The sequence below is a fragment of the Podarcis bocagei genome (genome assembly GCF_964188305.1).
Source record: "Podarcis bocagei genome assembly, chromosome: 2".
NCBI classification, from domain to species: Eukaryota; Metazoa; Chordata; class Lepidosauria; order Squamata; family Lacertidae; genus Podarcis; species Podarcis bocagei.
Window position 1 is genome coordinate 97,137,877 of NC_138126.1, and position 143,460 is coordinate 97,281,336.

Consider the following 143,460-nt stretch of genomic DNA (forward strand, 5'->3'; position numbering starts at 1 on the left):
TGCTTTAACCACCCCCTCCTCGTGTCAGTTTTCCAAACAAACAGCCTGAAGAAAGCATAATGAGGGTGTGATACAGTCCTCAAGACGCCATGCACAGTTGTGCACTCTTCTTCCTGTTCTCTGCAAAAATTAGGGGACTGTGTGCCAGTTATGCTGCCTTGCACAGACAAAAGAAAGTACTTCTTCACATAGCACGTAGTTAAAACTATGGAATTTACCTCTTACCACAAGAGGTAAGGGTGGACACCAACTGAGATGACTTTAAAAGAGGATTGGACACATTTGTGGAGTGTAAGAATATCAGTGGCAGCTTGCCATGATAAGTATCTTCTACCTTCATTGTTGGAAGAGGTCTGAATACCAGTTGCTGGAAACCACAAGATGCTCCTTTTGACATTCTGTCTTACCCTGCACATGGTCGAAACCTCATGTCGTTTACCTCCCAAGTTTGCCTCATGGGATCTAGGCCTCCCTTAGAACTTACCACATCCTTAGCATGCTCCCATCTTCTTATTTGGCAACAACAATCCCCTCCCGTTGCCTCTGTCTGTTTCTCTGCCTGACTTCCTTCTCTACAAAACTAATCAAATGAGTTGTCACATTGGATCTGTATAGCCTCCATGTCTATTTTTGTGCATACTATGAATACTTATCAACCACTCTCTGTTTTGCCTGCTGCTGATTTCCCACTGGTATAAGTGCATAAAGCAAGTTCTTTGTGGAATGGTGTGGCTGCATGAGAGCTTAGGAAACACACTTCCATTAATAGCACGTGTTTACATGTGTGTTTCCACATGTATAGTGTGACCAGGAGTATGTGTTAACTTCCATTTTCTGGTTGGGATGGAAACAAGGCAGACATGCTTGCAAGCATGGTGTCCCTGGCACACTTACCCAGCACAGACTGGGTAGTGTTGGGGAATGTTCCTTGGGCGGAGCCAGAAGAGGTTATTAGTGGGTTCTTCCTTCCTTCCTTCCTTCCTTCCTTCCTTCCTTCCTTCCTTCCTTCCTTCCTTCCTTCCTTCCTTCTCTCTCTCTCTCTTACACACACACACACACACACCTCTCTCTTCTCTCTCTCTCTCTCTCTGACTACCAGTTTGTTTAATGGGCCCAATTCCAAGTGCTGGTTTTGACCCCAAAAGCCTTATACATCTTGGGACACCTACATTTAAAGGACTGTTTTCCCCTCCCGCTATAAACCTACATGTACTCTGAGATCGCTCTGAGGCTCTTCTCTGCATGCCACCTCTAAGAGAAACCCTCTAGCAAGGTGGGGCTGACAAGGAGAGAGAAATGTGGAGGCAGCACCAAACACAAAGAAATGGAACTGGGGCAAATATATATGAAATCCAACCAAATAATACAATGTACAACAGTTGCCAGTGAAGACCTGCTGCAAGGGCATAAGAACACAAGGTTTCTCTTGATTTTGCATTACTAGGGAAATTGCTTTCTGCCCCTGAATAAGGAGTTCAACAAAAGGCACTGAGCATTTTACAGTTTGATTACATTTCTTTCTTTCCCTTTTTTAAAAAGCATAATTTTGGGGACCAGGGCTGTGGGAAGCCTACAAGCTGGACCACCATTCAGCAGCACTTCTGATTCCCCCAACAGTGGAAGTGGAACATAGTCATGAATGATCATGTCACGCCATTTGTTTTTGACCCAGATTCCCATAGCCAGTGCTACTCTCATTATAGCAAAAGGAGCCAGATTGCAAGAGGGGAGCATGCGAGGTATTCTCTGGTTCTGGAGGGGCAGCACACTAGTTCAATCTCCTAAATAGCAGAGGGCTATTCCCCACATGGCTTCTGGTGATCTTTCATGCAGGAAGGAATAAGACAGTGGAGGGAGCTGTTCCTTCTGCAAACCATCAAGAGCAAAAAGGTGGCAGCAGTTTTGTGATGCGCCGACTGATACTCCACCCTGCAGTTGTGGCCATTCAAACAGAACTACAAGCTGATTATCTATGCCTCTTTACCTTATGTCCCTACCGTTAAGGAAATATCACTTCTCCCAACTCGCTGTCTTTTATAAATTATCAAAGGGCTCCTCTAGATTACCTGTTTATTCAGTGTCAACCTGATTTGCTTGCCCAAAGCTTATGCAGAGGTTAGATTATATTTCATCTTTATTGAGCAATCATTCTGATTTGTTTGTAGGGAGGTTATACAACAACGTAATCTTATTGAGCATTCATCCTGATTTGCTTGCATAACACACTTTTCAGTGCACAACTGTCACTTCCCTAAGCACAGAAAATGCATTTTTAAAGTAAATTTTTAAAACACTAAGGTGATAAGAGTGTTTCACCCACTTTAACTTTGCAAACCTAAAATTTACTTGAGTCATTCCCCCAAAATAGCAATTCCTATCTTGATTTAGCCTTACCAAGTACCCCAGCTGTTTACACACTCACATTTACTCTGCATCCAGTGTGTTCCCACCACTTGTCTGGGAAACAGTGTACAGTGGTACCTCGGGTTACAGACGCTTCAGGTTACAGACTCCGCTAACCCAGAAATAGTACCTCAGGTTAAGAACTTTACCTCAGGATGAGAACAGAAATCGCACGCTAGCGGCAGTGGGAGGCCGCATTAGCTAAAGTGGTACCTCAGGTTAAGAACAGTTTCAGGTTAAGAACGGACCTCCAGAACAAATTAAGTTCTTAACCAGAGGTACCACTGTACACATGACATAAGCCAGAATCCATAGCTATCCTGTTGTTTCTTAATAAATATTGCATTTTGATGTGTGTCTGTCCACCCCCCCCCTTAGCTTCCATCCAAATTAAGAAAAAGAAGGACTTTCCTGCATTTTATGCTAGCAACATATACACAGCCTTATTTGGGAGAGAGCTGCTGCCCCCTTGAGGAAGATGCCTGCAGGTTGAGGTAGCTAGCTGGGCATTAAGATGTCACATGAGAATGAAATTGCCTGCAGTGCTGATAAAGAACAGAGCTTAATGGAACTGAAAAAATATGGGGCTGTTGCATCTTTCAACAGGATGTGATCTTGTGCACATCTGGAAGAAGGCAGATGTTCAAAAGAGGCCATGCCTAAAATCTTTCTCGTCTTGTTTACCATTTGTGGTCCTATAAATAACTTTCTCTCCCATTTTTTATTGGAAGATCAGAAACTACAAGTTACAAGGATTATTTAATTACAGCATCTTACGCACAAGGAAAGCAAAAGGAGAGGGCTCTGGTACATGGTGAAATAACACTAGGATATTTTAATGAGAGCATTTGCAGCTATTATAGCAAGCGGGCACAGAAGCTTCTCTGTTCAAAATGCCGAAGGATCTAGATGTGAAGGCAACTGCTGTGAGCTGACAAGCTGAGAGCACAGCAATTCGTGCTGGCTACAAGGGTTATCATTGCTTGTTGCCCTAAAGCTCCAATCAGTGTGGGATGCCTGGCTGCATTAGAACAAATCATTAAACATGTGGTTTCCTCCTTCAAGGCAGCTGGCAAATCTGGGCAGATGATCCCATCAGCTTTTTTTACAAAAAATGATATAGGGTTTATTTTTTTTATTTAAAAAACCCTCTAAAACAGATCAGCAGCTACAAGGAGTTGAGATTTTCATGCCACTGTGGAATAAATAAACACATGAAGGAATAACAGGGATGGAATGAATCCCTCAGATCAGGCAGTTCATGCATGAATGTCACACCTCCCAAAAATATGGAGAAAAGAATGAAAAGAGGCATTTCTTTTAAGTAAGCCATGTGACACAACTTAAGAGGAGAGGCTCTGGAATTCTTTGCTGAAAATCCACTCAAGTCTAAACCCTGTAATTGCAAAATCCCCACTCTGTGATTGGAGATTATGCAAATTTAACATTTGTATAAATTCACCTAGTTGACCTGCTTCAAGGGTGAGGGTCTGAAAATTGTTTCAGTCCAATCCCTTGATCTCAGAATTCTCTCTGCTTCCATTCAAGACCTACCAACATGTCTTCAGAATCCTTGGAGGACAGAACCATACTTTAAACAAAATCCTAGATTGTAAGCTCCCTCTTACATCAGCTAGATTCTGCATTAAATGCCATATTGTGTTATATTGATCCCATCGAAGTGAATTAGCAGAGTCTTTTCATAAGAGGTACTGGTAAACAATATTTTCAATGCAACTTCTGAACCTGGATAATTTAACTGCATGTTAGTAGGAATCAAAGCAGCAGAGGCCCCAAAGCCTATAGGTGTGTATTTTTAGCCTATTCTGAAAAATAACTTCCTTTGGAAATGAGGCAAAGCGGAGACTGTGGTGTCTTTATGATATATGGTTTATTTACACATATATACAACTTGAGCCTACAATGGAGACATTCCCAGTATTGCACTCCAAGAGGGTCTCTTGCTTCTCCCATGGATCTAAAACAGAAATCAGTCATGCTCTCTGTCTCCTTTTTACAGCTTGTCACAGTTTTCTTGCCAGCACATCACTGCCAACCACCATCCTAAATACTCTGGCCTTTTGTCTCATGCTGACTACCTCTATACAGGAAGGAGGGGCTCACACCCCTCAGCTGTCCAGCACAGAGTAGCTATTTTGTTAATCGCCCATCTCCCTGCCTCTTTGCTTGCGTAACAACTCAGCCATTCTCAGAATTTGTTTTCCTAACGACTCATACTCTGTGATCACCAGGGTAGCCTGGCTTGTATTTTTAGCATAAGCCCTGAATCCGGTGGTTCAGTGCTTGACACAGTTTAACTCCCCAAACCTTGGTTAATTCTAACTTTTATTGGACCCAGGAATTTAGGGTGTCTCAGACCCCACAAACTCATAATTTTTTTTAGGGCTTATCCACACCTCTGCTTGTCCTGTTGCTTAGCGCAGGGAAACCTACAGTTTAATGCCAAATTGGAACAAACAGCTATCAGGTTTTCTGCAGATTGCTGTTTGTTCCAATTTAGCACTAAAGAGTGGGTTTTCCAGAGGAAAGTGCAAAGGCAAAACTGCTCAGATCCATGCCTAGAAAATCGCTCAGACCTGTGTCTTTGTCTATTACCAATGACTGGATTTGCACAATATGCATCAGATCACATTAATGACTCAGTCACTTAACCTTAACATTTTGTAAGCTTATAATGCATTTAGAATATATAGAATTCCATTTAGAATATTCATAAATTCCAATATCAGCTACTTGATGCTGCAAAACTGTCATTAGGGCCCCCTTTGGTAGTAGTTTCCTGCCTCTCCTATTCTGTGCTATATTTTGTCCCTTCCCCTGCGATAATCTGTCCCTACACAAGACTTTAGATGCCCCTGTGAGGGGTCAGCATGGGTGATTTCCCAGCTGCCATAACATTTCCTTTTAATGCATTTTTAAAAAGAGAGGCAGGACTTCATAAAATTGCTCGACACAACTGTCTTCTTAAAAGGATGTAAATTAGAGCGTAAAACACATCTCAGTGAAGCAGCGTTTATACTTGGAGTCCAGCAGGTGGCATCATTCAAAGAAACACAACAGAATAACCAGGCATCTGATCACACTTTCCTGTAACGGAAACAAACTTTTGCCACGGTGCTGTGGCTTTCCCAGCCAACTGAGATGGTTTCTCGGCACAGGGCAAGTGGAAGTGTGGGCAATCCCTTAAACCAGGAGATCTAGGCATACATCCCTGTTTAGACATCATGGTCACTAGGTGGCCTGGGGCCAGGCACTATTCTACTTAGCAGGGCTTTTGTGAGGACAAAATGGAAAACACGTACACCACCTAAGATAAATGGTAAGTTTCTACTGTGGACTAAAGTTCAAAATGTACATAGAATGCTTTTTCACCCTCAGTAGCATATTAAAGAAAGGATCAGGGGGACCTTCTCTTGACAGGAGCAGATCCAGGACAAGCCATCCATCTTATTGCTTGCAGAGTCACCTTTCTTATTGGATGTTAAGCAGCTAGTAACTGGGTTTAGACATAATTTCTCTATGGATCTTGGTTTCCCATTTGTCATGGCATTTGGTACCATGGTCTTTCTACATTTGGCATCCTGTTCTTTCTTTCCTTTCTCAGGCAACACAATGGTACTCCCAAGAAAATAACAAAGTTCTTTGTTCCATATTTGCAAAAGGAACCTGTCTCCAAAGTTCATAAACTTGCAGTATTGCGACCATACTTTGATAAGCAGCACAGCAGAAATGAGGCATCATTTAAAAAAAAAAAATCAGTCGTTTCACAAGTCAGATTGAACTTTGTGAATTTCAGACGCTCAGATTTTGCACTTGAAATTTAGCTTTGAAGGGATCCTTTAAAACATCTCAAGCATTGTTGATTACTTTTTCCTTTGAAAAGATCGGTTTAAGCTGCCACCTTCAGGGAAATGACAGTACAGTGGTACCTCGGGTTAAGAACTTAATTTGTTCTGGTGGTCCGTTCTTAACCTGAAACTGTTCTTAACTTGAGGTACCACTTTAGCTAATGGGGCTTCCCACTGCCTCTGCGCTGCCGCCGTGCCATTTCTGTTCTCATCCTGAAGCAAAATTCTTAACTCAAGGTACTATTTCTGGGTTAGCGGTGTCTGTAACCTGAAGCGTCTGTAACCCAAAGTACCATTGTACTTAAGAGAGCAGGAGGTGCTGAGCCTGTATCTATGGCCCTGCAGCAGTGAGTCCTTCTGAAACTCCATATTTGAAAGCTAAGATAATACCACTTCATAAGAACATAACAAGAGCATGCTAGAACAGGTCAATAGCCTATCTAGTCCTGCATCCTATTCTCACAGGGGCTGAAACAGGGAGAAACCAGCAGGCGGGACTCCAGCACAAGTGGCTCCCACCAATTGATATTCAAAAGCATTGTTGCCTCCAGCTGTGGAGGCAAAGCATAGGGATTATGTTTAGTAACCATCAATAGCGCTCTCTCCTCCAAGGATTTGCCTAACCCTCTTTTAAAGCCATCCAAGTTGGTGACTATCACTGCGGCCTGTGGGAGGCAGCTTCCTAGTTTAACTATACTCTTCATTCTTTCCCCCCAAAGTAACTTTAATTAAGTGTAAGCGCTGGAGAATTCTGACTTCATAATTTACTTCTGTAGTACTTTCTCCTTCACTCAGCTTATTAATTGGCATTAAGGAGGCTTTTCTACTTTTTTGACTGACTATTCTTTCTCAGTGGTGCCTCAGATCTGATGCCAGTAATTATTTTGCTCTAGTTTCACCATGTAATCTTATTATGGCTTAAGAGTCATTTTCAGGTCAGAAGAATCAGGACATCAAACAAGTTAAGACCATACAAGTATTCATAAATGCTGGACTTAAAAGAAGCCTCAGTTGTGAGCATTCGGATAACTCAGTAAGACAGTGCAATGAGGAGCAAATAAAAAACTAAGGGGGTCTGTATCAGTGATCTACTTGTTCAAATGATCTGACAACTTTACGTCCTTTTTCTAAAACCAGGCCACAAAATATGATTTAAAATAAAATGTAACTCTGAATTCTCAATGTACTGCATTTCCAGTCAATAAATTTTCATAGCCTTCATGTTATGCATTGCTTTTCTAATTTACTGGTCCACATTCTCTTCTCTGTGCTTTTATGAAGCAAGAATCGTCAAGTATGCAGTGGCTCTATCTATGATTTCTGTCACAGATTTAGGCTACATATTAATGGCATTTGCCTAGCTTTCTTAAGTTGTGATCAGAAGTGGCTTTGCAAGAGATAAAGAGTTGATTCCCCACAATTTGGATAAAAGGTATGTTCTCATTCTCTTTTGGATTCTTTTGTGGTGTCCTTTTAATTTTTCAGAAATGAATATTTAATGTCTTTAAAAAAGAGAGAGAAAAAAGAAAATGTTTCCTGGCTCTGTCTGTTAAAAAGTTTAAAGACATTTACCGTAATAATAATGGGCTGTATTATAGTTGTGCTAGCAGGAGCCAGCACAAGTCCTCCCCTGTGTCCCTCAAATTGGTTCTGTGGGGGTCGAGAGAACCCCCAGGAGAGCACATGGAAGGAATATAGTTCCATTGGGCAAGTTGAAATGCTTGCACCGATGGATTGAACACCTTAATACAACACTGAATTCCAGCAATAATATGAATAGTAATGTTACGCCTTAGTTCCATTACAGTCTATGCAACATTCCCCCCCCCCTTTGACATATTTTATTTAAATACAGTACTTAAAGACAGAAAAAGCACCAGACCTTGCTTTGGCCGTCCCACTGCAAATACAACTTGTCAAATGACTATGATATGCAATTAAAGGAAAGTAAAATGGTTGACCCTGCTTTATTAATTTAAACTCATATTTAGGTTTATAGAAAAAAATGTTGTATTGCATGAGTATAGAGAGAGCACATTTTCTTAGAATTTGAAAAATAAGAAAAATTCAAACAGTCCATTAGTGTTTTTAGTTATTTAATGACAGATTGCTTTGCTTCTGGAGAGCAACTTTGCTGGAACCATCAAGAGGCAGGCCCTGCCTCACCTCCCTGACCCCTGATCCTTAGAAGGAAGAACTGTTCCTGCTCTCTCTGACATCTTTGCCTTCTGGCACAAACATGAATGGGTTTTAGATTCTTTTGAAATGTTAGCTGTATTTTTTTTTGGCTTGAATTATCCTTTGCATTATCTTTTGCAAGCCAGCTGGGAGGCCTTTTTTGGCCAAAAGGCAGCATAGAAGTAAACTTCAACAGAACATAACTGTACTATAGCATGGTAGGAAAATGGTACAATGGTTATTAGATGTGTTTCATACAGCTATCTCTAGGTTTCCATTCATTTAATGTATACACTTTATTTGTTCAGAAACAGGGCCAGTGTCAACACCTGGAATAGCTGAACTACCATTAAAAAAAAAAATTGGCCCAGCATTCAACTGTCCCAAGCTAAAATAAAAAAATTCCTTCCAGTAGCACCTTAAAGACCAACTAAGTTAGTTCTTGGTATGAGCTTTCGTGTGCATGCACACTTCTTCAGATACACTGAAACAGAAGTTGCCAGATCCATCTATATAGTGAGAAGGTGGGGAGGGGTATTACTCAGAAGGGTGGTGGGAATGGGAGATTGGCAGGTAGCTGAGATGAGCCTGTTGACGACTCAGCTACCTGCCAATCTCCCATTCCCACCACCCTTCTGAGTAATACCCCTCCCCACCTTCTCACTATATAGAAGGATCTGGCAACTTCTGTTTCAGTGTATCTGAAGAAGTGTGCATGCACACGAAAGCTCATACCAAGAACTAACTTAGTTGGTCTTTAAGGTGCTACTGGAAGGAATTTTTTTATTTTGACTATGGCAGACCAACACGGCTACCTATCTGCAACTGTCCCAAGCTAGTGGGTCTATCTACCATTTACATTTCTCACAAGCCTGACATTTATTTATTTATGTTTATATACCACCCTTCCTTCAATATGAGCCCAGGATGGTGAACAGCATGGTAATACAGTATACAACACATAGGGTAGGCCAAGGGTGCTGAGAAATTTAAATGTTGGCTACATCCAAGTTCTGTGTTATTCGATAAAACTGTTGCCAGGTTAAGCCTGGCCTCATAAAAGCAGAGAGAAAATACAGGCGATACTTTCCACTAGAAATGAAGCTTCCTGAAGCATCTGGCAAGCATTTAATGGACTTGCACAACATGCTACAAAGTAATGGTAACACAAGATATACATACTGGTGAGGCCTTTCATACAGAAGATACTGGTTATTGACTCTGGATCAAATTATTGGCTGAGCTAGGACAATTTCCTACCTGCAGGTCTTCATGGATGCATTTGATGATGAACAGAATACTGTATTACACAGGCTTTCCAACAGCTCTTGCCATTTACCCCTGTTGAGATTTGAAGATGGGATAAAATAGCTAAATAGGATTCCTGTGTGCCTAACACTAAAGTGGATTGCTGTCCTGGCTAGCCAACTCATTGCCCTCAATTCCAACATGCCCAAGAAGACAGATTAAGGAGACATTATTTGATAACTCTGGGTTATTTTACACACCAAGAAACAGTATGCACGGAAAGATTCCATGGGCTAAATTTCAGGACATGTGCAATCAGTAAACAAGTAGCAAGCAGGCAATGAAATGAAATGAATAGTTTGTACTTGATTTCCCAGATGCATCGGACATTTACAACAATAGACATTATAGTGTTTGATTTTTAAATGCTTTTTATTTGGGGTTAAGTGGAAATATATCAGGTCTGATATGTAATCACTTTTGCTTGAAACAATGGTAAAACATAAGACTTTAGGATGACCTCTGTCCTGCCTATCATGTAGCAGTCAAACATTGTTCTCACTAAGTGAGATCTTGTTGTCTAATTTTGGGAAGGGGAAAATAAATCTGGTGGCTTTCAAGCCAGTTCCCACTATCCCTGTGCTCTTACATTATGGTTTTTTGTTTTATGGCTGACCCTTTGGGTATTCTTTGTTTGCTAGCTCTTTAAAGTGTTAGATAATGGAATGCTACTTAAGATGTAAATAAATGTTAAAATGCCCCATGTATAAATTATGATTACATGCTGACAAATCTCAGACACTTATGTTTAAATTGCCATTAGCAAAGCAATATTACAAAGATCCCATTATACTAAAACTACACCCATTAATGACCTTATTTGTATTTTTTGTCTAGAAGGAAGCAGCATCTCAATTAAAGTAGCAGTAATCTTATCTAACTTTTGGCTGAATTGCATTGCCCCTTTATAGAATTACTGATTTAGGGCACATACTCATAATCATATATTATTTAGATTGCATCAAATATGCACTAGGCACTGTACAGAAATAATATACAGGACACACAATACCCTATCTTTGCAATTCAGAATAACGGCCTCTGAACTAAAACTGCCTGGTTTTGTCGAGCAATCATTAATGCAATTTCAAGTTACATCCTGTTGCTGGGAATGCAATGAAGGCTGGAGCAGCAGTTTATTATGATGGTTACATTGTGTTGAGACACCCAAGCATGGATTAGTTAAGAGTTGACTAAGGTCAATGTAGTCTCCTTTGGAAAGAATAGATTAAGAGTTGCTGTTTGGGTCTTTTATTGAACAGTTGTTATGGTGAGGGCCCTGAGGGGCCCTCCTAGTAGTTAAAAACTACAGGAACGTGGGTGGCACTGTGGTCTAAACCATTGAGCCTCTTGGGCTTGCTGATCAGGGAAGGTCGGCAGTTCGAATCCACGTGACAGAGTGAGCTCCCATTGCTGTTCAGAGCTTCTGCCAACATAGCTGTTCGAAAGCAAAGCAGGGCAAGTAGATAAATAGGTATCACTGCAGCAGGAAGGTAAACGGCATTTCCATGCGCTCTGGCTTGTGTCACGGTGTTCCGTTGCACCAGAAGTGGTTTAGTCAGTCATGCTGTCCACATGACCTGGAAAGCTGTCTGCAGACAAACACTGGCTCCCTCGGCCTGAAAGCGAGATGAGTGCCGCAACCCCATAGTTGCCTTTGAGTGGACTTAATTGTACCTCTTCACCTACCTAGTTAGAGGAAGATAAATGGAGGAAGATAAATAAGTTAAAGCAGAAACAGTGCTAGATCGTTCAACATCAGGCAAACACCACCATGGAGCTGTAATCCCCACTATGAAGCAGAGTTACCGAAGAGGAAGCAAAAGGAACATCTCCACGTGGTCCAGCTCAGCAATGTTAGACTCCGGGCTTAATGGTTTTGCAGGAAGGAGGAAGCGGGGCTTCTCCTTAGATTGCAGTACGTTCAGTATGTGGTTTGCCAGCCCTGCTCATTCTGTTAACAAGGGCCCTGGACTTCTTCCTCCAAGTATTACTATTATATACTGATTTATACCCCTGACTTTTTCTTCTGATGGGACTCAAGGCGGTTTAGCCGGTATAGCAGACCCTTCCCTTCTACAGTGGTACCTTGAGTTACATACGCTTCAGGTTGCATATGCTTCAGGTTACACATTCCACTAAGCCAGAAATAGTGCTTCAGGTAAAGAACTTTGCTTCAGGATAAGAACAAAAATCGGGCTCTGGCAGCACGGCGGCAGCAGGAGGCCCCATTAGCTAAAGTGGTGCTTCAGGTTAAGAACAGTTTCAGGTTAAGAACGGACCTCCGGAACGAATTAAGTACTTGACCCAAGGTACCACTGTATACCCTTTGCCTTTAAGCGAACAACTCCCTCTTGCCTCCAGGTTTCTTATTAAGTAATTCCCTCTCTCTATCTCTCGAAGTCTCTCGAAGTATACTCTGGCGTAAGTTCCACCGAGTTCAAGTTCCACGTGGGTCTTCTTATTCCCACGTAAGTAAGCGCAGGACTGCAGCCTCAGAGACTGAAGCGTAACCTTTCTCTGCACTCCTCCTCTGTCGCTTTCTGCTCGCGACCTCTCCGGCCCTACTTGACGATGGCTCCGCCCACTTCCTTTGAAGCCGAGAGGAGACTCATTCTAGAACTTCCCACTTGGCCGTTGGTCGGGCTCTCCCCCTCCCTTCAGGAAGCAGCCATCTTTGTTTCGGGAAAACTCTTCACGGTCTTAAGGAAGAGGCGAAGCGCTTCCCAGCTAAGCGGCAGTGGGATTTCTTTTCTTTCCCCCCCCCCTTTTAAGACAGTCAACCGAGACATCCCCGCGTAAGCAGGGGAGGGAACTGAAGGCACAGTGGTGAGTATTGAGCACGCTCTTCCCTCTTGCCCTCACTCAACATGTCTGCGTGACACCGGCGAGGACTGCATATCTTTCTTTCAACAGCCGGGCGGGAGAGAGAGGGGAAGAGGCCTTGCTTGCGCAAAATGGCCGCCGAGAGCAGAAGGTGGCGCTCTAGGGCGGCGTCTCTATGACCGGGCATACTGGTGGAGTTGAGTCTTCGCTTGGGTTGGGGGGCTGGAGAGCGAGCGGGCCCGAAAGAGTCGCGACGAGGAAGGGACCAGTCGCTGCAAGAGAGTCGAGCGTGTGGGCTCCTAAGCCGCAGCGGTGCCTGGAGCTGCCCTCCTCCTGCATCTTTAACCGCCTCGCAGTTCTGCTAAATCCGCCCTCATCTCACTCCCCCCCCCCATTCTCCACCTTACTCTATTTCCACCCTCAAAGCCCCTCCCCCCTCATTTTTAGACCCCCAACCTTCCCCCCCCCCGTCCCTTCCAGCTGCCCACCCCAGCCCAGTCTCCTCTGGGTGGCCTGATCCTTCTGCACCTTCATCGTTTTCCATATTCCAACCAACCGACCCCCCCCACCCCCTTTCAAAATCCGCTTCTCCTTATTCCGAAAGTTCCCGTCTCGTAGCTCCGCGCCTCTGATTCCCTTTCATTCCTCGGGAAGGCACTCGCCTCCTTTTTTTTAATTGCTAATATTAAAGTAAGGTGTTCCCTGCTTCCTCTGCCCCATATCTCCCAGTAAGACTTTGCCCTGCCTACTTCCAGTGCAACTTTTCTCTGGTGCTGGCCGCGTGTGTGGCCAAGTCCTCTCTCCGCCACTACTCCTGTTGTCTTGAGAAACCCTCTTTCCCGAGTCTGCCTACCCCATCTTTCTTCTTGTATGTAAACAAGTTTTGTTGTTGTACTCCTTGTTGCCCTTCCTCTCATTTTTTGCATTGCATACTTACTTTGCTTTTAAATTTCAACCCTCACACCTAAGCTTTCTGCATGCTAGTTCTTAGGGGCTTGACCTGTTTATGCAAATAGTATCTCCTCTTCTATATGTAGTGTTTTAAGGGGACATGTAAAGACCAGTAACACCGATCTGACTTGTTGGGCTTCTTAACTTCTTTGAAATACTCCTTTTCTGGTGGTTGTAATAATTCTGGTCTGCTGTATTAATTGGGTTGGGGAAGATCTTGCTTGTAAACTGCTTCCCCCCCCCCCTCCAAACCTGCTCTGGTAGTCTTGAGGCTGAAGAGGAGGATGCCAAGGAAATTGCTGTTACCTTATAGATCTGTGTTTTCTCACCCTCGAGCTCCAAGGGGTTTGCATGGTTCCTTGGCAATGAACGCAGCCAGAAGTGGCTACCGGGTCTTCTCGGCAAACTCCACAGCAGCCTGCACAGAGCTGGCGAAGAAAATCACTGAGTGAGTGTCTCACGTTTTTATGCATCTTGTTCTCCTGTATTCATGAGTTGCAATTAAACAGTATATGAACCGGAAAGTAAGCCATATTTCCTAAAATAGGCTTTTTGCCACATGCCTGAGTTTACATATTTCACTTCAGCCTACTTCAAGAATGCGTGACCCACCCAAGTGCTTAGCATTACTTTTGGTGAGCCCAATTTTTAAGACTCTTTATTTTCACTTTAAAACGCTGGGGCTTTAAGCGACAATTTAATCAGATTTAAATATTTTAAATTGAGTTTTACTGAGCCTTTTGTAAAGTAAGCATTCATGGTGTATTATAAACAATGTGTGCACATTTGTTGATTCCATTTGTTGCTTTATTAAAGAGAGTTTGTAGTTTTCAACTGTTTTATGTGGTACAGTGGTGCCTCGCAAGACGAAATTAATTCGTTCCGCAAGTTTTTCCTTCTTGCGAGTTTTTCGTCTTGCGAAGCACGGTTTCCCATAGGAATGCATTGAAAATCAATTAATGCGTTCCTATGGAAACCGCTTGCCAGGCTGGCGGTGCAGAGAAGGGCTTTTCTCCCCACCGCAAGCCTTCAGGACAGGTACGGGAACAGAGGGGAAGGGGCGCAGCGCTTCTCCTCTGTTCCCGGGGCTTGCGTGGGAGGAGGGTTTTTCCTCCCCATCGGCAACATTCAGAACAGCATTCTGAATGTTGGCGGTGGGAAGGAAAACCCTCCTCCCACCGCAAGTCTTCAGGACAGCCTTCCGAAGGCTGGCGCGGGGAGAAGGGCTTTTCTCCCCACCGCCAGCCTTCGGAGGAGCCTTCCGAAGGCTGGCGTGGGGAGAAGGGCTTTCCACCCCACCGCCAGCCTTCGGAGGAGCCTTCCGAAGGCTGGCGCGGGGAGAAGGGCTTTCCGCCCCACCGCCAGCCTTCGGAGGAGGTCCGAGGACAGTGGGGAAGAAGCGCTGCGCTTCCCCGCTGTCCCGGAGATTTCCCTATGGGCTTTTGTCTTGCGAAGGAAGCCCATAGGGAAATTCGTTTTGCGAAGCGCCTCCAAAACGGAAAACCCTTTCGTCTAGCGGGTTTTCCGTCTTGCGAGGCGTTCGTCTTGCGGGGCACCACTGTATAGCCATATTTTATTCAGGAATCTTGACAGTTTTTCTTCTTAGTACACTGTTAACTACCTTATCTCCTGTAGGTTGGAGAATTTGAAACTGAAACAAAATAATAATTACCCTTTTGTTCATGGGTCTGCAATATTTGTCTGATATTGACTGCTGAAATCTGTTCTTGCCTCAACCCTGTCTCTCCCTGACTTGGGAGAGGGGTGTTGCCTTGTGCCTGATGTTGGTCTGAATTTTGCAGACAGTTGGAAGGAGTAAGGAGGGTCTCTGCTTTGGAGTGCCTCTGAAGTTTAGCAGTACAGTACTGACATAATTGATTTACTAGAACAGGCCTGTGGCTCATCTACTTCAGCATCCTCTTATCACATTGGCCAACTAGAGGCCCATAAGAAGAACATGAGCACAACAACACTCTCTCCTTCTGTGGTTTCCAGCAACTGGTATTCAGAAGCATATTGGCTCTGAATGTGGAGGCAAAGTAGTCATTGTGACTACAGGGTTAGGGACTACAGGGGCAAGCCTCTGCTTCTGAAGCCATGCACAAATTGGGAAACAAATATTTGTTGGGCATCACAAATGCCAGAATAAGAAATATACCCATCACTGGAGAAAGCATTTGTGGTCCCGTTTCTGCAGATCAAGCGTTAGTTCAATCCAAAAGATGGTATCCTATGGCAACCCATTTGCACAGCTGACATCTGCTTGTGCGGTGGAACTTCCCCCTTCTCTCCCCCTCCCCAATCCTCCCAAATCTGCTCTGGACGGTTGGGGAACCCTGCAGAGCAGGTGGACACCTGTTAAGATGGGTGTGGCAGGGAGGTGAGGAATAGGAATTCTGTTATATTCACTGGCACAACATTGGAGATCTCCCAAAGTTGGGCAAACCCCTTTGGTTAGTCCAGTTAGCATCTCAAGGGTACTTAGAGTGAAAAAAGAGACATTCATTCTGTGTTGCTGTTGTCACTTTCAGGATAACTGTGCTCCAAATCTGTGACCTTTTAATCAGCAGTAAAGCATAATTTAGTTAGCCTCTTATTCTATATTTATAATAATAATCTCATTATACTTTTTGAAAATGAAAAACTGACAACCTGGAAAGCTTATGAACCTTAACTTTCTATTTTGGATTTGTCCTAAGCTCAGAAATGTGTGCTCATGCTTTTCCTCATCTCAGAAAGGTTTAGGATCAGTATGTCCCACAAAGGCTATGAAAAAGAAACCGTAAAGCTGATTAAAGGGGTAGCCTTTTAATGTGTTGTGTGAAATATCAAAAACAAATAAGCTAACTGGCTTTTGGTTTGATGTTTATGTTCCAACAAATTTCTGATTATATCTTGAAGCATAAACAGCTTTTCAGTGTAACTTGAAAGAGCCTGTGAAGTTGAAATGTACTATATTAAGTAACTGCTTATCTTGTAAATAATGCACACATGCTTGCTAAAATATTTGCTTAGTGATGACTTCTAATTAATAGCTGGTTCTTTTAAATTTATTTAAGATGTATATAACTTGTCCTTCATCTCTTCATCCTAGGGAGAGTTACAACATAACAAAAAAAAAGTAGGAATAAAAATTCCAGCGCACCAATAGCAGCAACAGAACATCCCATAAATGCCCAAGCAAACAGATGGATCATAACCTAGTTCTGCCCTTGTCAGCAATGTTGGCATTAATAGTACTTCTAGAAGGAAAGCATTCTATAATTGGGATAGCACCACCAATAAGATCCTATCCCATGTCACCATCTGATGAACTTCCCCTGCTAGTGGGACAGCTAGAAGCTAACTGAATACATTTTCTACCTGTATACCTTAGTATCTCTCTTTGTTCCTAGAACGTTTGAGCCACCTGAGGCCTATTTCAGTTTCCCCCAGTTAAATTTCTATTGCCTGAATTATGTAAGATCCAGTATCCTAGGAAGAGTTAGACCAGGTGATGCAGACTGAAATGCTTTTCAGTCCCTTCTTTTTAATGGGAAATTTGCTTTAAGAATCCTGCAGCCCTGGCTTTAGTTTTAAAATTCTACTTAAACTAGCTGTAAAACTCAGGGTAGATATCCTAAGCCACTTGGATATGTGTGAGTGTTTGCTCTTACTGTGATGATAGTTGCTTCAGGAGTGTTGTTTTGACCAACAAGCAGGATTGAAACTTTGTTGTGGCAGGCAGCAGTTTGTCAGTAAGCCCTGTCTTTTAGTGCTGAGTTTAGCTTTGCTGTTCTAGAATTGCATGGTGAGAAATCCTATGTTAGTAAGCTATTGTTGAGAATCTCTCTCTATGTGTGTGTCTCTCTTTCTAGGCGACTTGGTGCTGAGCTCGGAAAATCTGTGGTATATCAGGAAACCAATGGAGGCAAGTCAGGTTTTTCTTTTTCTTCTAGAGCATTTACTGAAGAACAGACTATAGATATTCCAAAATTGAAAAAAATCCCATGGGGGAAGTTATCATTTTTTAAAAGTCTCAAGGCCATTTCCCCAATGATTATTCTCCTATTTTCAGAACCCAAAGATGAGCCCTTTGATTTTTTAGCTGTTTCCACAACACTTAAATAAAATTGCTAAGACTTGTTTGTCAATGGCTGACTGAGCCTTTGACAAACCTATTCAATATGGGTATTAAAGACTCATTGCGCTTTTTTTACCCTTGCAAAAACAGCTGTTTTTTAAATTACATTTATACCACACCTTTCCTCTAACGAGCTCTAGGTGGCAAACATTGTCCCCCACAACACATTTTTTCATTCCTGGAACCACATTTGTACCACTGTGGAGTGATAATTCTGTTCAGATTCCACCTCTTGTACCTAGTTTTGTGACCTTGGCCAAGTCCCTTGCCCCTATCTTGCCTATTACTGTGTTTCCAGCTTTGGCCAACCAAATGTCTCTGGGAGGCTAATGAGCAGGGCACGAGGACAACAGTGTTTCCCTGTTTGTCCCCAGCACCTGGTTTTCAAAAAAGTATACTGCCTTTCAACATGGATGATTAACTTTGTTCTTTCAGCTGATGAGGAGGGGCATCCATTGGCAGAGCTTAGGTGGAATGGTTTGGAAGAGTTTTGGACAAGTTGCGCTGGTGGACAGTGGTGGGAATGGCTTGGCAGGGCAGGACTTTCAATCCTCCCACCTGTTTGGATGCACTAGTAATCCCTTCCCATGCTCACCACATCTAAACCGCATGCCCCTGTCCACTGATCACAACACGGATATTCCTCCAGCCAGCTTTAAATTGTGAATGCATTAGAATGCAACTTGAACCCTAGGAAGGCTAAAAGAAAAAAGAAAGTTTAAAAACACAGCAATGCATCAGGCAGGCTCAAGCTATCAGACAGACTCTAAAGATCCATTATCTCAAATACACACTTGGAAAGCATTTTATTACTTTAATTTGGTGAAGTCTTTATGCTGGTCTACAACCATAATAAAGTTGTTGTTGTTAAGTCTTTAAACCCACCCGGCCCATTCCAGCCATGCTACTTATACGTAGGTACTACTAGGATTATTTTCAAATATCTGTGCTTCCTTTACAGAGACAAGGGTTGAAATAAAAGAATCTGTTCGAGGTCAGGATGTGTTCATTATTCAGACAATACCCAGGTAAGGGTTTGTGAGGGGGGTGTGTGTGTGTGTGTGTGTGCGCGCGCACGTGCGCGTATGTACTTTAGGGAAGTTTTTAATATTTAATGCTGTATTGTTTTTAACACTCGATTGGGAACTGCCCAGAGTGGCTGGGGAAACTCAGCCAGATGGGCGGGGTATAAATAATAAATTATTATTATTATTATTATGTGTGGATTGAATTCTGAATTTTATAAACCCACAACCTTGGATATGTCGGAACTCTGGTTGAGTGGATTTGTTCTGGAGTCTTTCCTTTCTATTTATATGTGTAAATATACTTCTGCCATCCCTACTACCCATTCACCATCATTAACAAGAGAGCCTATGATGTTATTAATGCTAGTTAATCTTTTACACCAACAGTGTGGACTTTAAATCCGACACCTTAATGTGGCACTTAAAAGTGACAGTAAATGAAACACGATGCAATGCCTCAGTCTGCAAAACTCTCCTGAAGACTCTATTAGTTACTCTTCCATTTACTTGCTATTTTGGGATCCTTTTTTTTTTTAAAGGTTCTTGCTCCTTTAACTAGATTAATCTTTATACAGTAGCAGAACTCTATAATAAAATGCCTCTTGCCAGTAATGTGTCTGCTTGATAGCCTTTAGTGCTGTTTAGTTACAGCGTATCTGCCCAGGAGTTCCCTGCCTATCTGGCTGTGTGCTGTAGCTTCAAAAAATGATCCTATCTTGCCTGGGATTTGGTTTTATCCTTTCCCCATGTGGAGTGTATCAGCTGCCGCTCTCTTTATCTGCTATGCAGACAACCTGCCCTAGTCAACTTTGGGAGAAAGGGCAGGATAGAAATTTAATCAATAATAATATCCAAGGAGCAGCAAGGGCAGTACATGGGTGCTGTTTAAGTTTGTGGTGTTGGGAAGGTCTGAATCGCAGCAAAGCTGCGACTCAACATCTTATGATGTATAAGGCACCCTTTCAAATCAATTTATAAAAGCAGTTTTCTTCTTCCTGCCTCCCAGATATGGTGTAGCTTGCTTGCCTGCACATATCTAGGTTAGTAGCTTGGGGTGCAGAAATAGCCTTAAAGAATAAAAAAAGAACTATTCTGTTCTAGTTCGCACAAACCTCTCTGTCTGGTAAGAGCTTAATGCCCCAGATGATGAGGCGCGTTATGGGGCTGGGATGATGGCTCTTGAACCAGCACTGCAGTAGACGTGAATGGTGAGTAAGAATAGATAGGAGTAACATAGTTGGTATCCTACCACGTACCGTATTTACTCAAATGTAATGGGCACCTTTTGGGGCCAAATTACATCACAAAAATTAGGGTGCTCATTAGATTTGATGGCAATTTTACATTTGCCAGCAAATACTGTTTTATTTCAAAGTTTTGAAAATCGAGGCGCGCTTTAGATTCAATGGTGCATTAGATTTGTGTAAGTACTGTATATCTATGATGCTCGAAAGACCTTGTGTTCTTTCTCCCACTCCCCGTTTTTCCTGCCTTGAGACTTCTGAACAGTTTTAACCTAGGCCTATTTCCTTAACATGTACATGTGCCTGAAGCATTGGGGCTGTTTTTGTTCATACTTGGTCATTATGAATCTTAGTTCAAAATCATAAGCATAAGTTGACAGCTTGTGAAATGGATAATCCTAGGAAACAATGACTGTCCTTCCTTAGCCTCTGCCACCTTAAGCCACAGAAGGGGGAAATTGTGCACTGTTAACTTTTTGTCTTAATTGCTTGGGGGATGGAGTGGTTTTATGTAATTCTTGGCTACTTCCTTGATGGTGAACAAAGCTTTTTTGTGTATATAAACAGTGCAGTGTGGTGGAGATAGGAGGCAGAACAAACCAATTTGGAGAACGTTGGCAAATGTGTCAAGATAAATGGGGGTTTAATTTTCCAAGGGAAAGCTTACAGTGGAAGAAATGAGAGCAGCTGGCTAAAACACAGACTTAATCAGTCACATGTCTTTGAGAGCCAAAAGACTCCTAACGGTATCATCTCAGATGATCAGGAAAGACTGTGGTCCAAATCTGGTGGAACGCCAAGTGCAGATGAAAGAAGGGTTGCAGCATGAATGTTCACTGTGCTTCAGAGAGTGTGCTCCTAGAGTGCTTCCTGGTCCAGAGTTCCCCTAATACCTTCAGCAAGTGATTAGGCATGTTTCGGCTTTTTCACCTTCTGCCAACACTGTTTAGCTCCCTGTTGCAAAAGGCTACTGCTAACATCCCTCCCACATACATTCTTTTTTGAAACTGGTGATCAGTGGGTCTGTCAGGCACTATGTAAAAAGGAAAAAGCTATAGCTGGTGCAAAGGAACTTTTGATACATGTTGACATGGTGAACATTAACACTGCCACAGATGCCACAATACCCTGTATTTGGAAGGAATTGATCTTTTAGTGCAGTGGTTTTCAACCAGTGTGCCTTGGCACCCTGGTCTGCTTTGAATGATGTTCAGGGGTGCCGCAGGCAACACTGGCCTCTGTCCCTCTTTCTTTCTTTCTTTCTTTCTTTCTTTTCTTTCTTTCTTTCTTTCTTTCTTTCTTTCTTTCTTTCTTTCTTTCTTTCTTTCTTTCCTTCCTTCCTTCCTTCCTTCCTTCCTTCCTTCCTTCCTTCCCTCCCTCCCTCCCTCCCTCCCTCCTCTGATGCCCTCTTGCGCCTTTGCCTCCCAAAGGCTTTCACAGCTGTTTGTTGCAGCAGCCCTGGCTACAAGCTCTGCAGGTGACATGAATTTTAATCTGGATTTTAGCTTATCATTGATTTTAATCATTTGGTTAAATGCTAAAATAGTTGTGTTTAACTGAGTTTTTATGGATAATGTCATTTTTGTAAACTGCTTTGAGGTTGTTTGAAAAAAAATTCAAGCTGTATTTTATGGAATAAAGAAATAAGATTGGTAAAGGTGCACAAGCAGTTTACTGGGCAGTGTCTCCACCATTTCTGATATTTGCATTCAGAAACCCCTGGCAAGTTTCTGCAAAACCCCAGAGATTCTGTGAATACTACTTTGAAAACTTTTAGGTTAGGTTTAAAAATTAATTTGTTTGCTGTGCCTAAGAAATGAAATAAATGATTTTTAAAAATCTGGTCACATTATTTTGGTTGACATTGCTTTCTTCTTAGAAGAAGCTGTTTCTAGAATTTGATTGGCAGATGGATTACTGATTAATATTTTTGAACAATTTCAGAGATGTGAACACTGCGGTGATGGAACTGTTAATCATGGCTTATGCACTGAGGACATCCTGTGCCAAAAATATCATTGGGGTAATTCCCTACTTCCCCTACAGCAAACAAAGCAAGATGAGGAAGAGAGGCTCTATAGTCTGCAAACTCCTTGCTTCCATGTTGGCCAAAGCAGGTGAGTGAGCTGACCAGAAGCAGCAAGATTTTACCTCCCACAATAGTTCTGACCCTGAAGAAGGGAGTGGCTGTTTTTGCAGAGAGAGACTTTCCTGCTATAAGAATACATTTCTTTTTTTGCAGAAAGAATAGCCAAAAATAATCCTAAAACAAGCCACATATTTGGGATGGCGTTTGTAATACTAACAGTGATTTCTATTCAGAAAAAAAACTAGAAATAGCTACCCTCAAACTAATAGTTTGATTTTATATAATAGAACAAGAAACTCTTTTGGTGCCCTTGAAACAGTGGTTGAATTTCACCACACCTTTCTCCCAGGGTGTTTGTTAGGATAAAATAGAGGGTAAAAAACATACATATATGTTTTTTCTTAGACGAAGGGTGAACTAGAAATGGAATCCTTAAAATTCCTGGCTTTGCTCACTGTAGGAAAGAGACCAGGCCTCTTTTTGAGAGACATAAGTTTGCGAAGGCTGAAGCAGCAAAGGTGACCACTAAAGTAACAAAGTTCACAAGAAGGACTGTTGCTGGGGCCTACTGAACCTTGGATGAAACCCTGTCTGGCTCTTTTTTTTTTTTTAAAAAAAAGCCCTGTTCTAAATATTACACAAAAACATTGGCATAAAGCAGTTGGGGGTTTTTAGTCTTGTTCTTGCTCTACGTGTTACTACTGTTTCAGTGCCAAAGTCCGTTGTGAGTCAACATCTGGTACATCCATCTAAGGTTCAATGGTCCCTGTCACCTATAATGCAGAAATGTGTGTAGCAATAATCATGATGGGATACCCAAACCCAAGAGATCAGTTACCTGTTAGGAGTCAAATTTGTGAATGAGATTCTTTAAACCAGTGTTTCTCAAACTATGTGATGTGGTGGACTGGCAAGCCCTGCCCTCCTCACCATGTGCCAGGGACTGGTGCCATATTTAGTTCCTGAAGCATTCTGCCCAACCTTGGCTGTGATGGAGCCACTGTGGACTGGCAGCCAATGACTAGTGAACCAGCACTGGTCTGCAGACTACCTCTTTGAGCAGAAGTGCTTTAAACCCCTGTTACCTGGGTACATCAATGTGACTGATACCCTACTGCACTTCTTAAGTGAGTTTAATGGACTAACCTTTTTTTTTTTTGCCTGAGGGTCACATTCAACCTTTGCTAAACCCCAGGGTGGAAGTGGCCAAAAGGGAGCTGGTTACCTCACTTGCACACAGACTTTGCACATGTTCCCTCTTCTCAGCTGATCCGTTCATCTGCATTAGGCCACTGGGCAGTGGGGTGGGGAAGGAAAGAAGCTTACACCATTTCACCCACCTCAGCACCATGTCCACTTTACTTTCTTTCCCCCATCAGCTCTTGCTGTCAGATTTAGTGAGGTCTTGCGAGGGTGGGTTGGGTGTGCATCAGGCCCCTAGGCTGGCAGTTAGCACCCTGGTGTAACGTATGTTCTTTCTTTGTTATAGGCTTGACACACATCATCACTATGGATCTTCATCAAAAAGAAATCCAGGGATTTTTCAGCTTTCCTGTTGATAACCTGAGGGCTTCCCCTTTCTTGCTTCAGTATATACAAGAAGAGGTGAAGTTACTTTGATCCATCAATAGTTATAATCTCAGCTTGATTAGAACACTGTTTAGTGCTGGTCTTTTTTAGACTTGTATATTGCTTATGCTTGCTATAGGCAACTAATCTTTGCTGTTAAAGGGGATCCCAGTAATGTATCTTAACATCCTCCTTGCTAAAAGTGCAAGCTGCTTGGCATGTTGGGAAGCATTTGCTGATAGCTTGGTTAATACTGGCGGAAATTTTCTTCATAGATTTTCTTCCCACTTTGCCTCTACCTGCTTGTGGTGGTTGTTAATGAATTTTCATATTTCATGTTTTAGTGTGGCCCTGAGCTAAGGCTAGTCGAATATATATATATGGATGGGGTCTAATTACTTAAACATCCTGCAGCAATGAAAGTAAAAACTGTGTAGAACTATTTAAAAGCCAATTTTAGTTGAATGTATCCCAGTGTTTTGAGAATGATGATAGCATTGCTCTCAGCTGTCACCCTATGTAATAAAAGAGCAATTTTATTTATGAAAAAAACCTAATTAATTTTGTGACAGAGTTTTAACTCCTTTAAAGTCTCACCATGGTTTCAATGTGCTCCAGATTCCTGATTACAGAAATGCAGTAATTGTAGCAAAGAGTCCTGATGCTGCTAAGAGGTAAATACAGTTTAATTTTGATGTGAATAAACTCTACAAAATCAGCTTGTACAGGCAATGTTTAAGGATGCCTTAGCGCTAGAGATTAAATGGTTGATATGTGAGGAATTGGGAAAAGAAAATCAAAAGGTGATTGGTTTCTGTTTTCTCTCTTGCTGGAGAAAGTGACAGGCTCTGCTAGGAAACAGTTTATTTTTATCAGAAGTATAGCAAGGAGATGCACCAAGAACTTGTGGGAAATGCTGAAATGCTCTTCTTCATATTCTTCTACTGCATACCTTAAAACACCAGCGAGAAACCCTAAAATAGATTTTAAAGATATATGATAAATTCATCCCCCTCTGAGCTGTGAAAAGTTCATTTGTGGAAGGATAGTGTGGGCAAAGATCTTCTTAATATAATTTAATAGGCATGAACCTAGGACAATTTTTAAATATAAGATGGCCACTGGAAAACTGCATCAATGTGGCAGATACAGTGTTTAAAAGATGCATAGCTCAATGCATTTCTGGACCACCACCTATATTTGGAGAGCTTTATTCAGTATCTAGCTCAAGAGCAACTGACATGTCTCCCTTAGTTTTCCTGAATTGAAGTGGTAATTCTCTCTCTATAAAAATCGAAATGGAGTGACAGTTGATGCAACTGCAGCATCTTCCACCTGTTTGGATCTGGTGCATGCACAGTCTTCATCCCTTCCCATATCTGTTTACCGTTCGATAACTTAGCTGTATTACTCTTTATGTGCCTATTCTGGTGTGGCCCCATAGACCATCTGAAGGAAACCAAGAATATATGTAAACTGCTTAGTGGTTTTTCTTGATTATTTTTTTTTTTAAGGCTTGGGATCAGTCCATCCATGCCAGTATAAAAACAGTTTGTGTGTACTGATCCTTCTTGTTCAATTACATCAGCTTTCAGTGAATACCAATACAAATATTTTTGAACCTTTGGAGACACTATTTCTGGAATACTTTGAACAGCTGATCACTTTGAGACACTTTCCTCTTTTCCCTTTTGAGTGGAATGTAAAGTAATGCTAAGGAGATCACTCCCATCAACACAAGGATTTCTACTTTCCAGATGGAATGGTCTCCCCTCTCCTCCTGCATGCTGTTCTGGAGGAATTTTCCAACCTTCCAGGGCTGATCTGAGTGTGGGGTGGGGGGAGCCCCGTTGTGTTAGTGGTACTTGTTGCCCTGGCTTCCGCCAGCACAGCTATTTAGATTAATCCAGACCTAGGTTATATCTTCATTTCAACATTTGAAATTATTACTGAGACAGAGGAAAGGAGCATCATGTTTTGGAAGTGCTTGACACACTTCCAAAATAAAAAGCATCTGCTTTTCATATTAAAGTGGCGGAAGGTGATTGTGCATGGAGTCTATTTTGTTAAAAGGAAATTGAAAAACAATAGTGAAAAGCAACATTCTTAAGCATTAACTACTTACTGTTAGTTGAAAAAGCAAACTCCTTTCCCAAGCTGAATCCTGTTTAAATGAAGCACATGGAAATGAGCTAAAGCAGAGGACTTTTCAAAAGTGAATGTATTTCACCCCACTAATATCTTGTTGCTTTTATGTAGGGCCCAGTCTTATGCAGAGCGGCTACGGCTAGGACTAGCAGTTATCCACGGGGAGGCTCAGTGCACAGAGCAAGACATGGATGATGGACGCCACTCTCCTCCAACAGTAAAAAATACTACTCTGCACACTGGCCTGGAGCTACCCTGTATGTTGTTGCATTTTTCTTTACTTTTATTTTCCTTTGGTTTGATGTGCAAGGCATTTCAACGTAAGAGCAATCTGAATTCTCTGCTGAGGAAACAAACTCTGCACACATAATAAGTTGTAGCTATCTAAAGGGAGATAAGGAACCAAGCAAAATTAAGTTGCTTTTAAATCAGAGGTCATGCACACATCCAGGAATAATCTGCAATCAGTTGTTTAATGGCAACACCAGAAATCTCTCTCCCCGCATTAACTTTCTAAAATGAAAACTGGGTGATTTGTGATTTGAGTGTGAAAGGACTGGTCCTGAAAACCTGGGCTGAGCATGTGCTCAAATAGGGTTGCCATATTTCAAAAAGTAAAACCCTAAATACCAGTAAGTTTCACCACCACAACCACCCCTCCTCCTCCCCTCCCCTTTGAGGAGTATCTAAAGATGACCTTTTAAAGGGTGGCTGAAATCAGTGCTGTGAGACATAATTTTTGTGCCTCAACACAGTTCATTCAGAATTGCTTAAACGTGACAAGGTTTGTTTATGTTCAGTAATAATAACAGCTGCTATTTGAACTGTCTTTCATTTAAGTGAAACAAAATGTCCAGTATGAGGTCTCTTTCATACAAAGCATGAAAGATGAATATGCATATTACAATGAAGCTGTGATTCTGATGTTGGGTTTTTTATTCCTTAGTTATGATGGCCAAAGAGAAGCCACCAATAACAGTAGTTGGAGATGTTGGAGGTAGAATTGCCATCATTGTGGTAAGGAACTAAAAGGCCATGATGACAAATGGGATTTTTTTCCTAGGTTTCATTACATCTCAAATATTTATGCTTGGATGCAGTTGGGATTTCAGGACTGGGCTAGAAGCCATGCAGGAAAACTAAACAGTCACATTGTATTGTCTGGTTTCACTTTTTTTCTACTAATTAAATAAGGAAGCTATCCTCCAGTATTAAATGGCCTTATGAGGCTGTGGTATAAATTCCTGTTAGTTTTCTATCTGGAAAGAAAATCCAACTCTGATAGACAGTGACACCTCACTGAGTGAAGCTTTGGGGTTCATTGCTAACCTCCTGGACAAAAGTCTAGGTACAGTAGCCTTTCCATTTGGAGGGATGATTGTTTTAAGATGCAAGACTAGACATCCTGGCCTATCCAAGCTTGTATAGTGTACATGTTGCCACTGTGTCATAGAACTCCATATGAACAAGCTTTTCAGAACCTCCTACCCAAAGGTTCCTATTCTGGTTTCTCAAACAGTCAACAAAATTGACAGGGCCTTGTGCCAAACCAGTGCACTTTGTGTAGCCTGTGTGACTAGCTTCCTAGTGCCTGCCTTTCCACAAGACACTTCTTGGGTTTGTAACCAGGAGCATGGGCAGCTTGCATTCTGTACCTCTCCTTGAGAGAGAGCTAACTAAAGCCATTTTTGTATTTTCAAATATATCTTTGCCCAAAGAAGCATTTTCATGTATATTTTCCAAACAGCACTCCTTTATAAATCTTTGGAAAGTTTGTGCCTGTCATGAGCTCATTATAGGAACTTAGCCCTGCCCAGGAAGCAGACTCATACCATGCTGGTATAAATACCTGCTACTGAAATACTTATTGGCAATGTACCAAAAGTTCATATGTAACTTTATGTTAGACACTGAAGCATCTTCAAATTATTCCAGATTTGCCAAAGTGGTTACATACTGCTTGTGGGACAGTGGAGCAGTTTGTGCTTGCTAATAACTTCCAGATTTTAACTGGGATTTGTTTTGCTTCTCAGGATGACATCATTGATGATGTGGAAAGCTTTGTGGCAGCTGCAGAAATCCTGAAAGAGCGTGGTGCTTATAAGATCTTCATCATGGCAACTCATGGGCTTTTGTCTGCTGATGCTCCACGTCTAATTGAAGAGTCATCAATTGATGAGGCAAGTCTTGGTATATTGCTCTATGGGCAAGATTCCCTCTTATTTGTGTATTAGTGTTGTTTTAAATAGCAAATGATGGATTTAGATTGACCAATAAGTTGACAGATTTGTATATGAAGTACAAGACTGTTGCATATACTGAATATATAAACACACAGCATCAGTTGGCTTCTGCATGAATCTAGCTGTTGCTGGACTAGGATTCCCATCAGCCCCATGCAGAATAATCCATTTTCAGGAATGACAGGAATTGTAGTACAGCATCTTGAGGACTAGCCTCCTGCCCTGCTGCAGCATATTTTTTTCAGTAGATGGTAAACTAACTTGAGTTAAAGAGTTTTGCTGAGATTGAGACCAAATGCTACTGGTTCATTACTCCAAGAAAAAGAATGGCTGGTTTAAACAAGAACCTTACAAACAGGGATTCCCATTCTCCCACTGCTATAGCTCAGCACTTAAATGTTTTCTGACTACAGAAACACAGAGCTGTGCTGTGGTAGCTGCCCTTCTCAGAAATCTCATACTTCAGACCAGAGGTAGGCAACCTAAGGCCCGTGGTCCGGGTGCGGCCCAATCGCTTTCTCAATCCAGCCCGTGAACGGTCCGGGAATCAGCGTGTTTTTACATGAATAGAATGTGTGCTTTTATTTAAAATGCATCTCTGGGTTATTTATGGGGCATAGGAATTCGTTCATTTTTTTTCAAAATATAGTCTGGCCCACCACATGGTCTGAGGGACAGTGGACCGGCCCACGGCTGAAAAAGGTTGCTGACCCCTGCTTCAGACCATAACATTTTTCCCACCAAGAGGAATGCTGTGGTGTAGTGCCTCCTTGTCTTACTGCTTAAGAAAGAAGGATGAAGCATTGTGGAAACTTGAAGCTGCAACAATGTGGCTGCATTTTTCCAAGCAGGAAAATGCAGCAGATTGCTACAGTGACAATACTTGTGGTGCATTTTGTCTTCTGGCCTGGAGGTTTACAGTCAAGAGCCATTAACACAGTGCCCATCTATGCAAAACACTGAGTTGTACTCAGATTACACCTACTGAAATTAATGGACCTAACTTAACCACTCCTTTCAGGGGGTCTATTCTGAGTAAAACTTAGTTGAATACTACTCAATATGCTTTCCCCATGACCAGATATCATGGGAAATTGTAGGTCTAAGTGTCTAGGATTTTAGCACTATTTAAATAAAACTGCAGCTTACTGCTAGATTTGTCTTAAATCCTAGGTTTTAAATTTAGGCAGACAGGCATTGAACGCCCCAGCCCCCTTTGATCCAGGTGAATTGTTGCTTTTTCAGTGAGTGGGTGCTGCTGAGCTTATTACTTGACACTTCATACTAGGACTAGTGTTTCAGCTTGCTTGCTCACTCACAACTCTCCTTTCTCTGGCCCATCTGTTTATCTCAAGCAGTTCAGGCAACAGCAGCTGCTTCTGAGGAGCAGAGACACCAGGTGTTGCTTTCAGCTGCCTCTCCTGTGCTCCTTATTACCAGTTGCCCCGTTCTCTTGCAGCTTTATAGTTTTCTTTGTGGTTCTTGCAATAATTATATTAATGACACCTCCAACTATTGCGGGGCATCAAATGCAAATACCTTACACAGTCTCAAAACTTTGGCTGCAACCTCTATTTCCATTAAGGAATTTAAATGCAAATGCACGCTGTTTGTGTTTGGTCACCCATCAAGGAACTTCTGGTTTGATTTTATTTTTTAAAAGTTAGATTCTTTGAATTATATTTCAGCCACATTTCTAAATTTAATCTTCTTACTTCCCTGTGCACTGCTAGGTGGTGGTCACCAATACAGTTCCTCATGAAGTGCAGAAACTGCAGTGTCCCAAGATAAAGACTGTGGATATCAGTTTGATCCTCTCTGAAGCCATCCGCCGAATCCACAATGGGGAATCCATGGCTTACCTCTTCCGCAACATTACCATGGATGATTAGATTCTCTTTATCATTCCCACATCCTCATTCCTTAAATAGAAGGGAGAAAATAAATGTGCAAGGAAATATGCATGAATCGGCAGTGCCATAAAGTTGATGCTATTTGGTTGGGGGAAGCATTATTATGGGTCTGGGTGTCAAGAGACTGATGCCGTGAGGCCCAGGTATTTCAATTTCACTGGCCAACAGTCCTCAGAGCCAGCTAGATCAGGGTGCAAATAGGCATTGCAGTCTGTTTTAAAAACTGGTACTAGTGGTGGCCTTCTGTTCTTGTTCAGCAGATCTTGTGTATTCAATTGCTTACAGAGATTTGACTTCATAAATTCTCTAGTCATGCATGTCTTCAAGCTGTTTGGAAGGAGGTGTGATTCTTCTTGCACTGCTGGAATGTGTGATGCCCTCTTACTGCCTTTGGAGCCATTCTTAATATGGGTGCAGCAGAGCTTCCTCTTGTGAAACCATCTACACATAGGTACATTTCATTGCAGTCTAGGTAATTTTATCAGCAATAACATAGCATGATGCTAAGGGGTTCCAAAGTCATGGAAGAAACTAGAATGTGCTACCTCTCCTCCTCTATAGAGCCCTAGGTTCCAGTTCTGCCTAGCTGGCCATGTAACAAGAGTATATAACATTTTAAGACTCTTGCTACAGTTTGTGAGTAAATTTGTAAGATTAAGTACGGTCTAATGGGATTTGCTTCTGGTGGTATTCTGTGTTCCTTCATGGCCAGAAATTAAAGCACATTGGCCAGAAAGTATAGAAACATCCATGTAATACCTTCCTGTGTGTTTTACACAGCTGTACTCTTGATGCAGAATGGTAAATCTAGAACAGTTTTTTATCTGTTGCGTCCCTAAGAGATAATTCTATAGTGCTATCTATTAACATATAGGGTGATTCTGCCTGCTGCCCAGTGCAGTGTTTCTTAAAACATTTTACTGAGAAGGTATGCAAAATTCAAATCTGTTTGAGACAGTCCCATTATATGGCAGCCTCCAGCTAACAGTAAAACTGCCTACCCCTTGTGCTGTGTTCTCCTAGGGTGCTAGTGTTTGACCTGTAAGATTCCTGCAACTGTCTAGCATAACCTTTTCTTTGCACCTTTCGGTTGTTGAGGTCCAATGACTCCCAGCCTCCCTGATCATTGAGCCATGCTGGCTGGGGTTGATGAAGCTGTAGTCCAGTAACACCTGGAGGGCCCTAAGTTCCCCATTCCTGATCTAAGCAGCCACCAGGCTTACCATTAGTAAGAATGAATAGCATACTTATATGACAAATTACCAACTTCTTTAAGGTCTGCTAAGTAACAAAACACTCCCTTCAAGACAGCTCACAAAAGCAGCTAGTGTTAATTGTATTTACTCTGATAACTGTTTGATTAAAAGCAAGAATGTTGCATTTGCCAGCTACCGGAGGCCTAAGGCTGTCGTTCCACTCTGACTGGGCAATTGGGATGAGAGATGACTAGGTGCAAGCCACAGCCACTGCTTGCCTGCCTGGTGGCTGCTACTCAAAAGCCCACTCAGTGTTACTAGCTATCATAGAGATGGAGAAAAGGGAAGCAAGCCTGATGCTGCCCACCATACTAATCTGGCAGTTCCTTTTGAGGGAGCCCCTGGAACATCTCCCAGTCCTTTCCTCTGCCGTGGCTACGCCTGGTCCAATCCATTTAGCCCTGCTTCCCCGCTTTGGGCCCAGTTGTTCCCTTACATTTTCTAGGACCAGACCCTATTTCTTTTTAACAGTTCAGCTGAAGGAAGATTTAGATCAAGGTAGCTTTTTCCTTACCACGTGTGATGGTGTAACAGGAGAAAAACTGCACCTGATGAAATATTTATTCCTGAGAGTGGACATAAAGGGATTGAATGTCTAAGAAACCCTACACCTCTGGCCATAGTTCTTCTCAGCTTCCAAAACCCCCTCTCCTGGCCACCTTGTTATTTTAACAACTCAAATCACCATGTGAGGGGGTTTCCCCAAGTCCCACTTTATCAACTCCACCAGCTCTTTGCTTCAGTCTATGATTGAACCTGTAGTAAACCTTTGTCTCGGCTCACGGCCCCTCAGCTTCCTACTGAGAGTGGCTCTGACCATTACAAGATTATACAGGCTCCTCCTACAGTGTAATGACTAAAGCAGTGGGGGGGGGGTGAATTCCAGATACTCACTGCCACTGTGGACATGAAGCACCAGAAGCTTAGAAAGGATGTGCGACTCATCCTTATAGCACGCTCTGTAGCAGCCAAACCACTTAGGTCCTTGGCTCATAACAGCTCTTCTTATCTCAGCCTCTTGCAGAGGACCTTTTCCCAGTCAAACTGAAGACAGATACTGTATACTACGTTCTGTTCTGGAAATTTCATGTCTCAAGCTTTTGGGCTTGCTTTCAATAAGTCAGCTTCCATTACCTTAGCAGTTAGAACACTAATTAACACTCCATGGTGTCATAGCTGCTCAGCCAATTGCTGTCAGAAGCTTTACTACCGTGGAGTATTTTTTTGTTTACTGCATTACAATAGAGAATACACAGGGGCAGCCAACATATACCCTTCAGATTTTGTTAGAATAGCTGTAATGGGTGGAGGTTGGTGTCTAGCAACTTATTGAGTGCATTCCATTGGCTACACCTGGATTATAGGATCTTGAGAGTGCGTTCAAATACTTGCATTGAAAGATGAGAAAACAAAAACCTGCTATGGGCTAAACAACCCATTTGTTAACTAATTATCAACAGCCACATTCTAAGAGTTGTTGACGCCAAACCATAAATGGTCCCAATAGCCATGGCAACAGGATGCTAAAACAGCAACATTTCACCAGCCATGCAAGCAGATATTCAGGCACATCCAGGCACAGTTTAAGTGCCTTAGGGGTGAAATGGCAATTCTAATTCACACTTGAGGTTGTAAGAACAGAGCCCAAGCATACAGTATCTTCTAGACTGATAAAAATGGAAACAACTTGTAGTGTTGAAACTCTCCCTTAATAGCCTGAGTTATCAAAAACACAGGCGAGGCTTTCAAAAGTACCATGCAGAGTGTCGTCTTCACTTATCTTTGGGGGGGAGGGTTGTTCTTCACCTTTCCCCAACATATTTTCCCTCCAACTCAAGCACATTTTAAAATGTATATCATTCCATATTAAATTACAGACAAGAAAACTGCAAGTCCAGGACAGGCTTTTAACTGGTCAGCAAGTAAAGTTTCCTCCATTTATGTATGCAAAAATGCACACAACTTAACTACCTTTCTGTCTCATCACAGCTACCTAGGTATGCACATCTTGTTGAGATGCTGTCTTTTAAAAGCCCTCCCAGATGGTTTTAAACATAAGCAATACCTTGGGATAGGTTTACTATGAATGCTGAGCATTAGAGCAAAGTTACTCTCATCCATTGCTGTGATTTTTATGAACTTGGATTCGAATTTGTCTGAGAAACTTCTAATGTTAACAGTTAAAGTATTAGCGGCATTGTGTAAAGTTGTGGGTAAAGTCCCAAACATCGTGAGGTCTCCTTTGCTCTCAAGCGGTTCAAATATTCATGATGGATTACTGTTGCCAGTTTTACAATGATGAAAACCACCTATAGTCATGTTGGAGGGTTAAAATGTTCATCTGTGCATTATCATACTGCTTTGTTTGAACACTATATTGGTCCTTAATGTTCTAAGCAATTTGGCAGGGACAATCGATATGTCAAGACCCTGGACTACAACAAGAGGAATGGTGGATGAGAATTAAAGTGATGTAAAAGTGTTACACATGGCATTTGAATTTTGTTTCTGTCCACACTAATCCTAGAGGGTTTTCTTTACATATTCCAGTTGTTGCAGCATTTTCCCTTTAGTCTTGTAGGTTTTAGAAAGAAAGCCCATAACCTCTCCCGTTCCATCACCTCCAGCTCCTGGGGAAGACTTGAAGAGGTTATTTTTGCTAGTTTAAGTTAGAGCTTTTGGAGGGAGCTGGCTTTTGGTTTTAAATGGGAAATCACTTCTTTTTCAGATATTTAGAATATTTTTTTCCAGATGCACAATTTTTTTAACTGCTTTGACATTTTAACATTTATCCCCCTCATTCTCATTTTGTTCTGTTTTGCTTTTTTCCATGCTTTTTAATTAGGGTGACAGGGTGATGCAACAAACCCACTTACTAGTGCAGACAGTTGCAACCTCCATCTCAAGTAAATTGCCTGCCTCAAGCTGAAGCTATGGGAGAAGGGAGTATATTTTATACCTTAGCTTTCTGAGATTCTAAGACAAAAGAAGTTCTGTCATGCCACACCATGCAACTGGTCACAAAACAGCACACAGAACATGATCCAACTTTCACAGAGGAGGCAAACCATACAACTGAGAAATGGGCAAATGTCCAGTAGCCTTCTTGCGTGATCAGAAAAAGCATGCTTCCATTGCATATTATCTTTTTCAAATTTGATTATGTTTATAACCATGCAGAGTCTTCTCTTAATCAGAGCTGTCAAAATAAGAGTGGAATTTTGCCACTTGCTGTGGACATGCAAAACAAACAAAAAAACCCCTAGATACTTCAGAAAGAACCTTGGTGTGCTTTTGAGAAACAGGGCTGAAACTGGTCCTGATCTGATGCACTGCCTAATAGATCCTGATCCTTGTTGAACCAGAAGGCAGTTTGATCAGGGCTTATATGCCTTAGCCTGTACACCATGGTAGGATCTCTGGCCTCTGTTTTGAACATTCTAGGTGTACTATTCCTTTGTGCAAGCTGTGAAGATTGCCGTCTGGAGCAGAAATTTTATAATGTATCCAAAGAAGAGGTGATTTATTCAGAATATTCCTGTAGTGTTTAACATCTATGAACCCTTTGTGCATTTCTCAGAGATACTGATGGTGCAGTGGGTAGTATGAAAAGCCTGCTGTCATGCACATGCAGTCAGTCGTTTTTAGCCTTCCAAATCAGGGTGAAGTGGAAAAAAAAATCTAAGCATCTACTTTTTGTCAAGCCTGCTTGCTAGAGCCTGTTCTCAACTGCTATGATTGCTGCTAGGAATCCCAAACAAAAATCCTTTTCAACCATTGGAATGGGAACTTTGTTATCTTAAACCTGTATTTCTTGACTTCCATACTAACCTGAGAAAGGAACTTAGCATGATGGAGCTTTGTGGGTTGGCATAAGGAGGCAGCCACAGTAACGCTTTAAATTAAACTTGCAGTGACTGTCACTTCTTGACAATGGTGTGCTTTGCACCTTGTTTTTCTTTTCAGTTTTCCTTTCTGTTTGGGATTGATTTTTAATAATGTTTGCTTTGTCATGAGCAAATCTGCAGGCAAAGCCTAGAGGGAGGTGCACAGAAAAATCTATGTGCATGCTCTTGCTTTGGGTATCTCACAGGACACAGCCTTCCACTTGCATGTATTTTTATGATAACCTGGAAAGCTATTCCACACTAAGGGCTCATCCAGACTGCCTTTTGTGCTGTGTTTCTAGACACAGGTCGGGGTTTTAAAGCTCTGTGTCCAAGTGTTGTTTTTTTGCCAAAGCACTTTCCCCAGGGAAATCTGTTTTACTGCTGAATTGGAGAAAATGGCAATTGGATTCTCTGTAGATTTGCTCAGATTCAGGAATAAAACATGGGTTTCCCTGAGGAAAGTGCTGGGACCAAAAACAAAACAAAACCCCACAACACAGAGCTTTAAAGTGTGTGCCCGTGTCTGGAAAGCACAGCTCAAAAGGAAATCAGATGAGCCTTAAGAGACCAAGGTTCCTTTTCAGTGTATGAACAGTGCCAATCAAATGCTAAACATGCCCTGGGAATAATTTCCCATAACAGAAGGCTTAAAGGGGGCTAAGTGAGTATCCTTCCTCAAAGAATTATCACATGCAAAATTACACCTTTTAGGTGTAATCTTACACATTTCCCTGCATAAATTTCTCCTGGGAAGAGAGGTGTTTTTGAATATATCATATGATCAGTAGGACTCGTGAGGTTTAAATTTTGCTCCTGAAATGAAGATCCGCCTGAGGTTTTATAGAATATAAATACAGTATAAGGTTTAGAAGGGATTCCTGCGTTTTGTAGTGATACGAAATAACTGAATTAGGCTTGTACATCAGTAACAGCTTCAACAAGACATGGAGAATTCCACATGATGCACTATTTTACAGGCGGAAAATCTGTTGCAGAGTTTCAGATCCATACTTATGATAGAATTGGTGCTGCTAGCTAAGGACCTTGTGAAGGATGCAGTGGGTAAATCATTCTGTTAAAACGAAAAGCAAATCAAAATATCATTCCAGAGGGTCTTTAATTCTTGTAATTTGAAGGTCCTTGTTTAATAACTCAGTATTTGGATTTAGCAATGCCAGGGCTTAATAGCCCTTTTGAGTGCCAGCAACTGAAAGAGAAAGTGACATTTCTTCCCTTACATACCTGGAATTGTTTATACAACCAATGGGGCAAACTGTGATTGGAGTTATGAATGAAGGCTTGTTATAACAATGAGATCAGAGAAAATGGTCACAGATTCCCTTTCCAGCTGTTGTCTTCAAAATATCCCAAGAGCTGCTGGTACTTATCTCTAAACTGGAAACAGCAATTAAGTTGTGCCAGCAATTATGAGGAGTCAATTGCAGATTATGTATAAACAGTGCACACACATCAGCTGCGTCCCTCTGACTTGTTATATACATCATTAGTGAGCAGAGATCTCCAGTAAGCGAAGCTGACCACCCGCTTTCCTGAGAAGAGTGAAGGAACACAAAAAGGATACAGAGGATGAATTAAACAAAGGATGCTGTACTGTAACCCACAGCTTTGGAGCTGTTAACAACAGTAAATAAGTCGACAGTTGTGCTTCTTCAAAGTATATGCCAAGAACTGTCTGCGTCCAAGTAAGCACTTGAGGAAGCTTATAAACACATGATTTTAAATCTACAGCTATATGTCTTAAGAGTTTCTAGTGTGAGTAAGGTAAAGGGGACCCCTGACCATTAGGTCCAGTCATGACCGACTCGGGTTGCGGCACTCATCTCGCTTTATTGGCTGAGGGAGCCGGCGTACAGCTTCCGGGTCATGTGGCCAGCATGACTAAGCCGCTTCTGGTGAACCAGAGCAGCACACAGAAACGCTGGGTGGGCAGCAGCAGGGACCGAGCAACAGGAGCTCACCCCGTCGCGGGGATTCGAACCACCGACCTTCTGATAGGCAAGTCCTAGGCTCTGTGGTTTAACCCACAGTGCCACCCACATCCCTCTGATGAAAATAGGGACATCCTATTCCATAATAATAAGAAGGACTTTACTATTTATACCCCACCCATATGACTGGGTTGCCACGCTGCGTGGCTTCCAGCATCTAGATAAACATAGTGAAACATTAAACATTTTTTAAAAAATCCTTCCCAATACAGGAGTTGGATAACTCCATACCCTCCAGCATTTCTCTGATGAAGATAGGAACATCCTACCATATGCTCCAACATTTATCGAATGGAAATAGGAATGTCCTAAGAAAAACCTCAGTGCCTAGGACTTGCCGATCGTAAGGTCGGCGGTTCGAATCCCCGCGGCGGGGTGAGCTCCCGTCATTCGGTCCCAGCTCCTGTCAACCTAGCAGTTCGAAAGCACTCCTAAGTGCAAGTAGATAAATAGGGACCGCTTTATAGCGGGAAGGTAAACAGCGTTTCCGTGTGTGGTGCTGGCGCTGGCTCACCAGATGCAGCTTCGTCACATTGGCCACGTGACCCGGAAGTGTCTTCGGACAGCGCCGGCTCCCAGCCTCTTGAGCGAGATGGGCGCGCAACCCTAGAGTTGGTCACGACTGGCCTTCGGGCAGGGGTACCTTTACCTTTAAGAAAAAGCAGGGCATTCTTTCAAGGAGTTAAATCACCCCTGGGATGCATTGAGATGAAGGGTGGGTTATAAATATTATTCTTAACAAAATAGAATAAAATATGAGGGGGAAATGTGAAGGATGTTTCTGGACAAAATTCAAATTTAAGCAGCAGCAGTGATTGTGATTCTTTAGCTAGACCAGATTTGCTTGTGGTCAAAAGAAAAGCAAAAGAGATGTGTGTTGTTACCTATACACTGCTTTCTGGTGCTTATCTGATCTGGGTGATACAGACATACTTGAAGACTGTGATATGGGTCACATCCACAACACAGAAAGTGCGCAGTGTGTAAGCAGAATATTTTCCCAGTAGACACTCATACAAGGCTTTGTCAATAGCTGCCTATGTCCTATTTCATGTGATATGCTGCCACCTGCAGGAGGCTTGCACACATCTGTCTTATTATTGGTTGTATATTTAAGGGTCAGGGTACGGCCAGAGACTCATGCAGCTTGGTAGTCGCTTCATGGAATGTCAGCATTTGCTTGCAGGTGAAGCCAGTGCATGTCAGAAGGGTAGAGAAATCATATTGAACTCTGGGGAACTTACATCAGAGTAGACACATATAGGATTCTTCTGCTGTTCTTGCTAGGCTGCCTATTGTTTCCCCACCCCCTCTCTGCTTCGTTCTTTCACTATTCCCAGCCTATAGGAAACGGGGGATGCACTAGAATGGATTGATAGCTATGAATTCCATGCAAAAATGCAAGAACAGCTGGGAAATGTAAGATGCTGCCTTATACTGCAGTGGTTCTCCAGGGTTTCAGGCAGGGGACATTCCCAGCGCTACCTAGAGATACTGGGGATTGAACCTGGGACCTTCTGTATGTAAAACACCACTGAGCTGTGGCCCATAAACTAGATGGACTGGAGGAGGTTTAGGCAGGGAGATGCAGACGAGGGTTTGATGATAAATTATTGTTTAAATGATCGTATAAGTAGTTGCATTGGCTTGTCAATTACATGGAAGAGCTTGTGTAGTTCAAGAACTATGTATTTGTGCAGTTATTTGAACTTAAAACATTTACTGCTATTCTTGTTCTGAGCATTGTATATCAACAAACCAGTCAATTTGTTTCATTTACAGTCATGAGTCTGTGAACATTTACTGTTATTCTTGTTCTGGGCATTGCATATCAACAAACCAGTTAATTTGTTTCACTTACAGTCATGAGTCTGTGATTCTTGTCCTGGATTCAGTTTTATCTACTGGGGTTCACATATGGACCAAAATGAATCCTGATTTGGGACTTCCGGGGTGGCGCCATCGGCAATGGCGGACTCCCTCTGAACTGGAGGGACTAGCTCTGCATGAAACGGGTCTTTTCCGCTACGGCGAAGCGGGGACCCTGCTAAAAATCACAAGCGGATGAAGCCTGTGACCATGGGACTCGGCGGGCACCCTTAGCGCCCCCCAACCCGCAAAGGAACCCACTAACGGGCTCCGAAGTGAAGAGGGGGAAGTGGCGCAGTGCTGTGAGTCAACTGCTATTTCCGTGGAGCGAAGCCGCACAGCCGTTGCCGGAGAGCGCTGCCTTTTTCCTGGGACAATTTGGCTTTAAAGGAACAAATATTGACAAAATATCTCAAAAAAGATACTTTGTTGCAAGAACAAATAGAAGTTCTCCCCCTAGAGGGAGACTGTGAAACTGTAACTAATTCCAGGGAGCTTGCAGCTGTCTCAGATTACAATCGTGGGAATGGACTTGTGACCTTGTAGGACAATGTATTCAGAGGCTCTGTTGTGTGCTCTCTGTAAAACAAGTGCCCTACTGGAACAGTTAAGTGAGAAGATGGATTTGATGACTAATGCGGCCAGAATTTTTGAACAGGCAGTGGGAAACTATGTGGAGCCCACCCAGGAATTAGATCAGGAGTGTGTCCTGACAGAGCAGATGAGAGAAGAGGATGTTGCTGAATCTTGGGCGCCAGAGATAGAGGGAGCTGCGGCCTTGCAGGAACAAGAGTTTTTGGACTTGACAAATGAACTCGGAAAAAGCCAGATTTGGAAAGATAAAGTTTGGATTGGTTTGGAAATGGGGGGTTGGATAGACCCCCCTATGCAGGGATGTTTGGACTTTCCGAGTCTGGCAATGGGCCGTGAGATGCTTGGAGCTGTAGGGGCTCTCAATTTTGGAGGGATTCTGAAACATCATCTTAAATACCACATGGAGTTGAGTCTGGACTATGGAAAAGGGGCTGATTTGTTGAAAAGGGTCAAAAACATCACCAAGCTGGAGTTCCCACGAGTGAAATGAGAATATGAAGAGCTGCGGAAGGGACATGGAAGAGATTTAAGGGCCTCGGATATAAGGTTACCAGGTTAATGCGCTAGATCGATGGGATAAAAAGGACTGACAAAACCCGGGACCAGGAGGAAGGGACGCTGGATGAAGATTGGATTGTTTTTATTTCTCTTTTTATTACCAGGATTGTTTTATAAAATTGATGAATGTTAGAAAAATGTTGGAACGAAATTACTTGGCTCTAGCAAAAATGTTTAAAGAATTAGGTAAGAATATTATGGTTGTGAGAAGTCGGTAAAAATAAGATTTAAGTTTTAAGGTTTTAAGGTTTTCTATAAGATAAGATGAAAATAGATTAAGGTGATGTAATGACAGAATACTATGAAATATGGAAAGGATTTGCTGCGATAATTATTAACCAGGATACAAAAAAAGGGAGGAGGAGGAGGTCAAAGAAAGAAGGTAATGAGAGTTGAGGATTTGAGAATGATGGATTTATTTTTGTCTGTTTGCGGTGTATTTTTGTTTTTTGAATTTGTATTGTTTGATGTGGTTTGTTTTTTCTTTGTTTTTTCCTTTTTCTTTTTCTGCTTTGTTTTTTCTTTGTAATTTCAAAAAATTTCAATAAATATCTGTCAGGGGTTCAGGAGCAGAGGCAAGGGCAAGGGAGGAAACAGAGAGCGAGGGGGAGGAGGCAGAAGAAAAGATGAGTGATGACGACGACCCGAGATCTCCGAGTCTTTCCAGTGAATCAGAAGATTCACAGAAAGGAGCACCAGTGGTCAGGGCAAGGGGGGAGCCTAGGGGGACACCCCAGGAAGATAGAGCCAGAGGGGACTCAGAGGAGAGCAGTTGGAAATCGGGACCAGCGTCACAGCCAGAGAGCAGGGAAGAGGAAGAGCGCCAGAGATCAAGCGCTGGCAGCTCGCAACAGGGGGGAGGGCACGAGTCAGGAGTGGCCACACCTCCATCGGGGAGCGAAGAAACGGTCAGACGGAAAGTGGAAGGTTGGGCGCGCGCGCCAAGTTCAAATGCACAGGAAAGTGACGCAGTAGGCAGCCAGGAAAGGGAGCCAGGTCCTAAAGCCCGGCGCAAGGAGACAGGGAGTTCCGGGGGGTCGGCGTCAGAAGAATCCCGGAAGGAAGAGACCCCGGGGGGCAGAGGGACCCAGAGGAGAGCAGTCAGGCGGAAAAGGTGGAGCAGGGCTAGGATATTAAGTTGGTGCACAAGGGGCGGAGACTCAGACGGAGCTTCGCCGATCTAGCCATTAGACGTAGAGTTGCACGCAGCAGCTTGGGAATGGAAACTGTAACTCAATAAAGACTTTTACTTCATGACCGCTGGCTAGCGTGATCCTCTGTGAGCTAGGATCTTGAAGCAGCTCTGACAATATCATATAAAAAACAAAACAAAATGAATCCTGATTTTTCTATCTAGCTTCACTCACATATACAAAAAAATATATAGCTGTAGCATCCTACCATACCTAATGTAAAGCTCCCCTGATTTCATTGCACAGTAAGTGGGTCTTGAAATTTCCTACTTTGTTTAGAGAAGGGCACTTGGGCACTATCCATACCACCTCCCTCCCTCCCTCCCTCTCTCTCACACACACATGCACACACACACACACACACACACACACACCCAACATGGACATACACTCCTTTAACCATATGTTTCTTGTTCTGTTTGCATCTCAGATCTGAGAGCATTACAGTGCCCATCCGTGCAGTGCACCTTTAAAAGTGGTCCCTGGGTATATTACAAACTATATATAGAATATCATTTCACCTCCACTGCAATGCAGTCAGGCCAGAAGTAGAACACCGCTATCTAGCCCAACACTTAGGAGAAGCAGAAAATACTGCAAAGATATATTCTTGATCATGGTTTTAGAGAAGCTGTCCTTGTTGCTGTTGCTGCTACATATTTCTTAATTTCCCTTCAACAGCCAGTCTTAGGATGGGTTGCAATTTGTAAAGACACAATTAAAACAGCAATAAAAATAAACAACCCCATGCATAACCTTAAAACAGTAATTCCATAGTGATCTGTATTAGAATTCAGCCAGGATTCCTTACACTTATGAATCAAATGTTGAGCATTAATTTCATGTGCAGACTGTAAAGCAGGGGTAGCCAATGTGCCCTTCAGATGTTTAGAGGTGCTCATCAGCCCCAGCCATCAGGTCCAAAGCTAGAACTGGAGCTGTGGTCACTAATGTGTTGGCTACCCCTGCTCTACAGTAGGTCCCTAAGGGCATTTTCTCATCTGTAAATACAATTGGCTTGGGTGAGAGGAACTGAGCACAGCCACCAGCTCTCATCACATGATCAGGGCATGTAATCATACATAAGAGACTCGGCAAAGGATCTGCTATTTTTTTTTCCAGATTCAGGGTGCTAGTCCTCATGGTAATATAGACTGCACTCCATAAATGGAGAAGTTGACCTTTCAGTACACAAAGAGAGCTGTTCTGAGCTGATGTTACATATATACATCATTTTATTTGAATTCCGCCTTTCCATAGTTAAAACCATGCTCAAGTTGGCTTAGAACATGAAAAAAAATTTGCATAGTTACAAATATAACCATAGTAGTAAAAAACTACTGTATGAAGGTATTTGTTCACTAGTCAGCATACCATGAAAACATGATTAGGTCCTACAAAGTCAATTCACATTGTTCTAGAGTAGCTGACATGAGTAGACTGATCCTATGCATTTCACTCAGAGATACATCCAACTCTGTTCTGTGGTGGTTTACTCCCAAGTGTCTGCCACAGAAATTTTGGTTCTGTTGATAGGGAAATTGCCAACACTGTTAAGAATATAGAAATTCATCATTTCTGGCCCTCAGCCAAGCTGCCTGGGACTAATGAGAGCCAGAGTTCCCCATCCCGGTCCTACATCTGTTTCACTTTTGCCCCTTTTTTCACTCCATCCCAGTTATGAGAAATCAAGGACCAGTTGCTCTTTTGTGCTACTGTGGAGAAGACAGGAGCAAAGGAGCTCAAACTGCAATTAAACATCGGAAGTGAGATGTTAAGAAGAGCCTTCCAATTGCGAGAGAGGCAAAGCATGGGGATATTTCAGTTGAGATGTGACAGACAGCTACTGCTTGTTGGAAGTCACTGTTGTAGGTGAATATTTGCTTTGAAATTTGGGAGAGAGCAAGAGAGAGATCAGGGCTGCAGGGATAAGGACCCTGTGGTCCTCCAGATGTTGGACTGCAACTCTCTTCCTGTGCTGTCTTGGCACTGATGGGAGTCCAACCGCACTTAGAAGGCCACAAAGTCCCCCCGTCTGCTGTACTCAGTGTCGCATGGGAACTTTGCAGTTGCCCATTGTTGGAGGAAACATGCTTTGGAGTAGAGGGCATCACAAATATTTATTTTGTATTTTTTTAAATGATATTTATTGAAACGGGCATCACAAATATTTAAAAGACCTGGGCCACAAGCCCATTGGATATAAATCTGCTTGAAATGTGCATAGGTTTTTATATCTGTATCTATAGCTATATATAAAAATAGAATGACTATATAAATTTAATAAATAATAATAATATTTAGATTTCACAAATCAATGCAAAACTAACCGTTAAATAGAGTGTATGGAGTTTGGCGAGATGAACCTTGAGATACCTTCCAACTCTACCATTCTATGATACACAGAGCCTGTTTTTCTCACCACTGAGCTATTTCCCCCACTTGCCGCTGTCCACAGTTCATCTGCTCCCAGTATCTTGAACACTGAAAACAAGGCTGGTACAAACTAAGCCGTACCTGAGACACGTCGCTTTCCACCATCCAAGGCCTTTGGCTGCAAGGAGAGCTTTTGCAGGAGTCTTGCTTCTGGCAAACAGTTGGACCAGATGACCTTAGGGCTAAATCACGCTTACGTGGTTCTGCACAGTATTTCAGCACTTTTTCCTTTATTTCAGGAAAACCTACAAAGTAATTTAAACGTTTAATGTAAACAGATCTACGAATGCCACCAACAGGCCCCCCCCTTAGAAAAAATCTCTGTGTGTGACGTCTAAATTTTATTTTATACTTTTTGAATCTGCTGCTCGGAAACTCTTGGGAAAGAAATAGCTTAATTAAACTGGGAATATATTAAACTAGCTAACAAACCTCCCCGATTCCTTCGGCTCCCGCCCATTCCTCTCTGTTTAGCAAGGGCGAGGGGGGAGGGAGCGCGCGGAGTCATAATTCGCGCGGCGCCGCGAGTCCCGGAACGGCGGAGGGCGGTCGCCCCCGTTGCGTAGCAACCACAAACGCCGGCTCGCAATCAGCCGGCAGCCGGCGAGGTAAACAAAAGCACACGAGCAGTTCTCGAAGCCAATCCGGGAACGAGAAGGTTTGTGAGGCAACCAATGGAACGCAAGGATTCGAACGGGGCCGGATTGTCCGCGGCGGAGGCGGCTTCTTTTCCGAGCTTCGGCGGGGAGCTGCTCGTCAGTCCGTCGCTCGCCCGAGCTGCGAGCTGCGCTGGGGGCGGGTGCTGCTTAGGCTGAGGGGAGCTTTGAAAAAGCCCTTTAAATAGGGGTGGTCGTTTTGAGGGGGGCGGGTAGGAAAAGGATAGGCAAAAAGAGCAAAAAGATAAAGCGAGATAGAGGCGCTGCTCATCCCTTTATGGCGCGAGCCTGCTCACTTTTAGGAATGGGCTTACAATAAATTGGGCTTAAATATATATATATATATACTCCAGACAGATATTCCTTGTTTTAAAAAAAGGGAAGAGCTTTTATTTATTGAACTGCCTTCCCATCCCAGCGTTATATTTTCATAGGAGTTAATAAAAGATTGGGACCGGGGTTTTTTTTTTTGTTATTTCTTAAAAGAAGATTTTATTTTATTTTTCTTAAATAAGGCAGCTGGCGATTGTCGCAAAGCAAAGGGTGGGTCGAAAGGGGTGCAGACATGTCTCTGAAAGTCACCTTGTACGAGTTGGCGGACATCTCCATAGGGACTCCCGAAGTTGGCCATGTCAATTTCAATGCCCTCCACACCCTCCTCCATGCCATCCTCAGGTACCTCAAAATCCAGGATGCCATGACGGAGGTCAAGGTGGATCGGGGCCCGCCACCCAAGCCAGACATGCCGGTGGCTATTGAGACGGGGGTTGGGGAGATACTGTCCGATGAAGAGTTACTGAAGGGTAAGGATGGCAGGGCAGGCAAGGAGGGCCAGGAAGGCAGGGCAGGCAAGGAAGGCAGGGCAGGCAAGGAAGGCTTGAAGGGCAAGGAAGGCAAGGAAGGCCTGGAGGGCAAGGAAGGCAAGGAAGGCCTGGAGGGCAAGGAAGGCAAGGAAGGCCTGGAGGGCAAGGAAGGCAAAGAAGGCAGGCCCAGGAAGGAAAAGGGGGTTTCAGACAAAGACATAGAATCTCGCCTTGACGACTTGGAAAATAAAATGTTCGCGCTGCAGGCTAACCTCCAAGGGATGGCAGATCAGGTGCAAGGGGTGGAAGATCAGGTCCAAGGAATGCAAGATCAAGTGCAGGGAGTCCAGGGGAAAGTGCAGGGGTTGGGAAAGCGGGTCAAAGGGTTTGAACAGCAAATGTCTGGCCTAGAGAAGCTGCCTTCTGGTACCGACTTGATGGATAAAGCCAGGAGTGGCTCTGTGGCCGATCTATGGCAAGCGATGCAGTTGCAGAAGAAAGTTGAAGCCAACGAAGAGGGCATCAACAAGGTATGTGAACGATTAAAAAAACACACCCAGATTGTAGAAATTTCAGGGGCATGCAAAGGTTACATCAGAATTGAGTTAAGAGTGCCCTTTATAGCGATTGCGAACAATATTAATTTTAGACTAGTTTTTGAAGGAGGCATGATGGGCATGCGGACTGTTTTGGTTTGGTTTTTTTTCCTTTAAAGGCCTAGCTCGCTGCAGGGATACGGTACAGCAAGCTGTCAATCATTCCTTTCTGAAAGTTTCACCCCGCTCCAAAGATGTTTAACTGTCAACTTGTGTTGGAGTGAAGAGACAAAGAGAACTATTATGCATTGTTATGTTGTGTTGGCAAACACCATAAACTGCTGCACCGTGATTCTAGATCTGTTGTGCAGATCTCGGCAGTACCTGAAGCTTCACACGTATTCCTCCGTGGAGGTGATGCCTCCTGGAATTATGAACAGAAGCATAAATAAATGTTTCCCCATGGAATCATTTAGTAACCCTTAAGAAAATGCACCAAGTATGCACTTGGTATTTACATCTAGGTACCTTGTCAATACAAGCTTCACCTTCAAATTTCCAGAATTAGTATTAATTCCTGTTTTACGTTTTTGACTTAAGAGTTTGAATACTCTTTCAAGCGACTGATTATTAAAATGTTGGTTCATACATTTCAAAAACAGTGCATGCCAAAGCTTTTGTTACTTGTAGTGCTTCGTAAAGTCATTGGCAACAGAGAAATCATTGTTTTGCTAAAGTTCTGAGAAATTCAGAGGATTTGCTAAGTTACACCAGACAGGCATTGATTTACCTGTCAAAGGAGCACTGGGACTGGCTAAAGTGGAAAGCTGGATGGATGCCAGTAACACTGTGTGCCCCCACCCTCTGCCCTGAACATCTTTCCCTGCATTAGAATTGGTGAACCAAAGGCAGCACAGTTTGTGAACTGTAAGGTATGCTATGCCAAGATTGTCTCCCAGCAGAGCTAAGCTTTGCAACAGGCAACTGCAGGAGCAGTTGAAATATCTTGCATTCCTTAAGTTTCCATTAGTTCTAGATGCTCCAGTGAGCTGGACATGTAGAGACTCATCTCTTGCTATTTAGAAGCTGGCTTATTCTGGCTTGTGCTGAGACCCCAGCTGGGTGGGCAGGAGTCCGTTCCCTGTATTCCGTGCATAGGAATAACATTAAATAGAGCAGAGACATGGAATATTTTTCAGCCTGAGGGCCACATTCCTATCTGGGTAGTCTTCCAGGAGCCACATGCCACTAGTGGATGGGACCAGTCCAGAACAAAATGTTGGTGGAGCAATTACAGTGGTACCTCGGGTTACATATGCTTCAGGTTACATACGCTTCAGTTTACAGACTCCGCTAACCCAGAAATATTACCTCGGGTTAAGAACTTTGCTTCAGGATGAGAACAGAAATCGTGCAGTGGCAGCGCAGAGGGAGGCCCCATAGCTAAAGTGGTGCTTCAAGTTAAAAACAGTTTCAGGTTAAGAACAGACCTCCAGAACAAATTAAGTTCTTAACCCAAGGTACCACTGCAATGTAAATCTCATCTTTGTACAGTAGACTAGTTTGTACACATGCTCCCACACTCTTCTCTATCCCCTCTATCTAGGCAAGCAAGAGGCATTATCAGAGTTCAAGGATACAGACCAGCAAGGCAAAAACAGTCAAGGAAGGAGCACAGCAGGGGCAGGGAGGGTTGGGGCCTAGGGAGAAAGGGTGTGGCATGGAGAGAGTCCTGAGGACCAGACAGTGAATTCTAGAAGGCCACATTTGGTCCCTGAAACTGAGCTTTTCCACCTCTGTGGCAGAGTGAGGGAGCTTTTGGGGGCAGTAACGGCACCCCCCCCCCAGTCCTGCCATGCAGTCTGTCCTGTGCCCCCTAAGCTAACCTGCTGCTCTCAGGATGCTGCTGCTTTCTCTGTCAACCAGCACTGGAGTAAGTTTCAGTTGCCAGTTGAATGGCCTTTTGTATGTGGAAAAGGGGAGCACCATCTTCTCCCTCACCTCACACAACAAAATGTCTTGGCCTGGCTTTGGCCTGTTAGTTCTAGCCATCTCTTGATGCACACACCAGGATGTTTTAAATCAGGCAGCCTTCCAGTTAGTTAGGTCTGGTTATCGTCTGTATAGTGCTGATAACAAATTAATATGAATGCAGTTTTGGTAGGAGAGGTGGTGTGTGTGTGTGTGTGTGTGTGTGTGTGTGTGTGATGAGCTCCAATCCCCGCTGGGAGCACTGAAGGCTCCACTTTCCGTTTTCGCCATCTGGGACTGAATTCCAGTCCTTCTGGACACAGACATACACTCATATACAGACATTTGCGAGTGAGTGAGGTGGTTTCCATCTCTACTATCCGCCACTATGGGGCCTTCTGAGGACCATCTTTCCCTGAAGGGAGGAGAGACTAAAGACAAACTGGCCTGGAGAGCTGCCTACATACAACCTGGTTCCCAGTATTGGAGTTGAGGTGACCTCTCCCTCCCTTAACCGCCACCCCAGGGCTACTCAAAGAACCTCTTTACCTGTGGGAAGGGGAGATGTAGCTTTCAAAAAATTCCCCTAATGTAGATTATCTTGGCTGGCTTATTCTATAGATTTAATTGCTGCCTCTTGTTTTAAGATTTTAATGTAAACTGCTTTGTGAGAGTCAATTGAAAAGTGGTATATTAAATTGAATTAATCAGCGTATAAAATATTTATCAGATTTCTATGTTTCATTAGATAAGAAGAACAGGAGCATTTTGCAGTATAGAGTCCCCCCAGACAACATGCCCCTACTAGTCTATGAGGGGAGCTATAGCAATAAGTACATGCTCATAAGTATTCCAGATTCAGAGTGGATAGTGATGACAGGGCAAGCTCTGTGTGAAACTGCCTATGAGTTAATGAGCAGCAAATTGTTATGTCCAGTAGCATCTGGCAAAGGCCTGGGACAAGTCTATACTTGAATTCTTAGTGAGATAGCTGCTATTCTGATTTTCAACTAACCTCCTGGTGTCTAGTGCATTGAAGAGGGTGGTAGGAAATGTAATCATTTAGTGAATTTGAACTACTATTTCCTGGTTCCTATTTGGGGAGGCTTCCACAACAAAGCAAGACAGAGACTTGATTATTTCCTTTAGTAGATGATTCATTGCCTAGGCCTTATCAGATTAGTCAAGACAACCAATACCAGGACATAAAAGCTCCTCACCGTGGACTTGTGTGTGAATGAACTTGAGGGACATTAATGACAGCACATATTGCAAGCACATTTTATGGTGGGTTTGTTTTTGTAGCCAACAGGAGAACTAGAAACTTACTTTGAGAATGTTGCCTTTATTCTGTTCATGTCCTGGTGAGCAAGGTAGCAGACTATTTCCCCCCCCACCATCCACATAATCCTACTGGAATCTTAAGACTGCTCTGTTGGGTTTTCTTCTGGCTCCAAACCAACTTTCTAAGAATCACCATGCATCTCCTGTGGTGCAAGTGAAAGCTATGCTGTTTTCCTTATGCATGGCTTTAAGTACATAGGGAATAGCTACCGTAAATGTGACTCTTCATAACACCAGAATCAAGAGGCGCATACAACTTGAGGCAGGTAAACTATTTAGGGAGGAAGCAGGGTTGAAGAAAACCAGTACAGTGGTACCTCAGGTTAAGTACTTAATTCGTTCCAGAGGTCCGTACTTAACCTGAAACTGTTCTTAACTTGAAGCACCACTTTATAACAACAACAACAACAACAACAACAATTTATTATTTAGACCCCGCCCATCTGGCTGAGTTTCCCCAGCCATTCTGGGCAGCTCCCAATTAAGTATTAAAAACAATACAGCGTTAAATATTAAAAACTTCCCTGAACAGGGCTTCCTTCAGATGTCTTTTAAAGATAGGATAGCTACTTATTTCCTTCACATCTGAAGGGAGGGTGTTCCACAGGGTGGGCGCCACTACCGAGAAGGCCCTCTGTCTGGTTCCCTGTAACCTTACTTCTCGCAATGAGGGAACCGCCAGAAGGCCCTCGGCGCTGGATCTCAGTGTGCGGGCTGAACGATGGGGGATGGAGACGCTCCTTCAGGTATTCAGGACTGAGGCCGTTTAGGGCTTTAAAGGTCAGCACCAACACTTTGAATTGTGCTCGGAAACGTACTGGGAGCCAATGCAGATCTCTCAGAACCGGTGTTATGTGGTCCCGGTGGCCACTCCCAGTCACCAGTCTAGATGCCGCATTCTGGATTAATTGCAGTTTCCGGGTCACCTTCAAAGGTAGCCCCACGTAGAGCACGTTGCAGTAGTCCAAGCGGGAGATAACTAGAGCATGTACCACTCTGGTGAGACAGTCCGCGGGCAGGTAGGGTCTGCGTACCAAGTGGAGCTGGTAAACAGCTGCCCTGGACACAGAATTAACCTGCGCCTCCATGGACAGCTGTGAGTCCAAAATGACTCCCAGGCTGCGCACCTGGTCCTTCAGGGGCACAGTTACCCCATTCAGGACCAGGAAATCCCCCACACCCGCCTGTCCCCCCAAAACAGTCTTGTCAGGATTCAACCTCAATCTTTATCTAATGGGGCCTCCTGCTGCTGTCGCGCCGCCGGAGCACGATTTCTGTTCTCATCCTGAAGCAAAGTTCTTAACCTGAAGCACTATTTCTGGGTTAGCAGAGTCTGTAACCTGCAGCGTATGTAACCTGAAGCGTATGTAACCTGAGGTACCACTGTATCTTTATTCCACAACCATCACATCATCCCTATGAGGCTATTAAGCTATTTAGGGAAAGTGTAGCAGTCCTGCTGGAAAGCTGTCCTGGTTCTAGGTTTTATTTTTGGAAGGGCTTGGGCAAGATCTCTGACGGCACCCACTTCCTTCTTATCACTGCCCATTCACTTGTCTCTTCCTCCAGACCTAATCTGCACCACTTCCCAGAGGGACAAGAGAAAGCTTGTGGAAGTTACTGCTCCTTCTCCTTACTTTACTCACTTGGAGAGCAAGGCTGAATGGGCAGCAGTGGCCAGGACCAGACGGCTCCAGAGTATAGTCAGATGTCTAATGCCAATCCCCTATGTTAATCCTGGAGTACAGATCTAGTCGGGTGTTTGTGTGCAAATCTGAAGGTGCTGGGATAGGATCTGACAAGTATTATAGATAGGGTTGCCATATTTCAAAAAGTAAGAACCAGGTCCCCCTGAAAGTTGTTTTTCTACAAAAATGCCAAAGAAACACAATCTTTTTTTAATGACTTGCCAGAACAAAGCACCGCCTTTCAGAAATCCCCCTGGACGTCAATTCTGCCTTTTAAATCCCAGATGTATGGCAGCCCTATTTTAGACGCCTAAGGTGCTCCTGTGCATCAGCACTCTTTCAAAGGCAATAATATCTGAATTTCAAGATAAAGAGTTTGCACCTGCTTGAAGATAGTTGACTTTCTTATACTGAAGTTTAGAAAAATATTGTTGCCTCTGCAGAAAAGCGAATGGTTAAAACATATTGGGCATCAAAAAATTGTTGGAGGACCCCCTTGCCCTTGCTCAATATGTTCTGTCCTACCACCTTGCAGTAGGTAGTGGGCTTTTGGGGAGCTCTTTTCCTCTTTTGGATGTAGTTTATCCTGGGGAAACAGCTCCTCTCCAGCGTAGGCTGCTTAGAGTAAAGTGGGAATGGGCTCTGGAAGACCTGAAAATAGGTTTCCTCCAGCATGTCTTCTGTCTTTGGCAGTCAGAGACATTAGGAAACACATGGTAGCTTCTTGTCAGTTGGAAATTATATTTAGGCTGATATTTAGAGGAGTCCATGCATTCATTCCTTTCACTGATATTGTATCTCTTTTTGTATTCTAGGCCATATCTTTGTTGCAGGATGTCATAGATGAGGCTGGCAAAATGAAGGCAGCCACAGCCAATTTAGAGGATGAAGTACAAAAAATCAAGGATCACTTAGCATTGGTAAACTAGTCCACCCCTTATTTCCTTCTATTTAACCACTTTTCCTGTTGGGTCCACCTAACCCCTCAGAGTTCAGGAGGAAAGCAACACTGAGAGGATGAGAGGTTCAGCAGTCTGACCCACATGTTCAGTATGTTTGTCAAACTGGAACTTCGCTCCCATTTTGATTGGGGAGACCTACTGTTAAAGAAAAGGGGTGATTGTCATTGTGTATTATTTGCCCCAGGCCTAGCAATAGGTCTGGAAGTGTTGGAAGAAGCCATTCTCAGCCTTGGCAATCCAAAACTCAACCTGGCATATTCATAGCAGGCACTGGGATGCTACGCTTAATACTGTGTATTTTTGAGCAATATTGAATGCCCAGATACATCCCCAGAGGCTATCCCATGAGAGCAATTCAGGTTTCTGGGCTGTGCTTTTGTTTCTTTGTTCTCTTGGAAACGTGATGTTTGCTTCTGTCCCCAAAGGCTTGTTGGGAGGGAAAATGGCCCCCTGTGCTATGCATTTGCTGTGAACTGGGCATGCATAAAGGTGCTTGAGTTTTATTTTCCCTGCAAGGTTTTTCCCCAGGTGCTCACCTCTTGTATTCTAAAAGTGTGGGGAAAACAAGCTCACTTTTGCAGTGCTCCTTTTACAATATTAGAACATGTTTGCACTCATACATTATTCCTGAGCAGCCTGGGGAAATCCTAAATTATCTTTTCCTTCCTTTCGCAGTTGGACCCCCATGCATTTGATGATCGACTGAAGACTTGCTTAAGTGATCAGATAAGTTTGGATAATGAAGTGGTATGTTCCTACACAGCTCCCCTACAGAACACCAGTCTCCATGCAGATAGCAACCTCTTCCTGCTGTGTGCTAGTTTTGCAGAGGATCAGATGTAAATTCAGTGTCCTATCTGATTGCCATGGTCAATAGGCATTGGCAAATTCCATCCACACTGGTCCCAAGCCTACTTCCCCACCCTGCCTGTTCCAGCACATCTGCAGTGTCAGACTAGCATACAGTGTTCAATTTGTCCATAGAGGGGAACCCAGCCACTCGCTGGCACATGATTTGTTCATTTTCTGTACTCCCAGCTTTGTGCTAATGTATCAGATTCATAGCTTCAGAAGCTGCCTTGAAGATGTACCCTCACTGGTTAGTTCAAGCAGCTAATCCCCGTGTGTGTGTGTGTGTGTGTGTCTTGCAACATTCAGCACCTTCCCATCCCTGCCCTGTTGACACTTCTCCAAAAAGGGTTGTCCCATAGTTTGATGTACCCACTAGCTCTTCGCTGGTATGTATCCTAGTCATCTGATACCTCTACACAGCCAGGGTTCCTAATGAAGAATACCGTGTTTTTTGCACCATAACACTCACTTTTTTCCTCCTAGAAAGTAAGGGGAAATGTCTGTGCGTGTTATGCAGCGAATGCCTACGGGTGGCGGGGGGGGGGGATCTGCTGCAGTTGTGAGCAGAGGATCCATGGTTCCCCTTCCTTCCCTCCTCCGTGGCTCGCTTTGAAACAGCAAAGTGGGAGAAGAGCCGCTGAGTGGGGAGGAGAGAGGGACAGAGAGCCTGCTTCTTTAAAGGAGCAAAGCGGGAGAGGAGAGGAGCCGCTTACACGGGTCACCCCAAATTCACCAGCAGATCACATAGCATGTCCATGGCTACAGCTTGCACCAAAAAAATCACGCACCCACTGTTGCCTGGGGCCGCAGTGGTGCAAAAACGTCGTTACAAAGCATAGATCCTCAGGATTTTTGCATTGGGCTACCCCAAACTCGCCGTCAGATCACATGTCTGTGGCCACAGCATGAACCACAAAAATCATACATCCACTGTTTCGTTTAGAATATTTTTTTTCTTGTTTTCCTCCTCTAAAAACTACATGTGTGTTATGGTCGGGTGCGTGTTATAGAGCGAAAAATACGGTAAATGAAGGTGGCTGCAATAGCCTCTTCCATACTATTCATGGGGAATAAAGTGTGACCTCTTTAATGTTTTTGTTTGTCTGTAGAAAGACTTAGAGAAGAGGCTGAGCCAGTTTCCTTCCCCAGAGGAGATGAGCAATATGGTGCGGTGGGACGTTTTAGAGGACGTCCTTGTGAAAGGGAAGAGAAGCCCATCTCCCGTGAGTATGATTTGTGTAGCAAAATGAAGATTGGAGGATAAAAGGTTTGCACATGAATGTTTTCTTCATGAAAAATACCAAGACAATGCATGCATCCTTTATATGTTGAATTTCATGTCCTATTTATCCCCTTCACTTAGACCTATATTATTGTGTGCAAAAAGAGTTTTCTACGTACAATCTGTGCACCATGAAGCACATTTCTTCATCACCTTATGGCCAGTTCCAGGGGTGGGGGTAACATTTATTTTGTGCTAATTTTCAGTGGCCTCTGATCAGCCCAATGTGAGGCTTCGTTTTCTACCTTTTGTATTTAATAAGCATGCAACAAAGTTGATGACGAGCTAGTGTATGGCTCACATAGATTGTTCTGGACCTTTCCATTGACCTCCACTGCTTGCCATCTGTCTGGTCACTATCTTGGCAGATGCTGGATGAAGATACTACAGGGCTTTATTTGTTCTGCCAGGACTCAGCCACAGAATCTGCCAGCAGCTCAGCTACAGTTTCAAGCCCAGAATACAAAAAGTAAAGCCAAATGAAAGTGCCCTTAAGCCAGATGCAGGGTGCATTCCCCTTGCTACTGAATAACTGCAGAGTATTTTCACACATCAGGAATATTGTTGGGCGGGGTGCAAGGAAAGCCTTCGGAACAGAAAGTGATGTTTCCAAACAGACTTGAGCCCCAACATCTCTCTTTTTTTAGAAAAAAGAAACGAAGCACTGAATGCATGACATAAAAATGCCACTTTTAAAGTATAAAAATGGGCAGATACAGAGTGCTCTCATGAGGATGGAAATCACAAGTTAATCTAGCTTCAAGTGTTCAAAGATTGGTCTTTCTGGACATTATATGTTTTCCTGTCAGGCATCACTAATCCATCCTGGTGACATCATCTCAGCCTGGCAGCCTATTTGTCCATACATTTGGCCCAGCATTCAGAAAGCTAATCACACTTGCAGAAAAATAGCAGATATTATACCCCAATATGGGTATTTTCTGTAAAGTTGGTAATTGCCTATTGGAAGGTGGCCATGTCATCATTTTCTGGTGCGTCATGGTGAAGCCTGTATCCACGTGGTTTTAAATTGGGGACAGTGTGGGAGGTGGAGGATATCTCTGTTTTCCTCATAGGAGGTTGACTTTGCTTATACTCTCCAGTGCTTGAGCACATGCCACTTATACTTCTAAAACCTCAGAAACCAACCCATCCCCTTGAACAATGCTAGTTCTACCCCTTCCCCTTTGACTGCATCCCATGGCTGACATGAATGTGTGACTGACATGGGTGCTTTATTCTCCCACTGCCACCAAAAGAAGGTAAGTGTTTAGAAAGGGTCCTATGTTAGAAGCACAAAGCTGTTTGCACAAGGCCATCTCCAGACATTTTTCTGCCTGAGGCAGAACAACAAACAATGCTTTCCCCCACTGGTCAAGGTCAGTATTTATCTTGTGTATGTTTTTAGCCTGGAACCTGGAGCAGACAATGATGGTATCAGGTGTGGGGAGAGCATTCCTCACATGGGGAGCCACCATTCTCATAAGGCCCATTCTCATGTTGCCACCCTCCGCACCTCTCTTTGTTGAAGGCACACAACAAAGTTTTTCTGATGATTGCTGTGTCCAAGTAGGTTCATGTGCGAAGAGGCAGTCCAAGAGGTATTGGAGTCTTTAGTTGCATAAGGCTTCATTAGGTCAAAATCAGCACTCAACAAAATCAGAGTTGAGCCCAGAAACTAATTGGTAGCTAGTGTAGTCATGCCATAATTGGTGTTAAATGCTTAGGTCGTCTTGCTTCATGAAGAGTCTGATGAAGCGAACTCTAGTCTGTAAAAGCTTGTGCCATAATAAATTTGTTAGTTATTAAGGTGTCACAAGGCTCTTTGTTGTTTTTATTTGCACTTGGTTCTCTTGTGCATACTGCATTTCCTGGATGGGTATCTTGAAGAAAAATCTGTGTCCTGAGCATAACCATGTTGCAGTGTTATAAAGACTATGCAAGTTTGTATTTCTTTCACTTGAGAGCAAAGGCATGCAGGAGTTTGAGAGAGAAAAAAGCAATTTAGCACCTAAGCAATAATGTGAGAACACCTATGGGCTATTGTTTCGGCCCCTGAAGAACATTTAAAACAGTGCAGCTCCAAAGCACTCATTTAGAAATGTCGTAAGCATCATTAATTTCACATTTCCATAGAGTCACAGAGCAGCTAGTGTCCCATAAGGCCAGTTAGGGCAAAACTTGCATGCATGTTAAATGCCTGCATTTGGATATATAGCCCGTTTCCACAAAATAATGAACTGTTTTAAAGTGGCACAATAGATTCATCACTGTAGATCATCTGTGCATGTGCAAAGTACAGATCTAAAAAAGATACCACTTCACTGTAGCAACTTTCCATGGCTTAATGATTGGTTTGAGGCCAGGCTTTGGGCTCTGGACCCAGCCGTTTCTTACCTCCAGACTTAAAAGAATTCAGTGAACAGCAAAATGAAATATTTAGGATTCCTGACAATAGCAGGAATTCTAGAAAATCTGCCAAGCTACTTGCTTTCTTACCATTTGGGAAACTCAGCACTTGGTTGGTCTATTCTATGTGCATAGAAATTGTTTCTGGCCAGTGTAATTCTTTGTTCTACATCAGAATCTCAATAGAAGGAAATCACTGCAGTGAAATATTCCCTCTTGGTTTATATGTACTCTGATTCCATGACTGAGTCTTTCCAGTCTCTCAGTCAACATGGTATAATTTAGTGAAGCAGAGTGTTACTTTTCAGGCTGTTTCTATGTCTAAAAGCAAGTCTTCATGATGGAGAATAGCTGTAATCCATGGGCGCCTGCTTTTTTCCTTTTTCTTATTAAGTGCAGGATCAGGTGTCAGTTTCTGCTTTTTGATCTGAACAGCAATAATATTTCAGGAAAAAAAGTAGTTCTGACTGAGTGTATGATGGCTCTTATGCATTCCTGCATAATTTCCCTGTAGATCTTGGACAGAGGCAGCATAAGCTAACAACTGCAGAACCAGAGGGATACAGGCTAGGGATTCAAGTATTTGAGGAAAAAGGACTGGTCCTTATTTTCAATACCAGCCTAGACCCCTTGAACATGGCAAGTAATAGTAATGAAAGGTTGCCTCTGAGCACATGCAGATTGTCTTCCTCTCATCAGTGAGTTAACCACAGTTAACTCCCAATGTAGACAAAGGAGAAGCTCTGAAGCTTATGAATGAAATTGCCCAGCCACTGCTCCTATACAAAGGAGGGTTTATGAGCTTTTCAGTAGCGACACTGGGGCGGACTTGGATCATTCAAATTTCAGCAGCGCCTTGTGACACTTAGAATGCCATTTCCTATCAAAGGCCTCCTAGATCTGAATCCAGCAATCTTACCTGTTGCACCACACTGTCCTTGGACACTTAGGAAACTTCAAAAGGCCATTTCTTGTGGCCTTACCCAACTAAGGGCAATCCAGTCAACACCTCAGATTGTGCAGCATGTATTGTTAGTTTGAATTAAGGATGATGCAAAACCAGTTGACCTGCTTCCAAAGTGACAACGCCCTTGGATTTGCTGAGGGGTTGTGGCATGGGTGCTGGCCGCCATCTTGGATTTGCTCTGGCGCAGCCCTGCAGTTGAAGTTGGTGGTAGTGTTCCTGATACACAGTGGACATGAGATGTTCTTATGAAGTCAACTGCAAGATGTGAGATGCCTGCGATAATGCCCTGAGCTAAAGCCACCCCTGCTTTTGTCACTCTTCTCTATATGTTTCTAGGTGACAAGTCCAGTCCAACACTCTCCAACTGATTCTGCCACCTCTCCAGAAAGCAGAGCCACTCCTGGATCTCCAGGAACTTTGCCTGGCACTCACAGAAGAGAAGGAACACCGGCTGGTGCACCAGGGGCTCCAAGAAGTGCTCCAGCAGGCATTCCTGGAGCTCAGCCAGGCCAGCCTGGTGTTGCTGGTGCTCCAGGGACCCAGCCAGGAGCTCCTGGGGCCCAGGCACCCTATCCTGGGGCACCTGGAGCCCAAGCACCCTATCCTGGGGCACCTGGGGCCTATCCCGGAGCCCCTGGAGCCCAAGCACCCTATCCTGGGGCACCTGGGGCCTATCCCGGAGCCCCTGGAGCCCAAGCACCCTACCCTGGGGCACCCGGGGCCTATCCTGGAGCACCCTACCCTGGGGCACCTGGGGCCTATCCCGGTGCTCCTGGAGCCTATCCCGGAGCCCCTGGAGCCCAAGGACCCTATCCTGGAGCACCTGGGGCTTATCCTGGAGCACCTGGGGCCTATCCTGGGGCTCCTGGAGCCCAGCCTGGTGCTCCTGGAGCCCAAGCACCCTACCCTGGGGCACCCGGGGCCTATCCTGGAGCCCCTGGAGCCCAAGCACCCTACCCTGGGGCACCCGGGGCCTATCCCGGAGCCCCTGGAGCCCAAGCACCCTATCCCGGAGCACCTGGGGCCTATCCTGGGGCTCCTGGAGCCCAGCCTGGTGCACCAGGAGCCCAAGCTCCATACCCTGGAGCAGCCGGGGCATACCCTGGGGCACCTGGAGCCCAGCCTGTGGCACCTGGGGCTCAACCTGGAGCACCTGGGGCCCAGCCTGGCGCACCTGGAGATGAAACAGCCTACCCTGGAGGCCTGGCACCCTATGCCGGAGCCTATCCCGGAGCCTATCCTGGAGTCCTTGGCGCCCAGCCTGGTGAAGCCTTCCCTGGAGGTGCTGTCATTCCATGGATACAAGCTGGATTTCCCGGACCCCCTCCATTCTATCCTGGTTCTCCTGATGCCCAAGCTGGGTACCTTGGTCAGCCTGGGATTCTTTGGCCCAGTCCTCTTGGTTACCAGCCTGGTGAGGGGGCTGGTGCCCAGCCTGGAATGCAGCTTGTATTGCCCCCTGGGCCTGTCCTTGGAGCTACGCCTCCAGCATCTCCGCTGCTCTCCGCCCCAACCCCCATGCCATTGTCCGAGTCTGGCTCCACTTTGGCCCCAGCCCGCTACTCTGAGACTGTGGATGCCCTGCGGTCTCTCGCTCAACTGACGGACTTGTACTATGCTCTGCGAGATCAGATCAGTCTCCTAGATCAATTCAAGTGTGGCTACGCCGATCTCCGCAGGCTGCAAGACTTCCTCACAGATGCACGTATGTATCACATGTGTACCGGTTTTCTGGGTTTCTGTTTTAAATGGCAAATATCTGGAACCTGCTTCAGCAAATTTCCAACAGGTTGGGCTACCATTTTTTTCTGGGAAGGAAAATCTAAAAATGTAAGCCCACTCAAATGTTTGGAGGGTTGATTTGGGGGTTAGAGCTAACCAGGAGCATGGAACCTGTTGGACGTTTCCTGGCAGCATTTCTTGGGCAGTATGGCCAGTGATGATGGGCATAATGTCTGGAGGGTCAAAGTCCACCTATCCATATGAGGAATGAGCATGTTCAGTGGGCACATTGCAGGGAGGCTAAATGGAGAAGCATTGAGTAATCTGGAAGGTAGCTTGGCTGGAATAGGAGCCTTCCATGTTTTAATTCCTACTTGTATACAGTCATACCTTGGTTCTCGAACGTAATCCATTCCGGAAGTCCATTTGACTTCCAAAAACATTAGAAAACCAAGGCTCAGCTTCCCATTGGCTGTAGGAGCTTCCTGCACTCAATCGGAAGCTGTGTCAGACGTTCGGCTTCCAAAAAACATTTGCAAACCAGGACACTTACTTCCGGGTTTGCGGTGTTCGGGAGCCAAAATGGATGAGTACCAAGGCATTCGAGAACCAAGGTACAACTGTATGTACTAACAGCGAACATTCGTTCTGTGAGTGCTGAATCTTATTTAACTAAACTGGCATCATCTACCCACAAGAGGGAGCTGTAGGCTTGTTTGTGGGGAAGGGGGACCCCAAAGTTTGCAACAACAACAACAACAAAAACTGAAACCCCCAAACAGTGTGCACTGATACTGTTCAATGCAGTTGGAATGGACTGTCCCTAAAGAAGTGGGGGGGGGGATGGGATGGACTATACCTACAGAGGGCATGGCTGTTTGGTTGGAGCCCTGAATTGGGCACTACATTGTTTTGTCACCTGATGGCTCACTTGTATATATTTATAATTCTACTGTGTTTTTGCTGGATAGTTTACCGGAACATTGCTCTCATCCCACCTGATCTTCCTGAAAAGCTGGCTGCACTCCAGGCCATGGAAGAAGACATGAAAACTGAGAAAGAGAAGGTAGGGAACTGTCAGGGAGAGAATATGTTGCCTTATTTGCAGCAAGAATGTTTTCAATCAGGTTTTCATGTAAGAGGTAATTTGCCCAGTCCCAAGAAGCATCCTGTTCTTAGAAGCCATCAAAACATATCCAAAACATAAAGTTCACTGTACCAGCACTGAACCATTAAAGCGTTATGAATGGAATATATTTTGACCAACTTCCTAAACACCAAGGTGGGGGGGGGGACTTTCTTGAAGTTGCACAGTCAATTGGCCACCATTGACAACACCCTACTACAGGCATCCCGAAACTCAGCCCTCCAAACGTTTTGGGACTACAACTCCCATCATCCCTAGCTAACAGGACCAGTGGTCAGGGTTGATGGGAATTGTAGTCCCAAAACATCTGGAGAGCCAAGTTTGGGGATGCCTGCCCTACTACTTGAAACAATCTTCTGAGCATCAGAAATCCAAGCCACTTAAATTGAAAGCTGAGATTTTGAGAACTGTAAGCTAGTTTGCATGCTACTTTAATGGCAGAACTTGTAGAAATGATTTTATATTTCTGATTTCCTGCAATTCATCATTTCTGAATTACAGTGATGTTTGTTAGCTACAGGAGGTATCAGGTGCTCACAATTCCTACCTGGATGAGATCAGTGAGACACACTTTAGTTGTTATTTTTCTGTGCTTCTGCAAACTGCAATTTAAAATGTGCACTAGCTGCTTGAAGCTGAGTGGAGTATTTGGGTGGTCCTAGTGTGGTTCCCCTGTCTGTCTGGGTCACAGTGACCACCTAACTTCACCAGGGTTAGTTTGATCCTGCATCCTGCTGTTGTCATTTCCTTGAGTCTCCTGCTGACGCTTGGTCAATTGCTCAGGGTCTAGTTTTGCCTGGTTATAGCAGTAAACATGAAAATAAATCTGCCTTTAGGATCATTAAAGGGGATTGTTATTTAATTATAATTGTTCCCCCCTTTTTCTTTTTTTCTAAATATGATGACAGTATTCCCAGTGTCAAGCTCAAGCTTTCTCTCCTTTTTTTGTAATTAATAATTCTTAGTTCCTTTAACAGGGAAATTCATTGCTCTACTATTTTCCCTTTACAACGTTACTATTGCTCATGATCTTCTTTTAATGAACATATAACCTTTTCAGTATATTCACAATGTAGTCATATAGTTTACTTTTTGTTGCTGTTGTTGAGGTGTCTTTAAGGATCTTTAAAAGACATGCTCTGTTTTATTTGAACTGCTATGGGTGGTGGTTAATCTTCAGCCTGATTTTGTGACTCTAAACTTGAAACACAGCCAGTAGAACCCCAACGTTGTGAATCATGATGATGCTCCGTTACCAATGAATCAGTTTAACATTCCTCATAGAAAGCACTTTCTTAATCTCTAGACCTGAACCTTAGCTCTGGTATATGTGGATGTAAACTATCTATTGTTTACAACACGGGGAGGTAAGGATGTGCCCCTTTCTCCCAGGGACTTTCCATAAAGGAAAATTAGTGTTTCATGACCAAAGTTCTTCAAGGCAAGTATGGCTTTTGATCCCCCTACCCCAATTGTGATTCTAGTTAAACAAGATCCAGAATGTACTTGAAGGAGAGCTGGCAGAAACAGATGACAAACTGGAAGGAGCTGGTCAGATCAACATGCAGATAGGTTTTCTGAGGTAAATAAGTAGCCACTAGACTAGAGGAAGCCACCAAGTAGGCAAGTCCAGTCTCAGTCTTATCAGCCAAAACATTGGCCTGTCATGTTTGGTGTCACCACAACCAACTTAATTGTGGAGTTATGTAATTGTTTGCTGTACAGTGGGAAGCCAGAATGGGATTTTTACCAGTTAATAGTTCCATGGAAGTTGAGGGGTCTTTCTCAAATGTGCAGCTGAAATAAGATGCCACAAAGAATTTCTCAGTGAAAATTAGAAGTGGTTTGAAATTTCACTGGCTTTCTAGCATATACACACTTTAAGGGGGGGGGGGGAAGGATTCAACTGAATTTTTTTCAATCATATTTGGAATGTCATCGGTATTCTTTCCCCCCAGGCAGATTAAGTAGAAAACTCTCTGTGTGGAGCAGCTTTCTCTGACCTGGTGCCCTCCAGATGTTTTGGACTATAACTTCCACTAGCCCCAGCTAGAATGACAAGTGATCAATGCCCAAAAATTGGAGTCGTAGTCCAGCAACATCTGGAAGGCAGAAGGTTAGCAAAGTGGCTCCTTCGCTTTATAGCACCAATGTACACACAGAAGAGATTTCAAACACAACCACCCAAGCGCGTTAATTTGTAACATAGTTAGAAATTACTTAAAACATTTTTATGCTGCCATTATATATATAACAAAATAGTATAAAATGTGAATGTGCAGAAATGAGTTTTGAGAGGTATTGTGACAAGGCCAAACTCTTAAAAGGTGTGAGTACACCATAGAAAGGTCTTGCATCCCCCAAATAAATCATGTGTGGGGAGATAGGGAGGCCTAAGCAGCTGCTTAAGACTGGACCCAGTAGATGGAGCTGAGGCTTGGCAGAGGTCAGCATGGGAGCCCCTTTTCCGGTTCTGGCATCCCTTCTGTAAAAGCACACCATACAATTAAAGCTTCAGTATACCACTTTAACCGTTGTGGCAGGCTTCTCCCAAGGAATCATGGGAGTTGTAGTTTGCTAAGAGTGCTGTGAGTTTTGAGCATACCCCTCGCACAGCCACAGTTCCAGCACTCTCTTAATAAACGTCAGCGACCAGTATATGAGTGCTTGTGAGAAGATCACGGATGCTACTGGCATGCAGTCCCTCAAGTAGTATGTCTCTGGGCGTGAGAAAGTGTGATGCGATGTCATTGTTTTTTGGGCTTCCTTTGCTTTATTGACTGGCACCTTCTGAGGACAGGAAAAATGATCACCTCACTTCACTCTGCCCCCACATGTAACTAGGATGACTCAGTTATTGTTTGGCAGTGTCTGCATCTATCCCTTGGGTGCCAGGAAGGAAGGAAGGACTCAAATGATGGACTTGGTCCATATTGTTCCTCTCGTCAGGGGCTTAATTACAATTGTGTGGGAAATGGCTCCCATGCCTCTAATTGTAAGTGTGAATGTGCTGAGGAGCCCAGCACTCCTGGGTCAGAATCTCTGAAAGAAGGAACACTGTGTAGATATATTGTGAGTCTTATAAATTTTTATGGATTCGCCGTGTTCTGAAATATGGAACATCCTTTATGTTTTATTGTACTCACAGTTTTCTCATGTTAATTTTAAAAAGTATTACAGTACAGGTTTTTCACAATGCAATAAGATAACAACTACAAAAACTACAAACAGAACAAGTAGAATATGGAGAGTGAACTTGCAGTTTTCTAAGGGACAATTGCTGTAAGAAACACCTGGCATTCCTAGGAGACAGTTGTCATTTGTAAACCTTAGAAAGAGATATTTTAAGCTCCACATCCCCAAACTTAAAGTTCTCTAATTCACAGCCGTGAAGGCCCCTGCAAGTGGTCTGTCTTCCTCAAATTGATTCTACATTTCTGGAAAAAGGTAGCTAGAAGTCGAATTGCCAGGATGATTTCACATATCGTTGGGGCATTTTGCAGTGCAATGTGACTTGATTACAAATAAATATGCCAAAGCAAACCCCCTACCCTTGAAAGCTGGCCAAGAAGGTGCATTTAGGGAGTCTAGTTCAGTGACCCCAGTTTACCCCAGAACTGTGTTGTGAGTGTTTCTGATTTCCTAGAGACCCACACTCCAAAAACTACTTTCTTTTTCCTGTTTGGTAAGTAACTCCTCTCTATTGTTGTTGGCTTTGCGGTACAGAGCAACAGTGCAGGATATAGAGAAAGAGCTAAAGGAGCTCAGAAACAAGCAGGATACGGGGAAAGCCAAGCTGGAGCAGTCAGTGACTGACACTGCCATCTACCTGCAAGAACAGGTCAGCGAGTGGAAATGTGAGGTCTTTCTTCCTGGCTGCCAAGAATCAGTCACATGGTTTCCCCTGGCCATTAGTTTGGTTTCAGGTCCTTTGCCTGTCAGATCTCCTCTTGAAACATATGTGCTTTGCAAAGGCTCTGTAGAGGTGGCTCTTTCACACTGAGAAGAAAAGCATGAGGCTTTCTAAGGCAGGAGCCAGACAGGGCCAAATCTGCTTAGAAATTCTAGGAAAGAAGATTGGTCCAAGTTCTTCTGCTGACGCCTTAAGCTGACAGCCACCTTGTAGTTAGCCAGGAGGAGTAACAGTAAAGAGGGAGTAAGAATCCCTTGCCAGTGATCAGCTTGCCAGATACGCTTCTTCAGGTTGCCCTGAAGAAGTACACTCCTAAAATTGTAACTTTCTTGTACTGTTGGGTTCAGCTGTGTCATTGGGTTTGCTAATCAGGAGTTTGCAATGATGCTGTCCTCGATTTAATAAGCATGCCCTGCTGTGATGTGGGGAAGCCCACAACCCTAGGAACAGTTTTGATCTAATTTGGGAGGACTGATTCCACTTTTACAAGTAGATAGGTAGCTGAGAGTTATCTGGGCTGGATTAGGATATATGTCCCTGCAGGATCCCCACAGTTGGTACATGGACAGCTGCCTGTTTTTATTTTTAATGAAAAGCTCCCTTCCTAATCCTCCAGATAAGGGAGGCTGACTCAAGCTCTGGCCGCTTCTGCTCAGTGGGGCAGACTCTGGTTGCCTTGCTTTCCTGCTGCCTTGCAGGGCCTTTTGCTCTGGAGTTGCCAGTGTTCTGAACCGGCCCCTGTAGCTTTCTGCTTTTAACAGCTATTTGTTTTGCAGCTATGGGCAGGTGTTAATCTTTGGCTCCATGTCATGTAAAGCATCACCTGCTGTTTCCCTCATACCAAACCTCTTCTAGAGGTATAGAGAAGGAGGCCACACTGCCCTGTTCCTCTCCTCCAATGGTAACCCTGTTTCTTTCCCATGGCCATCCAGCTTAGGTTTCTTGGAATGCTCACTTTCTGCTGTTGTGGATTTGTAAGGGAAGTCCCACCCACCCCTAACCTCTTATTGGCTTCCCACTGACAGTCAGATGAGGAGCGTGACTTTTGACCATTCAGCATCAAAGGTGATTAAATTAGTTAATTTGTCCCCCCACCACCACCACCAAGCAGCCCCTAAATCATCTATGCAAGCCCAAATGTGGGAATTCCCAAATAAAGTGATGGAGGAACCATGTCATCAACAGGCCAAATCCCAAAGGAGGTTTCTCCCAAAGAGAAATGGGGTTCTCTAAGCCTCTGTCTGCTCCTGCACACTTCCACATTTGAGGAAGCTGTGGGAGCTCAGACCCAGTGGTGCTCCCTACATTTCACGCTGTTGGCTTAAGACAACCTGGGATACTTTTAAAACTGAAGGGCAAGGTGCTAAAAAGCCCCAGCTTGCTTCCAATTAGTGATTGCAACAATGAAACTGTAAAGAAGCTACCAAATAATTACTAAAACATCCACTGCATTAAGCAGATTGAAGAGGCATGGGCTAGTAAAACGGTATTTGCTTGGGGAACAGAAAGGTTCAGCAGGAATAGATCCTTGGTGGAGCAAGCATTCCACAGATGGGGTGCCACCACGAAAAAAGCCCTTTCCCCCAGCCAGCCACCTTCACTTCTAAAGTCAGGAATACCCAGGGAAGGGCTTCAGAAGGAGATCTTTGGGCAGGTTCCTGCCGCACTCCCCAGGAAACCCACTCCTGCCATGCATTCTCAGGGAGCTTCAGAGCAGCTGCAGCAGCCAAGGGCCTCATGTTTCTGACACCTCTACGATACCCATTTGTAAACAGATGCAACTTTGCCATGAGCCACACCAGATGGGAATGAGTGAAGTGCAGAAGGGTGGCAGTGTAGCCACAGCCTGATCCTGAAGGGGTCCGCGTTAGCTAAAATGGCATCAACAGTGGCACAGATATCCCAGGCAAATGCCCTTGGCAGTAAGAGATATTTGTGAGCAACTGTGTAGAGGCAGGGGGAAAGGGAGGGGACTGTAGAGTGTCCTGTGTTGGTCAGTGAACCGACACATGATGAAATAAGTGCCACTCCTTGGCCACCGAAACCTCCATCCCCTCCCCTTTGGCAGCCTGAGAGCTAAACCAGAGATTGCGCTAAATGCATCTGTTCAAATTGCAAGGGGGCAAGGACCAATTTTCATTGGACTGCAGACTGGTTTAACTCTCCAAACCCCCATAGTCCTAACAAAAATCATTTTCACAAATATTGCTATTAACTCTGTGTGTAGAAGAGCTCCCACTGGCACCAGTGAAAGCTTCCCTTCCAGAATAAATAGAAACTTTGCAGGTAGGCTGGGGTATATGTCATGTCCACATTGGCCCTTGAGAGTTTAGCAGACCTGCTTTCTAAAACTTCCACCCCATCTCTAGTCATGAGCTCTAGAAACTTTATCTCTTAAGTGGCCACTGGGATTCTTGGCATTATGGTTGTGTTGCCAGACCCTGCCTGCTCCTCTTGCCTCTGCCTGAAAATATTGTAATAAATTGTTGGCATCCATCTTTCTTGAGAGACAATGGAGTGGGCCAATTAGAGCAGCACAATATAGCTGTCGCCACCTGCACTCGACCCCAGTTCTGTGGAAGATAAGAAAGATCTTGTCGTCTGACTCCCTTGTCTAAAGCTGGACTCCTCCTTCTCTCCCTTGCCCACAGTTAGACAAGCTTAGAGGTGTCATAGAGAACATGATGGCTTCCTCGTCCACGCTGCTGTCCATGAGCATGCCACCTACCCCGGAGCCTGGGGTGGCTCAGGTCCAGAGCACATGTGCAGCTTGCAGCTTAGATGTCAGTGAGAAGGTTAGCCAGCTGTTCAAGCGCTATGAGCAGCTGCAGGACTTGATTAACAACTTCATGTTAAGGCAGGCAGAAGGCAAACTAGCCAAGAAACCCAAGCACCGCCAGGTAAGGCCGGCGCAAGAACGTGACCTCAGGTTTCCAGGAGGAGGGCAGAGGGAGGACTTCAGGGGGCTCTGTGTGGATGCTGAGGCCTGATCTGAGACTTAGTGGTAAGACCTGAAGAAGGCTCATTTGGGGAGTTACGTGCTGGGAAGCCACGGCACACTGAGGCTTGGAAGCAGAAGCTACAGAATCGGGCTCTCCAAATGCATGAGTCAACCTGCTGTCCTCAGACGGCATTATGTGTGCATCTGTATTCATATCATTTATTATCCTCCCCATCCCTAGAGACGGGATCTCTGAATCCCTCTCCCATCCTCCAAAGGGGGATAGAGAGATTCTTGTCCTAGGTAACATAAGCAAGGAATTAAGAAGGATTGAACAGGCCACCCTACCATAGATAATGGTTATGTCCATGGCTTTTTTGTGATTCTGTTTTCTCATATGGCATCTTTTTGTTCTTTGTGCTCTGTGACAAAGTGCCAGGATTTGTGCTTTCTTTTGTATGCTGAAAGTGCATTAATATCAGCACCTAGAGGCTGAATGGAAGTACAGTGCAACATCAATGATAACCAGGGGCAGGGGTGAGAACAACACACGTGCTTCCATCCAGAGAGGAGACACATGCAAAGGCAGAACCCACAGGTGTCTGCTCCTAAATACAAAGTTTTTGCTTGATGGTGTACTGTCATCTTCAGGCTGTAGTTCTGATCCAATGTAGATAAAATATGCATTGCACCAAAATGACAGGGAATTGACACACTTGGGGAGGGATTTAATTAAGGAGACCCATGTCAATGTTGGCTTTCATTACTTTGTTGCCTTTGCAATTAGGATGAAGAGATGCTTAACCAGATCCAAAGCACCATCCTGCAAGTTCAGGATGACTGTGAGAAGCTGAACGCCACCGCAGGCACTCTTGTAGAAGATCATCGCCAGAAGCAGAAGGAGATCAGTGTAGGTGATCTTGACGCCAGGTTAGAGGGTCAAATGACATGGGACATTCCCAATGTTGTTGCTTCACAAGGATTTGGTGGTGCTTCCTCCAGGGGGAAGCAGCTGACTCTCCTCCCTCTGCTTACTGTCGAGAGACAAAGCAGGTGACTGAGGCCATGAGACTATAGCTGTGGTGGCAGTACTGGATATCCAGCTGGGTTTGTTGGCATTTGGTACAAGCAGCTACAATTCAATCAGCATCAGCAAATCACCTCTTACAGCAGATGTGCCAACATTTGGTATTTGGGCAGGACGGCAGCCTGTTCTCCAGGGGCCATCATGTTCCCTGCCACCCAGACCCCTCATGGGAGAACAAGCTGTATAATAAGCCACCAAGTAGCTGCCAGCCAGATTGTCCAAAGAAAAAGGTGTGATGCTAAGATTTGCAGTATCTTGGCTCCTTGCTGCTGTTGAAAACAACTCTGAGTTTTTCTTACAAGTGGGTAAGAGTTCTACCTGATGTTCACTAAACTTTGGTAGGGTTGCCAGGGGCCCCATCAAATCACCCTGTTGCCCTCCTTGGCAAGTGAGCGTCCTCCCACCCCCACTCTGCCCCCAGTATCGATTCCCAAAATGTTGAGCTAGTTGACCTAAAGCATGCTTTGTCAATACACTAGCCTACAGTCTGTTATCACTCATGAGATAGAAGCACAAGACGGCTCACTTTGGAATGAGAGTTGTGTGCTTTGCAGTATTTGGATGCAATGAGACCTTGCAGAACATGTGCTAGTAAATGAATATATATATATAATTTTAAATAAAAGTTTGGTGGGAATGAAGAACTCTGTAGCCTTCCAGATGATGTTGGACTACAAACAACTCCCATCATCTCTGATCATAGGCCATGCTGCCTGGACTGATGGGAGATGAAGTTGGAAACATCTGAAGGGCACCAGATTCCTCTACCCTGCTGAGTAGGAATGTGAGTCTCTGGGTAACCACCTTTGATTATTTTGCTTTGTGCTCTTTACAGATGTTGTTCAAGTCCCTGGAGAGACTAGAAAATGTAAAAGCGGACAAAGACAGCCTAGTGATGGAAATCGATGTGGTGAGGAGTTGTACTTGATAACACATCACAGTTGTCCCATGCGCATTGAGCCATGGCTAGGTCTCCTGCATAAGCTCTACTTGCAGAGGGAGCTAGTGTATGAAGTAGATGGGGCCTGGATTCTGCTCCCAGCTCTGCAGCCAACCTGCAGGGCAGTCATTAGCAGTTTGAACGGGGATTCTGGTGCTTGCCATCCTTATAGATTGGAGGGAGATGCTCTCTGGACACGCACACTCAGAGCTACTGATGGGAAGGGCGGGGGTGTTCTTTGCGATGCAGATCTTACCAATGATATGCCCCTATCTTTCCCCCTACTTTTCCAGAAAGCAGATAAGGCTGCCCTTGCTGCGAAGGTCAGCCGTAGCCAGTTCGATGCCACCACGGAGCAGTTGCATAAGATGATGCAGGAGCTGTTGAACAAGATGGCTGGGCAAGAACAAGATTGGCAGAAGATGCTTGACAAACTCTTGATTGAAATGGACTCCAAGGTGAGCAAGGCTCTTGCCTTGCCCATGATTCACAGCCAGGCCAATGAGGGCATCCCAAAGTGTCGAGAGCTTCCCATGTTTGCGGTTCAGTTCTGTGGTATGTGGCTGGGAGTACCCAGTGACTCATGCAGAAGCACATCCCTTTCCGCCCTGTTCCCAACACTTACTGTAAGTGCTTATGCTGGTGAGCCAGCCATGCATGTCTCATTGCTCGTGCCTGTCTCTGACAATCAGGTGAGCCAGGGGAGGCTGAAGGGTGGGAATACGCATGATTCCTGCCTCTAAATACTGGCTTCCAGTTTGTTTCAGGGCACGATTTGAAATGCCAGCTTTTACCAGTAAATCTCTGTAAACAGGATGTCTGAAGTAGGGATGGACAGGCCAGTCTAATTGCCAATCAATGTGTGTTTTACACATGTTCACTCGTGGGTCCCATTCTATCCCATTTCTGCATCAATCTTTTTAATGCATTTTTTTTAAAAAAAATCTGTTTAATGTGTTTGATCACATAAAATACATATTTGTGTATGAACTTTGTCCTTAAATACACATTTTTGAATGCATTTTAGTATTTTTATTATCTTTTACCTGAGAACTATATTGCAAAAATAATAAGGGTGCAAAAAGTGGGGGATAATTGTGTTCTAATCTGCTGTCCAGGAATGCAAATCAGACCAGGTCACTTGAAAATGACAGGCCAAGTGAAATAGTTGGGCATCCCTAGGCCGAAGGCTTGCCTTCTCATATAGAAACCTGCCTGTTCATACCAATTGTCATCTGAGGCTCTTCTCTGCTAACCTGCCTTCAGAACCTGGGCCTTTTTCTTCTTTCCCTTTTAAGTTTCTTTTAATTTAAACATACAAAACATATGAACATTTCCAGTCTTTACACACCATACAGTTATCTTAAATGTTCTAACTCGCTCCCTCTCTAAAACAATGCAGTGTAAGTTAATATGCGTTTTTGTATGCTAATATTGCCATCTGGCCATTAATTATTTAATATAGCTTTTATGGTCTTTCATACTGTTTTCAAAGTATCTCATTTCAGCAGTGAGAAAGCGTTAAATGACCCTCGGTTAAATCTTTGCTTCATTTAATTGGTAAAGGGGGAACAAAATATTTCAATTTGTTCTTCTGTCTCTCCACACCCCCTGCCCATCACAGGGTCTACCCTGTGGTGGCACCTCACCTTTTGAAATGCTCCGCCGGGGTATCTCCTCCATATCTAGGCCTTTACCACTTAGACACTGATTAATGACGGTGCCATTTTCCCAGCTTGTGTTGAAATGGATGCACGTCTTTTCTGCTGCAAGCTGCCTTGAGCACCAGAAAGGTGGGCTGAACAATATTTTGAATGGCAGCGACTCACTCAAAGGGGCGGAGCTTCAGTGCTAGCTTCCCAGCGGTACCGCTTCCAGGATTGGTAGCGTTGCAGCTCTACCCTACCATGCCAGTGCCTTGAACATGCAGCTCTCTCCAGAACCGTTCTGTCCCTTTCTGTGCAGCTGGACCGCTTGGAACTGGACCCCTTCCGACAGCAGCTGGAGGAGCGCTGGAAGGATATCCGGAAACAGCTGAAGGAGAGGATGCCACAAGAAATAGGAGACGAAGCTGCTGGGATCAGGAGGTAAGAAGGTCTGAAAACAGACAACTCTTATCTTCCGGAAGACGTATGATAACAGCGGGCAGGTGTCAAGCCAAATCTGATGCACGTTGCCACACGTGTCTCCCGTTTGTGGGTGTGGTGTGAAAACGAAATCCTCCAGCATGCCAATGCACACTGCCTACAACATGCTCCTTGGAACCGTGTGCTGGTTTTATAGTTGAAGGGTCTTAAGTAGAGGAGCAGAATGCTGAGACTCTGCCTGTCAGGATAAGATGTGTCGGATGGACTTTGGCCTGGCCTGGCCTCAGTGCACTTTGTATATCTAGTATGAGTTCCTGAAAGAAAGGACTTTGGAGTAGCTTGCACCCTAACCTAGCACTTTGAAGAGAATGGTTATTCTCCAGCAAGCTGGGGTCCATATGTCCTACTTCTCTACTGTACTCTTTGGGCTCCGGGTATTTGTTTTTGACACTTACGCTGGGAACAGTGAGCCCTGTTGCAACACCAGAAAGCCTTGCCAAAGATGCTTTCTCTACACCGGGTAGGCAATCTAAAGCCAGATGCAGCCCAATCGCCTTCTCAATCTGGCCTACGGACGGTCCAGGAATCAGCGTATTTTTACATGAGTAGACTGTGTCCGTTGATTTAAAACTCATCTCTGGGTTACTTGTGGGGCCTGCCTGGTGTTTTTACATGAGTAGAATGTGTGCTTTTATTTAAGCTGCATCTCTGGGTTACTTGTGGGGCATAGGAATTCATTCATCCCCCCTCCCCCCAAAAAATACAATCTGGCCGACCACATGGTCTGAGGGACGGTGGACCGGCCCATGGCTGAAAAAGGTTGCTGGCCCCTGCTCTACACCATCCTTGGCTATTCTTAGTTCTTTCTGCTCAAACTCTTTTCAGAAGTGTTTGCTGCTTCTAGGCATAGTTAGCAGTTTGTGGAACAATACACCCTTGGCTTGAAGGAGTATACCTTGCCTATCTGCCTATATATCTATTCTCCCATGCCATTAGGTTGCCTAGAAATCTCTGCTTTCAAAGAGTAGAAGTTATGATTGGGGGGTGGGGAGTGCTTAAAAAAAACTGCTTTGGAAGACTGGAAGTCTTTCACGTTTACTATTGCAGTATGAGTAGAGTAAGCCTGAGGTCAAGTGTGTCCCTCCAAGCCTCTCTGTCTTACTCTCTTTACTCTCCCCATAGGACACCCTCTCTTCTCCCTGGTTCCAGGCAAGTCAAAGGAGTGGTGGAATTGATAGCTCAGTTGGTTAGAGTATGGTGCTAATAACACCAAGGTTGCAGGTTCGATCCCCCTATGGGACAGTGGCATATTCCTGCATTGCAGGGGGTTGGACTAAATCATGGGTAGGCAAACTAAGGCTCAGGGGCCGGATCCGGCCCAATCGCCTTCTAAATCCAGCTCGCGGACAGTCTGGGAATCAGCGTGTTTTTACATTATTAGAACGTGTGCTTTTATTTAAAATGCATCTCTGGGTTATTTGTGGGGCATAGGCATTCGTTCATTTCCCCCCCAAAAAATATAGTCTGGCTCCCCACAAGGTCTGAGGGACAGTGGACTGGCCCACTGCTGAAAAAGTTTGCTGACCCCTGGACTAAATGATCCTCAGGGTCCCTTCCAACACTACAGTTCTATGATTCAGCCCCCCCCCCCCAAGTCTGCTGATCCTCCTTCAGTGTTTTTGCAATGCATTTCTCCAGTAAAAAAAAAAAAAATACACACAAAATTGTGTATGTTAGAGTACAAAAATGCATTGTGTTATGGAAAATTGCCAGCAGAAATGTGTGTGTTAGATAAATTTACATATAACGTGCACATCTACAGTGAAATGTACACAAAATTGCAAACAATTTTTTGCCTGGACCTTCCCCCCTTCCCCTTTTTTTAATGCAAACTAATGTGGAAAAGGGGCAAACTGAACTTTTAAGACTGGAAAAGTGAGAAACCAAAACTGATAATTTTGTTCAGATGGGGCTCTGAATCTTGGATGTTCCCTTGCCTATGGGCATCTCAATCACACTCTGCTGCATAGCTTTTTTGGGTTTTTTTTGTTTTGGTTTTTTTGAAGTCTTTTGGAAGGAGTGGCCCAGTTGGCCAGCTGGCACTCTCTCATCCCTCCACGTTCTTGTCAATGGATGCTCTTTCCTTCACTGCTGCAAGCTGCATCACGCATGTGTCACCACCAGAGGGTGGTGGTGTTTGCGTCGCGTGGGGACATGGGGCACAGCTCACTCACCTCGAAGAAGGGAGAGCGAATAGCCTCAGCGATGGAAACTGGCAATTACGAATGCATTCTGCTGGGCGGAGGGTGGTGGCACAGTGAGTAGCCCCCATACTGTGTGCCCCTTATGTAAGAAGATAGAGACTGGATCCAACAGCCAGGCAAGCCGCCTCCCAGGCCTTGCTCGTTGCTTCCCTCCACATCCATTGACGGAACGAAACAGTGACTGTACTTGAAAGAGTGGGGGATTAAGGCGCCAGCAAATGCTTTCCGACAAGAAGCATGGTATCCCCAGGCGAAGTTGTGTGTGTGCAGTTAATTCCAGCTCTTCCTCCAGGGCGATCTTCAAGGAACGGAGAGGCTTGAAGCTGCTCAAATCCTGCCCCATGCACCAAGTACTCTTTCCCAGCAGTAGCTGGTGGTGCCAAGTCCTGACTCATAACCCCGCTCACCTCTGCTTCCTTAACGTCAGTCAGTGGGATTAGGTAAAGGTGTGTCATGTTTGGGAGGGAAGGATCTCCATAGCTACCTGATCTCCACCGGAGGAATCTGCTTCCCTCGAAGAAGGAAAAGGGGGGCAGGAATAGAAGTATAGTACAAAGTGCAACTGAAGTGCAGTTTTGAAGAGGGGAGTACAGTGGTACCTCGGGTTAAGTACTTAATTCGTTCTGGAGGTCCGTTCTTAACTTGAAACTGTTCTTAGCCTAAAGCACCACTTTAGCTAATGGAGCCTCCTGCTGCTGCTGTGCCACTGCTGCACGATTTCTGTTCTCATCCTGAAGCAAAGTTCTTAACCCGAGGTACTATTTCTGGGTTAGTGGAGTCTGTAACCTGAAACGTATGTAACCCGAGGTACCACTGTACTTGTTTTCTAAAGCAGGTTGTTGACGTTCTTTTTTAAAAACAACTCCCAACGTTTTCGCATGCAATTTGACATTTAGATTTTGAAAATGTGTTGTTCTAAAATATCGAGAATGATCTCCTGTTGCTCTCTGACAGCTCCCCAGGTGGTCAGTTTTAAATAGGAGGCACCCATGCTGAGTGTTAGGATGCCCAAGTTAATTCCACACTGTTCTGTTGCTACCCAGGCAATCAGAAACTACATAGGAACGGGGTAAGAAAGCAGCAGGTGAATGTGCCTGGCCTGCTTGTGCTGCAGTGTGCAAAAAGTGCCTTCTGCATCTCCTCCTCATCCACGGAGAGATCTGTGGGTGCCTGGTGTTACCAAGCACGTAAGGAGCTCCCTAGACACAACTTGTGTTGCTTCTTCCTCTGCTGTTGTGAGCCCACAAACCTTTCCACTCCAGGGCATCTCCCCCTTCATGAAAACGTGTGTACAAACTATCATTTTACTCTCCTTCGCACGGACCGTTCAGGCAAACATTTGCATATCCTGTATCTCCCAACCCCAACCTGCTCTATACTCCCATTGCCGTAATTCCTTTATTTGGCCTAAGCATCTCTTTTTCTACCCAAACAGGAGACTCCTGGCCCATTTCCACTGCATCTCTTGCGATCGACCTTTGGAAATGGTGGTTCCTGGCCCGTAAGTCCATGTGTGGAACTCTTATGGTGCTTGTGTGCTTATGCTGCTGTCCTGGGCTCCTTTGCGAGGAAGGATAGAAAATGAACAATAAATATTTATAGGGGTATGTGGTGGTTTAAAAATTGGTGCAGAACAGGACTTGGAAGCCGGGCGATTTGGATTTGAGTCCTCCTTGCTCAGCCATGATGGGGCAACCACAGTCTCCAACTGGTAGCTTGGGAAAAACACATCCCATCAGCCAGCCCAGGGCCATGCATGGCCTGCCCTTCCATGACAGGCAGATGTTAGCAGCTGAACCAGGGACGACTTCCTTGTCCTGTAGCTGCTTCGTTCTCCCACCCCTCCCTTTGCTTAACCTGCCTGCTTATTGTCTTGGCAGACACATCACTACACTCCCTGCTGTGCCAGGTTTACCTGCTCACCAATCCCTCCGGCCATACATGGTTTATGAATTGGAACAAATCAGGCAGCTGAACCGCAGGTACGCAGAGGACAAGGGGCTTTGGAGGGTTTTTTTCTGGTTCCCAGCTTGTGTGTATTTTAAGAGGCAGATCAGGTGGGAATTGGACGGGGCACAGATTTGGAAATAGGGGGCCTGCTGGGGAGAATGAAACTGAGAAGAGAGCAGATGCAAAGTGCCTCTGGCCTTGGTGATATTGCTATCGTTCTGTTGGGGGAAGGCAGGAGTGGTAGGAAAATAGCTTGCAGCCCAAATACTCCTGCCTAGCAAAACAAGATTTTTCACTGACAGGATGGACAGAGGGAGCTCCCCCATTTCCTCTGCCCCATTTGCATGTGACAAGAATGGGGCGATAATTTCAGCAAATTGGCAGGTAGGGGAGCAGGACAGGGAATTAGTCTCTGTTGGTGTGGCGAGGGCTTTCCTGGCAGCTAGTGGATGCCATTGTTTGTTTCCTACAGTTCTCTTGCAAACAATATTCTGTCACCGTGTAGCAAAATGTTACAGTGGCATCTGTTAACCAGAGGCTAGAAGAAAGAGCCCAAGTGCCAAAGTTAGGAAACTGGTGGTGGGAAACGGGGAACGGGGACATAAGGGGGTAGGTGGGGGTGAATCCCTCCCTTTCCTCCAACCATCCCTCTCAAAAATTGGCTGAAAGTTTCCTTTGGGCAATCTCTGAGATAGAAGTGTCGCTGGATGGGGCAGTAGGCCTCAGCAACCCCTCCATTTGTTACACCCAGAGGATCTTCTGTAGAAAATGTGTCCCATTGAACATGGGTCCTTTGCTTTTTAGATTCTTCATAGCTGTCAGTTTAAGTGAATCTGGTTAGGTCCTCCCGGGTAGCATAGCTCCATGTAAATGTTCTCACTAGTTCCTGCTTTCTCACAAAAGGAGTGTAAAATGCGAGCAAGGCATGCTGGAAGCAACAGCCCTGCTTAACAGTATGATTTCTCTTTTCCGTTCTCTTTCTGTGGCTGTTTGCCGTCTCCTTGCTCTCTGGCTTGTGCTGCTGCACCCCACCTTTCCCCTTCCCATCCTATTGTACCCCACCCTAGTCTGAAGTTAGGACCTGGTGTCCGTTTCGATGCACTGGAGAAGAGCGCGAGTCTCAATAAGCTGCGCCGCATCCATTCCAAGATGCTCATGGATATACAGAAGGTGCAGAGCCATTACAGTGGTGGAGCAGCGAAGGTCAACGCTCAGATGATCAGGGAGATGCTGCAGGCCCAGTGTCTTGGCTCAACTCCGTATGGCAAACGGTAGGAGAAAAGGTCTCGAGCAGTTGAAGTTCATAGCTCCAAAGCAACGAGAAGCAAAGTAGGGCTGGCACTCAGTTTGAAGGCACCTGGGACAGATCAACCTCCACGCCCCACCCAATTGCGGCTTCCTGGCCTCACCCACCGTACCCCACTTCTGCCACCACGCCCCAGTTCTTGCCGAACCCGGTGCGAGCCAGGGTGCTCCTCTGAGTGTTGCTCCCCCAGGGGAAAACCAAGCAGCAGCCAGCACACAGGAACACCCTGGCTCTTGCCAAACTTGGCAGGAGCCAGGGCACTCCCCCAAATATTGCTGCTTCCTTGGCTTCTCCACCTGGAGGCTGGGAAAACGAGCAGCAACGCTGCACACTGGAATGCCTCCTCCTGGTGGCAGAAGTGGTGGAGAGGGCAGAGTGCTGCCTCTTGCACTTCCACCACCTGAGGCAGGCGCTGTTCGCTGCATCACAGGCGAGCCGGCTCTGGGTGGTTGCTGCATCAGCCTCCATTTTATTATCCCAGAATGAGTCTGGAGGAATAAAAGATGTTGGTGGCTCAGGCCATTTTGCTCAGTGCTTCTCTTGATGAGTATGGAGTTGGGTAAGCTACATATAAAAAATCAAAAGGGGAGGGCAGCAGAGTCAGCTCCAGTGGACTTTCTGGGGTTTCTGGGCCCAGACATTTACCCCATCATTTGAGGTGCTGTTGCTGGGCTTGAAGTAATGCTTCATTACACAGCCATCCTAGGGATTTCAGGGCATGGACACAACAGAACTCCACCACCTGTTCAGAAATCCCTGAAAGTCAGATTTATAAAACAGTCATTAATACTTAGCTAAATCTCTGGGCCGAGCTCCTAGTTAATTCTTTTTATCCAGGTGGATATTCCAAATAGGGTGTGAACAATATCAGCTTTGCAAGAAATCAGCCATGAGAAGAGTAGGAGCAGCTAACTATTTGCTGAGCCTTCTCACTTACCAATGTGGAACTTCTTCACTTTGTTTCACACATGGGTGGAAATTCCTATACACAGAATCCACTTTTTGGAACAAGTTTCTGTGTGGTAAGAAGCCACAAACTCCTCACGTGCTCTTAGTCTTACCACATTGGATACCTGACATGCAGGATTTATGCAGATTCTTATGCAGAACCAACTTCAGTGTAGGAATTTCGTCATGCCTGAAGCAACCCCTTAAGGTGCTTCTCCTTAGTGTACATTTAGCTCTGTGAATGGAAAGAATGCACATATTTAGTGGTCAGACTTGCTGCTGTTGCTGCACGGTAATAAAATCTGGAATTCCAAAGCAAACTCTGAGCTTGAGATGTCTGTTGAACAAGTCGGACCTGACTGTTACAGCTTCACAATATATTTACTGATGTCTGCAGGCCGACTCCTTTACCTGCAGAACCAAAGAAGTAACATGCAAACAAACACTAACCTTGTACTGCAGGTCAGGTATGCCACCCCAGTTCCCAACAGCAAAGTTCCACCAAGACTTCAGAAACCCCTCCCATCAAAACTGGCAATGTAGCTTGCATTTTTATTTCTGCTTCATTGTTAGCTTGCTAGTTGCTGCTAGTTGCTGCTCCACCTATTGCTTCCATGCCTGAAATTCTACTTTCTGTCTAGGAAGCTCCCTCCTTGTCTACATACTGACTTGTGACAAGATCTACTCTTTCATTCTGTTTTGTGTGTGTGTGTTGCTGCTTGATGAAGTGCAGGCCAGGGAGACAAAGCCAGGAGCAGGTTGTTGTTGTGCACTGAGTATGCACCTAATATTTCAGTTTTCCCTTCCACCGTGACCTCTCTGGAGTGGCTTAGTGTTTTCTGCTTTATTTGGGAAATGAATCAGTTTTGACATTCTGAAAATGTTCAGTGTAATTGTGAGTGGTGTTTTGTGGGACAATTAAGGACAGCGGTGCTAAATTGTGACAAAGACACAATTGTGACAAAGCACCCCCCCCAAAAAAAAAGTGCTTTCTGAAGTTAGCATTTCAAAAAATCCTTGGGCAGGACTTGACCCTAAACAACCTGGGAGAGGCATTTGGCTGGCTCTCTCATATTTATCTTATTTACTTGTCTGTTCCCACCTTTCTCCCTCCAAAAGGAGACTCAAGGTAGCTGCTAAAGTGTACCATAAAAAATCAAGCACAGCATTACTGTGCCATATAACACATGTACACTCAACGCAAGCCCCACTGAGTTCAATGGGGCTTACTGTGGAGTAAGCAAGTGTAGGATTGCAACCTAATATTTTTTTAACATTCGGCACCGAAACCAAATTACTATTGCACCTGGAAAGACGACCTTTCCTGTTCCTTTTAACCTCTCTGCAGCCACAACAGAAGGTGCTGCCACAGACCTTCCACCTTTCTCATTTCCTGTTCCCTCTTGACCACCTTCTCCCCAGCTATAACGTCCAAAAGGGAAGTCCTGCCTGGTCTAGCTCAAGGGTAGCCTCCAGAAGAAGCTGGACTCCAACTCCCTTCAGCCCCAGCCAACATGGCCATCGGTCTTTAATGGAGCTGCAAGCCAACAGCATCCTGTTGGTTATCACTGGTCTAGCTAGTAAGCCGTGATTGTGGCCGATGGATGGGCTCCCCAGTTGGGTAAGAGGACAGGGTGGGTGGGTGCTGTACTTTTAGGAGCTGCTTAGAAGACAGGATTTCCACATGCAAGGCTTACTGGCTGAGATTCTCATCTTCTGCACAGTTTAAAGATGTGGTAGCTCACCCTGGTCCCCCTTTTCACCTGGCCACTGTAGTGAGGTGAGAAAATAAAGAATCAGGCAGGAGGAGTTGTGGCTGTGCGTTGGGACATCTGGTCTGTTAAAGAATTGCTGCAGCATGGAGAAGCAAAGCCAGCACTAGCAGTTGGACGAGTATACAGATTTTGTCACAATCCCCCAGGTACCTATGTATGGTTTGGGGTGTTGTCCTCCAGAAACCAGGTTAGTGTAGTTGGTTCGGCTTCAGACTCACTGAAGAGTTTGGATTTGATATCCCGCCTTTCACTCCCCTTCAGGAGTCTCAAAGCGGCTAACAATCTCCTTTCCCTTCCTCCCCCACAACAAACACTCTGTGAGGTGAGTGGGGCTGAGAGACTTCAAAGAAGTGTGACTGGCCCAAGGTCACCCAGCAGCTGCATGTGGAGGAGCGGAGACGCGAACCCGGTTCCCCAGATTACATGACTACCGCTCTTAACCACTACACCACACTGGCTCTACCGCTCTTAACCACTACACCACACTGTGGCAGCACTGGTAGTGGGGAGCCAGGGGAGCATGAAGACAGAGCACCAGTGCCTTTGACAGTTGTGTAAAGGATGGTGCAGTTTGTGTTACAAGCTATACTTGCTGAAACTCCACCTCCTACAAACCATTCAAGGTTCAAGAGCCTGCTCTTTTGCATTCGGGCCCCTTACACACCGGGCTTCCCCACTTTGACCTGTTGACCCTTGATTCCTAACAGCGACAGGCTTGCTGATATGTCAGACTTCAGCTACATAAGCGTTCCTCGGCACTGCGGAGGCAGCCACACCCTCACTTACCCGTACCGGCGTTACGGACGGCTGCAGCAGTTTGCACAGTCTATGGCACCAGTCCAACCGGATGAAAACGCCATGTTGGCGGTGATGAAGGTAACAAGAACTGGGGGTGGGGAGGAAGACGGAAGGTGGGGCGTGGAAGTCAGGCTGGACTCATAGCTGACCTGTAGGTTTTGGAGCCTACAAGGGATGCACAGGCCTGCACTTACTTTGCATGATCCACTTCACATAAGAGGGAGAAATACAGTCTGGATTGCACTGAGTATTTGCTCATCCTCTGTCCATTTGGTTTCTTCACATGTAACTTTGAACCTCATCAAATTTATTTGATTTAAAAAAACAACACCACAACCACTACTGCACCTTGCATTGGATGATCCTTAGCACCTAGTAATAACAGAGAAAATTTTCCTTCAATCAGTTTTGGCAATACTATGCCTAATTTTATAAACCTCAGGCATGTTTTTCCTGGTCTGCTCCCTGCCCCCCAAAAAGCTCCAGTGCTTTCTTTTGTCACAAGGGAAGTGCTGCAGCCCCTTCATTTCCTGCACCTTTTCCACCTCTACAATATCCTTTTGGAGATGTGGCAGCCATACTTCTACATAGCATCTCAACTAGATTGATATGAAGGCCCTGTGATATCTACAGGTTTGTTTTCAGTCTCTTCCCTATTAATCCCTAGAAAGGAATTTGCCTCCTTCGCATCTGCCACAAACTGGGTTGACACTGAGCTTTTTCTTCCAAGATCCGGAGACCTCTTCCATGTCACCGCCAGTTCAGGCTGATCAAACTATATCTGAAGTTGGGATAATTTTTGCTTTTGCCCCAAGGTGCATCTTTACGTACACTGAGCTTCCACCTCCCATTTTGTTGCCTACCTACCCCATTTGGAAAGATCCTTTTGCCTCAGCCAATAAGGAGGTTGACCCTCTGGCACCTGCACACACATTACCTGTGTGCATCAGTGCCTGTGGAGAGCCCTTTCCCACACTGTCTGAATGTGTGAGGGAGCATTTCCTTCCTGCTTGCTGTCAGCAGCAGACATGACTGTGGTTGTCAATGGAAAGGGCCCCAGAACCCCATTCCCTTGTCCTTTTTAACATGGGGGAGGGGGCTTATATGAGCTTCCCTACTGAACTTAATAGTCAGGCAGGTTCATATAGGAAACTGAAGAGAAACGAATTTTACTGCTCTTGGTCTTAAGAGAAACCACATACTTTATTTTTCCTGACCATGGTCTAACCCTTCTTTCAGTATTAGAGACTTGACTTTCCTTCATAAATTTGCGCTCGTTAACATAGGCTCTATGCTACTATTTTCTGCTAATTTATTTTAGTAGAAACTGAAACGGGCCAATTTTAGGTTCCCATTTCAAGGCTCTTCTACTCTTGCATGTGGGCGGGGGACACACATTTAAGGTGGTTTTCAGAAACGCAAATGTTATAAAACCCAAGTCCACAATTCTGAGTGCTGTGTAAAGGCTGAGTACTGGAACGGCAACAATAAATGGAAGGCAACACAATTATTGGTCTGGACACACTTGTTGACCTTGAGGAAGTTGCTGTATAGGCTTATTTCAGACCCTGCAAAAAGGGAATAATGTATTATCTAAATGAGAATGAGAACAAGATCACCGTGTGTAGAAAACACTCCTTTCTAGCTGACATTACAATTTTCTCTTAATGGCAGGACTAATGGCTTGGTATTGTTCCTGTGATACACATTCCACCTGCCACCAGCTTATCTCTCTCTGAATTATGTAACATAAAGATAACTGAAAAACAAATTTCCTTTTGACCACACTCTCCTGATTTCTTTTTTTTATTCTCTTTTGTTAGCAAAAAGTTAATTTAGATTGCAAAATGTTTTGTTCATCCTTGCTAGCTCAAACCAGTGCTAGTTCTAGGCCAGTATCCCAATTCTCATAGTGCTTGTTGCTAGAAGCCGTGAAAGAAATACAATGACTAAAAGGTTTGGAGGCTTCTTGTGCATCAGGATACATGTCCTGATTGTGGGGGCTCAAAAAGCCATATATTTGTTTAGTTCCTTTTTTTATCTCAAATGTTCTTCTCCCCCAGATACCCAATCAGATGCCCACCATCCAAAGTGCAGCCTCTATCTTGGTTTCCACAGCCATGGCCTCCTTTCCTTCCACATTTCCCTGACGTAAAACATGCACCCCACCTCTCTCCCATGAATGGCACTCAAAATAGTTAACCACAAGAAATTAAAACAACTGGAAAGTAAAAATATTGAACAGTAGAATTCTCCCTTCTCCAGCTTTCAATTATCGCCCCCCCCAAAAAAAAAAATATTGCTCAAGCTCCTCCTACTGCTTGGAAATTTAAATGCCACACATAAACAATACAGTATTCAAGTAGTCATTCTGCCTGTAATCCAAACCTGCACGATGGACCTGCTTTTAATTTAAAACATACTTGTTAATCTTTTATTCCCTCTGCTTAGAAAAATGTAAACATATAGCTCTCTTGCTATGACCTTACCATAGTACAGAGCCCAGTACAGTTGTGGGTTACAGACCATTAGTTCCTGTTCTCCCTTTTCTGAGGGCAAAGTATAGAATTCCTCACCAGTGGCTGCAACTGGGCTCTTTCATTAACTTTTCTAATTCTTGAGGTTTTTAAGACAATATTATATTGTTGCATTTTTAAATTGACAACCATGGCGTGTTGGATTTACAGGAAAGCTGCCAGTCTAGAAGATGAGAGCTTATCTTCCGCTTGGGCTGAAATCTTACACATATATGCACTGGGAGACTACTTCGGATGTCAGAGTTTTAAACCAGTAGATGGAAACCAATGTGATAAAGGGTTGGGACAAATTCATCTTAAAATCCAAGTTGCCTGTTACATCATTGGCAGTCTATATCTGTTTACTGCAGAGCAGGGATTCCAGCGTTTCCCACTCTTTCTCAGTCAATGGAACCACCAACAGGTTGCAACCTAGAGATGAAGTTTCTACCTTTGTAAACTCCTTGGGAGAGTAGGGCAGCCTTCTGCAACAATGTATGCCCTCCAGATGTTTTTGGACTCCCATCTCCCATCAGCTGCAGTCAGAATGGCCAATGGTTAGGGCTGATGGGAGTTGTAGTCCGACAAAAGCTGGAGGTTGGAGGTAACATGCAAACAGGTGTGAGTGGACAACAGTACTAAGGCAGAGATGGGCAGGGAAGCTGTCACTGGATCAGGGAATTTAAAAGGCAAAGCAGGGATCACTAGGTTCCAGCCTGGCCACCCTACTGTCAAAGTGAGAAAGCTTTTCAAGCTCCACCGTAAGTGTTGAGACTGATGGAGTGAAACTGCAGGACTGGTTTGTAATGGATTTTTAATGTTTGCCCTTGGGGCTAAATTGAAATCTGCCCTGTGCTTGCATTGATTCCTAGCATGAAGAGGTAGATATACTGGGTCTTGATGGTCATATCTACAAAGGACGGATGGACGCACAACTCCCATCAATAACTGGAAAGGACGGTAAGTGTTACATTCCATGTGCAGATGCTTTGGGTACATTTTGTTAACCCTTTCATGCACACTGTTCAGGTTATTAAGTGTTAATATGCAGAGCTGGCTTTACCTTGCATGGAACAATGTGAAACATTTGCCTTCAGCTGCAGAATGCAAAGCCAGCACCGTTTTCCTGCTGCCAGTTTCTATGGATAGGGGTGATTAAGGGGAAAAAAGAGCTCTAGTCCATCTCTTGATTGACCCTTACTCCAGTCTCAGAGCTGGGATATGTACAGCAATTGCCAAATGGTTTACTGCAGGGATGGGGAACCTGTGACCCTTCAGATGTTCCTGGTCTACCATCTCTATCACCTCTGGCCATTGGCAGGCTGACTTTGGTTGATGGGAGTTGCCGTCGAGCAACATCTTGGCAGATCAGATTGCAGGATCCTCACCCCTGGTGTACTGAATAAGCACATCTGTAAGAGACCTGATGCATGTAAAAGGATGACTCTTGTTTGGCTTCTTTAAATCACTACATCACTATTTGTATGTGTGTAGCAGAAATACTGAAGTGTCCTTCCACCCTCTGTGCTTTTCCCACCAGGTGTTTTAAAACCGAGAAACAAGCTCATTCGGTCGTCCTCACAAAGGCATCATCCCACGCTCAGTGACATTGCCAATCTTCCAGTTCGTCCCCACACTGCCAAAGTGTCTTTGCGCAGCATGTCAGGTAAGTTCCGAGCCAGGTCAGGATCCAGAAAGGATGAAACCCACTCAGATAAGATAGTGAGGTTTCCTTAATTTATATACTCACTCTGGGATTAATATAGGACAGTCCACACAAGTGGAGCGTCTGTGAGACAAACTCTGCTTTTATATTGGTTTTATACTGTAACTAGGGCCCCTGCAGACATCCTTTTTATGCATTCATGATTATTTGTGCTAATGATGACATTGGCACAGTTATATGTGATTTCTGTTATCACTGGCATCTACATTGGACATACAGTTTTGTTTCCAAACGTTGCATGTCCTATAATCTCCTGCTGAAATCTGGTAACTTTTCATGCCCAGAATGTTTGGGGTGGTGATGGATGGTCAAGTTTAAATACACTACTAATCCATTGTTAATTGCACCTGCAAAAGAACCAAAACCCACTAGTCTGGTCAGCCTTAAAACTGTTGTGGCTTTCCCCAAATAATCCTGGGAATTGTAGTATATAGAGGGAATCTTGTTAAGAGAGCTGTAGTTTGCGCACACTCTTTGCAGAACTATGTTTCCCATAATCCCTTGAGCAGGGGAAATTTCAGTTAAGCCAGTTTTAAGGCTTTAGAGTGGGCATTTCCTCTGTACGTTCTATAGGCCAGTTCCATTGTACATCTTTGCAGATTTTGTGCTCAGGGAAGTAGCTTTAAGTCAGAATCATGCAGGTTCTTTAAATAAAAAAAGGGGGCCAGCAAAGGCTTCTAGTGAGAGGACTGTCACTGGTTCACTGATTCTAGGTCTGCTTGCAATCTCCACGCCTGCCAATCCATCTGTCCATTATAGAGAGCTCCCTTCTGGTAGCACCGTGGTGCTGAACGCTCACATCTGAGATGTAATTGCAAACACAGTCAGTTAGAACAATTGGACTGTGTGCCAGACTGATTGAAGAGCACTGCAGGAAATCGTGGGGCTGCTTAGCATAGACCAAGAGCACTGTTTACTTAGCAGCGCACCTAAGTTGTGGAAATGTACAGAACCCGTCGGTGAACTTTGCCTGCCCTGTGCGGCGAAGGTGGGGGAAGAGTGGAAGGAGCAAGGTTGAGGGTGAAAGGGAAAGGAAAGAGCCAGTGGCTGCTGGAGAAATTTTAACCACCTGGATAAAATTCTCTCTCTGCTCAAAGCCGGCCGTCATTTTGCATATAGGAATGACAAAAAGGGCTTGATGCTCAACCCAATTACACCTCGGCTTGAGGGCTGCTTTACATGTTACAAAATTGGCAGTACACTAAGTGTACCCGTGAAGTATTCTGTAACACATGAAAGGCAAATATACTTTTTTAAACTGAATGTGGGAAAACAAGTATACATTGTGAGAAGACTGGACCGATAAAGGCTATCCACAGCCTTAAAGGTGTAGGGATGTGGGTGTGTGAGAGAGGGGGGAGTGATGTGTTTCCTTGGGTGGAGTACATATGATGCAGCAGGTATATTCTGTTCTGTGCATAACAATAGAAAAGTTGCTAACAGGATCTGGAAGATCATTCCTCTCCTCTTTAGCAGGAGATAGAGAATTGCAAATGCCATATTTCATTTTCCATAGTGACTTCTAGCACTGAAAACTAATCCTGGGGTTAAATGCTTCAGTCAAATTAACCCTGCCTCCATTCAACTACTGACTGTTTGAGATGCTGCTATCTTTTTAAAACCTAGATCAATCGTCACAACCCCATGAGTCTAAAATGTTTGTCATGGTAAATGGGCCAGTGCACATAATATGCCAATTTTGTGCATCACTTTCACTTGCAAAATAATTTTTAAAAATAAAATTGGAAGCCTTCAAACTCCATGCAAGGAGGCATGGGTCTTGAGCCTTCTGTTGGTGAAAATTCATGCCTCTAGCAGTCAAAGTCTGGCTAGGTGAAGCATCAGGTTTTCTGCATGGGAGCTACATCTTCACTTTTCTAGCAGAACCAAAGCTATGTAAAAAACTAATAAATTCGCCTTCAAGGTCATAGTGCTGGGCAGACCTCTTATCCTCTGCCCTGTTGCTGTCATGTAAGACAACAGGTGGGAGAGTGCTGCTGCACTCAGCTCCTACTTTTGGGCTTCCCACAGGTATCTGGTTGGTTACTGTGAGAACAGAATGCTGGATGAAATAGGCTACTGGCCTGATCCAGCAGCCTCTTCTTCCATTCTTAACAAGATGATCTGAAGCTCTCAAGGCTACTTCCCACATTATAAAATAAGCTGGCACAACCATATATGTAAGGAATTGTGAACCTGGTGCCTGCTAGATGTTGTTGGAATACAAACCTCATTATCCCCAACCATGTTAGCTGGGGCAGATGGTAGCTGTAGGCCAGGCATAGGCAAACTCAGCCCTCCAGATGTTTTTGAGACTACAATTCCCATCATCCCTGACCACTGGTCCTGTTAGCTAGGGATAGTGGGAGTTGTAGTCCCAAAACATATGGAAGGCCAAGTTTGCCTATGCCTGCTGTAGTCCAGTGGATAAAATATTGTTTAATAAGTTTCTTATACTCATAATAATTAGATCTGGGCTCGTAGTCCATTCCAGTTCTACAATTCTATGATTCTGTCTATGGCTGTTGTTCTGTGTTGCAGCTAAGTCTGCAGGGGACAAATCCACAGCCCATTTGCGGATCACGGAAGAGCCTGGGATACAGGACAGAGAAACCATTGAGTTACGAATGACGATTCCCTCAAGACACTCAGATGAGCAGTCAGCATAAGCAGAGACCCACCAGCTTTGTGCCCCAATGAAAGCATGGTTCTTACAGATGAAAGCAAGACAATAAAGAGTGAACAAAATATGAAGAAGATCATGCAGACATACTGCTGCCACAGGAACACAGCCTTCTTGCTGTGCTTTGCCTACAGCAGGTGCAGTCTCTGTGGTTCTTCCATACAGTGATGTTCACAAGGGCTGGGCTGGGCTGGTATGGGCTTGGGACCAAATGTGTTTGGGGAGGTAGCAACATTTCCTTCTGTAGAAACCAGTTTTACTGGGTCAGCGGCCATTCATTTTATTTGTCCAAGGAAATTGGTTCTTCAATACAAATTCTTCTGTTCAAAACAGTTAAAGAGACAGCTGATTTCAAGTCTCAACATCTTCAACTTCCTCCTTTTCCTCTTGTTGTTTCTTATTCCAGAGCCAGGCACACATTGGCCACTGAAATAAAAAAAGTTGCTGTGACATAAAGGGGCAATCCGGTTTAGGGTTCAGCTAATTGCTGCCCCTGTTGACTTTAGGGAAGGTGGGGGGGGGGAGATACAAGACTGCAGTGGCTGAGTGGAGCACTGCATGTTGGGCTTTGTATTCTTTAGTTGTTGCAGTTTTATCTTATGAAGTTAATACAGTTGCTTTTGGGTTCAGCGCGTATAACTCATGACAAAATTTATCACTCCTACGTTCATTAATAAATATGGAATTCATAGCTTTCACCAGAGTCAGTAATTCAGATCTGTTTCCAGAGTGGAACTATTTACTGTTCAAAATTTAGATGGCCATTTTTGTTTGTTTTGATGCAATGCACACCAGTAAGGATACCTGTGAGCAAAAAACTAGTTCTCATTAGGGATTGAACATGCTCAGCAGGTTCCTGCTTAAAATGTCTACCTCTTAAACCGACCAGGCCATGCTAATTGGAATGTATGTAGTATGAAAAGATATGTGTTCAGTTATTTGGCAACCAATGTAACATTTAAATGGGTTTATGTTGTTGGCTGGCATGCCGTGGTCATCTTAGTCCTCTGATATGACTGGGCAAGTAAAATAGAAACTTCATACAACCCAAAAATAGCAGAGGAACTGTGGGGAAATACATGTGGGTTTCACAAGGTGAACATTTATTTTCTTCGTCTCAAGTATGGGTTTGAACTGATCAGTGAGTTGAGCAAGCCGCTAACTAAATTCCACTTCTGTGTGGCCAAAACTTTCACCCCCTTGCAAATCTTAAATCATCACTTTGGAATTCCAAAAGCTTTCCAAACCAAATAAGCTTTGGGTGGAAAACATAACATTTGGTTCCCCAGTATGGCTGCGGATCTTTCAGTGCCTAGTTACATCATGCAGAATGCAAGCAGACTGGGAAAATATCACAGGCTGTCTCATAAGACAACAGAAGGGCGATATCGAACTGTTCACGCGGAGGTGCTAACACACAGTAGAATGAGAGGGATATTGGCCGAATTGTTCTTGGAGGTCAGCATGGGTAAGTTACCAAGAACTGTGTTTTAGCAACATCTGTGCACCTATTCAGTCTTCGCCCTGATGGCACAGCTGGCACCAGAGACTGACAGTATCAGACTTTTGCAAGGGCTCAGAGAACAGTAGCAGGGCCACTGCATCCACGCTCTTGCTGTCTTTTATTTTATGCAGGACATTCAAGAAGCTTAAGTAGCAGTGAGAAAGAAAAAACTTCCGGCCACACTCCTGCCTAAACACACAACACAAAGCAATGGGCTTTACATACCCTTCCTCCAGAGTTCTCTGAAGGACCAGAGGAGATAGGATTGATCTTTTGTGTCGCACCAAGGCCTGCAGTGTCACAGTATTTTCTGCCCACTGTAGATCACAGGTGTCTCCCCACTATACATTATTGGGAAATGCTTCATAGGGACTGAGTGCTTGTGGGAGTCACACCTTGGAACTCTTGGTGACCATGGCAGGTGGGTTATCAGCCCATGTGCCAGCTCCCTCAAAATGGGCAGAATATAATAGAAGTAGAATCCTTACAGATGGGAGAATCGTTAATCCAGAGGTGGGGAACTTGGGACCCTCCAGATGTTGCTGGAATACAATTCCCTTCTTCCCTGACCACTTGCCATGCTGACTAGGGATGATGGGAGCTGGAGTCCAGTAACCTCATGGGCTCCCCACCCTACCCCCTGCTTTTTTCCACCATCATGTGGGGGGATTTAACTTAAGAATTTGTGAATAAATGTGACAAAATTACATTAGTTTGTGCAAGAATCACCCATAGGGCTGAAATTAGGACTCGTCAAATATAGGCTACACCTGAGGCTGTGGAGTTAAAATACCATGATGCTATCAATGAACTAAAGAAAGGTGTGTGAGACAAACATTCCTCAATGTCAAGCTGTTTCAAAAGCAATCCATCTAACATACAGCATACTTGGGAGGGGTTTAGTATTCAAGCAACAAGACCTGCACTCTGCCTGTACCTGGCTCCATCTTCGTACAGCCTCCCCAAACCAGAACGGTCAGTCTTTTGACAAAAGTCTCTCTCAAAAACATTGCCAGATTATTTTAATTTATTTAATAAAATTTATATGTGGCTTGACTGTAGAAAAACCTCTGAACAGTTTATATATTATCAATTAAAAATGTAAAGTATCAATAAAGTACCTTCCATATATGTACAGGAGGCATGTAGGAGATGCACACCAAGAGATGTTTGACATAATAGTCCTCAGGCTTTTTTGCTGCAATCCATCCTATTGTGTTTGTGATTCAGGAAATCTTTTACATTTGGTTACAAACAACAGAAAAAATATGCTGCTACTCCCCAGACACATTCCTGGACCCAAAGAACTCTGCCCACTTCAACTGCTCCTGCCAATACCATTTGTATTAAGTAGTCAAAGATCCAAAAACCATAGGTATACATGATCCTTCAAGTATGAGACTAGATTTAGTATTTGGTCAAGATAGCCTTCAAAATTCGCTGGAGACTGCACAGTCTACTCTGCATTTCCCCCCAGAAGCAAGCATGGGCTGTTGTATTTTATGCACGCTCCTTTTTATTTGTAGCACTTTCTCCATCCATAGCATGCATTTGGGCAGCACACACATCCCTTCATCTCTACATCCCCCCAAAATGCCTCCTGCACTTCTCCCTCCCCCCCAAAAAACCCCCCAAATCCATAAGGCTTTCTTTCCCTCCAATGCTGCATCCTGCCTGCTTTCACTATACTCTCTCAAATGGTTCTTAAGTTAATGTGCTGCCCTCCACAGTTTGGGCTCCATCATATCCTCCTCCCTCCATACTGTGGCATCTCTAAGCAGAAGCTCCTTTGGTTTCAAAAGTGAGTTATCTATCTACTCAGAACGACCAGAGCTGTGGCCTGTGGCCTACAAAGTCATCTGCCTTTCACAATATGGTATCCTGTCTCCGGAAGCAGAAGCATCATTCATAACCCCTTCCTTGGCCTGTTCTCTGGGACTGGAGATAGAGAACAGCAAGAGCCGGAGACACTATCACTTCCATATACCCTCCTCCTCACCTCTTCTTTGCCCTGACAAGCTGCTTCCCATTCACCAACAGCCCTTTCCACTCATTTCAAAAGAGCTCTTGAGGGGCTGTTGCAACACTCAAGACTGGAACACCATGTCACTGAGGGGAAACCACAGAGACCTTAGGGCTTTTTATTTGCACATTAAAAAGGAAGTTGCAACAGCAGCTTGTGCTTTCTTTTAGACATTGTGAAGGGAGAAACTCCCTTGTTTGCACCACCCTGCACTGAGAGGCGTAGGGGCTAGGCCCACATCTGGAACTGGGGCAGGGGGAAGAGACCCACAAATTCCCCCTCTCCGTGTCATTTTGCAGCACATCTTTCTTTCAAGGACTTCAGGCCAACATACATAAATATGGGCTACAAATGGAAATGGGATGGGCCATAGGACTTGTTTTCAATTCTGTTGTTTTGTCTAGTCGTGTAAAGAGCCATAATATAAAGTGCAAGTGATGCCTGCCCTTGTATCTGCATGGAAAATGTAAGATAGAAGGAAAAGGCTACATGGGCTTTATCTCACTAACCTCACAATATAGCCCTGAATGGAAATTAGGCTAGACTCGAGATGAGAATTACCTAAGGCCAACCCCAGTGAACTTCAACAAAGATTTGAACCTAGGTCTCCCTGGGTCAACTACACTACACAATATAATAAAGCATGTGATGCGGCATCTTTCATCACCTCCTGTAATGTGCAACATGAGTTTGAGGAACATTGTGACGGCAGTTCTCTGTCCAGCCAACTGTCCAGCCTCCTGCAAAACAGAAAGCCGGCGAAGATGCTTTAGCTGTACCTTCTAACATTGAACTAAAGAAAAGCCATGTACAGTGGTACCTCGGGTTAAGAACTTAATTTGTTCTGGGCGTCTGTTCTTAACCTGAAACTGTTCTTAACCTGAAGCACCACTTTAGCTAATGGGGCCTCCCGCTGCTGCCACACCACTGCTGTGCAATTTCTGTTCTCATCCTAAAGCAAAGTTCTTAACCTGAGGTACTATTTCTGGGTTAGCGGAGTCTGTCACCTGAAGCGTATGTAACCTGAAGCGTATGTAACCCGAGGTACCACTGTAATCTAAACACACTGGGTACAATGGCGCCCAGATTTTTTCCCTGGACTTTCCACAAAGCATGCAAAGCTGAAGGTGCACAAGTTAAATGTATGTGAGATGTGCGCTTACTATACTGCGTACCGCACACAAAAGAACTTCCTAGCATGTAGTGAGCTACTTGGCGTGTTATACAAAGTGTTTTTTTTTTAAAGGACTGTAGATTGGATTGAAAGGGGTCTGGTCAATTTCCTGCACTGATCCAGTTTGTATAGAACCCTAAGCCTAAGAAAGAGATGAATAACCGAGTGAACACTATTCCCTCCTGCACTTAGCACTCTGACGATAAATTTTCGAAGGAGAGAGACATCAAGGCGGCATTCTAAAGAGAAAATGTTTTAATAAGTGATTTTAGCTTACTCTCACATCGACTTGAGTGTTCATGTTGAGGAGACAAAATTTCTCGATGTGATAAATTACTGTGACCCAGAGAAGCAGGTCAAACTCACACAGCTAACTAGAGGGGAGGCAACCCCTGACTTAATCACGAAGGCGCTCAGATCTGGGGCATGTTATTTGCTCCTTTACATGTCATGCGCACAATGAGGAGTTTATGAGAAGGTGAAGCAGGGGTGCACCCTTGTGTGCCTCCCCCTTTCAAGCCCCTAATATCTACACGCACGTGGCAGGGGGTCATGCAACAACAATTGCAGTGCCAGTGGCAAGGTTTTGCTTCCCCTTATACTCACAGATACTTATTAATTTGTGTCATGAAGTAGTGATCCTGTGAGCAAGTATTGGTTAGTGGCTTGGAGGGAAGACTCGGGAAATTGACCCCCTCCTTGACAATGTGTACAATGGTAAGGGAGACTTGTGTTACTGAACTGCTTGGGGACAGCCACACATTTATATGAGTGGTAAGATGCTCCAAAAATTCAATACATTTAACAATGAAAAATGAACTCTGTAATAGAAGATTACTTGCAATGGGAGATTCAAAAACGGTCAGATATATTGAAGATGCTCAAAGGTTAGTTAAAACTGTCGTATTAGGAACTCGAAAACAGAACGTTTATCTTAAAATTGGAAAGTTACAACAATCCAAAGAATGCACCACTGTGGTAGACGAGTTGAGTCAAAGAAACTATAAAAGGAAACACCACGAGACAACTTCCTTTAAAAAGTGGAAGTCCTGCCCAAACGAGATAAAACATGAAAGAGCGCAGACAAAATAAATATAAGCTGATAAGACAAGCAAAAAGATGTCAAGAAACACAATGCAGTGGAGATGTTGGAAAGCATAATAAAAGCCAGAATGAAGAAGCCTTGCTGAGGAAGTGTCAGCAGAACTTCTGCCAAGTCCTGATTCTCCAAACTTTTAGAATTCTTTTGGTGGGCTCAACATGTTAGGGTTGCCATATTTCAAAAAGTAAAAACCAGGACACCCCAAAAGTTGTTGAGCCTTTTTTAGACAAACCCCAAAGCTTTTGAGGCTGACTTCCCAGGTATGTGGTTGCGCTTTGCTAGCAAACTAGCCCAATAAAACAACCAGCACATAAATGTAACTGATATAATATTGCAAAAAAAAAAAGTCATTTGCACTTAACATATGATCCACACAGACTCTCAAGGAAGGTTTGCAGCATAGTTGTGCGCACTGTAAAGCTAGTGCTATCACGGCAAATAAATGTTTCGGAAACCTTTTAAAAACACAACTTGATCACAGTTGACCAGCTGACTGTTGTACCTGGTACCTAAATCAAAGCAAATTAGCAGAAATGCTCAGGAAGGGAGGCACTTGGTCTTATCAGTCTCTTAGTGCCCAGATATAAAAAGCTGGAAGCTACATATGGTGCTTCATAGCAGTCACTGTTTACAAATGATGAACAAGTCTAACTCTAGTCTCAGACCACCACGCTGTTGGTATTTTTTTGTACAACCGATGTGTGTGAGGGGGAAACTGCTTTTTCATCATACTTCTGGCAAGCCTTCAAGTACTTCTCGCAACCGCCTCTTCCTCTCTCTCTCCTGCCCCACGCTTTATGTCTTAAACAACGCAGGAGTGGGGAGGAAATCCAAGTCTGGGTAGAGTGTAGCAGGGCATGCCAGGAGGAAGCACACTCCCCCCAACCCACAGTTCCAGCAAAGGCAGCAAAGCTGGAGAGGTATTTTTATTCCAGAAACCAAGCCACTTGCTTGTCTTGTGGATGAAAGGAGATAAGACGCTTCCTTGAAGCCACTCGCTGCGCAACACGTACGGGAATATTGCATTGGCTCTCCCTATGGCTTCCCTGCCCTTACTTGGCCTCTGTCCAACAACACTGGTCGAGAGTGTTAAAATAAACCTATTGCAAAAGAATGGTTTTGTATACATACATAGGGGACCTTTAAGGGAAGTTTAGCGGGGGTGGAAGGCCTCAGTCCTGCGTGAAGCAAGAATGTGCTTGCACTCCTAGAACAGGAATTGTTTTGAGCAGCCAGTTATCAGTAACAAGGCCAGTCTTTAGCCTTTGTTTTGCAGCCTTGGTTCGCCATGAACCCAGCCTCCTGTTTCACCCGTAAGGGGTGGAAGGGAAAGGAGGCAGAACTGTGAAACGCTACCAGTGCTTTTACTCTAGGGGAAAAAAGGTGCTGGTAAAAAAAAAAACTTGTTTGTAGCTCAACAACTTTGGCCAAAAAAATAACTTTTGTGTCTGGATTTTCACTTTTTAAAATATGGCAACCCTAGCTAAAAGCGCCTTATTTTTGTGGTTGTGGGTTGTTTTAAATTGTTTCTAATGGTTTAAACCCACCCTGGGACCACAAGGTGAAGGCCGGCTAATAAATTTCACAACAACAACAACAATATAAAAGAGGCAGTGTTCAAAAACATGTGATACAGATAAAGCTCCTGACTGGCTGAAGGAACACACAGGAAAGAAGTACAGCTTTTTCCCATATTGGGGGGTGGGTGGGGAGTACAGCTCCTATGCATAACATGAAGAAGCACTTGCGAAACCTGCATTTGGAGTCCCTGAAGTATTTTGTGTTGTTGAGTTTGCGGTGTTTGCTGCGTTTTCCTTGGCCGCAATGCCAGAATGCAGCTTGAACCAGTTGAGAAGTCAGGTGTGCCTCAGGTTCAGGGAGCCACAGAGTGCAGGGCTAGATTGGTTTTCAATTTTTAATGAGGAACTTTCCCCCATACAACTCATTTAAGGCTTTAGAGCTGGCCCTCTGACAGAGCAATCAGACAATTTGCCCCGCAGCCAGCTTTAATGCACACCCTGGTTCTGTGACTGAAATATCAACAGACTTAAAAAACTAATTCAGAATTCCTGTCATCCATGAGGAAGCACAAAACCCTGCCAGGGTATGCGTGGTGGCAGCAGGGAGATCCAGTTTAACCACCCTGACAGGGTGATTAATGGACAGTTAATTCACAGAATAATAGAATCGTAGAGTTGAAAGGGATCCAAGGGTCATCTAGTCCAACCCTCTGCAATACAGGAATCTCAGCTAAAGCATTCATGACTGATGGCCATCCAACCTCTGCTTAGAAACCTCCAAGGAAGGAGAGTCCACCACCTCTCATGGGAGTCTGTTCCACTGCTGAACAGCTGGTTGCAGTTTAAGGACCGCGTAAACTAATTTATTATAGCATAAGCTTTTGTGGTCTAGAGTTCACGTCATGTGTAAGTTGCTTGACTGACCTCAAATACCTGCCAACTGAGGTAACACTTCATGAATCTGATGGCCTCTGGGCCATGAAAGTTTGAGTCATTAAAAAAAAAAATGCATTCATCTGTACCAGGACTCTTTTGAGAGACCAGAGGTATAGCAGGTGGACACCACCTTCCCTTTGCAACACAGTTTATTCAGCTTTCCAGTACTTTAATTTACATTACGGTGTAAACCCTACTGCCCCCTCTGGTAGTCTGAGAGAAGGCATTCTTGGCTTCTTACAGGTATTGCCGTTTCAACTCCCTTTAATACAGGAGTATGCAAACCATAGGCCTACAATATTTGGCCTAACTCAAGAGAAAGCAAGCGACCCAAAGCAAACCAAAGAGAAAGCAAGGAAAGAAAGAAAAAGTCGTGTGTGTGTGTGTGTGTGTGTGCGCCATAACATGGTCTACATAAAGTACAGTACTTCCATTTCCGACTGGCAGTCGCACGAGAGCCTCAGTCTAACTAAAAGTCTGCACAGGGCAACTAAAAAAATGGTGATACTGTATAAATCAACCCTAATTGAATATAAAAGGGTAAAGCTTCGCTACCCACCGTAGACAGCTTTTATATCCAAGACGACCTGCACTGCACAGCAAGGCCGAAGATATACCTCATTCCTACTCTTAAGGCCTTAATGCTATGAACAAGACAGGCCCAATAAAATGGCCGTTGCGGAGGGGTGGTGTGGAGTCGACTGCATATGGGTTAATCCGTTGTCAACACACACAGCGCTTATGAATGAGCACGGCGCTCTGGCCCTTCCTGCTGTCAGCCTCCATTGCTCCCCGAACAGAGCAAGCATTCAGTATGTTGCGGGTGGAAAGGGGGCAAAGGAGCCCTGTGAACTAGCCTATTCATTGCAGCTCTCCATATTTCCCACAGTGTCGGTACATTAAATACATGAGCACATTCAGTCCTGAAGCGAGAGAAAAGAATAGGCACCGTAGAGTCAAAACAAATTCTAGCCAATGAAAGGCCAAGCAAGCAGGCCTGGAGCTGTTGGGCCTCCCTGCTAGGATGAGAGCAGCAAATGCTTTCCATACGTGTGTGTTTGTAAAAATTATTTCTTAGCAAGGTGGATGAATGGCCGCAGTTTATCCACACTGCTGCTGCTGCTACATGCTACAGGGATCTTAAGTTTATTCTGTGGGCGTATCCAAACTACCAGTGAATACATGCCCCCAAAGAAATTTCAGCATTCATGCAACAGACCTCCTCTATTTAAAGATGAGAACATATTTTGGAGGGGTGGGCGGGCAATTCATTTTACACAATGACCTGAATGTGTGCTGGAGGCGGGGGGGGGGGAGGGAAAATAGTACAGCTTTCGAAAAGACGGAAACACAAACTTAAAAAGCAAAAGTTTGTGAGACGGCAAGGTGTTGATGCATGGGAAGGGGGGTTGCTACTTAGGAATAGGATGAGTCCTTCCAGGCTTGAATGGGTACAGAGAATGGCCTAGTCCGCATGCCGTATTAAACTATAGTTTTTTAAAAAATATATATATGGTTGAATGTGAACAAGCAGTGTGCTCATGCATGCTGCTCAAAAGGCTCCTCCCACTCCTTTTGCTTCTACACTGTCAACAAAACAAGCTGGCGTCTACTTTGTTGTGATGTTCGAATCTGGGCTTGTGGGTTTGTTTCCTCTAAACATGCGACAAGCAGTAAGTCAAGAATAAAGCATGGTTACTGCTTGTGGCTGGTTTGAAGAACGATGAACCACAAGCCAGATACCACAATAAGCCAGACTCTACCTAGTTTCCCAGTGGTGCAACAACATCAGGAGCAGCGCTTATGGGTGGGGAGCAAGAACTTGCTGCACATTCACATTAATGTTGTATTTTAATCTTGTTTTTTTAAGCTGTATTTCAATCAGTTGTTTTTGTATTTGGTGTCAGCTGCCCTGAGCCTAGTCTTGGCTGGGGAGGGCGGGGTATAACTAAATTTATTATTATTATTATTATTATTATTATTATTATTATTATTATTAAACCATAGTTTGTTTCAAACATTTGGCTTAATGTGATGTAAGAATACATCCCAGTAGTGATGTATGGAAGTGAGAGCTGGACCATAAAGAAGGCTGATCGCCAAAGAATTGATGCTTTTGAATTATGGTGCTGGAGGAGACTCTTGAGAGTCCCATGGACTGCAAGAAGATCAAACCTATCCATTCTGAAGGAAATCAGCCCTGAGTGCTCACTGGAAGGACAGATTGTGAAGCTGAGGCTCCAATACTTTGGCCACCTCAAGAGAAGAGAAGAATCCCTGGAAAAGACCCTGATGTTGGGAAAGATGGAGGACACAAGAAGGGGACGACAGAGGATGAGATGGTTGGACAGCATTCTCGAAGCTACCAGCATGAGTTTGACCAAATTGCGGGAGGCAGTGGAAGACAGAAGTGCCTGGCGTGCTCTGGTCCATGGGGTCACAAAGAGTCGGACACGACTAAACAACAACAACAAAGAACCAGGGCCAATGCATGTAACTCTGCTTCTACAGTGGGGGGGGGGGAACTTGGGGTGGTATTCATCCAAGCTTTACTCACAGCAATCGCACTCAAATTAAAGATCATGACTAAGTTAGGTCCATTAATTTCAATGGGTCTATTCTGAATAAAACTTAGTTGACCACCACCCTTTATGAATTATAATTTCAATGGGTCTATTCTGAATAAAACTTAGTTGACCACCACCACCCACACATAAAGAGGAAGAAAGCTGTTAGTACTGGAGATGGCACAGGGCCCCCCCCCCCATAAATGGGGCCATGATTCTTAGCCACATTCTACAGAGCGGTCCCTTGTGCTTGCTCAGATTCATGTGTTAGTTGCAAGTCTCATCCATTATGTGTCCCAGTTTGCTATAGTAATAGCTGATGTGCCTGAAATTTTACAAGTGGGAATTCAGAACAGCATACCAGGCGACTGGATTATTGCACAATTTACATGCCATTTGCCAGAATGCTAATGAGCAAAAAGCTTTGTTGCTGCCATTGCATGAAACTGGAGGTGGGAGGGGTAGGGTCCAACTATGGCAAGTTTTAACTAATGCAAAGTACACAGCAGAACATAGGAAGAAGACCACTGGTTCATCTAACTCAGTACTCAGATAATCTGCCTCTCCAGATTTCAGTTAATCAAAGGAAAGATGTACACTTGATTCACTGATAACTCGCAGCTGAATGTATATGGATTCATTGCCCGGCATAGTGTTTGAGGAGAATCAGGCTCTGTAGTGTTTAGTTTCAAATGCCTCATTCAACACCTGCAAGATGCCAGGTTTCAAACTTGCATGTGTGAACCAATACTAATGAGAGATATTTGATTGGAGGGTCAAGGGGGGATGCAGGGAGAAGAAGCAACACGTAGTTTAGAGCCTAATGAGTAGTTCCCATAAATGTAGACAGAGGGGAAAACCGTTGTTTAGAGCTTTGGGCATTCTAAACCTTCAGCGCCACACTGTGCAAAATACAGAATCCGTGGCCAGGTACAAAATGCATCTTCCTTCAGCAGAATGATGGCTTATGGCTACAGCAGAAGCCGTTAGATGCTAAACATTCAGCATGTGGCTTATTCTGTCTCTTAGTGCACTGTATATTGGCATTATCATACCACATGTTCCTGTGATACACACAATGAGCAGCAGATATATATAATTGCTTCAACCATTATTTAGAAGAACCAGGGCCTATCTAACATAGGAATGGGGAACCTGTGACCATTGGGGCCATGTTAACTGGGGCTGATGGGAGTTGGGAGTCCAGCAACATCTGGAGAGCCACAGGTTGCCCTTACAGCTGTGAAGAAAATAACAAAACAGGCAGGCAGGCTGAATCCCTTTGCAATGCTCAGGGAGGGTAAGATTCTGTACACAGCATAGTCTTTTTGTCCATGTCCATAACTAGAAGCAGCAGGCAAACTAATGCAAAAAAGGCATGTACAGTCAAAGCATTAATGATAGCAGCAAGCTTAAAAAGCACAGTAAACGTGCCTGACAAGACTAAGGGTCTGTTTAGTCCAATGTTCTGTTTCTAACAGTTAGATGCTCCAGGGGAGCTCACAAACAGGGCATGGAATCGTCCTCTTTTGCTTCCCCCCCAGTATACTGCCTCTGGCCAGACAGTTTTCATTTAGTTATCATGGCTGATTCTTATGGGTTCCTTCCTGCATTTGTCTAATCCCCAGCTTTTAAAAGCCATTTCATGGAGGTTTGCTCCTCCTGGAGCTTCACCAGAGCCCTTTCTGCAGAAAAGAAACATTATACAGTGGTACCTCGGGTTATATACGCTTCAGGTTACAGACTCTGCTAACCCAGAAATATTACCTCAGATTAAGAACTTTGCTTCAGGATGAGAACAGAAATCGTGCTTCGGCGGTGCGGCAGCAGCGGGAGGCCCCATTAGCTAAAGTGGTGCTTCAGGTTAAGAGCGGACCTCCGGAACGAATTAAGTACTTAACCCGAGGTACCACTGTACACTGAGAAGACATTTTTGATGGTTAATTAGGGGTGGGTGTGGATTTTTTAAAAAATCATTTGCTCTTTTTAATCAGCATTGTTACGGACTTTAAATCTCTGATAGAGGATAAGATATAAACTCACACCAATGAACCCTTTTGCCTGGTGCAAGGAAGCGAATTCATGTGCATTTCCAGGAATCTGCCACGTGTTGCAAGAAGAGCGGAGTACACACAACCCGGTGGGGAGGCTTACGCAAGAGGGCAACTCTCGCTCATAAAAGGGCACAGAGAGCAGCACCTGCCAAGCAACTCTCAAGCCGGGATGACACCAGATCCCTAGGCTACCCCAGCCAACTAGGACTGGGTTTCTGAGGTCCTGTGGAAGTGATAGCATTTGGTGACAAGAGTCAACAGTGTCAGTGGCTCCATCACTTAAGTCACTGGTTGCTTCACCCTTCTCCAACTTCCCATTGGTTGACATTCTGCAAGGCTATTTTCGGATTTGTTCCCAAAGCACAGCCAAGACATTAGCTTGTTATTGTTCAGCTTCTCTCTCTGCCTTTGTGCAAGATTTAGTAAGTGTAACACAGCCAAGGTTTTTAACAACATTACAGCATTCAAGGCAGCTTCAGTTACTACTGGAAGAAAAACAGCAAAGCTTTTCTCCAAACCACAAAGCTATCAAGCTAACTGCGACTACGGCCAGGCATTCTGGGGGGGAACCCCCGATCGCCTACTTCTGAAGCAACCCTTTCGCAGCTGTGGCATGCAAAAACCCCACACAAATTGGTGGTCTGTCCCAGTCCCAGGCGATGAAAGCAACAATCGAAACACATGTGTGCTTTGTAGCACTTTAGAAGTCGAAGCACTTCTCTTATCTTCTCAGGAACCCCTATATAAGAATCTTGAAAAAGGTGAGTCAACACCACCCTCATCCTTGCACAACAAGGCACCTACTGAGGTCGGGTCAGCTAGATTTGAGTAGAGAACTTCCTGGCTCGCTGCTCAGTTGCTTAACCGCTACATGGCACCACCTCTTAGCTTTGGACTATGTTTCTCTGTGCCCAAACAGTGCCCCTCCTACAGCATGAGTCAACAAATCTAGAAGCAGTTTTTGTGTTGCAAGATCTAGCTGCCAACAACTTTTACTTCAAATTAACATACAGAATCAATCCTGATTAGGGCACCCAAAGCACTATGTCTGTACACTTTATCCCTGCCAGTCTATAACGTCAGCCAGGTCAAGCTGCATAACGTGCCTGATCCTTATCTGTATTGACAATGCCTGCGACTGTGGCGCCATCAGCAAACTTAATTAAAAACACTCCTACTGCCATTACCCAGGTTACTACCCAAAGTATTTCCTAACATGGGTCCCATGACTCACCCTTGAGGAATGCTACTTGGTACTTATCTCTAGCATGGAAGCGCTTTGTTCTTGCCACTAATTCCTTACCCACTGCATGATACCTGCACAAAACGTTAAGTTAAAGGAGGATAACATGAGCTTCCTGTGCCTTATCGTATCAATGGTTTGCTGAACCAGAGAGGCATAGGTTTTATTTGACCAACTGATGTTCACGTTGCTGAACCTGAGTTTTGATTTACTGAAATCCAGAGAATTGGTTCGGACCACATTTCCCTAATTAAGGAAAATCAGCAGCAATTTTTAAAAGATATCAGATTAGGGTGCACCGATCAATTCTACTTTCCGTTACCTACCAAAAGCGTCCTACTCACATAGAATCTACTCCATCACCTTTAGAAGTCTCGCTTTTACAGTTTGGTCCGGGCCTTGTTCACCTCTGAAATTAAACTAACAGGTCTGCAGTTACCTAGGCAACTTATTCCCTCTTGTTACATATAGGCAATATATATAACCATCAAGCGGCAGCCATCAGGTTCCGTGTCAATCTTCTACCAGCTCCTTTGACACTCTTAGTGGTAGATCAGTATAGGAGTTCAGAGAGTGATATATTGAACATAAACTTAACTGGAAATAAGTCTCATTAAATGTGACTTAGCCCAATACTTCTGAATAGGCGTGGTTTAAGACTTTCAAGGTGTGCTTCCAACAAACGGAGCAAATCTTTCTCTATGATCATTATTGGGACTAATAAGAGTATTCACTGTATATTTATACTACACTGTACCTGATCTCTTTCTCTCACACAGCAACTGAAGTACAGCAAGAAGACAGGTGTAGCAGCAACACGTTGACACAGCAAATCCTATACATCAATAGCGAACTCATTCTCTTAAGTGTGGTTCCTTATGAAGCTAGAAAGGACTCCATCCATGCCTAGTATGGAAGAAACCTCTTGACAGGTTTGCAAAAGTATGAAAAACAAGGGTTAGGAAAAACCTAAAAGGAGATCCCCAGAACAAACCAAAGATTTTAGCATGCTTAAATGAAACATCCCGGAAAAGGGAATGGCCGACTCATATTATGGACAGGAGCATTTCACACTGCAATATTTCGTTGTAGGTCCAATGTTTTCTATACAGTACTTCTTATGTTTACAAAGCTTCAAGTATAGCTACACCATTTGTAATGCTCCTATTAAAATTTAAAAAATACATAAATCTAGATGCCCACATTTTTGCAGCCTAAGACTTGATTGAAGCTGTTCTCCCACTCCCACCCCAGAGTTAAACAAAAGCAGTCTGATGAACAACAAAGGCCAGAAGACTTCCCAAAACAGAACAGCAGACTCCATTCCCCTCCTGAAACCATTTCCCCCACAGCTGCCAAGTTGCTCATTTGCTGCTTTCAGGAAACAGTAAGTAGCGCATCAGCAGCAGCTGCCTGGAGTTTAACCTCTTTTATACGTAATGCTTCACTATAATTTCTCGGCTGAACGTGGACACAGTGTGAGTCAGCCTGACTAAAGCACAGGAGGGAGAAGACTTATTTGAAGAAATGAGACCATCAGTGGCCAAAGCATCCACCCCTTTGAAAGGGCATTCTGATCTGTTGGCAGAACAGGACGGGCACTGCATGAGTGTCAATGCCTCTAAGGCAACAGCTGTCACCCATATTATGCACACACAATATCTAAACCACTCTTACTTTTGACTCAATTCATTTTAATAGCAATTTTGGGTCTTTGCACTATTCAAGCTATTGGGTCAATGAGGACTAGAGCCATGACCATTTAAGAGAAAGGAAGCTATGGTTTCCCCTGTAGCCTAAAGCCAGATTCCAGATTTTATATGCCATGCTAAGCATGTGGCACACACAGCAGCTTCGCTGCAAGCCAGACTTCGAACATGCTTTTTTAAAAACAACAGTAGTGATGAAAACCGATCTTTCCAGAGGGAAAAACACAGAGGGGAAAATCCTCCTGTGTTATATACCCAATTTCTCTCTGCCAAAGCTCAAATCACTTGAAGCATACAGACAGCAGATGCTGCAAAGACATTTTCAGAAGCCAGCCAGGCTGTGTAACTTTCAGCTCCCTTCGCCTCCCATTTCAAGCTCGTTGTTGGTGGGAACTCATCACAGGCAATAGTCGAAAGCCAGAGAGATATATCCCTCAGAAACTTCCAACTGGTTCAAAATGCAGAGGCCGGATTACTGGCTGGGGTTCTATTCAGAATTTATGTAACCCCTTTTTCAAACGGTTGCACTGGCTGACAGTTCATTTCTGGGCCCAGCTCAAGGTGTTTTAACACATTTGTGTGTAAAAAGCCCTGATCACATAGCTGTGTCTTGCATTGAATAGCTTCCCCCATATGCTGAAGACACACCTCTCCCCCGCCCCAACTTTGGCAGTTGCAATATTTTGTTTTATGGGGTCCACGTCTTTTGCTGAATTTACACGGTTATGTTTCATTTGCAATGGAGAGACTGTGCAATGTGGTTTTTTTTAGTTGTAGATTTCATTGCTGTGATGTGCCCCGGTGGAAGGCAGGATGTAAGAAATCGTAGGAACAAACCCTGAAAATGATGAGTTGCAGGTCTCTGCACCTACTCCCACAATTTTCATTGCGTGTGGAAAATGCAATGCCATCGGCATGAAGTTCAGGCCTTACTTAGCCACGTTAAATTTGAGGTGGACCTAGGGGTTTTGAAAACACACACAAAGCAAGTTCTTTAGAATCCGGGCCATCCATCCAGTGTACTTCAAAGAAGCCCAAAATAACACCAGCTTGGTGCTTTTGGCACAAGGAGTCAAAAGAATTGTAGCTTAGCTACGCTGCATGTGAAAAAGTAAGAATCTAATTTCTCAAAGAGGGGTTCTTGGAGAAGGTATTCAAGGGTATCAAGAGCCAATTCCACAGAAGGGCTAAAACCAGAGAGGGAGATTGTAATTCTCCATGGCAACAAGGACATGGGAAGTGGCACCCCTAGCAGTTTTTTAAACAGAGAAGCAATCCAGAGGCCTTTAGGAAGCAGGGTAAAGCAGCACATGGGCGAGCTGGGGGGGACGGGACAGTGTGGGACCAAGTGCACTACCTCTACCCCCTGAATCTCATCACCTGCTGCAAATTGGAGAGCACAGCATCATGCAGAAACCTGAAAAAGTAGGGACAGTGGTTGCATGCTCAACCCCCAACAAAAGCCTGAATAGGGCTTAAGAGTCAAGCAAAGATGTTAAGCCTATAGCCTCTTAAAGGTATGTATAGTTCAGAAGTATTCTACCCAGAATTTTGCTTTCATGTACGCTGTTATGTTTTGATAGTCAAATTGCTGGGATCTGGGCAGAACAGGGGTGTTGTGGCTCTCCAAACATTGTTAGCCTGGAATTCCTTGTGTGTGTGTAAACCAGGGATGGGAAACCTGTGGCACCGCAGATGTTGCCAGCCTCCAACTTCCACCATCCAGCACATTGACTATACTGGATGGGGCTGATGGGAGTTGGAGGCCAACAAGATTTGGAGGGCCACAGGTTCCCCATCCCTGGTCTACATGGGGTGTGGTGGGGGAATTCTAGGCTGCTTCTGCCATGCCATCATGCTATTAGAAATAAAGCTCAGCTATTACTGACTGTAACAGAATGGTGCATTCTACTCACTAAAGAGTATTTTTGTTTACCTAACACCGAGATGAAAAGATCGAACCAACAGTCTCCAGTCTTGCTAAGGATGGTTGACTCAACTCAGCCTATAGGTTTTGTCTCTCAAATGTGTAAACATGGGAGCAAAGAGCCTTCAGTGCTTGGTTGCAAACACAGTACTACCACTCTATACAAATATATGCAAAGCAGGTCCTGCCCACCAATATATATTTGGGCTGAAGGTGGGGCTTCTGGGTCAGAAAAAGTTGAAGACTACTGGTTTGGAGTGAGCTCAGCGGCTGCTAATATACCTGATCAGGTACGTGGGGGGCCACAGGTGGTGCTCTATTGAATATAAGGAAGATTTTTAAAAATGGTCCATTGGTAGGTAGATCACTAGAATGACAGACATTTGGCTGAACAGAAGGCAGTCATACAAGAAGGCCTAAACCAAATTCATCAACACCAAAGTGGTCCAATAGCGCAAGGCTGGCCTACAGAAGAACAGTGGCAGTAGCACACCATTGCCTGCAGGAAAGTCTTTAGCAATGAAGTGTTGATGACAGCCCCACTTTTGTTCTTACACCAAGTTGACAAGGGGGGGGGAAAGAGAGATTTGAGCAAGTGTTAAAATTCACACTTATAAAGCTACACTTATTAACAAGGCCAATAGTGTGAAGGAAGGGCTTACAGCAGACTTTAGTCTGGGCTGTAGAAGAAAAGATGGGACTGAGAAGCAAAATGGATCTCCTTCACCAAGTTCTTCTCATTGCAAACAAGATTTCCCGGACTTCTTTTTTATGACAGCAGGCTTTCCCTCTCTTCGGAAATATGCACAGCACTGCTCTTTTGGGTTACATTATCCCAACTGAAAGCAATAACGGCAGTGACAAGATTCCACAATGCAGAGATCAACCCCCGACTCATAATTATCCCCCAGGTGATGTTAAATTCTACTTTCCTTGCCCATAATTTTTCACCCACCTTCCGTTATATATTGAGCTGCTGAAGGCACCCCCATAGTAAGAACAAACAAATGTACATTCAAACACCCACCACAATTTGGACTAAAATCCACACCTTTATATACATGTAGATACCTACCTCTGTGTGCCCGTGAGACAGAGAGTTTCACACCCCTTGCATGAAACTGGAACTGAGGGATCTTGTGTTTTTCTGGATGTTGGCCTGGCCCTGATCCTGGTAGGAAATGTGTTCAGCATCCAGATCCTGCATTCAAATCAATGTGTGGCCCCTCTGTTCACTTCTCCATGTAGTGAGGGGAGGGATGGCAGAGGAAGTGTGTAACCCCATCTTTTAGTGACACAACAGTGTGTGTGTGTGTCTGTTTGCATGCACACTCACACACAATGGAAAAACATGCCTCAACACCCACTTCAATGTGTTTTTGTTCTGGTCAGAGCCTACTCAAAAACTTCTATTTTAAAAAAATCCACTTCTTCCAAAGCAATAACGCCGACAGCAGAGATAACCTGGAAAATCATGGGACCTTTAGTGTGGCATTCCCCCGTTTTCACGCCGCAGCTGCTCACATGACAAGCCGAGAGGCGGCATACCAGCATGCACTGCACTTCCTGCCCATTTTGAGGCTCATGCCCTCCTTTTTTTACCTGGTTAGAAAGCGTGCCGGAATTTCAGCACAGAACGGCACAGTGTCAAGGGACGGCATTTTGACATCTGTGCGAACGACATTTCCCGCACCGTGTCGGTGCAGAGGTAGATATGTGGTGGAACAGGCTTATGCAGCATGCAAGGAAAGTTAGCAAAACCAAGCACTAACCTTATAATAAATGAACGCAATACACCCACCATGCAAATGAAACCAAAGTCTGCCCCCTGCCCCATCATCTCCCTCTGCAAATTAGAGGGCAGCAGCCTGAAAGGGAGGTCCTGGCTCCTAAACAGGCATGTTTCCCATGTGATGTAAATCCTGGTTTTCCAGGGGTCTACACTGCATGGGGGAGTATACATGAGTAGAAGCTGGCTCCCTGATTCACAAAGACACCCTCCAACCTCTGGAAAGAGAAATGGGAATGGGAGTACAGCTAGCACTCTTGTTCCCATGTTTCTCTCCTCATCTGGCACTGAAGTGTGTAAGTGCTTTTTCTTTTTTAACCTGAATTAAGAAGCAATTCCAAATGAATGCTAATATTAACACTGACGACCTAGTTTCGTTTTGCTTTTCACATAAGCCAATGAGTGACGTGCAGCAGGGAAGAGCGGAGTAGGTTTCTAGATAAAGGAAGGGAGGGGGAGGAAGAGGAGAGCAAGCTGTGTGCCTTTGCAATGTCGCGTATGTAAAGAGGAAGCATTGGTTTTTGGTTTCCGTTCAGTTCTAACGTCTATCATTCATACCCAGCAGATTTCTTTGAATTAAAGAAGAAGAAGTGTAAGGCAACAGGGTGGGGGACAAAGAGACAAGTGCCACTCTGGTTAAAAAAGTGATTTTTTTATTTTTAAATTAATATAAAACCTTCAACCTGTTTAAGCAAGATTCTGATTTTAAAACCTAAAAAACAAAAAAACAAAAACAAAAAGAGCCTCAGCATCGCCCTTGCCGCCGGATGTCAGGGAGCACTCTCTTGAGTCCTCCTTCGAATAATCCATCTTCTGGGGAGGTTGACGTTTGTGTTTTTATACCTTTGAAAACTTCAGCAACTTCCCTTCCAGCTTATCCTCCCAAATGCTTAAACTTTGTCCTTTTAAAAAGGGAAACAGCTTGAGAGCTGAAGGGGAAAACCATTCCCCCAAAAAACAAGAAGGGGACGGGTGGGGGTGGGTGGGAGAGCAATAAAGAGTCTGTGGTAAGGTACCAAAAAACAAAACCCCCAACCCATTTCTAGTTTCTGCTACTTGGAGCACACCTGCTGCAGCCGTTGAAGAAAAAGGGTTTCAATAGGCCAAAGTTGGGGCAATGGAGAAAGGGTTTAAACCCAAATGACAGCACGGACGCAAGCCCACGAAACCCCACTCTCGCCCATAAATTTGCCAGCCCATGTATAGGCTAGAGGAGCTGGCTGGTTTTGCCAGACTGTACATGTCTCGGCACCTGTCAAAAAAGGACAAGATTTGCCTCCTTGAATGTACAAAATCTTGAGTAGGACTCAACATGGTCTCACAGATTTACAGCCCCGATAACGTGACATTTTGCACTATTCCATTTCCCCCCCCTTTTCTTTTCGGGCTCCTTCTGTGGCCTACAGTAGAGCCCTGTGGAGCGGAGCCCACAGTGGAAAATTACCTCCCCAACCCCTCATGCTCAGTCACAACATGGGGCAGGGGGTAGAAGCTCAATTCCTTTAGCAGGTGACACCCCACCCAGCCTAGGAGGCTCTCTGAACCGCACGGCCACACAGACAGCCACAGAATCTGAGGCCTGTGCTTTCCCTTCAAGCAAGGAGGGTTTCTTCCCTCAAGGCCCCTCAACCGTCTCAGCTGCTGCAGGCAACTCCTGACAACCAGGAGCCAAAGGAAAATCAAGAGGGGGGCAACAAAATTGGGAAAGGGGGGGAAAGGAGAGGCAACTTTCTGAGCTCTCCCAGCCACCCCCAATCACATACATACGCGCGCGCACACAGGGAGACACCTTGAACCCCCTCCCCGACCCCCCGGATCCAACACAGCCACCCTTCTTTTTTCCAGGCAGCTTTCGCAGAATGCTACCTGGATCTTTGCAATTCCGTTGCTTTCATTCGTGATGTATATACATTAGATATATTTATATATTTATATATTATAGTTATATAATTTTTTTTTCTTTTAAAAAAGAGAAAAAGATCAGTTATTAACTCTCCTGAAGAGTGGATAAGGGAAGAGAAGGAAGGTGGGTGCGGGGGAAAGGAACATCGGGGTTTGGGCTGATGATGACATCTCATCAGTTTTTTTTTCTTTAAAAAAAAACAAAACTATAAAATATTCCAGTGCGATCTTCAGGGGGGAAAAATACCCCCACCCCATTTCCCTGTGCCCCCTTGGATTTGCCACACCCTCTTTACCGCCCCCGCCACCCTATCAACTTCTTCCCCCCCATTCCAAAAACATTAAGTCTTATCTCTGGCCATCCATTGCCGCCATGGCTTTCTGCTGGGGGGGCCCTTGCTGAGACACAGGAGGCCACATGGGCTGCTGGTGGTGGAGGTGGTGGTGGAGGTTGTGACTGGTGGGCGACGAAGGAGGGATCCAGGCAGGTTGGTGGTTTGGAGGCGATGAAGCCCAGTAGGGGCTGAAGCTACCCGGAGGAGAGCAAGCCATGGATGTGATAGGGCTGTTGCTGCTCTGAAGGTTCTCTGAAGTCCGCAGCTTGGAAAACATGGCAAGGGCGTCTGGGAAGTTGGGAGGCGTGGCTGGAGTATTGCTGGGCGTGCACATCTGGAGGGCAGAGAAAGAGAGAAACAGGGTTATAATTGCGACTCCCTTCGCCTGGTCAGTGCAAGGGTTCACCTAATGACTTCCCAAGTCTACTTTAAAAATAATAATAATAGAAGGATATCCAGCTTCCACATGCAACACAAGGAAATAGCCCCAACAAGAGCACATGGCTTCCTCTCCTTCCCCCAACTAAGCAGTACAATGTAGAGTCTGGGAAAATAGATAAAAGAGTTTAGGTCGTTTCCAAAGCATGTGCCACACCCTTGAGCTCCCTCCTTAAAAATTAACTACCCCACTCTGATAAATATTGGCAGAGCAGGGTCCCATATTCACAGCTAAAACCAGTGGCTGGATCGGCATTTTCACCAGCCTGACTGAATGCACCAAATGGAAGGTCTGAGAGGAAGGGGAACTCCATTTTCCACATGGATTAATCAACTGGATGTGCAGCGGATCAATAGGAGCTTGGTGTAAACTATTTTGAGCTCATGGTAGAATGAAATAGAATACAACAAAATGTATAAATAAAACCAACTGATGTTTAAGAAAGGGTTTACAGCTGGTTAAACAGATTTGATGACCTTGACTATTCAACCTATAGACTGGCTACATTGCCCCTACACCCATACCTGCCGGCAAGCTTCTTCCTCAATAAATTCCCACCTTCCCACACAATAAATTATTGAAGGAGGATGGGGCAGATTGCTGCTTGGTGAGCTCCTCCTACCCAGAAGTGGACAACCTTTTGCTGACAGTAATTACAAAATGTTGCTGAAGGAAACCAATGGCAGGAACTGTTGTCAAGATTCTGGCCAAATCTGACTTCAGAGAATGCCCTGCTTTAGGCAGGGGGAGGAAAGAGAGAAAGGGGTAAAGTGATGGGAGGGGGGAGAGAGGATGCAACAATGGTTTACAAGCTGCTTCACAGAAGGATAACAACTAAGGTCTACACCAGTGCTCTTCAGATGTTGTTCAACTACCCATCTTCCCTCACCACTGGATATCTGGCTTGGAGTGATGGGAGTTGTAGCTCCAACAACTGGGGGACCCAAAGTTGAAGAACACTGGTCTACACCATCCTCCATGTTTATCCAGCCCCCAAGCAACTTTTTCTGCCCTTCCCTCCAAAGATGGGGGGCAGAGAGATCTGTGTGTATGTGTGGCCTAAAAATGTTCGCTCCAAAATCTTCCACAACAATATCTAGTTGCTGATCAAGGTATTAAAACCTTCCCACACAATAATAGTAGGAAACTAAGTGATTTCCCTTTGCACAAACCTGCAGGAAGCAGACTTTGGGCTGGCACCAATCTGTGGGCTGGTAGTTGGAAAACACACATAACCCCCTTTTTGGTTTTTGGTGACAATATAAAACCGAAGCAGGAGGGTTTAAAGGCCCAGACCATGTATGATCCAGAATGCATGATCTACATGCCAGGAAAATAGCTGGTCCTACAATTCAGAGAAATGGATGCAAAATCTAAAAGTCTCCAACACTGGTACACACTGACCAAAGAAAGGCAGGGTGTGTAACTGATGCCTGTTTGTCATGTAGTTTGCAAAGTTATGTTTCATTTTGCTTACACAAAGACAGAGATGGATTGCGCAATCCCAAAATGTACAAAAAGCTTTCTGTGTTATGCCATCAAAATGAAGCAGGTGAACAAACAGAACTGAGTGTGTTTTGCATAATTCCAGCACATTTCAGAACGGGGAACCTTTTTGGTTCACGGGAGGCCCCATTGCCAGTGAGCAATGTTGCCTCATCCCCGACAACTGCATTTTCCACTGTGCAGGGCTGCCTCTTTCGGGGTCTTCACATGTGATGTTTGACTTGCATCATTAATCAAGCGCCAACCTCAATCTTCTGGGGAACTCTAAGACTCAGGGCTGGCCCTTTATCTCAGCAGCATCTCACAAACCACCCCCTCACAATAAGCACACTTCCTTATTAAACATCTTCTCCCTCCTAAAGCCTGAGAAGGAAGCATGACAGCTTGAGAGTTGAGAACCCGGCAGAAATTAGCTGCACCAATAGAGGCCAATTTGCAGAACGTGCCATCTATGATGAAACAATGCATATTAATTGCCCCAAGCACGTTGTCTGTCTATACCTTTTGTCTGGCTCCGCCACCATGTAAATCGACTGCTCTCTAAAGCGGTTCCCTCATCTGCAAGATGACCTCTTTTATCAGATCAAACACGGCCAGGTACGCAAGTTCCAGTTTAAGTGAGCAGCTGTGCCAGCTTCAATCTTCTGCAGCCATTCAACTTTCCTATGGGTCCACCCTGCAGTCAAATTCTACTCATGACGTGCTGGAGTGCTCCAATAATCCATGCTGGCCTGGTCTGGCACTCCACTTAAATGGGGGCAAGGGACTGCGTTTGGGAAGCCCATCCACAGAAAGGCACACAAGAAAACGAAAACGCACGCACAAAAGAAACTAGTTACACTTTAACTGACCTTTTCCTCACACATGGCTCGGCATATAAAGCAGGGGTGGCTAAGCTTTTTCTGGCCAGAGGGTCGTGTTCACCCTTGGCCAACCTTCTGGGACCTGCATGACAGTGGTGAGTGTGGCCAGTTCACATGGGGACATAGAAAGGTGGTTATACAGAGTCAGGCCATTTACCTCAGTGCTGTCTGTACTTAAAGGCAGCGACTGGCAGTCTCTCACAGACCACATGGAGGTGCCAGGAGCCGAACCTTTCACAAGCAAAGCAGATGGTCTGCCACTGAGCATCTTCCCCACATGTGCCACACATGCCCATAAAACAGAGGATCATGCGCAGCCTTCCCTCCCAAGCTGATCTATGCAGATCACCTGAGGGAAAGGGGTTATCATCATCTCTCTGCATGTCAAAGGCCTGATCAGATGACTGGGGAAGGGGTGATTTGCATTCCAATTGGGGAGCTGGGCTCTGCTCCTAGCACTGTCTCTACTTTCTTTTAATTTTGCCAGAGCCAAAATCAATAGGGACTTTGAGGGGTGGGCAGAAAAAAATTGCTGGGGGGGGGGGCAAACTAGAGTTGCAATTTTGTCACCTCAATATAAAGAGTAGGGACTTTCCTGTCTTTCCAAATGTTATATATAGGTAAATCAGATCTAATTTGCATTAATACCTGGCCATTCCCCAGCTAATTACCCTACAATAAACACACACACACTGCAAAATTTGTATTTGCAAATGAAAGAGTTGAGCACAGTAACAGGCAATATCCCCATGTTATGGAACCACAAGTTTCCATCTGTGTTAATGCTTGAAAACAGAAGCTGAGGGTTCTATGCTTTTTTCTGGCTCAGACATTTCCAGACGAGAGCACGTGATGAATATTTCCTGCCTCTGCTTCCCATGCATCAGGAAGTTTCATCCAAAATGCCCCCATCTCAGATATTAGGTACTTTATACTGGACAGCTTTAATAGAGGGAGTTGGGGGGGGGGGGTTCCTCGTTCTTCAGGTAATCCTAATAGGGTAGTTTCAAATTGCTTGGAGAAAAATTGGTTCATTCCAGCACAGTCTGGGCCCCACCCTGCAAATAAGTATACTCCTTTTTGTCGGGTCCCTCTAAAAGCTACATTCAAAGTCGTCTGAAAAGAGGAGCAGCTACCTCAATCACCAAGCACTGCGTCCATCCTACACACCTACATGTAATGTAAAGCCCTGAAGTACTCTCCACGTTTGCATACAACTTTCCCTTGGGGTGGAATTTGAACACGCCACCCTTCCGCTCAACCTACTGGCATGTTTGTTTTGACGACTGAGCTCTTTTTTTATTATGTGAACGCAGACTCTCCTGCCTTCCATTTCCCCAGTTCTAAGACTCTGTTTTGTATCTATCTCAAGGTGCTCTTTTTAAAAAAGGAAAGAAGAATGAAGATAAAACACCAAAAGCTAATCAATTTGTCTAGGCTTTTTTTTTTAAAAAAAGGTACCGTGGCTAGCTCAGACACCAGGTTAATAAAAACAAGTTTCCTTGTGTGCAGTCAACTGTGTGAAGGTGCATCTGAAGGGTTGAGTGGGAACAGCAGCAATTTAGCTAGCGCACTACAGTTAACTCTACTCTAAAATAAGAGAAGTTTAAAAGGTTTGCTAGACATCTAGTAAGCATATATATCCAGTGGGGCATAGGTTGCAGGTATGTTCATGTTCCTCTCCCTTGTGTGCCACAGCGTAGGGTTGATCTCCCAAACCTCCCCCTCATAAAAAGGAGCCTGGAAGATTGCCTATATTAACGTATGCCTTGCATCACCCATCTGCACAGTGAGGTGCCCAAATCATGTATGTAAATAAGCCGGGCTGACAGCATTTCTCAACCCATCAAGATGTCAGCCAGCCCTAACACCCTGATGCCAAATACATTGTGTGGAACTAGTTGAAACAATGGGATTTGGCTGCCAAGGTAAGAGTGTCTCAACCTACATAATTTATTCAAATTTAATTTTTTACACAACTGCTTGCATGTAGGGAAAAACCCATGAACGTCATCAGACATGTGCCTATATCACATCGCATCCAAGTGATGAGGATTAAGATTCCCACTGTATGGAAACGTGACAAGAGAAGACACACAACAGCCTACTTACTGTTTTACCTTCAAGGAAGTGATCTGTCTGTAGGAAACTCAAGCCAAGCAACCCTTACCAGAGGCAACTTAGGCACAAGAAGTTGTCGGAAATAAAAGCCACTGATTTATGGTGCTCACTTGCATCTTGTATATTTAAAACATCAGAAGCAATAGTATTTCTTTACTACAAGTGTACCTCCCCCTTTCCTCCAAAGAGCTCAACGGGCAGCATACGTTGTTCCACCCCACCCTTTATTTTCACAACAACCCTGTGAGGAAGGTTAGACAGAGAGATGAAGAGTGGCCAAAGGTCACCAGTGAGCTTAATGGCCAAGTGAGGATTTGAACCTGCATGTCCCCAGTCGCAGTCCAACAGCCTAACCACTGTGCCACACCAGCTCTCTTGTTACCCTGATATATTTTGCTTCTTTACTTAGAAAATTTATAAACCACTTGCTCAAAAAGTACAGTCATACCTCGGGATAAATGTGCTTCAAGTTAAGTATTTTCGGGTTGTGCTCCACGGCGACCTGGAAGTAATGGAGCGCATTACTTCTGGGTTTTGCCGCGCGTGCATGCGCAGACGGTCAAAATGATATCACACGCATGCGCAGAAGCAGCGAAACGGATCCCGTGGTACCACTGTACTTCAAATGGTGTACAGGTTCACACATACACGACAAAAAAAATAAAAATGCACCATAGAAAAGTACACAGTTACCAGTCTTCATCCAACTCCTGGAATGGAAGATTAGAACCACAGTAGAAATATGCCATAAGCAGATGAACACAACTAGTTTCTTCTATTTTGCAGCCTATGTAACATCAAGCACAGCTTTTCCTTTGATGGCCTTACTCTAGAAGTACTCTCAAATGAGAAAAACGGATCATTATTCAAAAGTTGCTAAGTGAAACCTGCCACAAAGTTTTGAAGTGTGGAGCGGCTCCTATTTACGTTTCTAGCCTGCCCCCCATTTTCAACTCTGGTTTTCCCTCTCTCCCACCTGTGTTGAACCAAAGGTGAACTTGTTCCAGAAGCTTTGCTAACACCATCTTGGTAGTCAAGATTAACCCCACAACTAATTGGTAGTAGTTGTAGCAGTGAGCTTTGATATACGTGAATTGGCTTGCTTTGATGCTACCCTTATCTGTGGGGCTTGGGGTGCTGGGCTCTGAGCCCAGAAAAGGGGAGCTATCCAAAAGGTTTGGATATTTGCCACCTATGCCCTCGGTCTGGCCAGGTGGAGTGATGGGAAGTCCTGGCCAAAGTTACATATGCTGCAATTTTCTTAGGCAATGTTTATAGTAAGTATAATATAATCCAGGGTAGGTGAACTGAGTTTATGTAGCTTAATGCATCAAAAAGTTAGCCAGAATACCCCACCTCAGGCAATGAAGTCAAATACATAAAGCCAAGATGCAGTTGGCCTCTACAGTTATCATCCATGCCCACCTTAGGCAATGTTGTGAAGATGCCTCACACCGTATAAACACTGGCCTATAGGGCTATTTTGTGATATTGTGCATGTTTTTAAAAAGCAAGCTTCTAGTTCTCATACGTAGAAGGAAAACATCTGCAAGCGTCATGTGCTAAAGGTTCAAACAGCAGGGACTTGCTGCAGTCAGGGGGCCTTCCTTGCCCCTACCTGCTCCCCACACCTACTTCATCCTTTTGAGGCCTGTTTCTTTCCGCCATTTCAATCCTTTAAAATATTCTGAATTCTGAGGGGAGAAAACCCACCCGACTGGAGTCAAAATGGTCTAACAATGCAATGTCAAAATCAAGCCTGAAGGAAAAGTTATGTCCAACTCTGAAGCCTCTGCAAAATACTAGCTAGACCCCACCCACTTTTGGCCTCTGGCCCTGAGCAAACTACTTCTGAGGGAATGTGGCCCTCAGAATGTGGCCCTCGCCTGGGAGTGGAGGTTCCCTAGCCCCTTTAATCCTGCAGTCTCCTCACTTGTTCATTTCTAATTCTTTTTTAAACAAAACCCATCTCTGCATTAATTCTGAGGAGATCCAGAACATTTTTGGCACGAAGCATCGTTGTGGCATGTTGCTTTGCTTTGTTTCTCCAACGCCAACAGAATAGGCATCATGTGAGTCCAATAAGTCACTGTAAAAACACACACACAGAAACTACCAGAGCCTTGCTTTGTTGGAAGGTGTGTTCTGGGGGTCATGTTTACTAGAGGGCAAGTTTCCTGTGTCACAAACAAGCCGAATCAAAAGAACTATAGTCCACAACATATATGGCAAAAACATTGCCAGTGAACACCATTGTCCTGAGGAGAAATGAACATTTCCCTCCAAGTAGCGCGTGCCAGATTAAACAATCCCAGAATAGACCAAAGGGGTGGGGGAAGAGAGAGAGAAAGAAAGAAACCCCACATCAGTTTTAGTCTATTTAGACTCGGTGAACATGGCTGCCCTCTCTAAAAGGCAGGGAGGGCCCCATGTTAGCAGCCTCACAGTGATCAGCAGCGTTACCACAACAAACAGAGAAGTTACAAAACTAGCAAGGAGGGGGCTTCTTGCTCGGGTTACAAGAGACCTCCAATTCCCCACCACACACACACACACCTGCAGGGACATCCATGCTAGGGTCACATAACACAACTTGGTGAAATCCAATACCAACCTAAAATCCAATGGATCTTTCAAGAGGAGAAAAATAGGTGTGAAAAATAACTTACAATTGACAACACCTCTTATAATATAACAAGGGTAGGGGGACTACATATGTGTACACACACACACACACACACACACAGAGAGAGAGAGAGAGAGAGAGAGAGAGAGAGAGAGAGAGAGAGGTGTCTTTTTCTTTAACTCAAAGTAGTTTTCAAGATTAGGAATAATTGGGAGCTGCCTGGCACTGTCAATCTATTGGTCCATGTGGCTCAGTTCCTAGACCAGTGTTTCTCAAACTTGAGTCCCCAGCTGCTGTTGGACTACAGCTTCCATTATCACTGACCACTGGTCTTGCTCACTAGGGATGATGGGAGCTGTAGTCCAACAACAGCTGGAGACCCAAGCTTGAGAAACACCGTCCCAGATATTGCTGAACTACAACTCCCAAGCTGCTTGGTCAGGGATTATGGGAGCTGTAGCCCAGAAACATCTAGAGCACTAAGTCTACAGTGCTGACAGTGGCTCTCTAGGGTTGAAGACAAGAGTCTTCCAACCCATCTTGAGATGATAGGGATTGGACTCGAGACCTTTTACATGCAAACCACACACTCTAAAGCCCTTCCCTGTGTTTTGGGTTGGTAATGTCAAGTAATATGCTTTGCTGATACTGAATGATGGGCAATTTTTATACAGGTTTTTCTTTAAAGGCACACAAATGGAAAGTTCAGGGTTAATTTGCAATCCAGAGCAAACACACAGAACAGCCATTCACAAACAAAGGTAGTTCCTGGTCTCTAGGAGAACCAGCCAATATAGTTCAAAGATGAGCATATGCATAAGCGCTGCATCCAGCAAAATCAGTGGGGGGGGGGGAGAACAATTTCTGCGAAGGCCATAATGGAACGTTTGCGAACACCCCGCCAAATCAGCTCAGGGGATTCCCCCGGAGCAGATTTGGGGTGATGTACCCAAGGAGCAGCAGTTCCACTGCGCTTGAGCAAGTTGTTCCACGCAGACATTTTTTTAAAAAATTGGATTCAATCCAAAGACTCAAAAGCCAGGAGAGGCCTGCTGGCCATAGAAACAACTCAGGACACTGTGAGACCTGAAAAATTCAAGTACTGTAGAGAAATGAAATCTAAAGAACACATACGCATCTTCAGAAGAAGCAAGTGTAACTTCCTTTACTTTTCTGAATGATGTGCAGCAGCAAAGGGTTTGTTCCATCCATGCAACAAATCAAAGCTACGTGGGCTATGAAAAATGTGGACAGGCCCAAGCGCAAAGTTCTTTTTACACCTCAGTCTCAGTTCTACTATGTCTACTTTATAAGTGGCAAATTGCCTGTGGCAAGCAAACTTGAGGAAGTTGTCGTGGGTGGAGTTAGGGCAGAATATAACCTCCATTATAGTAACTCGATGTTAAAAGGGTGGATTTTGCAACCAGGGTGAAAAAAAAACCAAGGAACAGGTTCGACTTTGCAATGTAGATGTATCCCTATCAGCAAGAGCCAGGCTGCTTTTCCTTCTCATCTACAGACTAATTTAGCTAGCAGCTTGCGACATCCTAGAAACCTCTGGAGAGGTCCAACACAAAAGAGTACAGCAGAAAAGCATCTCCGTCACCAGCTTCTCCTCACTTCCTGGTAAGTCCTCACAATTTTGTGTAATCATTCTAATTTTAGCATCTTAAAAAACACACACACACACAACCCTCCTGTGAGGTCTCTCCCCCCCCCCCAGTCGTCACCCCAAATGCCTGCTGTCAACACCCATTTTGCAGCTGAAGGTGGGGGAAAACTTAAAATGGTGAGGGCCAGCCCACAGAAGGAAGAATTAGATCACTGTGTTCGGTGTGTACAAAAAAAAGAGGAAAAAAAGCCTGCCGAACTTCAGAAAGGAAGAGGAGAACATGACTAACAGAAAAATGGGTGTGTGTTATGAAACAGCTGCCTGGGAAAAAGTGTGCAGCAGCCCAAAGAAAGGAGTGGGGAGGAGGAGAAAGAAACAGCAGCAGGGAAGGGTTCCTTTACCAATGGCCCAGTTTTAAAGGAGCAACAGGCCATTACTCCTTAAAGCATAAGGTATAGAAATACTATTGGACCACACAGCCTAGACACCACTTTGTAAATGAAGGCACCGTATTTTTCGCTCTACAAGACGCACCAGACCACAAGACGCACCTAGTTTTTGGAGGAGGAAAGCAAGAAAAAAAAAATTCTGAATCTCAGAAGCCAGAACAGCAAGAGGGATCGCTGCGCAGTGAAAGCAGTGATCCCTCTTGCTGTTCTGGCTTCTGCGATAGCTGCGCAGCCTGCATTCGCTCCATAAGACGCACACACATTTCCCCTTACTTTTTAGGAGGGAAAAAGTGAGTCTTATAGAGCAAAAAATACGGTAACTCAACGGAACAATAACACCCAAACATACTGCCCAGAAAATCCGTTCTCCCTCTTGTTGCATTTGCTATTGGATGCAGCAGAGGGACGGTGTTATCTATCCTAGCTGCAGGTGTGTTACCTCACCATCAAGCAGCACAGCCTGGCAGGAGCAAGCCCAGAACAGGCAGAAAGTAGGACCTATATAATTATAAACAGGGTTCAGCAGGGAGGAAACCATTGCATAATGCTCCCTTATACATGACTCAACCTTCCTGCCTGTCAAATTAAAAACAAACAAACGCAGCAACAACAAAATCCTAACAGAAGCTTTGCAAACTAAGGATTGGCAAGCGGAAGCACAGAAGGTAACCTTGACCTTCCTGGCATAAAACAAGCCCAGCTCGCCACGTGGGGCAAACACTCTTTTGCAATCCCAAGCAATTCAACCTTAACGCTCAATGCAGCCTAATAAGGAGGGGAATAGACATTTCTGAGCTTCGTATGCTGATTTATAGAAAACTATACTACCTCGGCTACCACAAAGATCTCATCCTGTCCTTCTGTCATTAGCCTTGCACTGGAAGCTCCACTGTATGTTTCATATGGCCACAGTTCAGTGTGGGGTGGTTGTGCAAGCATGTTTTTAAAACAGAGAAGGCATTCACATGTGCCACAACAGGAGCATTAATTCCAACTGATTCGCTGCAAGTCGGAATCACGCTATCAGCTGCTATGTGTGTGGGAAAACGGCACCATTTGTGCCTGCAGCAAGCTGTGCAAAGTTAATATAATTAAAACAGTTAAGCTGTCACAGATCTCTTTTATTAAAGGCAAAGTCAATGCAGTGGTGTGAACTGACCCCAAATGGCATCATTGAACGCATCCATTGGCAAAGTAAGCAGCCTGGGTCATCGTCTATTTAGGGGTGAAGGCGTCAGTTAAACAGGGTGCCCAACCCCAGGATAAAGCAAAATGGTTTGCGATAAGCAATACACTGACAGCCAAATCAACAGTGTTGCTAAACGGAAACCCACCAACAGCCAAAGCTGGACTGTTGTGAGAAGGAAGTCTTAGGAAAGAGCCAGTTCATGCGCTGGGCACATGACTGTGAGTTTGTCACTTGTCCACTTTGTGCCTCCTGGTGAACTCCTGTAATGTTTGAAGATTCAAGTCTATAAACACATGGGGGCAAACCATCCGCTTGTGACACAAGTCCATCAAGGACCTTTAAAGACATACATTTACCTTTCAAACTCTCTAGCAACTACTCAAGTGTACTTGAGAGGCACATTTGTCTGCTGTGTAGGAGAAATGAGAACTTTCCATGCTGAGAAAACACACAGGCACAGCGGTATCTTCACTGTCAAGCTACATTCATAAATATCACAGGCCGCATCCACAGCATACATTTAAAGCACCACTATACCATGTCAACAGCCATAGCTTCCCCCAAAGAATTATGGGAACTGTAGTTTAAGGGTGCTGAGAAGAGAGCCCTATTCCCATCGCTGAGCTACAATTCCCAGAGTTCTCTGGGAAGAAGGATTGGTTGTTTAAGCACTCTGAGAATTGTAGCACAGGTCTCCTAACTCTCAGCTCCCCTTAAATGACAGTTCCCAGGATTCTTTGGGGGAAGCCAAAGCTGTTCAAAGTGCTGTAACAGTGCTTTAAATATATGGTGTATTGGCAGTCTTTGAATCACAGAGATCTGCTTTGCAGTGCAAGACATTGCCGCTAAACGCAAGGCCAAAGTTAGAGCATATCCAACAGCCAGTTGCCTGGGACAACTGCAATTCTTAGAAGGTATTATCAATGCCATTTTGTCTTGAGATGATCCTATACAAACATGCCAGTTTCAAACTAGGTTTACTGTGTTGAACAATTTATTTTGCTTTTGCCAGTCATGGGAAGGGACAACTAGCTAAGCAGGGTCCCAAAGCCTCGCCGCTGGCTATTACTTTTGCTCTCACCCCCAACTTAAGATTTTATGTAGGTCCATGGGGTGCTCAGTGCTCAGTCAAGCACCAAGTTCTGGCCTTTTGCTTTGTGGAATCTCAGAATATACATAGCTGTGTAAAAACAATAGAAATTCCAATGTTGCTGAACACATCTCAACAGCACTCCTACATATTAAATTCAATTATTCCTCGTAGCCTAAACCACTTTCCATTTATCATTCCAATGGCCTCTGGCCACAATCCCTGAACCTCTGAAGCTGCTTCAGCCCCTCAGACATCACAAGGCGCTACTATTTTCTACATGATTTGTGAGTCGCCCTGAAGGAGAGTAAGTAACTGCAACTCTACTGCATGGTTAACAATCAAAGCCTGCTATACCTGCAACACAGAATGAGAGCTCAATTTTTTTTTAAAAAAAAAACACCTTTAAAATGGCATTTATTTGGGAAGGAGCATTTGTCCATATTTGCTTCTATTAGCCTAGAAACCGAGCTTTTCTGGGGTGTCAAGGCTGCAGCTGGACAAAGAAAAAAAGGAGGAAGGTTGGATGCATGTATGTGTGTGTGTGTGTAAGACAATCATTTTATTTTTTTAGTTTCCATTTGTTCCTTAATATAAAAATGTTTATCCTACCCTGTTGCTGCTCATGCAGCATTCAGGGCAGTTCCCAACAATGTAAAATCACATTACACTAGCACATAGTCAAACAGAAAAATAAAACAATAGGAGAGACAAAATAAACTACATTAACATCCATTTGAAAGCAGCAACAGCAGAGATCACAGGTAAAACTGACCATATGTATTTTTAAGTCTTTTGAAGTGTTTACGCTACTTGCATTCTAACACATTTTTGTTCCTTCATATGCTCACCACCTGACCAAAGACTTTCGGCTGATCTTGGGAGAAGGAAAGTGACATCAAGTCTGGTTTCAAAAGCTCTGAAATAAACCCTGAAATAGCTCCATTTACAGCACACCAAATGTAGCAGAAATAGTGCTGATTTACACATTATGAATGAGTGTTCATGCAAGCATTGACTAGAGCATATACGGCCACATGACCAGTACAGTGCAAAGAACTTATGACACCATGTATATCGTCTCACATAACACCTTGCTGTTCACCTGAGCATGCAGAAGCATGCACGTGTGTGTGTGTGTGTGTGTGTGTGTGCGTGCAAAGAACTTTGAACCACAAATGAACACTGCATGATCCTGATGTATTAAAACAATGCTCAGTGGGCGGGGGTGGTTTCTAGGAGGAAGTCTGGACCTTTCATTACACGCTGGCTGTGGCCAATGCTACAAGCGCTACGATAACGCACATGGTTACACAGAATGCTATGAAAAGGCTCTGATTTCAGCTGGTCATTTATATAGCACTGACAATGTGCATAGTACAGAGCAGAGAAAAGAAAAGCAAGCAACACACCCGCAGGTTCCTGCCCCAAGGAGATTACAATGTACAGTTCAACATTGGGGAGATGAAGGCAGGGGGAGAAGAAAAGGGTGAAGCAAGAACAAAAGAAAGCAATCAAGATGCAAACTTAGGAACATGTTGAAGCACTGACACAGCCAGGGGAAAAAATCTTATATTGTCCCAGCACAAAGAAAGCACACACAAAGCTGTCATGGCATTTTCTCAATAGACAAAACTAAAGTGCCTAGAAACGTACAAAGCCACAAGCATCTTACGCCAGTGCTCCGTAAACATCCAGCGCACTTGATAACCTTAAATATTTTATAGTAAGCTGTAGTAGGAAGGAGAAGATCCCCAAGCCACCCTTACAATCAAACGCGCACACACACACCAATTTCTTTTGTCCGCATCCAATTGCGCAGTTGGCCTTGACATATATTCAAATGGAGCTTGGCTGTGTTTTTCAGAACTCAATAAACTAAGCAAATAGACAATCATCCTGGGTGCTGGAGGAACTACAGAAAACACAGAATACTTTTGATGTAGCTACTTGCTTGCCTTTACAGACAAGGCTGCTCATGTTACCTCTACTACCTCTTGCCTACAAATATGTACCCTGCTTATCAATAAAACCATGCCCTAGGTAGGCTTACAAAGGTATAACAAAAAAATAGAAATAAAGCTATAACCCAACAATGAGAGGTAGAGGAACATATAAGGAGAGGAATAAAACAACAACAACAAAACTGCTGCTAAATATACTTGTTAAATTTGCACCTTGCCCTTTCCACCCCATAGTGGCTCACAGTGAAATAAGGTCTGGGTAAAACGAACACACAAACATTTTTTTGCCAAGAGTCAAAAACACAAACCGTTAGGTGCCAAGCATACGGAGCTGCAGAGGAAACAATTCTGGAGTCAAGGTAGCACTAGACAGAAGAACCCAAAGTCTCAACTGCCAACCAGCCAATCTTGGCTGGTTAGGTCATCTGAAGGAAGAACTCCTCAGATGACCTCAAGGAATGGGCAAGTTTGTACAGGAATAGGCAGCCTTTGAGATACCATAAGCAAGGGCAGGGATACTATGGCCATCCAGAACTTGCTGGTCTACAACTCCCTTCATCCCTGAGCACTTCAACCTCTGGAGGGCCACAGGCTCCCCATTCCCTCCCTATACAGGGTGGGTTCATGTCTCATAGGTTACCAGCAGCATGTTGACTAAAGCCTCAGGACGCACAGCATAACGCTCTTGAAACTGGCAAGCTGTGCTCCAAATGGCCTGGTCATGTTGTGCGGATGCCTGATTATCGTCTTCCAAAGCAACTACTCTCTTCCGAACTTAAAAATGGAAAGCATACTGCTGGTGGTCAATGAAAGAGGTTTAAAGACTGTCTCAAGGCAAATCTAGAAAAATGTAGTATAAACACTGACAATTGGGAAACACTGGACTGCAAGCGCTCCAGTTGGAGAACAGCCTTTACCAAAGGTGTCATGGGCTTTGAAGACACTCGAACTCAGGATGCAAGGGAGAAATGTGCTAAGTGGAAGGCATGCTTGGCAAATCCACACCATGATCAACTCCCACCCAGAAAGCATGTGTGGATCCAGAATTGGCCTCCACAGTCACTTATGGACTCATTTTTAAAACCGTGTTTATGGAAGACAATCTTACTCGGCTACGAGTGATCGCCAAAGAAGAATAATAATAAAGAGGTCCCAGTTAGAACCACAACCAAAGCTGGTGAAAAGAACTTCGTGCCATTTGGGTGTCCAAAAAGCAGGAGTATAACCTCAGATGAAACTCCAACCCTTGGATCAGACCATTAGCAGCACCTCCATCTTGTGTAGGCAAAATCTCAGTTTACCCCTTGTCCAGTTTATTACCGACCCCAAGACATAAGATCGCCACTTTACTACCATCGTTTTCGCTGGTGGAAAACAGCAGCAGAGAGGCACTAACTGACCCCAAGCCAGGAGGAACACCCAATTCTCCTCAATACAGACAAATTGGTAAATACATCTGCAGACAAGGTGTCAGATATTCCTTACTGCACAGGTTATTTTCTTCTTTTCGGCAAATTAATAAACCCAGTCTGTACCATTACCACTTCTTCTAAATTATCTGCCTTTGAGGGGGGAAGTGGGTGGGTTTTTTGTTTTTTTTAACTATTCATGACAAGTATATTTCATTCAAAATACTCTAGGCCAGCACTGGGCTGCCTCTTTTAGCAAAAAGTGCTGCAGTGTTGCACATTAAAATTGTCACACGTACATCAGCATGCAGATTAAGTGCAATTAAAGCATTCTGCTTGTTATTTTCAAAACTCTGGCAGACACAAAGATGTGATTTAAATGCATGTTGTTACACCGTGGCAATAACACAGAATCAGTTATTTTGTGCAGAATTTAGGACTCGGACCCTCATATTTATTTCAAGCAAGTTGCTAAATAGATATGCTTGAAATTGTTTGTAGACAATGCCTGACAGTGGTTCAGAAACTGGTGAAATGGGAGAGGGCGGTTGTCACCGAGCCGAACTTCCAGAGATGAGGAAGAAGAGCTCAATGCCTCCCTTCCTGGGGCTACAAAAACAGTACGAAATAAATATAATCAAATGGGCTTCGTTACACAGGTCACAGAATACAGGTTTTCTTGTGGCTGTGTTTTAAAACAGAGATTGTGAGGAAAGACGTGCACCAGGCTTCAGGAATATGTTTTGTCAGAGCAGAAGACACCTGCAAGCCAGTGGGATAATTACTGTATTGCTACAAGCAACTGCTTGTATAAAGCTGCCCTGAATCCCCTCAAACACACCCCCACTATCCTCACTAGACAGGAGGGAAAAACAGGAGGAAAAACCAAAAGTGATTACCAGCTGAGTGACTGCAGGACTGCACACCTACTTTTAACACCCTCCCCAGCTGAATTGGAAAACCTGCCTCCATGGTCCAAGAGTCTAGGAAAGTGGACAGAACTATGCATTTATTTTTGGAGGCTGTCAAGATGCTGTTGGATTCCCCAGTGCCATGATTTGGAGGGCCACACATTCCCAGTCCCCATTTTAAAGGAAAACAAGAGTGCCTCTTGTTGCCTACCAGCATTGTAGAATTCTACAGTGGTATCTCAGGTTAAGTACTTAATTCGTTCCAGAGGTCCGTACTTAGCCTGAAACTGTTCTTAACCTGAAGCACCACTTTAGCTAATGGGGCCTCCTGCTGCTGCCGCGCCGCCGGAGCACAATTTCTGTTCTCATCCTGAAGCAAAGTTCTTAACCTGAAGCACTACTTCTGGGTTAGCGGAGTCTGTAACCTGAAGCGTATGTAACCTGAAGTGTATGTAACCTGAGGTACCACTGTATTTCCCAAGGTACTCCCAAACGTCAAAGAGGTGGTGAATGTAAGTGAGAAGTCTGCCAGGCGAGCGGAGCACAAGAGCCAAGAACTATTTCAAGCCGCCCTGATTAGCGTAATTTCAGCCTCAACATGCTTACTTGCTTTGAAGTACTCCCTCTCTTCTTAAAAAAAAATTCCTTTATATAAGGATCAAAGCATCAAAAATATACAAAAACAGAAGTGTCCATCCATTCTTACCACAACATTGAAAACGCTTGAATTTTCAGCTTTTAAAATTATTGATCCTAACTCTTATAGGATCATAGAATTGTAGAGTTGAAAGGGATCGTGAGGGTCATCTAGGCCAACCCCCTGAAATGCAGGAATCTTTTTGCCCAACGTGGGGCTCGAGCCCTATATTTTTATATTTAATAAATTGCATGACTTTTACAGTGGTAAATAAAACACAATCAATTTTCAGTGAATTCATCCCATCTTTGATTTTCTTCTTTCCTTATAACGTATCATTATTTAAGGGTTTGATGAACCAAGAGGGGGGGGGGTTAAATCTCTGCAATGACAGCTAAATACCTCCCCAAATAATTGTCCATGTAGACCAAAGCAAGTGTTATATCCATGTGGTGCTCTAAGGAGTGTTCACTGGGGAGGGGGTGCCAGGAAGTGTAGACAAGTGTGCAAAAAAGGAAGATGAGAAGTGGGGCAGATGACTTGTAACCATGCTTGCTTGTGACACAACAGGGGGACAGTCCCTGCAGATTCTAGAAACAGACTGAAGAGCAGCCCAGGAAGAAGTCAAGTTTGCTTCCAGGTACTGCCTCATCTACATGTTAGGACCCTGTCCTCTTAGGCTGCGCATACAGCAATACAGCATACATTTAAAACACAATGAAAGCACATGGCTTCCGCCAAATAATCCTGGGAAATGGTAGTTTGTTAAAAGCGTTGGAAACTGAAGCTCTGAGAAGGATAAGCGACAGTTCGCAGGGTTATGCAGCCTTCGGGTCACTTTCTGCTACCCTTGATTTCCAAGTACAGTGATACCTCGGGTTACATACGCTTCAGGTTACAGACTCCTCTAACTCAGAAATAGTACCTCGGGTTAAGAAATTTGCTTCAGGATGAGAACAGAAATCGCGCTCTGGCGGCACAACGGCAGCGGGATGCCCCATTAGCTAAAGTGGTGCTTCAGGTTAAGAACAGTTTCAGGTTAAGAACGGACCTCCGGAACAAATTAAGTACTTAACCCGAGGTACCACTGTAGCTGAAAAATGGTAGGACTGAAGAGGGCAGGATGAGGAGAGCCCTGAACCGCATTCACTAAAAGGTCAAAAGGCCGTGGCCTTCGCTGCAGGAAAGTGGGGGGTGCAGATTTTATTGTAGTTTTCGGGCTAGAGTTTGCCTTTTCAGGCCATCTTAAAATAATTCCTCCTTTCTCCTGCAACTCTCTGTGTCACTACAGCACTACACTGTTCTGGAAAGTCTGATACTCTGGGATAGGTTCTTGGGATCAAAGAAGGCTTCAGGTGTTGGGGGTGGTGGTGAGATGGGTTAAAGATTACCTTCCCTCCTATCCCCAACTGGAGATCTTCCAGGATCAAAGTTCCTCTGATGGGAACAAGTTAGTCATGCCCACTAATTTCAATGGGTCAATTCGGAGAATGACTAACCCTAGATACAGCCCTCTAGATCCAGGCAGAAACATCTTAACACTGATATTGGGTCACTGAATCACACACACACCATGTTAAATGCTCTCCTCTGGTCTAAAGGACTGGCTAGGTCTATACATGGTTAGTTTTAAGTTATGCTTCATCACTCTAGAGACCATTCACTGCAATGGGAAAAACCTTTAAATACTCACAACCAAGCAATTACTTCCTTCTCTTAAGATGAAGTACCTAAACTAAAATTAGGAGATTTAATTCAATGTCTTTTCTGGGAGTTTCCAAATTGCTAGCAGTTCAAAGGCAATGAAAGCACGCCCCAAGGCAGCTATCTACCTCCAACACATGCAAGCACACATGGAATTTTGCCTCTGTAACCCCCACATACATGACCTGGAACACTGGTTGGATCAAGGGAACAGCTGTGCTGTTTTTTTACTTCATTTATTGCCTATCTACAATGTCATATCCGTACAGCCTAAAGGCAGAGTCAGAAGGCCTCTACCCCACATGCCGGCTTACAGCTCTTACATCTGTAACACAAAAACCTTGCACAAATACTATGCAAAGATTGAAAGATCATTAACCTCCCCATCTCTCTCCCCTCTTTCCCCCCCAAGTGCATAATGTCTATGACAACATTGTCTCATACCAAATGTAAACAAACTGTGAAAATGACTATGAATTGACCCTATGAATTGAAAGTAGAGACACTGTATGAACTTTTTGGTTACACAAGTAAACTTTTAATAAAAATTCTTCATCATCATCATCTCTTAGATCCTTAACCACTGGCCATGCTATCTGCAGCTAATGGGAGCACATTTGGAGGGCCAACGCCTGGGTCTAGAGAACAGGCAGTAGTCACATCACTGAAGCTAAGCAGAGCAGGTTCTGGATGCAACTTGGGATGGGAGGGCAGTGGGCTTTAAAGATGCCCCCCCCCCCCCGGAAGAAGATGTGGGGCCTGAGTACCATTAAGTTAGTAACTGGCCCTGGCAAGCAACCACCGAATTCAAGCCAAGTACTGTCACTAACTGCAAAGAGAGGTGTGTGTGTGTGTATTGCAGGAACTTTCCCCCTTTTCACTAGAACCCTAAGGTTTACCAGTTGATTCTAAGTACAAAACCATGGGATGGGAAGCAGGCAAGCATTTGGAATTAAAAGAAGAGACTACTGCCAAGTTCCTGTTCAGGACAGGAATTTGTGTTTGGTACTAGAACGCAAGCTTGCAATCCTTCCACCCAAAATACCACCCCTGCTTTTCCTGAGCTTTCTTCAATTTGGCGGCCTAATGTAAAGTGGGTTGGGAGATCCGGACCTACGTACTTTTTGCTCATCTAAAGAGAGTAAAAAAAGTAGTTGTGATGGCCTATTAAAAATAAATAAATCCAACAACCACAGCAGGGAAAGGCCTTTATTAGGACCAACCCAAAGTGCACAAAACAATGAGCAAGCTTTTGAGTTCCCCAAAGCTCTTCGTTGAGCAAAAGCAGCGGCCTGGAGAAGAGGAGAAAAGTTTGCATTGGCCTCAGTCTTAAGAGAGAATGTGGGAAGAGACAGCAGACTTAATTGGATTAGCCTATCCCAGGTGCTATGAAAGGTTTCAGATAACACCCAAGAGTGCTAAGATAAAGGAACACACAATTCCTTATTTTTGAGAAGATAAAATCCAGCACCCAGGTCCCTGCCCATTCTGCTGATCTTTCTAAAACAGGGGTGGGCAAGCTTTTTTTTTTTTGCCTTTCCTTGTGGGCTTGGATACCAGTGGTGGGCAGAGCAGTGGATGTTACTTTTAGCAATACAAAAGGCAGAGAGGGTTGTTTTTTTTTACATATTCACACCTCTGTCCTCCTTCCAAGCAAGCAAGAGGCATTATGATCACAGATCAAAGACACATTCCAGACAGGCGAAAGTATTCCCAGGAAAGGATCTATGGCCTCAGGGACTGGGTGCAGCTAGGGGAGAGTTCCTGGTCAAACAGAGAGGTCTTTGAAGGCTGCATGAAGCCTGAGGTTCTCTGATCTCTAAGGCAGTGTTTCCCAACCGGTGTTCCGCGGCACACTAGTGTGCCGTGAGACATCGGCTGGTGTGCCGTGGGAGGGAGGCGGGCGAGTCGGGCGGTGAGAGGCGGCGGCGGCGAGGATCCGCGTCGAGCCGGGGGAGGCTCCGCGGTGGTGGTGCCGAGCGGCGGGGCAGCGCGTGCAAATGGAGGAGCGCGAGACAGCGGAGGAGGAGGAGGCCGGCATGTCCGGGCAGCAGCAGCAACAACAGCAGCAGCAACTCCCGCCGCCCCCTCCTCCGCCCGCTATCGCCGCCACCACCACAACAGCCGCCGCCGCCTCAGCTGCTGCCGTCCCTCAGTCCCTCGCTCTGCTGCCTCCCCACCCCCACCCCCAAAGCTTGGAGGTTCCCCGGCAAGGGGGAGGGAAAAAAAGTGAAAACTTTCACTTTCGTGCGTCCCTCCCGGCGTGACGCTGCGCGCTGACGTCACGGGGCAGTAATGGTGGTGTGCCGCGAGATTTTTTTGATTAAACAGGTGTGCCGTTTCCCAAAAAAAGGTGGGGAAACACTGCTCTAAGGCAGAGGTCAGCAAACTTACCGCACCTTGGGCCGGTGTCTCCAGCGCCGATCGCGTGGCGGGCTGGAGGAGCGCCTGCCCATACGCATGCGCACACGCTATTTCCAGCGCACTTGCAGGTTGGAGGAGCACCGCAAATAGCTTGTGCGCATGTGCATGGGCCTCCTCCGACCCGGATGTGCACCAGAAATAACGCTTCAGCATGCGCAAATAACGCGTGTGCATGCGGTGCTCCTTCGGCCTGGAAGTGGGCAGCTGTGCAGTGCAGCACCGGTAAGAGTGGGCGGTGGCAGCAGGCCGGATAAACAAGTCCCTCGGGCCTTATCCAGCCGGCGGACCTTAGTTTGGGGACCCCTGCTCTAAGGAGAGAGGAAGTGAAACAGCAGACTAGCATGGTGGCAGCACAGCAGTTGGGAAGACATGGATAGGGACAATCTTTGTTTCGGTGGCAGGGAAGTGCTGGTGTCAAGCAAACCAAGGACTTGAGCTTGTAGACCACAATGAGGAGGGAGGTGATGTCAGCAACCCAAGACTCTTTAAGCAGAACTAGATGCCCCTTAACTGAACTGCCACAAGAACAAAATAAAAATGCACCAAGTTTCTCTCCACTCCACCCCCGAATTTTTGTTTTCTCTGGGGAGCCAGGGATTTTCCATTGGGCTTAAGCAGAAACATTGCTTCATATGCCCCACATGCTAGTGTTTCAACCAGAGAGAGGGGCTGGAAGCAAAGCAAAACACCACCCTCTAAAATCCAACATTTAAGATCCTGAAATGCCTCTGGGAAACGTAGATTACAAAAGGGGTTTCTGGGAGGGAATAGTCACACAGAACATCATGACTTGAGCACTAGTTTCCTGATTAATGTGTCACCGGTTATAGAGAGATTGGGGGGGGGGGGGGATTGAAGATAGCCTTCCAAAGGAGACAGGATATCCTTTGTTTGCAATCTCTATTAAACTGCCCCTAGCGAATGCAGGAACTGTAAACTCCTTAATGCTTGGCAGTTGGGAGAAACAATCCAGGCCATGTAAAAATGGGCCTAGCTCGTGTCTCTTTAACGCAGCTATGTTACGGCGATGCCTTGGCTTAAATCTACATCTCAGAAACAGTTTTTATGAATAAATGGAGCCCCGGCAAATCTGCAGTCTGCATGCTAATGAGAGAAATAAGGAATTTCAGAATGCCAGACAAGGAGAGCAGGAAGGAGGTTTTCCTCAGACTGCTGAATCTGTTTACTTCTATTGTTTTGGTTTGGTGCTGCTTTTCAAAGTGGAGTCTACCTGTCAGCGAGCGCTGGTGACTTGCTTTAAACACACACACACAAACATACAAATATAAGGATCAAAGAAAGGAGGGCAGAAGTGGATTTGCTGGCAATATGTGCAGAAGGGCACACAGCACCAAGAACTGGATATAAAACAGATTAAACAGGCTAAGCTCCCTGTAGCAGTCAGGCACTGAACTAGGCTCCCCCGCTGTGTGCTAAGCATTTCAAACACCTTGAATCAAATCTGAAATCCTACTTGCTTCTTTCAGGCGGCTAGCTGAGCTGCAGAAGGGACTGCACAAGATGAAAGGGGTCCGTCAAGATTCCAGCTTGGCTCCGGGTATGGACATGATTAGCCGAGACTCCTGGTGATCCCTGGAATGTTGTCTAGCTCCATGATGCAAAAAGGGCATCATCACCTTTCCCTTACTTACCCTTAGCAATGTCTCACACACCCAAATGACAAACCCTCAATGCTGCCTGGCTCCATTTGATGTGCTGCAAACCCCAGCTGCCAATCACAGGTAAGCTGCCTTCTCCCCAAGTCAGACCTTGGAGTCCTGTCTAATCCAGTATTGTCTATGTGCTAGCTGGCAATAGTTCTCCAGGGTTTCAGACTGGAGCCTCTCTCAGCTGTATTTGGAGATGGCAGCACTTGAAACACGGGAACTCTTGAATGCAACACACATACCAGGGTTTGTCGTTTCCTATATGTATCATACCTACTCACCCGGCATGCAACCTCACAATAAGATGACATCATGCAGATTAAGGTAATCAGGAGCCAGATTTCTGGCGGCAGACATATAATGCCTTCCAGCAAAGCTGGACTTTTTAAAGCCATATATTGGGAAAGATGCATGGGGGAAGTGTGGGCTGTGCCCATGTGAAACATCCTACCTATATAATAAAAAGGCTGCTACTACTGGACCCAATAAAGTATCAAGATGGCATCTCCAGTGACTCTAATCCAGATGTGAGGCATCTTTGACCCTCCAAATGTTGCCGAACTACATCTCCCATCATGCCCGGCAATGCTTACCTAGGTTGATGGGAGCTGTAGTTCAACAAGATCTGGACAAATAAATAAAAAAAATTGTCCAGTAGCACCTTAGAGACCAACTAAGTTTGTTCTGGGTATAAGCTTTCATGTGCATGCACACTTCTTCAGATACACACGAAAGCTTATACCCAAAACAAACTTAGTTGGTCTCTAAGGTGCAACTGAATAATTTATTAATTTTTTTCAACTGCATCAGACCAACACGGCTACCTACCTGAATCTACATCTGGACAGTGTTAGCTCAAATATATAAGCTAGGTGCCAAATGGCACCTTAAATCTGGGCTACAGTTGCCACAACAGAATGTCTATTTGCCAGGAGGTTGGACTGTGATCTCAACTACATTGCTTGACTGTAGCTTGCCCTTACAACAATTCACTTGTCCCAGCATGCAAGAAGGAGAACCACACTCAGTGGAAGTGGAAATAACTGTGGACTAAGGCAGAGGTTTTTAAACTGTGGGCACCAACTCAGTGCCCAGAAATCTCCACGTAGTCACAACTGGACCCACACCAGTAGGAAAACATGCCTGGCTAATTTCTAACACAGCAACTGGAGGGCCAAAAGTCCCCCATACTTGCTTAACCAAAGGGTCAAGAGGCCTGTTTTATTTCCCCTTTTCCTGGAGAACTCGGCAAACTTTTTGTACACATTTTAACACTGCAACATAGGACCCCATTCTGCAGCCTCAAGTGCAGAATATCTAGGGTTAGCAGATTTATGATTTAGAGGTTTAATGTTACCAGGAGACAGGAAAGTCAACAAGGTCTCAGAGAACTTAGTAGGCCTCACCACTTGGGATGGGCTTGAATTCCTTGTAAGTCACATGTGAAGCGACTCAAGGACACGGCATCCAAGTTTTCAAGCAAACCTCTAAACACAAGAGATCTACTTTCACATTCAGGATTAAAAGAGCAAGCTTAAATTAGCTCACCGGCCACAGGGAACGTGTTCCAACAAACCTGACAGTGGAATATGAATCAGGATTCCAGCTCTTGCCACCTCATACAGGCCATTCCTCTTGTACCACAGTTTATTTCCCAACATCTTGAATTTACTTGTCTATACTGTATTGCACAGCAAACCCCTGACAAAAAGAGGGAGGACTCTGCTGAAGGGGAAGAAAGAACCTAACACATGAACTTTGATAAGGCATTCATAAAATACTAGTGATAAGGCAAAACCAGAGCAATGATAAACAAAACCAGAGAGACGAGGACATTGTGAAGCCATATGGAGAGGGTGTGAGAGAAAAGATCCTTTAAACAGACTAAAGATACTTTAGAGCAGGGAGCTGTTAAATTGCATTTCAAAGAGAAGATGCTGATTCAATATTTTAATAAAATCTTGAATTATTCCAGGAATCAAAACAAGAGAAATATTTAACCCCAAAGTTATAACCTTGGCATGACAAACGGAAATTATCTTCTAAAGGCACGACAATTCTCCATCTTTGAGAACTCAGCTTTCCTTTGCTAAACTAATACAGACATTTCCTGATTATCATTATACTTCTGTTAAACTGTGAAAGGGCTTTACACCCCCAAAGCCTTGTTTATTCCCGAAAACATTATTTGCATGCAAACCTCAGCTTCACTACCTGAAGAGTCATGGAGCAGATGAGGTGACAGACTCTTCTCTGCCTGATATACTAATGTCAGAGGAGACTATATGTGGGGGTAGATGAACAAATAATCCAATTTGCTGCAAGACAGCTTCCTATGCTTCTGAAGTGCATTGTAAACCAGGTCATGCCCATTACACAAAAAAGACAAATGGAAAGGAACATTTGCTAAAGTTAACCTATCTCCAAGAAAACTGGGTCACACTGCTCATTGCAAAATATATACAGTACAGAAGTAGATTAACAGAGTTTTCTTAAATTTTTTTGTCATCTGGAGAATAGCAAACAGTGTCCACAAATTTCAGTCACTTATCATTTACAATTTTGTTTTGTACACAAAATACACCTGGGACAAAAAAAAAATACCCCCCCCCCAATCTACAGTCATACTTCGGGTTACGAACACTACGGGCTGCGGAATGGGTTACTTCCAGGTTTCGTCGCTCGCACATACATGCAAAATGACGTTGGGCGCATGCACAGAAGCGCCAAATCGTTTCACACGCATGCACAGATGCAGCACTTCAGGCTGCGAATGGTGTGGGTTGTGAACATGCCTCCTGCATGGATCACATTCGCAACCCAAGGTATGACTGTACAGTGGTACCTCGGGTTAAGAACTTAATTCGTTCTGGAGGTCTGTTCTTAACCTGAAACTGTTCTTAACCTGAAGCACCACTTTAGCCAATGGGGCCTCCTGCTGCTCTGCCGCCAGAGCACGATTTCTGTTCTCATCCTGAAGCAAAGTTCTTAACCCGAGGTACTATTTCTGGGTTAGCGGAGTCTGTAACCTGAAGCGCATGTAACCCAAGGTACAACTGTACTGATTTTTGACACTGGGATGTGTTTCCCCCATCCAGGCCAATGTTAATCTATTGTGGTAAAATAAAAATACTATCCAATTTTTTTCAAAGAAAAATTAACCCCCCTTCCCCAAAAAGCAGTTAGGTGCCCTTCCTCTGATAACACACACATCATGGCTTTTATTCTAGGACATTTTACCATCCCAAGACACACTTTAATCAGCTTGGAGTAAAAAAAAAACTACCCCATAAAACTTTCAATGTCTAATTATTAGTATTCTTAACTCAACAAGCTGGTGGGGGCCATTGTGCATGTGATATTCCTTTCCAATATCAATAAAAGGAGTAAATGTGTGCAGTTGCATACATATGCAGTCATGTTCAAAACTTTCGTATTTTGGTATGTGCAATTGGGACAAAACATACATTTTCATGGGTTTCACAAGTGAAAGTGTGCACGTTTCCCCAACTCTTACACTCACATTGGAAAGGTACATAAAACAACCTTAATTCTGTGACCAGAATGAATCATGGTTTAAAAGTCTCTCTTCCCCAAGATTAACCAGGGGTGACAGGCTCAGAATCTGTTCTACATGAAAACTTAAGGTTTAAGTACAGGGCTTATTTGGCAGTGGCCCCAAAGTTGCTAAACATCCTCTCCAGCTATGTCTAACCCTGTAGAACTTGAAAATGCACAAGAGTCTTTAACTGAGATTGTAAATATCCTAATTTACTTTTTTTTAAAGGAATGTTGTAATTATTTTCCATAAATCACTTTGTTAGGTTCTCCTGAGAAGCAGTACAAAAATGCCTTAAAAAGGAGTAAGGCATGCACACAAATATCCATTTCAGGAAATTTTATGATACAGACCATTCTAATGTTCCCAGCTGGATGTTTCCTATTAATTTTGTTGTTTTTACATTCTCATAACTTTATCATATGATTCACTTTAATCTATTTTAAGGCCAGCCTGAGGAACATAACTAAGAATCTAATGAGCATATCTAAAGGTAGAACACTACATAACTAAATTTGTGACCATTTGAATAAACAGGATCGCTCTTACATAGCTACACATTCTTACTGCAGCTAAAGCTTTACAGATATGGGCATGCAATAGCAAAAACAAAACAAAACGCTTTGAAAATGTTCCCTAAATTCAAATGGAAAACTAGTAGGTTCTCGGGGTAATAAAATCTACGCTGCCCAAGTAGCAAGCAAACAGCATTAAAATTCCATGAGATATTTCTTCCCCAGTCTTTCCCCCCCACTTCTAAGGCTAGACATCGGTTTTAACAATGGCCAAGTGGGGGGGGGGGCGGGGGAGCTGCAGCTTAAGTCTCTATCTTCTATTATCCTAACACACAGCACTGGTTTAGTTTCCTTTAAAAAAACCCCACTTCCTTTGCTTGCCAAAGAAACTTGCCCTCAGTCAAGGTCATGTAAAGTTTTGCTCAAGTTTAGACAAAATGTGCAGAGGCAGGGGGAATAAAAACCCAAACTTTGTCTTAATTTGCTCCTTCCCTCCAACCCTGAAGGTTTTCCAGTTATTCAAGAGCATAAACATAAGTAAGGTAGATTTATGTGAGCACAAAGGTTGGGGGCGGAGGGAGGAGAAGAGAGAAACAGAAGTCCATGTTTCCTGGCAGACATTTTGGCTCTTGTTTACATTTGCAGTCTGTGTGTTTCTCTTGTTGCAGAGCAATATGGCTGTCTGAAGAGCTGACAGCTTTGAATGCACAACCACTGCTGGCTGCAGGCTCGTGTTCCCCTCCCAGTATCAAAGGTTGTGTAAAATTATGCAGACGTTGCACATACAAGGCAAAAGAGTTCCTCCTCCTCATATTTACACGGCTTGACAAGTCAACTGCTGTTAAGGAAGGGGGTGGTCTTTGATTTGTCATTTAGAAGGTGCTTTCTAAGCTTATGGGGAAAGGACTAAGGCAGTTTTGTTCTGGGTTTATTTGTCCACAGAAGCAAGGAATATGCAAAGTGTTTCTCTTTTAAAAAAATAAATGGCACGCACTCACACACAAACACATACTCCAATTGCAAAATTTCACTTCAGCCCACAAGAAACAAAGATACTGTGAAGAACAGCGTGAACCTGAGAAGTTTGAGCTACTTACCATTTGATGGTGGTGGTGGGTGTTAGGAATGTTGGTTTCTTGAAAAAAAGCACTCAAAGCAGTCTATGTTTAAAAAAAAACACAAGCCTACAATTAGAACAAGGGGCTACAGCCTGAACAAAATAAGTGAAGTTGGAGGGCACGGATTAGCAGCAGGATTTTTGCAGCAATAAAAAGAAAAGGAGAAGACCTCCTGACATGCTTCTTTTCCCCCTCCCCAAATACTTCAAGTGTCAGCAAATAATCTAAGTTGACAAACACAGGCCCGGTTTGGGCCCTTACATTCTTCAGCATTGGCTTGGGACACCTTTGAAATGTTAATTTGTCTTCCCTCTCCCTTTTGGGAAGGGAGAATAGGAACAACAACAACAAAAGAGACAGAAGAAAACCCAAAACAAACATAGCTTCCCCTGCCTTCAGTTTTCACAAGACAAGAGGTGTTCACACACACACCAAAAGGCAGGAGCCTAGAAGAAGAGACTGAGGAATGTAAGAGAACATACACACACCCCGCAATTGCAATTGGGGGTGGTTTCCTCTTTTTTAAAAAAAATAATGACAATCAAGTCAGAAATACAACTGTTTGTTTAGATTTAGAACAACAAGGGGGGCAGGAAGAAGTATTGGCGTAAGGGGGCAGAAGGGACAAAAATTATAGTATAATTTATAATATAGTATAGTATAAACACTATATCTAGTGAAAGTGAACAAAGAGCCTTATTGCATCTGTGGTCAAGATGCTGGCTCAAACCAACCTTTTCCTGCTCTCCAGCCTTATTAACCAAAACAAAGAGCACACCTTTAAAGCAGTTCGGCTAGGCTGGGCAGAATTTGACCCACGTTCCTCTTTAAAACAACGATGTTGCTATGTTTCACCATGCAAGCCGCTTGTGTGTGTGTGTTAGGGTGCGATAGATTACTAAAGACAGGCCAAGCTTCGAAACTGATCCCACACCCCCTTCCCCGGTCGAGGGGAAAAAATGCCGTCGCCTCCTTGACACTTCTTTTCCGCAAGGGCCTGGTGGCCTAGTCAAGAAATAAATTACTATTAGGGGGATGGGGGCTAGATAAGCAGAAACAAACCGGTCGTCTTTCTCTTCCCCCACCCCCCTAACTACCGCATGGCCTACTGGAGGTTTCAATTCTTAGAGCGATTCCGAGTTTCCCTTCAACTCGAAGATTCATGGCTTTTGGAAATAGTTATTCCAACGATTGTTCCGACCATGCAGCAGCCGTTCTCTCCCGGCCTAACAATTACAATAATATAAATGTGCGTCCAACCCCCCCCCCCTTTTTTCTCTCTCTCCCACGACCAGCTGCAACAAGAGATTAGTCAACACGCAAAAAGGCCCAGCGCATTCCCAGCCCCGGAAGGCACTTACTACTCCGGGAGGAGGCAGTCGTTCTTTAAATGCCTTTGATGGGTTGTTTATTTATCTGTTGCCAGCAGAAATCCGCCGTCCCCCACCCCCCACTCCCGCGTTACACAAAAGGGTGCAGGATCTTTTTGTACGAGGGGGGTATTGCTGAAAGCGAATCCACCACCACGGGCAACTGTTTCCGCCACCCGCCACCCTACTAAGAATTGGAGGTGGGGGGTTCGCGTTAATTTCCACCTTTCGCTCGTCGGCATTGCGGGTGGGGGGGAGGGGTGCCGCGTGGGTAAAAAAGAAGGGGTCTCAACGCACCTCGAACTGCCAGTGTGCCGCCTGCAGCAGCTGCTTTGCTTGATCCGCCGCACAGCCCGCAGCCAGCACGAACTGGTTGATCATGACCTGATGCCGAAGCTCCTCCATATTCACCGACATGGCGAGAGAAACGAAACCACAACAAGGGAGGGAGGGAGGAGGAGGAGAGCCAAACACGGCGCCGGCGGTATGCGTGAGTGTTCCGGGGAGGGGAAAATCCACAAAGGATCCCTTCTTCTCCTCTTCCTCCCCAAAACTCGCAAGCCGCTTCTGTGTATCCGAAGCTTCAGAGCCGATGAATCGCCCCCTCGGCCTCCCCCTCCTGCTTCAATCGGCACGAACAAGGGTATGTTGATGTCCCCCTCCCGCCCCTCTCGTAGCTCCTCGGCAGCTAAAACACCACAAACAACAGCATCCAGGGGAGGAGCATGTGGAGAAAATCGGGGTGGGCAGCGGGGGAAGCCGGCGGTGTCTCAACGTTCTATTCCACGCTTCCCGAGGCCGCTGATTGGCCGCTGCAGTGTTCTCTGCGTGTATGAACGTTCGGTGCGAATCTTCCAGGCGCTGGATGTTTCTCTTTCTTTGTCCCGCCCCCTTCAACCCCATTGCTTGCATTTGATTGGAGGAAAGGAGCCACTAGGCTCCTTGCTTATTGGTTGGATGCTATGTTTTGGCTGAGAGAGATGCTGTTATTGGTTAGGATTTTTATCGTAAGGGGGAGGGTAAAACTATGCTCTTGTTTGAACTGAACTGGAAATTCTACTCCTTTTGTTGATTGGCTGCTCTGCTCCCCCTCCCGTTCTTTTTTCCACTGTTGTAAAAAAGAAGAAGAAAAAGAAGAAGGAAGAAGAAGAAAAAAAGTGTAGTTTGTAAAAGCCAAGTTCATTGACGAGCTTCACTGTAACCAGAATGCTCAGCTGGAAAAACAAGAAAGCACAGCAGTGATTCATTTCCTTTGAAAAGGCTGGTCATCCTGAAAACTAAAGTTATCACACAATAGGAAAAGATATAGATAAGATGCATAACCACTGTTGGAAACACAGTTTAGAACTTCCGGAGCAAAAATTGGAAATGTTACTTCTTGTAATTTTATGCTAGCCCTGCTTTTACTAATTCATGCCAGAGCAAAATGCTGGTGACAACATCCCCTTGAAAAAAAACATGATTTTGAAGAAATCTGAAATGCAGTTTTTTTCCTGTCTGCCTTCTTTTTATGAATCAACTTCTCTAGGGCCTTGAATGAAAGGGTGAAAATTCTCTTGGGGCTTCCGGACCCCCCTGGGCTAAAGGGAAACACAGGTCAATCCTGGTTACCTTTAGCCAGGGGTCAGCAAACGTTTTTAGCCGGGGGGCCAGTTCACTGTCCCTCAGACCTTGTGGGGGGCAGGACTATATTTTGAAAAAAAAATAATGAACGAATTCCTATGCCCCACAAATAACCCAGAGATGCATTTTAAATAAAAGGACACATTCTATTCATGTAAAAACACGCTGATTCCTGGACCGTCTGTGGACCGGATCTGGTCCCCAGGCCTTAGTTTGCCTACCCATGACTTTAGCTCTATTAGCTCTACTGTGCTGACTGCTGAGCAGAGCCATTCCTACGCGATGCAGTAGAGACAGCAGATTTGAGTTGCCATTAGAAGACAACACGTTGGCAACTATTGTTTGCTTGCCATATTTTTTGTTACCACCAAGGGAGTGGTCCTTTAGGCATATTGCCTCCATTTGTCCTGGGCCATCTGTGCTGCTGAAACTGTTGTGGGCATGTTGTCAAACGTAAACCTGCTTGGGTTTATTCGCACACACCTCCCGCTCTCTATGAAGTCCTGCAAAAGGCTATTTTCACACTGGTATTCCAAAATGCAATCCCCAGGGAGTACTGACATGCAGGCTATCACCTCAGTACAGTGGTACCTCGGGTTAAGAACTTAATTCGTTCTGGAGGTCTGCTCTTAACCTGAAACTGTTCTTAACCTGAGGTACCACTTTAGCTAATGGGGCCTCCCGCTGCCGTCGTGCCGCTAGAGCACGGTTTCTGTTCTCATCCTGAAGCAAAGTTCTTAACCCAAGGTGCTATTTCTGGGTTAGAGGAGTCTGTAACCTGAAGCATCTGTAATCTGAAACTTTTGTAACCCAAGGTACTACTGTACATGGTAGGTGCATCTGGAAATCTGTGTGGCTTGTCTGAAACTACAGCTTGCTGTGGGATAAGCGCTCTTGGAGAATCACAATTGTGACATTGGTGGGTTCATGGTGGGTTTCAGAACCATCTGGGGGTATTATATGTGCATCTTACAGAGCAACCCCACTGAGTTCACTCCTAGGTAAGTTGTGTATAGGACTGCAGCCTTCAATACATTGTGAACCTCTCTTTCCCCAATGTTGTCAATATGGGATAGAAACATAAGAATTGCTCTGTCTCCATCAAACTGATCAGCTATAGCCAGCCAGGTGCTATTGAGTTTGCATTTTCATTGCTGAAGCACACTAGAATATTTACAGGGAACTTTCCACTCAACCAGGGACGCGGGTGGCGCTGTGGGTTAGACCTAGGAGCCTAGGATTGCTGATCAGAAGGTCAACGGTTCAAATCCTCGCGACAGGGTGAGCTCCCATTGCCCGGTCCCTGCTCCTGCCAACCTAGCAGTTCAAAAGCACGTCAAAGTGCAAGTAGATAAATAGGTACCGCTCCAGCGGGAAGGTAAACGGCATTTCCGTGTGCTGCTATGGTTTGCCAGTAACGGCTTAGTCATGCTGGCCACATGACCTGAAAGCTGTACGCCGGCTCCCTCGGCCAATAAAGCGAGATGAGTGCCGCAACTCCAGAGTCAGCCACAACTGGACTTAATGGTCAGGGGTCCCTTTACCTTTACCTTCCATACAACCACAAGATCTCTTTTCTGGTTCAGGCCCCATCACGGTAATGCAAAGTGTTTTTGTGTGTATGTCACCTCCCCCCTCCCACCCCCCAACAGTGGATCACTTTGCACTGGCTTAGACTTACACTGAACATCGTCTACTGCTTTTGTTCCCATGATCACTCAGTTATAGGAGCTCTTCACAATTTGACTTTGTTTTCAGCATCTTGAATAGCTCAGTATCATTCACCACACTCTGGGCTAATGTTATTCCTGCCTCCAAATCACAAATGACTTAATTAAAGGGAATGGGGAAGAGAAATCAGATGTATATTATAGCCAATAAATACGGACAGATTTGTGCCAGAGTTGATTTAAGCCTCATGTGTCAAAATGCCCCTCTTTACTGAAGCATTTTAGCTGCAAGGATACAGTTGCCACAAACGGTGTTAATCTCTGAAATCAAGGCATCTGGGATGGCTGGTCCTTTGAAAGTGCTCATGTACAGTACAGTAGTACCTCAGGTTAAGTACTTAATTCGTTCCGGAGGTCCGTTCTTAACCTGAAACTGTTCTTAACCTGAAGCACCACTTTAGCTAATGGGGCCTCCTGCTGCTGCTGCGCCGCCAGAGCCCAATTTCTGTTCTTATCCTGAAGCACTATTTCTGGGTTAGCAGAGTGTGTAACCTGAAGCGTATGTAACCCGAGGTACCACGGTACTCTGCAGCCTGATTTTAGGCATGCTTATTGAGAGGGAAGTCCCACCAAGTCTCATTAAACAGCCTGATCCAATAGCCCAGGTATAGCCAATATGGTTCCCTCCATAACTGGGGATGATGGGTGTTGCAGCACAACTTTGGCTAACTCTGCAGTAGCACATCATAGTTGCAATACTATATCCAACCAGCAGCAGACAACAATACAGCAATAGCCGTAGAAACAAAAGCTATTAGAGCAACGTTGACAGACACTTCTGCAGAGTTCCTGGAAATTCTTATCCCGCCCACTAATCGCAGTGTCACTCGTTGACAACACTCTCTCGTGTTGGTCATATATGGGAAGCGCCAATTAACACAGAGTGTCTGGAGGAATGCGAGAGCTTGTCATGCTACCTAATGCCTCCTCTTTTCATTGGCTTGCTGTGGACTGACAGCTGGGTGGCATGCATGCAGGATTCCCAGGAGAAGGGTTTGAGTCCCACTGGAGCACCAGTGATTACAAAAATAAAATGCTAGCAACAACACAACCAATTCGTGTTGCTATCATCCGTAGGAAGGGAACAAGCATTTTGCAAGGGAGAAGAATGGAATATGTAAGAGCATGCTTGCAGGAAATAGAACCATGAATTGGATGTTAACTCAGTGGGAAAGAGTAATGAAATGGGAAATGGGAAACAGAGGTTCAAAGTTCTACCTTGAGGAAATACAAACATGGCTGCCACTCCCAGAAGGCAAAGTTCCCTTTTGGCAGCTTTCGACAGCAACAATAATTGCAAGTGTTGAAGGGATGAGGCAACAGAACTAGAGGCAGGGCCTCTCATTCTGGAGAAGAACACCCCATCAGATCAGGCAGAAATAAGATCCACAATGAGTTATTGCTGTAGTTATTTCCTGTGATTCTAGCCCATTAACATTTCTCTTCATCATGTATCAGACTCGGATCCTGGCTCTGAAGGGGCTGTACCTCTTTCTTAACTTCACTACACATCACTTAGAAACTATGGGGTTAACAGACCCTCCAAGTGTCCCTGTTGTCCAGGGAGGGGCTGTAGGTGGAAGCATAACTCCATGGGAAAACACAGACTGCATGAATTCTTGCTCCAGTCTCTCCGTTTCCCAACTGGTTTCACTCTAATTATACTGAGCTCTAGGAAATGGAGAGAGAGTCTCACACACAACTGAAAGAACAGTGCAGAACCCCATCAGAGTGACTCGCACAGAGGTGAAGGAGCCTCAGGGGGTCAAATGTGGCCCCCCAAGACTCCCTATATGGCCCTCATGACACTTCCTCCCCAAACCACACCCCTCGCTGCCCCTGCTAAACCCCCTCCTCTAGTTTTGTTTTGGCCTGGTTAGAATGTGCTCCTGATGATAACCTCACCCAGGTAACTTTATGCCTTGGGGAGTCCTAGCATTTCATCAGACCCCCTTCATACTATTACAGAACACTCACTCACAGTATGTTCATTATGATTTATTTGCCAAGCTAAGGAGGTTAATGGCTTATGTGTCTGGAGACCTGAGAAAGGGCACCTGCAAAGGTTCTGAGAAGACAAGTCTTATCCATCTGCCCTTCTTTGTGTTCTCCCTAGCTTCCTTTGTGCAAAGTGCCCTGTCTGTTAAGTTGTGGGTGAACATATCAGACGACGCAGCAA

General features: G+C 44.5%; 3 protein-coding genes and 1 long non-coding RNA gene across 15 annotated transcripts; 2 read left to right on the plus strand and 2 right to left on the minus strand.

The window, feature by feature from the left end:
• Positions 1–12,171: 12,171 nt before the first annotated feature.
• On the plus strand, positions 12,172–33,633 carry PRPSAP1 (phosphoribosyl pyrophosphate synthetase associated protein 1). 5 transcript variants are annotated; one of them, XM_081185423.1, is made up of 11 exons: positions 12,172–12,587; positions 13,849–13,983; positions 17,393–17,445; positions 18,620–18,686; positions 21,875–22,047; positions 23,509–23,624; positions 24,207–24,262; positions 25,848–25,993; positions 26,683–26,753; positions 27,770–27,916; positions 29,713–33,633. In XM_081185423.1, the coding sequence occupies exons 2-11, from the start codon at positions 13,901–13,903 to the stop codon at positions 29,869–29,871; spliced, it is 1,071 nt and encodes a 356-aa protein (XP_081041549.1). In that variant the 5' UTR covers positions 12,172–12,587; positions 13,849–13,900; the 3' UTR covers positions 29,872–33,633. The 5 variants fall into 5 exon arrangements, with proteins under 5 accessions (XP_081041549.1, XP_081041550.1, XP_081041548.1 ...); XM_081185424.1 differs by having other exon boundaries at positions 13,872–13,983; XM_081185422.1 differs by lacking the exon at positions 12,172–12,587 and adding an exon at positions 12,701–12,735.
• Positions 15,102–44,299, minus strand: LOC308582404. 8 transcript variants are annotated; one of them, XR_014005655.1, is made up of 5 exons: positions 44,130–44,299; positions 43,779–43,942; positions 25,714–25,752; positions 18,254–18,357; positions 15,102–15,186 (listed from the first exon to the last, which is right to left on the minus strand). It is a non-coding gene; the product is annotated as an uncharacterized lncRNA (long non-coding RNA). The 8 variants fall into 8 exon arrangements; XR_014005657.1 differs by lacking the exon at positions 15,102–15,186 and adding an exon at positions 15,197–17,312; XR_014005661.1 differs by lacking the exons at positions 15,102–15,186; positions 18,254–18,357; positions 25,714–25,752 and adding exons at positions 29,814–29,901; positions 34,980–35,183; positions 36,281–36,588 and having other exon boundaries at positions 44,130–44,270.
• A 306-nt stretch (positions 44,300–44,605) lies between these two features.
• Positions 44,606–87,666, plus strand: QRICH2 (glutamine rich 2). The gene is made up of 20 exons (XM_081185348.1): positions 44,606–45,686; positions 51,511–51,615; positions 52,333–52,404; positions 53,619–53,732; positions 57,504–58,872; positions 59,861–59,955; positions 61,521–61,618; positions 63,763–63,877; positions 66,601–66,849; positions 67,678–67,800; positions 68,813–68,887; positions 69,211–69,375; positions 70,883–71,004; positions 74,704–74,769; positions 75,149–75,250; positions 76,286–76,489; positions 79,955–80,123; positions 83,434–83,521; positions 84,102–84,227; positions 86,829–87,666. The coding sequence occupies exons 1-20, from the start codon at positions 44,919–44,921 to the stop codon at positions 86,954–86,956; spliced, it is 4,353 nt and encodes a 1,450-aa protein (XP_081041474.1). The 5' UTR covers positions 44,606–44,918; the 3' UTR covers positions 86,957–87,666.
• A 20,225-nt stretch (positions 87,667–107,891) lies between these two features.
• UBALD2 (UBA like domain containing 2) lies at positions 107,892–138,916 on the minus strand. Its single transcript, XM_081185471.1, has 3 exons — positions 138,226–138,916; positions 136,538–136,600; positions 107,892–109,089 (listed from the first exon to the last, which is right to left on the minus strand). The coding sequence occupies exons 1-3, from the start codon at positions 138,343–138,345 to the stop codon at positions 108,769–108,771; spliced, it is 504 nt and encodes a 167-aa protein (XP_081041597.1). The 5' UTR covers positions 138,346–138,916; the 3' UTR covers positions 107,892–108,768.
• Positions 138,917–143,460: the final 4,544 nt, after the last annotated feature.

Bases quoted from the DNA above. Each gene is read 5' to 3' on its own strand.
- PRPSAP1 (XM_081185421.1), top strand. From the start codon at position 13,820: ATGCCAAGGAAATTGCTGTTACCTTATAGATCTGTGTTTTCTCACCCT. The intron at 18,687-21,874 runs GTAAGGGTTTGT...GAACAATTTCAG, and splicing joins ATTATTCAGACAATACCCAG to AGATGTGAACACTGCGGTGA. The intron at 22,048-23,508 runs GTGAGTGAGCTG...TCTTTGTTATAG, and splicing joins TTCCATGTTGGCCAAAGCAG to GCTTGACACACATCATCACT.
- QRICH2 (XM_081185348.1), top strand. From the start codon at position 44,919: ATGTCTCTGAAAGTCACCTTGTACGAGTTGGCGGACATCTCCATAGGG. The intron at 45,687-51,510 runs GTATGTGAACGA...TTTGTATTCTAG, and splicing joins ACGAAGAGGGCATCAACAAG to GCCATATCTTTGTTGCAGGA. The intron at 75,251-76,285 runs GTACGCAGAGGA...ACCCCACCCTAG, and splicing joins ATCAGGCAGCTGAACCGCAG to TCTGAAGTTAGGACCTGGTG.
- UBALD2 (XM_081185471.1), bottom strand. From the start codon at position 138,345: ATGTCGGTGAATATGGAGGAGCTTCGGCATCAGGTCATGATCAACCAG. The intron at 136,601-138,225 runs GTGCGTTGAGAC...TTTTAAACATAG, and splicing joins CGGCACACTGGCAGTTCGAG to ACTGCTTTGAGTGCTTTTTT. The intron at 109,090-136,537 runs GTAAGTAGCTCA...TCTGCCCTCCAG, and splicing joins CCCACCACCACCATCAAATG to ATGTGCACGCCCAGCAATAC.